The 144,179-nt window shown below is 39.3% G+C and overlaps 2 protein-coding genes across 2 annotated transcripts; one reads left to right on the top strand and one right to left on the bottom strand.

The window, feature by feature from the left end:
• Window positions 1-32,485: 32,485 nt before the first annotated feature.
• CDKL5 (cyclin dependent kinase like 5) lies at window positions 32,486-107,665 on the top strand (the record flags this gene model as incomplete). The annotated part of the gene is given in 19 exon segments (XM_084225337.1): window positions 32,486-32,549; window positions 33,084-33,118; window positions 59,663-59,708; window positions 62,677-62,813; window positions 65,756-65,876; window positions 67,008-67,067; window positions 72,493-72,583; window positions 76,792-76,981; window positions 80,137-80,217; window positions 84,544-84,704; window positions 86,941-87,964; window positions 90,977-91,007; window positions 91,010-91,077; window positions 91,347-91,452; window positions 93,440-93,563; window positions 100,921-101,023; window positions 104,701-104,823; window positions 105,925-106,044; window positions 107,282-107,665. Coding segments are annotated over 19 exon segments (3,069 nt in total).
• A 12,099-nt stretch (window positions 107,666-119,764) lies between these two features.
• On the bottom strand, window positions 119,765-132,575 carry RS1 (retinoschisin 1; the record flags this gene model as incomplete). The annotated part of the gene is made up of 6 exons (XM_084226509.1): window positions 119,765-119,917; window positions 121,024-121,219; window positions 121,357-121,498; window positions 124,180-124,285; window positions 124,604-124,629; window positions 132,524-132,575. 6 exons carry the CDS (start codon window positions 132,573-132,575, stop codon window positions 119,765-119,767), a joined length of 675 nt encoding a protein of 224 aa, XP_084082635.1.
• Between the last annotated feature and the right edge of the window lie 11,604 nt (window positions 132,576-144,179).

Here is a 144,179-nt window from a genome sequence, read left to right as displayed (position 1 = left end):
ATCATTCATCTCTAGAAGACAGATACCTATATGTAAAATGGACATATTTGTATTTGTTAGGCTCTGCTGGTGGGTAGGAGGTGTAGGAAGTTCCACTTTGTTAGTCATCTTCTGCATATGAAAGCTCTACTGTTTTTCTGCTGCACTTCCCAGTGGCTAACATCTTAATATATGGTAGAATTAATGAGATCAGCATCAGCAGGTTTTAAAGCTTATTGGTTTTTGTAAAGGTATATGTCATAAGTGAAACTCATACACACATGAACTTGTGCTTTCTATTACTTGCCTGAGAATGAAAAGTCACTGTTACTGCCTATAGGGTTTGTTTTGCAGCAGAAGATCACATGACAGTGTCTTCAATATTAATCTTTTGTCTATGTTTTCTACAATTGGGTCTGTGTAATACTTGTTTGCACTGTATATTTACGACAGCTATAAGGTGTATTAAAGAAAATTTATTATTTAGGATCAATTCTTTTTACAAGGCATTTTATTTGGTGGTGAGTGTAGGATTCTGTTGTTAATCATGTTTGTGTGCTAATCAATGGAAATAAATTGAAGGAGATCAGGAAATCCTGAGAGTGGTAGTTCCGTTTTGTTCTATGCTTTTGTGTCAGGTAAAGAAACGCTTTCAAAACAGAAATAAATGTCTTTGCCTTCTCAGGAAGACTTCCATATTAAAACAATTTAATTGTAACCCTTAATGAATGTTGAGATGAATGAATGAAGTAATCTGCACTTCTTAAACTACTGAAAACACCCTATTCAATTTCCATTCTAGTTCAATTTAAATTGATAAAATTACACTTAATAACTATTAGATCAGTTTTACAGAAGCTTATTTCAAAAGACTAATGTCAAAAGGTAATAGGGTTTTTTTGATGTTAGAAATCTGAAAAAAAGAAAAAGGCAGAGTAATTATTTGAAGGCGTAAGTACATAGTGGATTTTCTGTTTCTGCTAGTAAACTTAAATGAGAATTTCACAACATTAAAAGCTGTTGATTTTTGAAGCAATTGAAAGGAAGAGAGGGAATTACTAGAATCATAAAATGTCCTGAGTTGGAAGAGACCCACAAGGATCACAGAGTCCAGCTCCTGGCCTTGCACAGGACACCTGGAGAATCCCACTTTGTGACTGAGAGTCTTGTCCGAACACTTCCCAAACTCTGTCAGACTTGGTGCTATGCCCACTGCCCTGGGAAGCCTGTTCCAGTGCCCAACCACCCTCTAGGTGAAGAACCTTTTTTCCAAAATCTAATCTAAATCTCCCCAACACAGGATTGCCCCATCCCAGGTGCAGAACCTGGCACTTGCCCTTGTTAAGCTTCTTAGGGTTGGTGGCTGCCTAGCTCTCTGATTTGCAGAGATCTCTCTGCAGGGCATTTCTCCCTTCAGAAGTCAACATCTCCTCCCAATTTTGTATCATGGGCAAGCTCACTTTGTATACCTTGAATGTAAGTGCACTAAGCTGGCTATTTTCCCTTCTGTACCTGCCCTCTTCTGCTCCCACAGTTCAAATTTGTCATTATAGTTGGTTTGCTACACTTAAACAGCGCTCTGGTAAAATGAGAATAATCACTCCTGACTAGATGAAGTCATAAGAACACAGACAAGTTGCAACTACAGCTATAACTTAATAATTTTTGAAATTTCTGGGTTCCTGTGTTCTAGCAGACAGGTACCACCTAGCAGTGTTTTCCAGTATTCAGTGAAAGCAGTCTGAAGACATGGTAGAATGGAATGCTTTAATTGTTCTGCACTTCATGTGAACTATTGTGGGTGAAAAATCCTTTAGCCCTGTATTAGTTGCTCTGTTGACAAGTACCCACTTTAGGTTTTTCAAATAAGGTACATGCTTTGTGCCCTTTCAGTAATGAATGTGACATTAAAAAAAAAATATTTTTAACATATGGCTGATTTTTTACTCAGTCATTTTCAGTGAACTGCTGTGACTTTTGGTTAGTTAAGGCAGTTTGCTTTTTAGCTTGTTCTGTAGAGTGATACTCTTTTTACTGCTTAGTAAAGCTAATAGGTTTGTAAGACCCTGAGTAACTACTTTAATGAACTACTTTAGTCTGGCACAAATCAGTTTATGATCCATCCAGAAATTTGTGTGTAAGGATGATAACATCAAGTTTGAGGTAAACTAGGTTTTACTTGCAAATCTGTATTTGGTAGCTTATTCTTGTATTAAATTATTATTCTTGTTACAAATGTCTTTTTGTCATCATGGCGTGATATTATGCTCCTTTTAGTTTCTGGGGTAATTTGTTAAATAAACATTGTTTTATCAAAATGTACAAAACAGGGCTGTACTGAAATCTAGATCTGAAAAAGTGATTCTCTCACTTGAAGACAGTGAGAACAATACTGTGTTTGGGGCTGTGTCTGTTTAGGGAGAGTCCTTGGAGAATATTAAGGGTTGTCCTTTCCTGCTTGTAGTGTTCTTGTGCTATCCTTGTTATTACCTCCTGGATGTTGACAGAAACCACATGCTGGATTTGGTAGACCTGTGGTTAATCAAGTGTAACCTTTTTTGCTATTCTTGGAAGATTGGATCTTAGTGAAGCTCTGTTTTTTAGGCTGATGACAATACTTTGTACAGACTTGTAATATCAGTCAACAGAGCCACAAATATTTGAAATACCTATGGTCTGCAGGTCTTACCGGTGTTAATGATTTACTTTTGGTTTAAAGAGATAAAGAGCATCTCAAGATATGTAGCCTCCACCCCTTTTTTTAAAGAAACAGATTCCAAGTTAATGAAAAGTACGTAATAATTTTTTTGAAGACATTGCCTGTATTTTTTCTTAGCAGGGAGGGATTTTTAGAAGAAGGATTTGGTAACCTAGATGTCTTGATACCTACTCTGATTCCATATTTAGCAGGTACATTTTTTAGTGTCACAGATTAGGGTTTTTACTTTCTTCATTTAGAATCTGCATTGGTATCTGCGAGGAAACTTTTTGTCTTGTGTAAAGCACAAGGTGAACCTCAAGGGGACTAGAAGAACCAGTACTAGGAGCAAATAGAGGAGAAGGAGTAATGATATATTTCCCTGCTCATTAACTGGAAAGTGGGTAATAATTAGGCATTTGGTTTTATTTTTTTTTAATTAAAATATTTGGAAGTACTAATGTTAGCCTTTGCTTAGGCTGTGAGTCTCATGCTGTTCACTGTGTGAATTCCTGGGTTGTTGATGGCTTTGTTTTAAATGGGAAGATTTAGGTGTTTGTTCTCATCTCTCCCAAATCTTTGAATGGTTGAGGTGATAGCAAGGTACTTTCCATTTTCTAATGGTGAATAATGTATTTGCCTAAAAAAATCCTTGAGGAATTCTAGATAAGGTGTTCCCTAACCGAGGTTTACTCTTAAATTAATTCTTTGCATAATGCATTTATAGCATGGACTAAAGCAATGTGTTTTGGACACATTCATAAAATATGGGCAGATGATCATGTGAAGAGGTTTCTATTGTTGCCTCTACCTGCTCTTACACAATTTTGTATTGATACTGTGGTGCACGAAAATAATTTTTTGGACACCATCCTGTCTAGCAGATGCCATAAATAGATCACATTTTTTAATACAGTGGGGGAATTTGAGGCTCCTGAAAACCTCAGGAACTCTGAGAACAAAAATTTTTTAAATTCCTCATGATGAATTAAATCATCATCATGGAAGAACTGTAAGCAGGTAAGAGGCAATTGTTTCAATGTCAGTTATATTCAATTATGTACCTGGGGAAAGGACTGCAAATATTATCTGTCTCCCCTGATTTATATTGTTTTATTTGATGTAATATTAAATGTTATAATAGACACATGATACCTACAAGTGGACATGATTGTACTAGGGCTTTTTCCTCCCCAAGTGTCTGTCTGTGAAGAAAAGCTGTTGAGCAGTTCTTTGATATGTGGATGTAATTTGAATTGTACCATGTCAGTCTAATTGTAAAAGGTAAGTAGTGCAGGCATCAGTTCTGAAACAGTTAAAAAACTTAAAAATTAATCTTATTAGGGCTGTGTCTTATAATATGCCAGGGCTGGCTGTCCCTGTATGCTGAAATGGGAGAGGGATATTTGAAGGGACTTTCTAAGCAAAGAGTTTTCCCTGGAGTCTCATCTTATGCACTGTGGTGAGTAGGAAAGAGATCAGAATCCAGTCTTTCTTCCTTGATTATAGGAGATCATCCTTCTTGATTTCAGCAACTATTGCTTTGTATACTTGTATATTCCAGAGAAATCATAAGTATGGTTAGAGTTAAACAAGCAATGAAAAGGCTAAAACCTTTCTGTGCGAATGGAAATACATATTCTGGTCCTTTTCAGTAACTTCTCACTGAAACCTTTTCTTTGATGTTCTAAGTGTTTCCCCATCCATTCTGTATCTCCCCAGCAAATTAAGACTAACATCCTATGGAGAACCTGAGTCTGTGATGCATTTTTATGTTTGGCTCTAGGTGTGATTTTCCTGCTTGTAGGTCTGAGATTTTTTTGCATTATACCACTGTATTCTCCTAGTTACACTCCACACATTGGTCTGTCTTGGCTTTTTGGACTTCACAGGGTTTTTTTTTGTAATACAAAGTAGAGGATAAGCAGCTAATAAATCATTTGCTGCACAAATGAAACCATAAATGAGGAGTAATCCACTGGTGAGGTAAACACAGGTAACCTAGAATGTCTTGAAGAGTAATTTCAGGCTGTATGCAACTTCAAGGAGAGTTAAAATTCATCTTGTATATCTGTTTCATTTCATTGTCCCAAAGCAAGATGACACAGCTCATACTGCTTTTTTCCAATAACAAAAGCTAGCCTGGTAAAATAATTTCATTCCCGGGGCCTCAGATAGGGATTTTAAGTGAATAGCCTATTGCTTTAGTATTATTAGCATTTTGGTTGATGCATCATTGAAACTATTTCAAAAGAAAAGTTGCAATTGCTGATCTATGCCTTAAAATCTGAGACATTTTTGTATTTCGGTTTGCTAAAGTAACTGCTACATGACATAACAAATTGGTTAATTTAATGTAGCAAAATGTGGAGAATAAAGAATAAAGTTATAAAAGTTATATATTTTTTTCTTTATAATTTTTTTTTATTAGAAAGCTATAAAGACATCTGAAAATTCAGGAAACTCATCATGTTGCATTGAAAGAGGGAGCACACAATTCACATTTTGCAAAACAGGCATCTGAGCCAAGATTAGCAATACAAAGTTTAAGAACTGTCTTAATTTAGGCACATCTGAAGGGACTATGTATGGATAACATAATTATTAGAAAACTGCTAGCTGCCTTGAAGTGTGGGCAGGAGTGAAGGAATATCTCAGGGCTGAAGAGGATTGTGGCAAATTAAAATGTAGGCATTAAACACAGACACTATAGAACAAGCAAGGGATAATAAAATCTCGCACTCTTTTCTTGAATTTGGGTGGTTACTTTCTTCTTGTTGTGTTATATCTTCATACACATCTTGTGCTATAGTTTGAGATAACTCCAAAGGTGTCAAAGAATCACAAAGTAGCTGAGGCTGGCAGGCACCTCTGGGAAGCCAAACCCCTTGTCCAGCAGGGCCACACTGAGCAGCCTGCCCCAGGACCAAGTTCTCATCATGTTCTGAGTGTCTGTGACACGAGGCTCCGCAGGCTCTGGGAGCAGCCGGCTCCAGGTCAGACCCTCCTCCCTGCCACAGTGCTGCCTGAGACAGACCTGCTGCCTCTGTGTCCGGCCATGCCCGCTCCGGCTTGTCCTTGCAGGGACACCTTCAGGAAGAACCTGGGCTTATCTTCTTCACACCCTCATGTCAGACACTTAAACACTGAGAATATCCCCGTCAGGTCACCTGTCTGAAGTCCTTGACACCCTAGCATAGGGTATTGGAAAGTGGCAGTACCTGCTGACTCATGAGACCTCCCTGAACATTCCAGCATTCCTGGAGCTGCTGCCTCTCAGGGTTTTGATTCAAAAACTTTGACTATTTTGATTCTTAGAGCAATTAAAAACATAAAACCTCATTTTTATGTTTTGGATCTTTACTAAGTAAAGGTGTTTTTGAAAGTGAAAATTCAAGGTATTCGTATATGTGTACTTCACAAAATCGCGTAACTCTCTTCAAATAACCTTGAAAAGTTATCTGCATCTATAGATCACTGAACTGGTTGCTGTACTTCATTTGCTTTTCAAATGTGAAGGAGAAGAAAATTTCTGTTCTACAACTTGAGATGAACCCTGCTAATTTTGCTTGGATTCTGCAAGTGCTTTGGATAACTGAGGAGAATTTTGAGTATATTTTTTTCCTCCCTCAGCCTTAAGTGAAGTTCACAGATGTTGCTGGTGCAGTTACAAACAACGTTGCTCAGCAGTTCCTAATCTGATCAAACACAGTACCTATCCTTTTCAGGCTCATGAATGCATTGTTCAGCCTGCAGTTGGTTAATTATCTTGTAAGCAGTTCCTCTCTAATTCATTGGTAATTTTCTCCTTATTTTCTATTTCCATGGATTAATCTTCTGAATTAACAAAATGAAAAGAAGAATATCACAATCTCACTGATTTGATGATGATGGTGAAAGTGAATGAGAGTCCAGGACAGCAAACTCTGCTGGTTTTTCATCTCAGACATGTGAGCTGCTAAAGATTCTAGTCATGAACAAGCCATGTTATTTTTTGTGAGATTACCATGGTGATCAGGTGGGTTGTGAAGCACACTGAAGAAATAAATACCTTTTTCCCAATTTATGAGCTGAAAAGAAAAAGGGAATTTGGGAACTCCCTTTAACAGGATTTTTTGTCTTGCCAGGACCATTCTACTGTTGGTAAAAGTTCAGGGGGAGCGAGCACAGTAGCCCCAGTGTTATTCTGACGGGGTGAAATTGGTTGCTCTTGGTTGCTTCTGTTTGAGTTTATGGAGTGTTGTTAGTTTGCAGGTGCCTGGAATTTGTCCAAGTAAGTAACTGGAAAACTTCTGTAGTCTTCTGCTAGTGTCTTGATTTTTATCACAGGACTTTATAGCCATTGCTGGAATTGTGGCGTTTCTCAATGACAATTTTTTTACCAGTTTACCTTCTTGGACATTTTTTCTGTACCTTTGAAGTGCACACAAACCAAGTAGCATGAAGGGAACATGAGAAACTCTTTACACTCAGTCAAACATTTTTTTTATTTTTTCCTTCTGCTATAGCAATTGGTCCAAGAACTCTTGGATTATGCTGTTATAGAAATTTGCTTGTAATTATTGAGACTGACATGCAAGGCATAATGTCAGTTTCTACAAATTACGGTGTATTTAAGGTGATCATTATTAGTGTGGAGTAGTACACTGGTCTGTTTATCAGTTGTTGCTGTTGGTAGTACAGGAAGAAGTAATTAATATTATTCTGACTGCAGCATTGGTTTAATCTGCTTGAAGTCCATTTATTCATGCAATACTCTGCTGTTTAATCCCTAAAGTAGAGCTTAAAGGTATATGGAACTGGATCATATGGAAGGGGAATTAATACAGTAAAAAATACTTACTATGTATAGAATCAAATGAGTTAGACTTGAGAGGCTATGCTAGAGTTGCTGTGGGGAATAATATTATATCTGTCATAAAGTTCATTGTTATTGCTCTGTATAGACAAGCTCAGCACGTGTGGTAGAAACATAAGCCTTTTAACTTTGGTTTTCTTTCTTAAAATGAATGCTATCCAAGTTAACAAGGCCTTAATGTCTTCCCTGTGAGGTTTATAGTTTGACCTGTAAAATTAGTAATTACAGTACTGAAGTCATTGAGGTGATTGATTATTATTATATGCTGGGTTTTAAAGGTATGCATCATGCCAGAAAGGGACAATTTGTAGTTATTTTGACCAAAATAGGTGATTATTTGTATCCCTCAATTTTATATTTTTTTTCAGGATAAAGCTGTGTAGAGAAAAAGATGAGTGGTAACCAATACCTGGATGGAATGTGGCCTTAGTACCAGTTTCCTTGTGTGCTCTGATGCAAACTGATTTGCCTATCAAGTTGTAGTGGCCCAAGGAGATAGGAACTAAAAGAGATAACAGTGCAGTACAGATTGAGATATAAATATAACTCAGGATTTTGCTGAAATCTGGATTAATGAAAAGCAGTATTGCTGGTATTTAACTGGTGTAGATGATCAAATATCTTTTTCTTTTTCCAAGGCTTACATTTCAAGTTTAAATTTAACTAAGCTGCTAAACAGGTTCCATGATCTATATTTAAGCAATATTTAACAGCTGAGGATGCCGGTTCCAAATACCATTCTTTAAATGGTTGTGTAGCATTTCCCTTTTCACAGGAACACAAAGGTAGTTCCAAAATTGAATCTGGCAACTTTAAATTACATAATTGCAAGCAGAATTTCTAAATTTTATTAGGAAAATGTGTAGTCACAAGTATTTCTTTTGCTTTCCTAATTTGCTGTAGAGATACTCTTATGTGATCCCTCCTGATCATGCTAATAGAGAGTGATGCTAAACCTTAAGAGAAGTATTGTAGATGAACACTGAATCACATTTGCTTGGCAGATACACAAATCCAATTATCAATATTAATCTGCAGTGTTAATCCATGAAGCAGAATTGGTTAGTGCTTTTCAGGGTCATGAAAGGCAACAGAGCATCACTCAGAAATGAATTTTGAATGCTCTGGTGGGAGCATGTGCCAAGTCTCTGCTTAGTACAAAAGAATATTAAGTGTTTCTTCTCGAGCTGTAGTTTTATTTTTCTTGTGAAAGAAGAAAACCTCATTAATGTAAAATATTTTAGAAAGCCCAAGAATCTGTGCTTAAAGTGTATATAAGAGGCTAGGGTTTCTGGGGGCTTTTCCCAATACCAATTTTACTTCTGAAACTTCTGCTCCCTTCAGGTAATCCTGAAAATGTCCTACCAAGTAAGTAACTGGCAGTCTTGAAGTTAAATTACATTCACATCTGTTTTAAGTCTGTATCAGTTTGCTGATCTAAGTTTTGTGGTAAAGAAATTACACCATGCAATACCTAATGAATTGCAGTACTTCAGAAGGGAGTGGTTCCCCCACGCCATAAGTAGGACTTGAAACACTTTCCTTGGGTAACTGCTGTTCATTTCGCAGCTCATTATATTTCCCTCTTTTTTGTGTCGGACTTTGGTTACAGTTCTCCTTTATTTCAGTCTTTCCTGTTGCACTAGAAACAACCAATCAGTTCCTGATTGTAGACCTCTCTTCTTTATTAAAACTAGAACAAGTCTAGTATATCCATAATATTGCATGAACTGATCTTTTGATTTAATCTGCTTTCTTTTATTTCACTAGGTGAAACTTCGGAAGAAGTGGTATTTTGCAGGAAAGAAATGGTTGGGTAATTGAAATTATCTTCTTCATATGGCCTTAACCTTGTAGACAGACAACAGTTTAAGGAATTTATCAAAAGAACCCAAACAACCAAACCCCACAAACAAAAATATTCAAACAGAAAGATCCTGATTTGGCATTTGGGCAAGGTGTGGGTTTTTTAGTTTAGTTTTGTTTTTTTTTTTCCTCAAGACCTCTGCCTACAATCCTTAGACTTGTTTTCAGTCTTTTTAAAAATTAATTTAAAGATCAAGGCATATACATTTTAAGCAGTCTTTTGTTTATCTTGCAGTGCCAGGTTTTTTTATTACTGAAAGAAAGATCAACACCAATTCCACACGATAGATTTATCATACTGAATCCATCCCTTTCTGTTTGTCTCAGATCTCGCCTCGAAATGGAATGAAGCCTTCATGAATATCATGGTTGTCAGCTTGAAATTTGTAAATTTGAGGACTGAATACTGTAACAGTACTCATATTCTATGATATACACAGATCTGGAGATAAAAAGTGAGATTTCTTGGTTTAGAATAGACGTTGATATATATGGGAGTTTCTAAGCTTATTTTAAAAAAAGGATGTTTATTTAACAAAGATACAAAAAGAATAAATGGAAACATCTGGTCTTGCTAACTCTTTGGACGTTTTTGGGTTTGTTGGGTTGAGTTTTTTCTAGTACACAGGTCTGGAACTCTCTATAATTAAGGTTTCCAAAGCTTCCCCTTTGGATCCTACTTTTAAATTGCTTATAAGTTTTGCCAAATGCATCTGGGCTATTTTTCTTTTCCTTCCCTCCACCTGCTCTATAGTGGATGACCACCTATTTTATGGATTTTCATGTGGTTTAGTTCAGACTCTTATTTAATTCAAGCCAAAACAGTTAATTGTTGAAAAAGAAGCTACTTCAGAAGTAAAAAAATCAAAGTCTTCTTTTAGAATGCTGTTAGAATATCTAGTAAGGAACGGAAGAGTCACCTTCCCATGGTTGCACTCAAGATTTCACAAATAATGATGAAAACTTGTCCAGGTTTCTTACACATAAAAAAAATATTAAAAATTCCTGTTTGAATGTGCTTATTGCTGTTTGGAATTTAGAAATTAGCGAGATCCAGAGATGAAAAGTGTACAAAGAGTACACTAGGAAATTGATTTAACTTAGTAGAGTGAGTTCAAGATATAGGATAATGGTGTGGGAAGGAGAAGAAGAGATGGTATTTGGGACAAGGTAAAGGACAAGGTAAAGATCAGTTATTGAGAGGGGGATATAAGAGACCCCAAAGCTGAGAGCAAAGGGAGTCTGCTCTAATGCCAGGTTTTTGAAAGGGAATTTTCTTCTTCCTCTGCTGTGAGGCTTGGTGGCAAGCTGTGTCCCTTATCCCTTTCTGGGGATCTGATCACAGAATCACTGAGTGGTTGAGGTTGGAATGGGATTCTTCAGGTGATCCAGTCCAACCTCCATGCTCCAGAGACACCTTGGACTCAGCTGCCCAGATCCACATCCAGGTGATTTTTGGGTCTCCTCACAGGTGGACATTCTGCATCCTCTGTGGAGAAACCTGTGCTTGGGCTCAGTCACCTTCACAGTGGTTTCCTGGTGTTCAGAGGGAACCTTGTGCTTTTCAGCTTGAGGCCATTGCCTCTGGTCCTGCTGCTGAGTGCTACTGAAAAACTTCTTGGGGAAGCTGAGAATTCAGTGGGAGCAGTGTTTGAACGTCAGGGATAGGTCTGGGGCAGTCAGGGGTTCTGCCTGGCTTTTGAACTCTCTATGGGCATTGTGCAGAATGAGTTAATCTGCTCCTCCAGTCTGTACACACCACCTGGAGAACCTACACGAGGTGTATGAATGTGTCCACATAGGCAAAAGGTTTAAAATATTCCTGTGTTGAAATAGAATGAAAGAGAAAAAAATTAAGGTGCCTGAGTCATCTTAATTTGTGGCCTGTATTTGCTCATATGATTTCAAAAATCATATGATTTCATACCCACAATAAACAGGAGTTAAAAAATGAATTATGGAATAACTGATTATTAAATGAGCATTATACATTTTGCAGAGTGAACGAAATCAAAAAGAAAGCAGGATTTGTTTGAGCACTGATAGGAAAGTTGTTTGCTTTCTCAAAGGCTCTGAGTGCCCTGATAACTGTAGGGTATAAATGCTTGGTACAGCTCTGATTTTGTGTTCTGCTTGGAAAGGTGAGCGACTTAAGTGCATACAATGTTTAAAATATATTTTAGTCTTTAGCATCTTGTTTTAAGTAGTTTAGTTTTTAGCATTTCATTTTGTGCTTCAGCTTTTTACTCTTCTTGAAGCTGCTTGTGGCCATAAGCGTTGTACGTGGTTGGAAAATCCTGCTTAAGCTATCAAGATGGGAACCCAGTGTAGAATGACAGAAGAATCTTTCCATGCTGTACAGGCTTTTTTGGTAACACATGTTTTATGGGCTTTCAGTGTATTTCCATTTGGAAATAATTAAATTTATTGACTTGTTTGTCATGTGCTAAAACTTCTTGAACTTAATTCCAGAAACTTCCTGGCCATGCAACTGGCTTATTTGTACTGATTTCCTTTGTTTATTAGAGGGTATAGTTAATTAGTAGGAGAGTAGAGATAATTTAATTTTTCTTAGATGATACTCAGGAAATCGGCTGCACCTTAATATAGTTGGTTTAATTTTTTTTTCCCTCTGAATGAATGGGGGTCCCAATACAGGTTTTTCATATGGTTAAATGAAGAAAAGATAATTGTCTACTTTTTTGAATGCCATAGGGTTTTTAAGAAAACAAAATGTTATATTTATTTTCTCAGGATGATTTTTAATGCTTCAGTGTATTTATGTCATCCTAAAAATCTTAAATATTGAACTTAACATTGGAATATTCTACCTCAAATATTACAATACTGTTATCCTTTACACTAGGAAGGGAGGGGTGGATAATGACATTGTAGACATATATTCTTGTATATTTTTGTGGGGATGCTGATAAATTGTTACGCTTTCTTTGCTTGTTCCAGTTCCCTCATCACTGTAACTTAATGATCTATATTTAATATCTGTAGGCATTGAATCAAGCAATACAGGGTAATGATATACCCAGATTTAAGTCCGTGACATGGCAAACACATTTGCAGCTGTTAAAAAAAACAGGTGCATTTACTGCTTTTTAAGAGAGCTGCTGTCTTTCTCAGTCTTTGTTCAAGCTGAGCACTGTTGCATTGGAACACAAGCAGTGAATTTTTCTTTTTTGTTTACACAACAGGGAAAACTTACAATTGTGATTGCTGTGCTATGAAAAAAAAATTGTCATGCTGTTAATCTGTTAGTGATACAGGACAGACTTAGTCGCCTCTGTTAGATACAGAGTTGGAAGACAATCTTGAATTTGTCATGTGAAATCTTAAAATATATGAGGCTGGAATTGTTATCTAGCAAGAGAAAACAGTGGCAGGATTCTGTAAAAGGTTTGTTGTCTTTGCTTGGAGTCATTGTTTGAAAGAGCATTAATAATTTGGCAACCTGGAATCCAGATGGCAAAGCTACTCCAGAGTGTCCCCTTGAGCCTGCTGTGATGATGGCCTAAAGGGAAAGCAGAATTTTTTTTGGAAAAAAAATTCTCTGCTCTCTATTCTCATTGTGTAAAAACTTCTGTACTGAAAAAAAGAATATAGTAGGTTTATTGCAAAGGTTTCTGGAAGTGATATCTAATTTCAGAGAAGACAGCTAAATAGGTGTGTGGGGATTTCTTCTTTAAAAAAAAGTTGTATGTAAACAAGTAAAATAGATGTGTGTAAAAACTCTTCAACTAGAGCTGGTTTTTGATCCTGGACTAGTAGAGGTGGTAGAAATAGGGATTTGTCATTGACTGTGGATACCTGGATTTTCAGACAACTTTATCTGTATCAGGAGCAGCTAGAATTGAGCATCTGGTTGTATCCTGAAACATTTCAGTGTTGTCTTGCAAATATTTGTGGACACTTATTTTTGTTAGTCTTGATTTTCTATTCAGTGGCATTCTGTGAATGCCAAACCTGTGGTGTATTTCACAGGCTTCTGTAATGGTAAGGATAACAACAAATCCATGCTCAAACGCCATAAAATAATATTAGGGTGTTTTACCATGCCATGAAAGACACCACTTATTAATGGTGAGGCCTCAGCCAGTTTCTGTTGTCTTTTCTCTGAGTGGGCTGACCCTTGCAAGAGCAGGGGGTTGGTTTCACAAATCAAGAAACTGTTTTCTGTGTCTTCAAGGTTCATAAATTTTTATTAGATTTTCTGCCTTGAGTCAGGATAAGGGCTTTTTAGAAGGACATTTATTTTCATTTTTCCTTTAAGGAATAGATAATCTTTTCCCATTGTTATTTTTGATGCTGCATGGAAATTTTCATATAGTAATGCCCTGAAGAACTTTAACTGGAAAATATGTTGGAGAAAGAGGAGGGCAAATAACAAAGGTTAAGACATGAAAAAACTTACAGAAAATTTACATGTATAGTACTGAAACGCCCTCACCCAAAAAATCTGTTGAATTAACTTGAGAGTTAATATTAATTTCAATAAATAAATAAATGTCCTTTAAATTACTGCTAGAATAATGTGTAGATTTCAATCAAAACCTGCATAAACTGAGAAAACAGATATGTTCTATCTCATTTTCTCATATTAAAAATTGTAGGGTCTTGCAATACTTTTCTCTTAGGTGAAGTCAACAAGGATATATTACAGTTCAGATGGAATCTGTTGCTGATATTTCTGAGTGCCTTTTTGCCTACAGTGTACTGACCTTACAGTCATTGCAGCAATCCAGTGCTAGGTATTTGTTGCTATTTCATGTATAATGAAATTTTTGGGAGATTTGATTGAAAAGAGATACTCAAAAATTGGCATGTGTTTGCATTTGGATTTCTTTTTCCTTCTCTGAATTCAGTAGTACTTTTTGTCAAGGCTTGTTCTTTTTTAAAAGGTGCTCTACACACCTGTATGTATACTGAATGCTCCTTTCCATATATAGTATGATCATTATTTGAAAATTGCAGTCAGTAATTTTGTAACTGTAAAAATAAATGGTAAACTGTACAAAATTAATATCAGCAGTACACCTCAACAAAAAATACTGTGCTATTTTAAAGAAAAATCAAGCCTGTAGTATTATTGTATGACTAATGTATAAAAATAAATACCATATGTCTTGCAAAATATCATCTGTTCTCTTGAAATGAAACTTTGTCATTGCCTTTTGCTTAGTGTACCTATGAATTTAGTTGACTGTAGTCCCTCAGTACAGTTGTCATTCTGGCTATTGGTGAAGTTATTTTAGAGCATAATCCTTTTTTTTTCTTTTGATAGTCCAACACGAAAATACTGAAGGCAGATTATTTTTCTTGGGCCTGTAGAAAGCACAGGCTTTAAAAATATGGCATGCAGAATTTCTGGTCATCCATTTCTGTTGTGGGTTATTCAGGTGGGTTGAGCTGCAAGTTCTTTGGAAGTCTTGCTAGCAATGGGGGACACCTGAGAAAGCATCTCACAATCTCTATTCATCTTTTTTGATTATTCAACTTACCTGGACCCTAACTTCTCCTTCTAGAACATATTTTTTGTGTACTGACCTCATTTAAACAGGAGAAACTAAGAAAGCACAGGGCTTTTAGAGTGGTAATTTCTGTATCTCAATTTGCAGATTTCAGGAGGTTCCCAATTGACTACTGAGGTCTTACCTGAGTGCAAAAAAAGAAGCTAATCAGCCAGCATGACACTGAAGAAAATAGATGAGACTCCAATTCACTGCAGAGAAAAAGCCCTTGATTTTCCTTTAGAGATTTTTCAAAACTAATTGTGTGCCATCAGACAAGCAGTTAAGAGGATGAAATGGAATGAAACTTAGAAGTACTTTTGTAGGCTTCAGTTTTGTTAATATAGGCATATTATACTAGGTTGGTTTGATACTGGGAGGCAGTGCCAACAACTAAAAATGTCCAACCATCAAAAAGTAGCAAACTTTGGGCAGTTGAATGTTTGTGTTAAATCATGGTTACAGACGCTACCTTGAGACTCTTGAATTTTTATCTGCTCATCCTTGCACTCTTAAATTTGTTGATTTGATTTGGGTGTTGTGTGAATTGTTTTCTTATTGCCGATTTGTGCTGTAAATGGGATACAGGTTTTGTTGTTGTTGTTTGGTTGTTTCTGGTGTTTGTGGTTTTTTTTTTTCCTCTGGATACTGCAGTCAAAGCACATCTGTCATCATGTTGTTCTAGTTTGTCTTGTTTGAAATGCTTTACAAATGTAATAAGGGTTATAGCCCTAGTCCTGAGCAGTCTGACTGAATGGCTTTGTCCCCTTTTGAACTAGAGCAGAGCAGGCTGTGTGCTCTTCTACTCCCTTCCAGCCACATCTTCTGGAGTTCTAATCCAGTGCATCTCTCTCCTCCTTCATAGCTCTGCTGCTCACTTCTGGAAACCAGGTTTTTTTCACAGTCTGAATGTGGTTGTAGGTCTGCCATGGAGACATCCTCAAAGACAAATGCTTCTTTACATTTTCTCCCATATTATGTTTTCTTCCTACTGTGTATACAATATAGTATGTATATATCTTTATAAATATATATATGTGAGTGTATAAAAATATACACTGTGTATATACAAAGTGGTGTGTGTCTGGCTGCTGACACTCCATTGATGTGTCTGGAGCTTCTTAAAGCTTTGCTTCTACTGCCTGATAGGTTATAGGGTGTCAAGAGTTTGTTGTATGAAAGCTGATGCTTGGAATTTCATATATGAGTGCTTAGAAGCTGGTAAATAAATTGGTTAGTGCTTTCCAGTGAATCAAATTATGTATTATAAAGGTGAGGATTTTTGATTAAGGTAGTATGTTTGGTTGTAACTGGTTTACATGCTGACGCCAAATAGCCCATGAGTGTTGAAAAGCGAGCTGATCTAAGTTACTTGTTGAAAGAGCAGCTCAGTGGACGTTTAGCTTTGCTGGAAGCTGAACCTTTAGCAAATGCTCATTCCTTTCTTCCTTTCAGTTGTAAAATCTCTTATCTGAGTTTTCTTCTCTTTTCAGTTCAGGTGAGCTGTTGAAGCTCAGTATTGTAGTTACAGGCATGAGTGTAGATAACTGTTTTTCTCCTGGTGAAGGTGTCCTTGGCACATTGATATTTCTCTGGTGTGGTCCCACTGCCAGATCTAAAAAGAATTTCCTGGTTTGACATGGGGAAAATGTGCGTTGCTATTTTACTGAAATGATGGATTGTTACCTGTTGTGTAGGGATGACAGGAGATTAGATTGGACAGTATCTCTAAAGGTGCTGGAAGACTACCGCTGTTGTATTCCCACTACCCAAATCTTGTGTTTATATTTCTCTTTTAAGGTAACTTTCTGGAGGGAGTAGTAAGATTATATGGCTCCTCTGAGCCAGGTTTTGGAAGCTGTTTTTTTTTACTGCAGGAAAAAAAAGGAGGTCATATGTAAGGTAGGACATGGGACTGGGAAGGCAATGCAGAGAACTGGAGCCTTGTTCTTATTTCCTGTTTTCTTGAGTTGCTATGTGAAAGTTAATTGGTTGGTGTTAATTGAAGGCTTGTCAAGGTTTTGGCTTCATTCGTGTGTGAATTTAATAAACATGAGAGCCTCTAGTGACACAGCAGTCCTTTGCTCCTCAGTGGTCTTTTGCTGGCAATCCTCAGTGGTCTCTTGATGATTTATGTGCAGAGTACGTGATGCTCATTGTGTCAAGATTTCTTTGAGGGTGAAAAACTTTTATCACCTCAAAAGTTGATTTGGATTCTATCCAGAAGAAAAACTAAAGTAGTCTTGGAGGGTTTTGTTTGGTTGGTTGATTTTTTGTTTGGTTTTTTTTGTGTGTGTGTGGTTTTTTTATTGGTTGTTGTGGATTTTTTCCTTTTGTTTTCCTTCTGTTGTTGAATTGCTGTAAGGACAGCCATGGTAATGTACTTTGGTAAGGGAGTAGGTGCTGGGATCTTTACTGTACGGAGGATAGGGAATTCTGTATAGAATGCCTGGGAATTGAATGGAACATGCCACCAGTGGCTGATGCTTTGAATTGGGGTGACTTTGGTTTGTACACTGCTTCTAAGTAGTTTACATAATCCTCCTATGAAGCATAATATATTTACTATAATTGTTTCAGTATTAGACAGATTTGACTTCTCATGGCAGTGGACTCAAAAAATACTCTTGATTCCTTTAAACATGGTTTAAATGTTACTGATGAAAGTCTTGATTTTTCTTTTAGCGTAAATCTCCCATCACAACACTTATTTTTAATTAATGAGATAGAAATGAAAATAAATCAGGCTCTACATAGTAAAAGCATGTTTTCCTTGCCAAATTCAAGCTGGCACATTCAGTGTCCAAACAGTTTACATAAACTAAGCAGGATAAATATAAATTGGGCAAAGAACTGCTAAAAGGACACTGAGTAAATTATCCCTGGGTTTTAGTATGAATTATATTTGCTTAGTGGGCACTTGACAGTGCCTCTGTTACAAGTAAAAAAAGTGTTTAGTATGCTTAAACCCCTAGTCTCCTGTATTCTGGAACTCTGAAAGTTTTAATGTTTTCCCACTTTAATTGGAAACTTCAGATGGGATTAAATAGTATTTCTTCTTTTTACTAAACATTTATTTCAGTATTTTCCTCAAGTAGACATAACTTTTCAAGCAGCTTTGCTGAGATCTTGCTTGTGTACTGTGTCTTGAGAGGGGATTTCCCTTTTCTCATGTGAAAGAAGAGGATGCAAACTATTTTTGATGGCATGCTGCATTTAAAAACTGTGTGAAGATAAGAAGTCTTATTTCTGCTTTTGGAATCAAGTGTTGGAAGATCTCATTGATTCAGGTTTTTGGTGCAAATGTATTTGTCTTCCTAATAATGGCATTTGACACTATAGCTTTTAATTATTAATAAAACTACACACTGAACATAAATTAACATAATCTTACCTAGAGAAAGTCCAATAACGTTCATCAGGCTTAAAATAGTTGCTTTTGTTTGCAGTGTGAATATACGTTCATATTTCATTAACCTTTATCTTGCTTGAGGTGTAAATGTGTGCTGAGGAGACTTTCAAAATGCATAAAGTTAGCTGCATTCTGTGTTCTATTTCTGGTGTTACTTAGCTGCTGCTGCTGCTGCTTAGAAGCTGAACTAGAAGTTAAGATCATTGCATTTCACTGCCACTGGAGTTAAGGGTACAAAATTATTTAAGTTCTCAGTTGGCCAAGTTCTCAGCTTGCCAAGAAACAAGTTTCTAATAGTTGGAAAATGTGATGATGGATTCCTCCCCCCTTCCCCCCAATTAATTGAACTTCAAGAGCTAGAATATATTTCTGAAATGAATTGAGAGCTTGTTATTGGAGCAGATTCAAGTACTATATGGAGAAGTTCTAAGAGAAGTAAAAAAAAGAAGGCTTGCTTTTACATAAGTAAAAGAAGAGGGCTGATACCTCCTCCTCACACCCTCAAAGAAGATCAGAATGGTATTAGATTTTCCTCTCTCTGTTTTTACTTGCAAATTAATAAAAATGGCAGTATAATTTGTGTTCACATCTCATGGCAATAATGACAGACCTTCTATTTTGAGAAATTGACTCTTTTAGTGCTGGAGACAGTTGACATTTTCCTTACAGTTGTTTCATAAAAGTGAATATTGTTCTCCAATGTGCTGGGCAAAGCGTGATCCACGGATCTGTTTTACCCTCGTGTGGGTGATGGTCCTTTGTTAATTCATCAGCTGCTGTCTCTGCTGGTTTGTAAAACATATAATTTCTGCAGTCCAAAGAGTTGCTTTATTTTACAAGCGTTTTCTGTGTAGAGCTTTCAGAAAGCAGTGGTCTGTATCAGTCTTTCAGTCCACTGGTATATGAGAAATCTGGTTTCCTTAGTACTTTTTTTGCAATGCAAAAATCTCATTTGTTACTGTAATAGCATAGCCTTTTATAGGAAATCTTCCAACCATGGAGGAAGACGTCCATCAGAACATTTCTTCATTTTTGTAGAGTTTTCCTTGTGAACTTAGACTAAAAATAGGAAGTAAATTACCTTTTTCTTGCTTGGGAATCTAGGATCTGTTTAAAAGTGCTAAAAAGAGAGCAAGTTATGATTTCAGTGAAGCTTTTGGCCTAAGTATGATTCATTTCTAGAAAGTAGAAAGAGTAGAAAAGGTAATCCAGTTAATTCCCAATTACTTTCAATAAAGACAATGAAGGTGGTCATTTAGTTGAACTTCTAAGAAATTACATTTTCTGGAAGAGGGACTTTGTCCCCTCTTGTTAGAAGTAGGTGCGTGCATATGTACTTTCCTCTGTGTGTGTGTGTATATATATATATATAATCTGCAGAGATAAGAAAAAAATATTTGACTTTGTATGTCTGTGCAGCAAAGGTATTTGCAAGGAATTTTGGGCATCAGTTTGCATGAGAACTGGTTAAAAATTTGCCAGTCTTATCTCTGGCGAAATTGGCCAAACCCTCATTTTGTTGAGCTGACTGAAGTGTAATCTTGTTTGAAAAACCCAAAAGAACAAAAACTTCCCCAAAATAACCCAACATAAGTATGAGGTACTGTGCTGGGGCAGGGGGTGGGGGGGGGTGGGGGGGTGGGGGGGTGATGAGTTGGGGAACTTCAAATGAGAGGACAAAGCAGATGAAAGAAAAGCATAATAAAACTGGACCATTGGACTAAAAGACCCGTAGTGGAAAGAGATGTTCTACAACTTTTTCTTGTTGAATTTCTTGAAGAAGACAAAGGTATTGCACACCCCCACCCTAATGATAGTCTTTTTGCTCCCTCATTTTTTCCCCCTCCCTTGAATTAGCATTTTAGACTGTTTTATTTTCCTTCTTCTGAAGTTAACTGTGAGTTTTCATGCAGAAAAAGTAGTTTAAGCTTCTGAAATGCTATAAATTAGAAAATATTTACTCTTTTTTTCTGTATTCTGGCTTTCTGGAAAAAAACCCAACTAACAACACCCCTTCCCTCAATAAACACCCCCCCCCCCCCTCCATATTCATACAGTGACAGTAACAAATTTTATGTCCATTTTACATTACAGGCAGCTAACTAGATTTATTCTTTTAAAACAATAAGAAAGCAGGCAGGGAATGTAGCCTTTTTTTACCTTTATTCAGTATTAACAAAGGAGAAGAGAAGGTGGCTTCTAAAGTTGGGTACTTAATGCAAATTCATTCTCTTGCATAAGCTACAGAGCAATAGAACATAACACTGTCATTAAAACTGACTCATAGCATTCAACGAAGGTGTGTTTCAAGCTTTAAAATTGTTAAGAGAATTACTGCAGTCTAGTAAATACCTTACAGTGGGAAAAAGTACTTGAGCTGCATTTTGTTGCAAAATGTGTAAATTATTTTGAAAGTATTTTGCTTTTTAAAAATATCTGACCATACAAGCAGAGAAATAGAGTTATGCTAAACTATGAAGCATTTTGATCAGTTGAAAAATGGATGCAAATAGACTGTGAAATTCATTTAACATCTATCTTTGAATTTTCTGCTCAGGAGGAAGACTCTTTACATTACTTGATTGTCTTTTAGCTCTCTTCATTGCACCTGTGGGGGGATGACTCCTATATATTAGAAGAATATCTATCCAGCAGTAGGCGTTCAACTCTATAAACTGGTGTTTTGTTGGGCTGCATTTAGTTGGGCTTTTTGACATCCTAGTGGAGGGGAACATAAAATGCCTATCTAGCCCCACAAAAAGGCCTAAATGTTAAACTTGCATTTTTTTGTACGTAGCCTCAGCAACAAAGAAATTGGTATAATCCAAAGGAGATTACAAGCGTTATTTCTGACTTTTAGTCTGAGCAAATAGCCTATCACCCCTTCTATCTGGATTCCAAAGGAAGGTGGAGATTATTCTTCTAACGTTAGAAAGGCACAAAGAGAGCATTAGTGGTAAGGAGTGATGTGGTGTGGTTAGAACTGTAATCTTTGCCTTGCCTCCCTGCCTGCTGAGCAGTGCCTGCTGGGGTTGGATGTGCTGGGTTAGCCTGGGCTCAGTGTGCTGCTGCTCTGTGATTGCTGCCTGTGGTGGCTGAGGAGATGTCTTGATATGCATCCATCTAGTTCCTTGATGACCAATATTTAAGCTTGTCATATATGTATATGATTCTGTACAGCTTACTTGCAAGCAAAAGACAGCTGTTTCATCTTTGATTTAGAGTCTTTCACCTCAGCATCTCCCTAGCAGCCTTTGTCAGTAGGTACAACTGAACTTTGGGAAGTTCTGTTTAACCCTCTGAGACATGGTACACCCTATATTGTTGCCAGTCCTTATTTTCTTAGTAGTTTTTGCTTTTCCTTTGCAGGAAATAAATGACAGTATTTTTCTGGGTGTATTTTTCCGCATTCATATCTCCCAAGTTACTTTTATTTCCCTGAATATTAGAAGCCTGTTTGTTCAAGAAGTAACTAGATATATAAGAAACAAGAAAGTCAGTTATGCAAATATTGACTTTTGGATGCTGCAAGTCTGTATTTTTTATAAACTAATATAAATCTCAAATATCATGATGAACTCATTGCTCATGCCTGAAGCATCTTGTCCTTAGAATTTTGTTTTCTTCTTTCAGCACTTCTCCATATGCCAGTCTTTTACTGTCTTCTCTTGTGACTCCCTGCAGTAGTTTCCCTTCTCTTCCTCCCTCACCCACCCTTCTTGTCCTTTGCCAGGAGCATTGCCTTCCCTCTTTTTTTCCCTTCTCCACCTCCCACCCTCCACACTCCATAATTAAACTTGGAAGACTCAAAGGATAGAAAAACAAATGAAGGATGAAAATTACGATTATGAGGTTTTTTATATTACCTTTCTTCTGGTAGGTCCGCCAACATTATTTACTGTTTAGATGCATGTCCTTTTTCTCAGGACCTGTTTTTCAGGTCCTCTTTTGGGTCACTTACATATCCAGACTTGCTTTTGCTGTCATGGGAATCTCAAGCAAGAAGCTGTCAGCATAGCAGGAGACACTCTGCTTGGCTTGCATTTCTCTGTGGGAGAAAGGCCATGTATCTGCCATTTCCTATTTTTGTTTAAATATTTTTCTGTTGATACCTAAGCTTCTAATCTGGATGATTTTTCTCTTTAGATTAGGATGTAAATAATATCCTTTTGCCTTTTTTTCTTTTTGGATGGGGGGCAGCTCATGCCTTCAGTAGTAAACTCCTCAAATTACTTTAGAGACATTTTGTCAGATTAATGTGTGGACAAAAATACGAGTTAAGCAAAATTCATTGAATATGCATGTTTTACCAGTGTATTGATGGTGGTTGATGAAGGTATAGAGCAAGTACAGACTGCATTTGTATTCAGAAAGTTAGTCTGAATGTTTGTACTTTTAATTATGAGGATAGTTTTTGTGTTATGTGAGATTTATAATATTTCCCTTTTCTTTATTTCAACTACAAAATGGAAACCACTAGGCTGAAATCAAAAGAGGAGCTATTACTTCACTTATTTTTTTAAAGTGGTTACAGAAGCTGGCATTGAAATTACATTGTTTATTATTTAAAAAAATTAAAGTATTACCACCTCCTGTTTCCAGAAATGAATCAAATTGCCTCCTAGTTTTTTTGAAGTTTTTTCATGAGTTTTCTGGTAAGACTTTCATTTACCTTAAGACTAATATTTTACCACAGCATGCTTTTCATGCCAAGAACCCTTACCATAGCATGGTTTCAAACATTATATCTTAATTATTTTATAACACCAGCAGAGGCCTTCAACATGGCAAAAAGTTTCCTCATCAAAGAGCTTAACATCTAATTAAAGACCCTCCCTTGACCTGCTGCAGCCCAGTGTGCCCGAGTGCACACTGTTGGCTCATATGAGGCTCTTCATCCATGGGAACCCCCATGTCCTTCTCTGCAGGGCTGCTCTCAATGATTTCTTCTCACAGCCCTGTATTCCTGTATGATTTCTTCTCCCAGCCCTGTATTCCTGTCTGGGTTTGCCCTGACCCAGGTGCAGCACCTTGTCCTTGGACTTGTTGAACTTCATGAGGTTCTCATGGGCCGATACCTCAAGTTTTTCCAGGTCCCTCTGGACGCCTTCTTGTCCTTCTGTTGTGTCAGCTGTACCACTCAGCTGTAAATCTGTGAACTTTCTGAGGTGCACTCAGTCTCACTGTCTGTGTCAGTGACAAAGGTCCTAAAGTGCATGGACTCAGCCCAGAGGATCACCACTCGTCACCAGCTTCCAATTGGAACATGGAGCCATTGACCACAACTCTCTGGCTGCATCCAGCCAGCCCATTCCTTATCTGTGCTCTTGGCTGGACAGGGAAGAGATAGTATAATGAATATTTATTTTTCTACTGCCTTTGGATGAAGTCACCACATTAAATTGGTGCTTTTGTTTCTCTGGTTTTTTTTTTCCTCTACTGGAAAATTGCTTGCACATATTGCAAATTGAGTGGGTCACCTTAATATATCTTCCAAAAATGTTTGCAGTAATTTAGCAAACTGAAGTTCCTCTACCTGAAGGTGTTCTAGGTGGCTCAGCACAAGGGCGTCTGTCCTGACTGCACAAGTCAACATTCTGTTGCTGCACTTTCTCTGCAGTGGATTTGCATTGAACACAAACTTTATTTCAGAGTTTTCAGTTCAATGTTCAGAGTCCTCCCTCAAATTGTCTTTGGTACATGGTACATTGCTGCTGCCCTTTCTGTAGGGAGACATTCCAGAACACTCTAAGCTTTTATCCTCTGCTTCAAGGAAGCTTATGTTAATAAGTTGTGATATTAATAACAGTTAACAATTAAGAAATAATGTTAATTTAGGAGAATTAATAGTTAGGTTTTTTTTTTTTCTTCTTCATCTGGAATGTGATTCTTTTTTATTGAACTTCATCTTATTGTGATGGTCATAACCTCTTAATGCAGTCTGAGCCACTTTGGAGATTAGTCTTCTTGACTCGGGTTTTACTTAATTGATTTATTCACCTCTGTAAGTTTAATGGAGTTTTTTTCCAACTAGAAAGCAACTCACCTTGAATTTAAACATGATTAGTGTTCAGTTACTCTGATAATAGGCATTTTAAAAAAGCCCCAACTATGAAGTGTAAAATAAGCACATTGATACACTTTTACTATTGATCATACTTAGTTCAAAACTGGAGCAAATACCTTGTAATAGAGTTTCACACATTGAAATAGTAGCAATATCTTCAAATTCAGTTGAAACTTCATATGGAGGGATGTTTCTATAGATTTTAATTTCTTTGGGGTTTTTTAACCAATCTGCTTTGAGATTGATGGAATTAGAGAGTCTTTTTCTAATTAAAAAATAAGTCAAACCTAAATAAAATTATTTCAAAATCCTCCAGTACTCCCCCACAAAACCCCACTGTACACCATTTGTCCACCACATATTTTATTCACTTGTAATGACTCCAGTGACAGAAGACCCTGTGATAAATCTTTGAGTTGTTTCTTTCAATGTGCTCCTGCACACTAACATGAATTTATTCTTGAAATGACCTGTCTTAGGGCGAGTAGTAGTTGAGCGGCTTCTTTTTGTCTTTTAAAACTTTTGAAGGCATTCTTTTCAGGGTTAATGTTGTATAAGGTGGGCATTCTTTTCAGGGTTAATGTTGTATTATTTAAATAAAATGTTTCTAATTATTTGCTTGGAAAATGCATGAAGAAGCAATGATAAATCATTTTATAGTGTAGAATGTAGTTCTGTTCATTTGTATGTATTGTATTTTATTATTAATTTAGTACTAAGTTTTGGGGGCTCCCGCCTCATTCTTTTGTTTGTTCTATTTGGCATGCCCTTTTCAAGGAAAAAGGGATTTCTTGGGTTGTTTTGGTTTTTTTTCCCTATTTGGTTCAGATAGTGAACCAGTCATCTGTATTTAATTATATGCTTGAAGATTACAAGAAGAGTAGTCATTGCAGTTGTTTTGATCTGCATTAGAATGCCCACAGAGTTTAGTTTTGGCATTCGTTTGCTATTTATAAATACTTTTTATTCACCTTTACTTTTCTGTACTCTTATGAGAAAGATCTATCTCAGCCAAATACAGTGCAGAGAGGAACATCTGACTTTTAGAATGTGAATGGGAGTTATTTTTAGAACAATGAAGACAAAACTGGGTTGGAAGGAGGGCGAAACTTTGTCAGATTAGCAGGATTTCAGTCTCACTAAATCTCCAACATGCTTTGTGTGTGCACGTATGAAAGATTCAGTGGCTGATCCAGTTAAGAATGCATCAGAGGACCTTTTCTGAAGTGGCCAGGTCTTCTGCATGTGTTGTTTTGTCTGCTGCCAGCAGTGCATTGCAGCAGTGCAGGGCTGGCTCGGGGCTGCTGCCCTTGTGCAGAGGAACCTCGCGGTGCCAGTGGATGCCAGGGACCTGGAGCGTGGTGGGTGACTCGGGAGCCCCATTCTTTCCACAGCTGCCCTGCTGAGCTCAGACTTCAGAACAGACCTCCAGCTGACTGGCTGCTTCTAGCATGTCCCCTTCAAGAGAATATATTGTACTTTTCTTGGACAGGAACACCCTCTGCCCTCGTGCCTTTTTTTTCCCTTCTTATTCAAAAGTATGTATCTTTAAACATTGGAATGAGCTGCAAGGTGAGTCCTGATGTGTAACTGAAAATAGCAGCTTTTGTGGGTACTTCTAAAGATGAAAAAATGTCTGTAATATTATTTTGTAATATTATATTGAGGATTTAAAGTCCATGGCAGATTGTCAAAAATAATAATGGGACTAAATCATAGGCAACACGACAAATTAATATAGGATATTACTGGAGGCTGATGTTCTGAGAAGAGACAAGGAAAGATTAAGAACCAACTTCCAAGGAGACCACTACAAATATTGTGTCAGATAAAAGAAATTAGCTTCTTCCACAGCAAGCTATTCTGTTACAAAATAAAACCTTTTATTATCTAAAAATAAATAATTCCTTTTCTTTGCCTAAGAATACATCACTAAGCCAAAGTGTGCTTTTACTTCAACTACAAATGTTGGGCACTTGTATTGGATGGAAGCAAAAGTGTAAGGCACCTTGTGCCAGAAGAAACTGCAAAGGCTTTGGGTTTCACAGGTTGCTGCTGAGAGTTTTATACTCTGATGATTTTCCTTCAGAGCTGCCACAGGTACGGTGAGGCTCACCCAGCATGCGCAAAGATCGGCATCAACTGCGTAAGAAGCTGTCACACCCACAATAGACTTTCTTGTTAAGGTTCTTGCTGGAGAGCAAGACTAAAATGGAAGCAAAATTGTCTTTCCTGTCCTCCTGTTATGACTCATGGGAGCTGCTTTTGTGCTCAGTGCTTTCATAATCAGTCTGCTTATTTGTCAGTATGGTCTTAGAAGCATCCTGCTAAGCACCCACTCTTTTTGAGTTGGCCACAGCTGTTAGGGAAGATCGTGAATCCTGTGTTTTAACTCAGAGAAGTGAATTTAGTTCATATATCCAGGATGAGCTGAATTTATTTTTGAATCTGTCCTTGGATACAAAAAAAAGAGCACTCATAGAACAAGATAAAACAAACCAAGTCATTATTTTTTCCCTGGCCTTCAAGCTCAGTTTTCCATTAGGAATTTAACCAAACAGGTATCTTGAATAGTTGGTAACTGATTCACCCTTTTTCTAGTTGTTTGCTTGCTGCAGGATGGGAACTTTGTTCATGTTCTTCCCCTATGCGCTCCTGGCCCTATGGCCATGGAGATCTGTTGCCTTTAGGCCAGTTAAGTGATGATGCCTTCCATTAATGTATAATCATTCAGATGCATTTGCAGGTTTTGCTGTATCAACAGCTATTAAAAAACCCAAAAACCCCAAGCAAATTCTCCAAAAACCAGCAATGGTGAAGTCAGGGTCCAATGCTGATATTAGCAGTGTCAAGAAAAGCTTTCTGAAGCTGAATTTTAAAATCTGTGAGCCTGTGCAAGGAGCCTTGGTGTTTTGCTTTTACTTGATTTGTTCAACTTTGACAGCTTTCTAAATTTTGTATTTATTTTCACCAGCTGTTCTTTTCATTCCTAATTTTTTCTTATTAGCAGAGGAGGATAGATTGAAGTTTTGAGTATGAAAAATAGCTTGCTATAATTGTTAAGTTGTTGTTGTTTTTATCTCTTCAGCTTTTTGTTTTTTTCATCTTCCTTGTTGTGGATTTCTTCATATTGTGAAATTTTAATGGCTCTTTCTCCAGAATCTTATCTCATTTAGAAGGTCTACTGTCCCTCCATAAAATGGAAAAATAAAGTGGTAGCTTTTTTTCCAAATTATGGAGTGAGATTGGTACAATGTCACTAGGAGTATGATTGGATTATTTTTCTCTGCATTCCTTAAGTCACAATGTTACCGCTGTCTTCCTCCTTACAGCTTGTCATATAGAGATTTTTTTCTTCCTGGTCAGTAATTCCTCATAATAAACCTGACGCATTCCTCTTGATCAATAAATCCAGAAAAAACAATCTCACCTATTTTCTTTACCCTATCACTTGTATTTACTGCTATAACACTGAATTGGGTGCTTGTAAATCTAACTAGGGTTTTCCTGGAAAACGTCAATGAATAGAGCTACATGTATATTGGGGAGGAAGAGTAAAGGTGCTGAATGGTGCATCATTGCTGACAGAAGTGGTTAATGCTTCTTTCATCCATGTACCTTGTTTGACATAAGACACGCCAGGGTGTGGATTAATGCATAACCATCAAAGAATGCTATGGTATAAGTTCTTTACATTTGTGTAGGGACCCACTGTTTTGTTAATGCACAGAGGAAAATGTCAATCAGCCTCTTGGTGGGTAAACATAATAAATAAAACAGATTAAGTTTACTTCTTGTTTTAGAAGAGCGAGAGGGGTGTATTATCTGCTGGCAAGAAGTTTGTTTAAAAGCTCATGGATGACTTTGAAGTCAGAAGTTTGTAACTAAGTTCAGCAGGGTGCAGATTGCATTCTTTCTGTCATGATAAATGAAATTAACTGAATACTTGATTTTCAAGATGTAGATACTCCTATACAAATTTAACTGTATTTCTAGAATAGTTTTACTTCTCTACATTTTGTGAAGCCAAACATCTACCTCATGTGTTTCATTATTCTCTACTAAAATCTAACTGTAAAAAGTGCTTCTCTCTCCACACAGATGCTGATGATTATGAAATTAAGAATAGCATTTCTACTTATAATTGAGGCTTTGGGTTGAGTGGTTAAGTCTGATGCTTTTGGGTGATGCACTAGAACTCTTAATGGTCCTGAAGGGAAAAGGAGTTATGAAAAAGCTGTGGTTTTTTCCCACTGCTTTAATTTCAATTCAAATGATCAAGTACCATAATGCTGTAGTATTCTGTATGCTCATTTTGAAAATGTTTGTATGTTTTCTGGGATTTACATATAAGCCTTACATGCTATTGCAAAACAGCTGCTTTTGTGTTAGAGTCTCACACTGTTACACTTCTGGATTAAATAAAACTAATTTTTTCGTGTTCATCTCATGATGGTTCATTTGCAGAGTTGGCTCTGTTTTTTGTAGAATATCATGGCAATGTTGAGGGCATCTCAGAGATCTGTTGGTTTAATTCATAAATTGTTGATATGCTGTGGATCTGGCTGCCTTAGAAAGGGATATTAGGAGAATGACTTCTATTTCCATACTGAGAGCCTTTGAGAGGTAAATTAGGGCCTTATTTGCACTTTGCAAGGGTTATTCTAGACATCAAGCAATTTAGGAAAACAGACCAGTGTGGCACTCAGTGCAAAGAATGAAATTGTGGCAGCTATTAGGTTTTCCTTGCTATTAGCTGAGGCTTTCCTTGCTATTTTCAGTGTTCAGCCTGAAAGGATCCAGCCTGTCCTTACTAAGTTACAGAATAAAGTAGTTCTTGCTATGGATAACTTTCTTGAAATTACTTTTTTGTTTAAAGTTCTGTTTTGCTTAAGCTTTTGTTTAAACTTCTAGGTGTTTTTCCTTGTTTTTGTTATTACAGTTACTCACTCTGACATTCATTAAGACTCTGTGTCAGACATGGAGTTTTGAATTCATGTTACCAGATTCCCTGCAAGAATCAGTGATTTTCAAAACAATCTTAACAAGGCCAGTACCTTTTGAAAAACAAAAGAATCCCAAATAGTGGGTACTGCCACTGAACAAATATTTTAGCAGCTTGATTTTAATCTTTCAGCAGCTTTTGAAGACAAAGATCTCAAATAAGCATATAAATTTTGTCTAGAGATTAAATGAGTCTAACTAGTCTGACTTCACTAATGTTTGAATTATAGCCCAGTTTGAGGCAAGAGAGTTGGGGCAGAAAGTGTTTGGATCTGAATCCATCCTACTGCTGTGTGCCACTAGTCATCTTTCACTAGCTTTCCTTTTAATTTCAGGATTAAGTTCTCATAAAATGCCCTCAGCAGAATTGGGCACAGAGCTGCCTGGAGCTAGTGTAAAAGAGGGGCTCACTCGAGTGCAGTTTGCTTTTGGGAGCCCCCCTGTTGTTCCCTGTGCTGTCAGTCAGTCATGATGCACTTTGGGGAGAATTAGGGAAGCTGGTTTGTGTGTTTCTTTGGGCCAGCTGAAGTGTGTGAGTGAAAATCACTGAGTGGGTTGACAGGGTTTTGTCTTTAAGGAATTACAGGCAAATGCTTCTCTAGGTGGCATGAATTCAGGGGTAGCAGGGGATCAGCTTTCTGTGGCTCTTCTGATGAATTGAAAAGGGAAGATGATATGTGATCAGTGGGGAGAAGATAGACAGCATTGAATTTCATAGAATCATAGAATTTTGAGAGTTAGAAGGGACCTTAAAGATCATCTTCTCCCAACCCTCCCTCCCATGTGCAGGAACACCTCCCACTAGGCAGGATGCTCAAGGCCTTATCCAGCCTGACCTTTAACACTGCTGGGGTTGGGGATCCACAACCTCTCTAGTTGTGGGATTTCAGAAAGGAAGATTAGCTGCTTGCAAGTCTAACCTTTGTTCCCAGTAAAAAACTAGAATTCATGCTGAATAAACTTGCAGAACTGAAAATAAAAATAGTGGATCACAAGCTGCAGGCCTGTATAGCTTTAAGTTGTTTATGAGAAATTCAGAAATTATGAATGAGGGACCAGTGAAACTGCATCTTAATTTCTTCTTGAGCTTTTTTTACATTATCTCATAAGTTTCTTTACTGTTTCATCATCTATCTAGGAAGTATTGTGTGCACTGTAAAGCAGAAGGAGAGTGTACAGTGATAACAACAGTAGATAAGTAATCAATTTATCACAAACTAATTTCTGGAAGGACTTGTCTGTGAATAATGTTGGGAACTGAAGTAACAGATTTGGTGATGTTTCTGAATAGTGCTGATAGAAAACAATATATGTTTTCTGACTTTCCCTTTCTTTCTGGCAAGTAACTTTGCTGTTCTGAACTTGGCTGACCAGTTTTGTTGTGTCTCACTTGCGTTATGGTGGCATCAATGGTTGTTTCAAGGTCTCTGTAGCAGTGTTCCTGTCACTCAGCTGCAGCATGGGGACAGTCAGCTGCACCCTGTGCCTGGCACCAGCCTGTTTCAGTAGAAAGATGAAGCAGCTCAGTGTGGGCTCTGTTCTCATGTTGATGGGTGCAACTGAGCAGATGCTCCTGTTTTTCCAGGACCTCATTTTTTTAAGTTCGTTAATGTAACAGAAAGTCTGGACAAACAGCAAAAAGGCTTTTGTGAGGAGATGCCAAATGAAATAGGAGGAGAGCATATGGAAGGGAAAGGAAAAAGTCTTTTGTACAATTCACCAGTGGAGAAAAAAAAATGATTAATTAAAACAGTAAATTAAACCACTGAAATAATTAATAAAGGACTGGACAGCTTTTTCTAAAAAACAAAAGCAAACCAGAAAACCCTAACTATCCCTTTAATTTGGAACTTACTGCTGTATTTTCAAATCACTGTGGTTGATTAACTCTGGAGTTTCTTCTGAAGTTAACAACCCCTCCCCACATGATCTGCCTGTGTCTTGCAGAAGCAAATGTCATTGTGAATGCTCTCCACCCTTGGGTTGTCCTTTTGTTATGTATGACCATGTCAAAACTGGGCTTTTGGCCAGCACTCCTGGCTTACAGTGACATCCCATTTATGTGAGCTGAACCCAGCATTATTGGGTCACACTCAACCATCACACATAACTTAATCAGATGTATTCAGTTCCATCCTGCCATCCTGTTCTTCATGAGTAGTTCTGTCCTTGAGTCACTGAATTGTGAAGATGATATATTTCCAATTCATGGTGAAAGCAGTTGAGGGGTTTTATTTCCCCATTTTTGAATGTGGGATATATGCCTTTAAAATTAAGGGAGCAAATGCCATGTGAATTACTAAAATCAAGCTTCTAATAGGATAGCAGAGAAGTGGTAAGCCTAAAACAGCCAAAAAACCTTTTTTCTTTACCCTATGAATAGTTGCTTAATTTGAAAAATTCCTTCAGTGTTTGGGGAACATGGAAAAAAACGTTTGAAGACAGTATTTTTTCCATTTGTCAGCTTTCTTAAATAAGCTGATAATAGAAATAATTTAAAAATCTCATTCCTAGTCAGTCTAGCAAATTAGTTTCCTTTAATTTTTTTCTTGATAATCACATAAAATAGTAGTAGAAAGCTATTTTCTCCTGTTTGAGTGTTCTTTCTGCCATATCCATTTTGTCATTACAGTGGACAAATGAGAAAATACCTAAACAAAATTTGTTTCTGTACCTAGCAATCAACATACACCAAGTGGACCATAAATAATTATAAGCTTATTTTTGCTTACTGAGGTAATTCCTGACAACATTTTTGTTTGCCTCTGTTCTGTAGAAAATTACTTTTATGCCAGTTAGTTCTTATTGTCTGTTAAAATTGTTAGATTATATTGGTGTAATGTCTGTGTACCACTGCTTTCTCTTACTGAAATAAATCAAAGTACTAATGATGTTATTTTCTTTTCTTTCCACAGGAAGCTATTGATTGCCTAGAAATTAAAAGAGGGTGTGAGAAGTCTGATTGATCAAGGTGGAAGTTTTTTTCCCCAAGAGCTTTTTCACAATTGCCTTTTGCAAAATCTTCAGACAGTCCCATTTGTGCCATGATTTGTGGCTCTCACCGTAAGGGGAATTTGTCTTGATGAAGATTCCTAACATTGGTAATGTGATGAATAAATTTGAGATCCTTGGGGTTGTAGGTGAAGGTAAGTAGTATCTTAATAAAAGATTAATTAGAATTTTGTAGATTTGACTTAGATGATAATAAGTTACCAACTGCAAAATTTTTCTTGTATGTGTTTATTATGTAGAGCTTCTGCTAATTTCCTTGTCAGATGGACAAAGGAGTTTAGAAGCTGAAAGGAAGGGAAGAGAAACAGAACAGTTTTCTGGGGGCTTGGGGTTTTTTTGTGGTTTTGGTTTTTTTTCCCTTTTAAAAGTTTAATGTGTTGATTTCTCATTAGTGGTACTAGGGAGATACAAGTTATCAAACTTACCTGCAAGCATATTTTAAAAAAAAAATAATTTCAGTGTTTTAAAATCCATTTACTTTTGAGCAATTTTTATGGAATCATTTCAGTGTACAGAGATTTCGTACCTATATATGTAAATTCTGAATAATAATACTGGGAACATTGTTCTACTTCTGTAGTTAGGAGGTTGCTGAACACTGTTTTTTCTTGCCACTAATAATTTTTTTCTGCTTTGGGATGGCTTATCTCTCACCTTCTCTGTTTCAGGAGCCTATGGCGTTGTACTTAAATGCAGACACAAGGTAAGTGAATTACTTTGAAGTCAGAGGGAAATGTTGGTGTTTGAGTGAAGCAGTGACTTTTGATGAGAACTAGCATGTTGATGTGTATGAGACATGGCATCTGGGGTGGACTTTTTCTTGCAGTAAATTACTCAAAGCAGTTTTAATTGCAAGTTTCAGGGGAAATGGCTATATCTAGTACCGGATCTCAATTTTTTGTGTTTAATATTTCTCTGAATTAATACTTTATTAATTTCAACTTAAAGAGTTTTTTAGAAAAGAGACCCAAAAAACTATTTTGGAACATGGTTTTTCTCAAGCAGCCTAAACTACAATGCCAAAATATTTGCCAGATACTGCTGTAGAAGCACTTGGCTGTCTTGGAAGGGGCAGGGGAGAGAAAGGGGAGTCCATGAAGGATTTTGACATCTGTAGGATGATCAAATGGCTGTAAGAAAGCAGTGACTTTTTTGGTTGTTGATTTTAATTTGGAAAAGGAAGTTAAAAAGGAAAGAAAAACCACTGTTTGATACAAAAATGAAGTCTGGCAACCTGTGTACACTGTTTTAACTAGTGGGTAAATTGGATGTATCTGAACTTGCTGCTCATCAACACAGAGCTGACACAAGCAAACTACTTTGCTGTCTTTGGAGCTGCAGTGTAGTCATTTAAGAAAATAACTTCTCTGAAGCAAAACATTTCAGAATCACAGTGATCCAAGAATATATACAAGTAGTGATCCAAGAATATATACAAGTCTTTTTATGTAGTTCAGACCTTTTTTCTAGAACAAGATAGGACTGTGCAGAGGGTTTATGTTCCTATGGTGACTTTTAGCGTGTACCCACAAGGGCTTTTGCATACAGTGTATGGTTCTATCTGGTGTGTCTTACACTGTTGTACTGACTTAAAAGAAAAATAAATTGGAACTTAAGATCCTCTTCAGCTGAAGCCTTGTTGGGCTTGGGGATGTACAACAGTCAGTAGAGTGACTTAGGTAAATTGGGTCTTTGTAGATATTTATGTATGAAAATTCAGGGTGAGTAGTTTGAGAACACCTGGGTAGTGATGATACAGTTTGTACTAGGCATCTCTATTCTTTGTGGAAAGTAACCTCACCCAGACTCAAGAAGTTTCTCAGATTTCCTGCATTGCTGAGTGAAATTTAAGCTGTGCATGTCTATTCACGCTCATGCAGAAGAGTTCAGCACTCTAAAAGTATGGTATATTGGCAGGGTAATCTGTTGCCCAGGTTGCTATGAGAATACCTTGCAGCACACCAGATATCTAGAAAGAAAAGGCATTTCTTTAGCAGAGGAGGGTGTTCCAACAGCCTGTGTACGACTGCTGCCTTCCTTGTGAGCATCTAAATTTTTTTAGTAGTTGCACCATTTTTTTCTACGGCTTTGTCTTAATGGAAACAGCTGTGCTAAAGGTTTAAAACAAAGTGGTATTGCTTTAAGCTTCTAGCAGGTGGGTTTACTAAGACCTAGGGTTTCCAGTTTTTGGAGACCTAAAGAAAAAGTGAGGCGAGTTGCTGTTTTCATCTAACTGATTTATGATTCTCACAGCAAGCTGCACTGAGCTCCTGAGAGCAGATGAGTCTAGGAGCTGTCTCTTTTACAAAAAAAAGAGTAACTGTCTAAAAGTTAAATGTTGGCCTTTCCTACTTGTATAGGAATACAAAGATTAAATACACTTTTATACAGTCTGAACAGATTTACCTGGAAATGCAAGGATGTGTGGTTTGGGGTTTTTTGTTGTGTTTTTTGTGTTTTTGGGGGTTTTGGTGGTTTTTGGGGCTTTTTGTTTGTTTTCTTGTGTGTGGTTTTTGGGGTTTTTCTGGTGGTTTTTTTTTTTGTTGTTGTTGTTGTTGTTGCTTTTTGGGGTTTTTTTTTTGGTTTTTTAAGTTTTTTGCTGTTTGGCTGCTGGTGGGCATACTTTTGAATGTAGAAGTATTTATATTAATGTTTATAAATGGTGATAATATGCCAGGATCAAATTCCCAGCTATTTTAAGTCGCTATATCTCCACTGTATTGTTGAGAGGGTAAATTTTGTGTGAAATGAGGAGCCAGCCCTTAATTGCAGCAATTTTCCAACATATAATCCACTAGTGCTTCAGTAAATATGTAGCTTTTTACCTCAGTGCATTTCACTGGCATATGTATATAGATTTAAGTAGGAGAGAATGGCATAAGGAACAAATACCTTGTCATTATTATATGTGTTTTTCCTTTGGTAAAGGAACATTACCAGAAAAGCTAAACTAGCTCCTCTAGAATGACTGTGTTTACATTATTATACAGCCTGTTTTTATCCCAAATCCTTCATTGCTACTTGTGGTTTGTGCATAAAGATTATTTGTTTATCTGAGGGTTTTCTTCTGATGCTAAGCTAATACAAGTAATGTTGAAAAAAAGCAGAGATGATGCTCTGAAAAGCTTTTTCCTATTTTTTCATTTAGTCAGAGGATGTTTCCTAAGGAAATACACTGAAGTGCATTGTGTTTGAAAATACTGGAAATACATTTGATAGTTACAAACTATTTAAAAAGGCTGTCTTGGCTTGTTTGTATTTTGGCTGTTTTCTGAAAAGAGAAGCCACTTGAACAGTTCAGTAGTGTCAGAGATCATGGCTGAGGAAGAGAATCTTTGCTAATGTTTAAGACTTATCAAATGTCTGCCCTTTAAATAAAACCAGTATCCATTTTACTTTACAAAGTGGTCTTCCTGCTTCATGCAGAGTTGTTGGGCAATGATATGATAGGAAGATGCTGTGGTAAAGCCATAGGTCTCCAAAGATGGGCACATGGAGAAAGAAGCCTAAAGAAAAAAACTAAGCCAAAAGCCAGTGTGAAAAGGAAATGTTGCACTGTGAGATAATAAATTGTGTTTGTGGGAGGAACACTGGCAATTGCAGCTCCAAGTAGAGTTTATAGAGATGAGGTAAATACATCCTTAGATGCCTGAGGTGAGTGGAGAAGATGATGACGCTGGAACAGGGAGGAGGCAGGGCTCACCCCAAGCCAGGCTGGAGAGGAAGATGGGTTCATCCAAGCAGGCAGTCAAACCGTGAGAGGCATTTGGGCAGTGGCTCTCAGGCAAATGCTCTGACTCTTGGGGTGTCATGTGCAGGGCCGGGAGTTGAACTTCGGCGATTCTTGTGAGTCCCTCCCAGGACATTCTGTGACTCTATGCCTATATACATATATTTGTATGTAAAAATTGATGGTGGTTTTTAGGTTAGCCAGGTGTGCAGGAACCTGTGTGGTGATGCAGTTTCTCTAAAAGCATAGCTGAAATGAATGAAATCTCCTTGACTTCTCCATCTCTTGCAGTGTGCTGTATGCTACCAAAGGTCTTGAGCCTGGGGTATACAGTTTAATGATTTGGAAGTTTGGTGCCAGTTGTTCTTATAAGTCCAGCATCTCCTGCCTAATGAGATGGGGGTTTTTTGTCTTTTATTTTAGGAATGTGTCTGGTTGTTTTGATGGTTCTTAATAGTATGAGGCATTTTTAGGCCTTTTTCTTTGAGATAAACACCACTCAATACCCCTATTAAAAAGAAACAAAAATAAATGTTAGTTAGAATTATTTGGCACTTCAGTGCATTGAAGAATAACAAAGAATAATCTCTGGCATAGGTTTAATACTTCCAGGCAATGTCTTCTTAGCCTAATATTTAATTTTGTCTTGTTTGAGCCTTCTGTAATACTCTTGCATTACGTTCTGCTAAGTTGTTTGTCTGCCTCAGAATACATGAAAGAAATATTTGCTGACCCCTTAAAAAGAAAGGTACATTTTACTCATTAGAAAATAAAGTGAATATGCATATGTAGCAGAATCATTAACTTTTTTTTGAGTACCTCAGCCTTTCTCATGCCTTTTATTCCTGGAATCCCTATGGACCAGCAGGATCATGGTTTTCTTAGTTTTCCTTTTGAAACATCTTTTTTTGTTGTTGTTTGTTTGTTTGTTTCTACAGGTAACCCACTTCTTCACACTTCACACTATTTGCTTGTGTTTGAGCAGAGTCAGGAATTCCCTTTTTACCAATGCTGGCTAACTTAAAAAAATTTTCCCATGGACATCACTGTGTTTAGAGGAGGTGATTCTTGTAGAACAACCAGCTCTCATGGACTCCTTTGCTCTTCAGGGCTGTCTCCAAGCAGATTCTAGAACAAGGTGAAATGTGTTCTGTTGAAAGTCCAGGGCTGTATTTCTATTGTCCCTCTTTCTTAATTATTTCAGAATCTTAAATTCCACTGTCACAGTGGAGATGCTGGTCTGTTGTAATACCCATAAGAAAGGAACACAGGCTCTGTAAACTGTAATTTAAAGGGCTGCTTCTTCAGTGAGTATAACTTCACTATAATAAAGTAAAAATGGAACAGGTGATCTTACATGCCTTTAGATGCTGGGAATCTTCAGTTGTGCAGCATCAAAATGGCCTCTGATCAGAGTGCAGCATACTGTGAAGACCAGTCTGTAAGAAGGGTTTCTTCACTATTTTCATTATTCAAACTATTGCAGAATTCTTTTAAAAGAAAACTCCCGAGCAGTTCTCTTGTCAAACAGAAAGATGTCCTCAAGAGAACTTCTTGCTGCATCCCTGGAAAAAGGCAAGGCCACGCAGGTTATGTAGCTTCAGATGCTGAGTGGGAGCTGCTTGCAGGCTCCTCTGGTACAATGACCTGGCTGAGTTTGTCCTGCAGTCCAGGCAGCTGAGCCTGGGCCACCTCAGGTGAGCTCTGATGTGCATCACTAATTCCTCCTTGTACAGTGGTCTTCTGTCAGGGTGCACACACATTGCCTCTGAGGTTATCACCAGCCTTCATGTTCCTCTTGGTTCATTGATCAGTGTCAAGCAATTGCCTTCTCCATTTTCCAAAAATCTGATTGTCTCCATCATGCTGTATTACCCTAGCAGCAAATGTTGGAGTGCTCTAAGTCCTCTGTGAAAACTGGACTTTATTGTAAGGCTTCCCTTAAAAAGGCTTTATCTATTTTGCTCTCTTCATAAGGTGCTTTGAAGGAGGTGTTCCCCCTGTTGTAACCTGTGATGTTCTGTCTTCCAACCCCTTTTGACTTTTTTCTTAGCTATTTGAAAGCAAGAGTACATGCATTCAAGCCCCCTTCTCCTCTGCAAGGATGTCTTTGCCTTTGTAGGATATTTAACAGAAGATGAGCTGCATCTGTGGCAGAGCTCTGGTCACACAAGCTATTCCATTACATTTTCTGTACCCCTAAAGAGTGGTGCCATCATCTAGGATGACAGGTAGTTCAGATAATGCATATTTCTAAAACTGTGCACTCATTTCTATTTCCTCCTGGTCTTTTCTCAGAAGTTCTATGTACAGGCACCAGGAATCTCGTAACTCTGCTTTCATAGAGCAAATGAGAACTTCATACTCATAGAACATTTGGGTTTTCTCTAATATTGTCATAAAAGCAGAGTTCTGAATTTCCCAGGTGGATGTTAGAATCCCTTTTCCAACTCTTGTGACTGGTCATGTTATTAATACCTTGACACTTTAAATCTGCTAACCATTTTTATATTGTTGAGTTCCCCTTTAGTGTCAAAAAGTAAATGTACTTGTTTGTAAAAGTTGCAGGTTTTTTCAGCGTGTTGTATTTTTTCATGTATTTTCTTTAGATTTGGCTCTCAAGGTTCCTCAGCTCCCCAGCATGTGTTAAGTTAAGTACTTGGACTGAAGAATACAGTCATTGCAGTTTAACTTTCATGGTATAATCTTTTGTACTGAAATGAGTACAGCTCTTTTTTTGTCTTACTTTGGATGTGACTGATTTGACAGTAGTTCCTGTTTGGTTGATTGAGAAATTAAATGATGAGTAAATGAAAAATCTGAGTTCTCAAAATGAGACCAGATTGCTGCCTGTGTTTTTTCCCCTCATCCTCAATTTTTTTGCCTTTTTTTTTTTTTGTATGTAATTAAAAGAAATATGCTAATTTTCTCAATTAATCAAATTTGGTTTGGCTTTGTGGCAAGATTTTTGGTTTTAATCGTTGCCAGGGTAAAATCTTTGTGCAGCATACTGTTTTCTTTCAGTAATGGCAGCTTACCTATGGGAGATTATTCCATTAATGCTGTTGTTCCTTGGGCTGAAGCACCATATCACTGGTGGTTTTTTGTGCCAAAACTTGAGTGAAACACATACAACAAATGTGAGACTTTTTGGACCTTCTGGATAAATAGAATTTGCCAATATTAAATGTTTGCAGTAGTCAGAGTTGAGATCTGTCCTAAGTTTTATGTGAGGAAAATAGAGCTATTAGGCAAGTGGTAGTGCTGAGAGTCATAGTAACTCTTTAATTACCACTTGCTTCAACTTCACTATGCAACAGTGAATTACCTTTTGAATTCCTTACAGAATTCTGGTGTGAAAATTCTATTAGATAATAGAGTATTTTTTGGTGGACTTCCAAATTCTACTTCCATGGCATTTCCTTGAGTGCATCAGTGAGATGCAAGCTTGATTAGTGCTGATTCACTTCAGGCATTGCTTTCTATACATGTACGAGACATACAGTGAACATCTGTAACTGCTTCCTATGCAGGGTAGGTGTGAATCTGCTATTGGCAGTTTATATAGCTTTCATTTTTCATTGCTGCATTGTGACATTTGTCTTCACCTGAACCTCTTCCTAAGTCCTCTCAGTCCCCTGTGGCAGGGAGAAACAGATAATCAGATAGCATTATATCAATGTGGTTTTAAGAATGATTGATGTGGTTTTAAATATGATGTCAATAAAGTGCTGATTTACATTCAAGGAAGTGGAAGATTCATATGTATACTGTTAGTGCTGCAAAGTTCAGATAGTTGTGCAGAATGGAGCATAGAAACTGAACTTTCTGAGTTCCCACAGCTTGAGCAGACCACTACTAATTCAGTCTCCCCTCTCACTCCCAAGGTGGGCTATAATATTCTCTGTATAATATTGCTGCCTTTTATTTCTTTTCCTCGAAATCTTATTCCCAAATCTCTCTTGTTCTTCAATTATTTTTAAAGAGTTTTTTCATAATACATTTCTTAATAAAAACCATTAAAGCACTAATTTTGAGGAAGCCATCAGATTCTAAAATTACTTCCCCACAGTACTGAAAAAAAAATAGATCTTTGGTGTTGTCCTAATTTTCCCAAAGTCTGCGTCCTGGGATTTACTGAAGTAAACATTTGGGTTCACACTTGTAAGGCTATGTAGGATGGGGGGATGTAGTAAGGTAGTTCCAGATATTTTTTTCATTTATTTTATTGTTTTCTGTCTGTTGCTTCTGCTATATGTTGCAAAGATATGCTCTGTTCCAGACTTTTATTTAATTTGATTTTATATAAACCCTTGGTATCTCTATCAGTCACATACAATGATTTCTTTAAGAGGGCCTGGCCAGGGTTCGACAAAGTGGGCCTGAATGCATTTTTAAGTGCATTAAGTTACCAGAGGGAATGGTAAGGGAGGTTTAAGTTGGATATCAGAAGGTTCTTCACCCAGAGGCTGGCTGGGCACTGGAACAGGCTCCCCAGGGAGGTGGTCACAGCACTGAGCCTGACAGAGTTCCACAGGTATTTGAACAATGCTCTCAGGAACATGGTGTGATTCCTGGGGTGTCCTGTGCATGGCCAGGAGTTGGACTTGAGGATCCTTGTGGGTCATTTCCAGCTAAGGATATTCGATGATTTTATGAATGTTTTTGATAATAACATCAGTCACTTTGTAGCCATATCAATGGAATGATGCTGCTTTGATGTCTGCAGTTGCGCTGTGTTGTTTCCCTTTGAGTCTTTTCTGACAATCCAGACTGGTGTTTGGAAGTTCCCTTGTAGGATACTCTATTCCCTTACCCCCTCCTTTGTGCTTGTCATGTTACGAACCCTGCTCAGGTATGGATGGTATTCAGTACTAAAAATTCTCATTCCGTCCCTCCTTTGCTCCCCACGGCTACTATTTAGAAATGGAAGGTGCAGGGCAAAGAAAAGAGACAGAGCTTTCAAAGGGGAGAAATTAACTTGCTGTGGAAGGGGATACTAAACATTTTTTTCTTTTCAGATGTGTTCAGTTGGAAGCAGTACAGTGTGAGGGCGTTTGCTCTCAGTACCACAAATTAGGATGGCTTAGGTTGGCTTGTCCATTATAACATTTCACACAGTACAAAGCTGGGGTGCAGAGACACTTGATGCTGCAGAAGATCTTCAGAACAAGAAGGGTGAGGGAGACAAACAGGGAATCACCCTTGTACTTTAGTAATGGAGGTAGGTGAAAGAAGCATAGAAGCCCGAGTTAAAAATAACAAGAGTGATTCATCTTGCTTTGGAAGGATATGTAAAATGTATTACTGATGGTTTTCGATTTAAATTAAGTCAAAGACAAGCAATTTGTTGCAGTCACAGTATCTCAGATCAGTATTTCTTTTAATCAGACAGTTTCTTCCAGTTGGTCACACTAAGGGCTCTGGATAAACCAGACATGTTTTGCCCTTTTTATTTTGTTCCTTAAACAAACGGTATGTATTTTTGATACTATTTTACATAATATTTTATATGACTTACTGCTGTGGCTACTGGTGTTGCTGAGTGAAAGCTTACTGCTTATGCCACAACTAAGAACTTCGCTTGGAAGATTGCCAGTAAATAAACAAGCCCCCTAGTAGTTGCTGCAAAATCCATCTGCAAAGGGATTATATATCATTACACTTGTAATAATGCAGGAATCATATTCAGACCTGCAGCAGTGTGTTCTGTGGCTGCCCTTAATGGCTCCTAATTGCAAACAGCTTGTAGAGCTGTATCTCATTTTAAGGTCCTTGTAAGTGAAATCTTATTTTTAAGTGTGGATGTGATGAGCACCCAAAGGAAGGCTATCTGTACAAATAATTTTTTCTTGCAAAAAGTTGAAAATTTTATGCTGATAATTAAAGTTTAGGAACATGACTACAGTATTTCTGAGAAGCAATAGCAGAAGAAATTTATATAGATGAGTTTTAGAGACCTGACGTAGGGTCTTGGATCATTAGGAAAGTAGTGGTGCAAGCGAGGGAATTCATAGTTAATGCACATTATTATATGGGAGAGGGAACAGCATATGGCTAATTATAGGACTACATCTGTAGTAGTATGAACTTGGTTGAATATTGGATTACAATCTGGTCTTGTCATCAAATTGCAAATTACTGTGTAGCATAATTGATGCAAACAAAATGGTATTTCTAAATTTTAGGCTAATTGTTTTCCTGTGAGGGATTCTTGTATTTGAGTTTAAAAACTCTTGTGGAGTTTTTAAACTTTTGTAGGACACATGAGCAACTCTAAGAGCATTAGGTTGATCACTGATTTCTGGACACTCTGTGTTTAAACAAAGGCCACTAAGAGCATAACTCAAGTGTTTCAGAAGATCATTCATGCAGATTATTAAATGTACCATGGTGAAAATTAGTCTGGATCATCTGTCTGGCTTTCAGAATTATTTGTATCAAGCAAGTTGATCTAAAATTTAAATACACTAAAGTTTCTTGAACATGCCATTCACATGACTTTATTTTCTTTTTTTTTTTTTTGTGAATATAGAGTCCTTTTTTTTAAAACTCAGGAGTTCTGCAAAATGAGCTTTGATAGTGTAGGTAAAGCATTCACAATAACAGTGAAAACTTTCCTATAATTTCATTTTTTTCTGAAAACTGTAGGCTCTTCTTGGCACTGTGATTTTTCATCAGTAAAGATTACAGTGTCTTTTTAAATAGTAAGTTGACCCTCTGAATGCCCTGGTTAAAGCAATTTATATTTCCTTGATTACTCACTCCTGCGTAATTCCTAACTCACGGAATACCCTCCTAAAATATAAAACAACCTTTCTATTTTTTTTTTAATAAAAATTCTTGGAATTTGTAACTTCTTTTGAAGTATGGTGGTATTTACTTCCCATTCAAAGCCTGGATAATAATAAATGGGGAAAAAGGAAAGTAGTTCCCTTTTATACCATTACAGCCGTTCAAATTTGTACAATTTTTTTAATTTTTGTGCAGAGGACCTAATAATTGTACTTATAATGTGAGGCTTGATCATAGCTAAAAGCCTAAGTAAGGGACTAGACAAACCTAGCATCAGAGTTTGGTAATCAAGAAATTTTGGATACAGTGGGAAGGCAGGCTGAGGCTTGAATAAAGGCCACTTTTGCTAGGACTGCTTTGTGCTCTTTTTTGAACCAACAGCAGTTGTTAAACATTTGCAGAGAACTAGAGTCATTCTTTATGAGATCTATGCCTTATACACATACTACAATTCTGAAACTCTTCAAAACACATACTTCTTTTTGCTGTGTGTAGCTGCACCTGCACAATAAAGCTTGATGACTTTGCTGCTTGCTTTTTTTCAAGAATTGTCCAATTGCATGCTAGCTTCTCATTTTCTAAAGTATATCTATTTATGCTTTTCTTATTTAAGATAAAAAATAAAACATTAACTGGATTTATAAAGTATTTGCATTTTTACTATCCCTGATTCATTTTTGTTTAAATTGCTAAATTAGATCAATCTTTATGCAAATCCCTTTTAAGCCCTGACACTGTAGAACATAATGGCTTTACTTTGCCCATTATGAGAAATCACACACTTGATGAATTTTATTTTCACTTTTTCAGATGTGTAGCAAAGTGAGGATTTGTTTCTGAACAGAACAGGTAACTTTTTTGGAAACAGATACCAACATTGCTCTTGAATTTTATAGTTGCTTGCACCTTAAAAGCTTTGATAAGGCATCTTCTGTATCTTCCTCCATGTGAAGACTAATTTCTGTACAGTACTGGGTGTAGAAAGATCAGTATAATGAATTTCAGTGTCAGTCTTGCATAAAGGGAGTATTTGCAGGTCTTGAAGGGAAATGATTGTACTCATGGATGCCCATTTCTTCATGGTTTCATTCACTTTTACCCTTGTACCCACATGCTTAGAAGTATAAATGGACGTGTGTGTGCTCGAGAGAGGTGTCTGATTTGGGAAGTATCTCCAGCATGCAGGATGGAGGACAAGGGTAAGGAGCTTTCATGTCCCCACTACATCTCTAAAGTTCCTCTGGGTGGTGATGACAAGCTAGTTCTTACATCTCTTGTGTATATAAAATGTTTAGATGTTGTCTGTTGTTATGGGATAGCCCTTAGCTTCAGTCTTGCTTTCTTCAACTTCTGTGGGTCTGTTTTCTGCTTTAGCTTGTTTGGAGTTTGTCTTTGACAAGTATGTCATAATGCTTGATGGGCTAACAGAAGATGAGCTCATATATATTATAAGCTGCAACCTTGTGGCCATCCTCCTGTTGGGGGATGCATGGTCTGCTTGTGAATCAGCTGTGCTGCAACCTTCTGGGCTTGGCATAATGTTTTGCTCATTTTTATTTTTGAAGCACCATCCCATGAACAATATTCTTGATTATCAACAGTGTTTTTTCTTGAAACCTTGTGCAGTTTTTTCTCAGTGCTTCCCTCAATATCCTATTCATACCAGATCTATGACACGCTCCTGCAGCAGAAACAAGATGCCTATATTCTCTGGAAGGGTGGTTGTTCTTTTTTCAGGTTTTGGCATAGAATTGTGCTGCCTTATTAAACAGCTCTCTGAATCTTTCAGTCCAGAAAGAATCCTTACAGCACTGAGAACTCCTTCCCAAATGCATATTATGAAGCATATTTTTCATACAGTTCTAAGAACAAAGATTACCAGAGATTCCAGTGTGCTGAAAATTGTTTGCAAAACAGTTTTCTTAGACTTAACTTTGGCTGAACTGGGTTATCATCATTATCGATTTTCCTTTAGGTTATAGATGGACTTTTAAAGAAATGTAGTTTTGAGGTATGACAGAGATAGGTGATATTTTTAAGTGTGATAATGCACTGAGATGTGGAAAGATGAAATTCTGTAGGACTTAAAAAACTTGACTGGTTCCACCTACCTCTTCTTTTGACAGTATGCATCTTGACCAGGAGGCAAGCTATCTTCTTGAAATCAATTAACATTTCCAACAGAGATAGAGTAATGCCATGTTTATGCACAGAAATATGTTGCAGGCAATGCCATCTGCAGAGCAGAGCTGACTAGCTGCTGCTTCTGCAGGATCAAGTTTTCTGTGACTGTTTGTGTGAAAAACTCATCCAAGTGGTGCCTACCATTTTTTCTCCCTCAAAGCATCAGCTAGTGAGGAATGGTGTTAAGAAACATACAAGATAGTGTCCGATGGGCTTGCACCCTGGGCTCTGAACCTGTTCTAAACCTTCTTCCACTGTTGTGTTCCACTGCTTACTGTTCCTACTTCCTGCTAGAAATGTTGTTGCAGTGCTGAGGAATTATTTGGGGAGCAAAAGCGAATTAGTAGGAGCTTCCCCATTGTCTTTTAGAAAGGCTAAACATCAGCTAAACAACATCCATCCATGGGCTCTAGCAGGTTTAAAAAAATAAAAAGTGAGGGAGTGGCATTTCTCCTCAGAAATTCTGGGGTGTAGTTCCCCCTTCATCCATATTCCTCAGATAACATAAAAGAGAAGGCAGAGTAGATGTCTAGATGATGGCAGGATCAGAGAAGCAAATCAAGGATGATCAGCCTGTCTATAGTATTCTTGATTTCTATTTAGTAGGGTTCTCAATGAAATGGATAATGTTTTAAATATATTGTTGTAGGTGAGCTTCTGTTCCTTTACCAGGATCCTTCCCATTACACGTGCACACGTACAGAGCTGTGCACAGCTGTGCATACACACACACACACACACACACATTTGTTTAATTAATGAGTTACAGCATAGTGGTCTCTTCTGGTCAGTTTTAGAAAATGCTACTAACCTGTTCCTTCTGTAGCTTCTGCAAAGGTTTTTTGTATGTCCTGGTTAGCACACTGTTGCACTTTTCATTTTTTTGGATGTAAGGAAAACTAAACACTTGTGTCTCAGTATAAAATATGAATGGCAATAAATCTCTTCTTTTATCAAAATAAATAGCAGGCATGTACAAGGCTTTAACGAAAATATGAATAAAAATTTCAGAGCCCAAGTCTTGTGATTATATTTTCTCAGCTTTCCCTTGTCTCTTCATCTCAAGATTGTGTTTCAGGAACTTTCTGAAAATTTATCGTTATTGCTAAAGTGTCTTGTGTTTTTTCCTAAATATGTTTGTGTGAACGACAATCTTTTAGCACTTCTGAGCTATTAAAAGAAAAATGGAAATGAAAGCTCTGTTTAGTTTTATAGCTCTGTATCTACAGTAAACAATAAGACCTAGAATTTTGCAGTGGAAGAACATGCCCTTCCTGAACAGATCTGGCTAGGAATCAAATTATGAGGGCATATTTTATTCTTGCAAAGAACAAATATGTGGAAAGATAAAAGTAAAGGAATAATTAGATATAGGGATCTCTTATCTATGGATTTGTTTGAGGTTTTTCTCTTGATTTTTGGACTGGGATAGCTTAACAATTAACGTTCTTCAAGGCCACCTTTTTATTTTTTGAAGAGGTGGTGATAATTGACTATTCAAACAGTACTACCTGAATGAAAGCTGTGTGATGAAACAAATTCTTTTTTTTTTCTTTTCTGTGAAGATTTCAACTGCATTTACAGTAACCAGTTTACTCATTTGCTAACTTTTAATTTATTGCTACGCGTCCAGAGCTCTTGCTATATAATCTTATACTGCAAAAACAAAATCACACCCAGAATCATGTTATGATGAAACTAAGTCAGATTTAGCACATTGAAGCACAAATGTTAGTCAACAAAACTGCTGTTAGAACTATTGTTTACTCGTTATACCACCAGAAGGCTTGCTACTATATCAGTTTACAAAGGACAGAAGGCACCCTTCCTCTGAGGACGCTTTGTTTTCCAAATCTGCATCTAGTTTAGACCTAGTGCTGCAGTGAAGCTCCAAGCTTACTTGTACAGGTTTAGCTTTTGGATTTTTGTAGTAATCTTAAATCAAATCTGAAGTAGGAACCTGTTACAGAACATTCATGAGAAGTTTTGCTAAGTAAAAGGTTCAAAACCTTTACTCCACAAAGAATCTTAAAGCTTTTCCAATTGTTACTTTTTCTTTCACCTCTGTTTAAGTGAATTTGTATAGTGCCTTGGAACTGAGAGAAATGTGGCTCTAGGAGGTCAATATACGACATACATTCTAAATTCAAAATTTTCTTATGAAAACCTCTTATGTTAAATATTTGAGCTCTTGCTCAAGGATCTGATCTAAAGCATTCCTCTGGAAGCTTAATGTAAAGAGAAAAGCTACTTCTAATGGGGCCTTATTTGCAAGTTGTTTAAAGCTTTATTGATCTCAGGTAGTACCTTTAATTATACCAGAGAAAGGAAATGCAAGGCTCATAGCAGGGATATTTATAGCTTCATGAAGATCCTCACCAGTGAACATATACTTTATCCTCTAATATGCAGGTGAAAGAAGAAGGATGAGCTTCAGAAATTCTGGTCTTGCTGCTAGTTATGCCAGATTGCTTTGTGGGATGTGAGAATTGACGCTGCAGTTACGTTGGCAATGGAGATGTTCTTACTTCAGTAACACAGTTTGGAATACTTTGTGTTTCCAGCATGTTAATTACAAGTACAATCCAATGAACTGTGATGATCTGAATGTAGCAATGCAACTCCAAGAATAATGATCCAGAAAGTAATATCCCTGAGGTTACTAGTCTTGATAAGATTTGGAAATGTACCTTAAAAACATGTGAATGCATGTAAGTTTGTGCATGCAAAAATAAAACATACAGACAGAAGGGCTGCAAAGTTAAGTAACTTGGGTGGAATTAATCTCACCCACTGTTTCAGTGCTTAGGTCTTGCATAACCAATCTTCCTCATTTATATAAGTTGAGAGAGTCCAAAATCCGAAAAGCAGCTCTTACCATCTGGAAATTATTAAAACCAGTAACCTTCTGGCCAGATCTCTCCCTCCCCTGCTTTTACTAACTGTGGGGAAAGCCGTGACAATTCACATAGAATCTAATGCTTAGCTGGCTAAAGCTAAATGGGATAGGCTCTACCTTAGGAAATATTTGGCATTTTATGTAGATTCATTGAGTCTTTTAAAACACAGAATATAATTGTTCCCAGTTTAATTTAGCCTTGGAGGTTGCTGTTTCTATTTTAGGCCTGGAGAAGGGCTTGAGTTTCTTTTGCATACACCAGTATTTCTAATGAAAGAATGCTACCTTTTCCCCTCAAATACTGCCTTGCTTATAGATACTGTGATGAACTTACTTTTTTTTTCCCCCCACAATTTTCTAGACTTCTCAAATACAAAATTCATCATGGAACACCATATGGATACCCACGCAGTTGTCACACAGCTGTCAGCTTCTAGTATTTGAGATGGCATAGCTAGTAACCTGTTGCCTTCATCCCCCGTGCATACCAGAACACTGTGGAATGAGATTCATCTGTGGTTTTAGTGGGTTTGCAGCTATTTCTGAATTCTCACCGTTCCTCTGCTTTCAGTTAAATTGGGTTCCACTAAAATTTTAATGTTCACAGATTCATTTATTTGTTATGCTGGTTTTAGCACTAACTTCTCAGTCGAGGTGCCTTACCCCAGTTCTCTTTTCCAATCTGTTCTCAGACTGCATTTGTCTGACTTCTTTTCCCAGTTTCTTTAGCCCATATATTCCCTGGCCCTTAGCTCTTCACTCTGCACTTTTTTATCCTCTCTCCCCACATAGTGTTTCCAGTATTTGTGATAATAAACTTGGTGAGATCACAACACTTTTCCTTCCCCTTTTTCCAAGAAGTATTTGTTTGTCATGCTTGGCCAGACTTTCACAGTGAACTTTAATTCTGTGTGGTTATCCTTTTTTTTTTCTCCCAGCTCAAAAGTACATGTGTTGTGTGTAAGATGTAACAGGGCAACATATTAGTCTCAGTGGTAGAGGCAGTTTTTGCTAGAAGAGCTTTTTTTAGTCTTCCCAGAATTTCTGTGGTGTTCAGGCTTTTTCCCCCTTATTGAAATATAAGGGAAGATATACTGATCTGGCCACAACTTTTCAGATGCTGAAAAAACTGTCTGAAATAAGTCCACAAACTCTCTTTCTTCATTTAGCTCCTAAGTTGAAATTTCATCTGCAGAAAATGCTATTTTTATGAAAGCTTAGCTGCCATTTCTTCTTCATCTGTTAGTAGTAGCAGCAGAAATCTTCCTTGGATGCAGATTCCTTTATTTCCACATGTATGGTTGGCTTCTCAAGTTAACTAAATTACCATGCAACTTGTGTAGATGCATTCCTCCTGTTCCTCTGACCTCTGCAGCAGTGATCAGGAGGTGTTTGGGGTATGAATTTTGCCTGCTGTCTTTCTTTTAAGCAGTTTAGAATAAATTTTAATCTTAATGCTATTCTATGAAGAAGAGAACATCTCTAAAAGGAATGCCCTTTTAGATCCTTCGCTGAGAAAAACTGCAGTTTTCTTAGACGGCAAGAATTTCTCTCTTATTTTCCAGAGAGTGCACTGTCTGTATAATCCCAGACAAGAAAAGCCTTTTTTTTCTCTGCAAACCTAAATGTAAAAACTTTGAGAAGAAATTAGGGTCTCCACTTAATTGCCCATCAATATACAGACTGGAAAAAACTTCTAAAATCTAATTTGCTTTGGTATGAGCGTAATGTCAACAAAAATATTTCTTTATGAAAAAGACCTAGAGAGCAAAAAGATGTCTTGTAAATGCCAAAAAATCATTACAGCAGAGGAGGGTATTGTTTTCTTTCTGTAATACTGTTGTCTAATGTGAACTGAAGCTTAAAATACAAGTGTCACTTCCTGTTCAAATTTATCATTCCCTGGAGAACAACACAAAAAATATTCTCATTAAAGATCTGGAATAAGTGAAAGGGAATGACAGATTGCTAGGGTTAATGCAGACATCTGTGAAATGTTCCATAGCCAAACCTAACAATGAGCTGACACCAAAATACCAACAGTGATGGTTACATTAGGTAATACCTTTCACATACCAAATTGCATGAAGAAGACAGGGTTACATAGTTGCACTAATTTGTGCACCCAAAATGTGAGGAGGAAAAGTTTTCAGTTTAAAACTTTATTTTTAATTGGGGGCGCTAAACCTAAGAGTTGAGTTCTAGACAGGAAGACCATTGTGGCTTAGGCTTTCCCCCAGATGTGGAGTGCTTACCATTACTAACTAATTAATATTTTAAAACTAAAAATAACCTCTACCTTGCCTCTTGCATTTGCTCCAGAACAGATCTGGAATGGCTGCTTGGTATCTGAATAGGAAATTGCCACCTCTGGTTCTTTAAGGCCCATTGCAGAATACAGAGGAGTTGTTGCTCCCATTTGCACTTGAGGGTTGTAAAAGTTAGGGCAAACCTTGTCTCTCCTTGTGCAGCGTGGAAATGACAGCAGCTGCTGCTGTGTTTAGGTGTTTTTCCTTCAGCACTGAGAGCCAGTTTTATTCTGAGATAGTGTTAAGCCAAGTTAACTAAGTTTGAGAAATCCTGTTGTAGCTTGCACACTAAAACAAAAATTTAGTTGGTATATAAAAATTGTTAACATAGAATTAATAGTGGTACTTTATGGTGGATGGATGGATGAATGCAGACATTTCAGAAAAGATGGGCTCGAGAGAAAGGGGAATGAAGTTTCCCTTTGTGGGAAAGAGTGTCTCAGATGTATGGTGGTATTTTCTGGGATAGTGTGATGGCCCACTCTTAAGGGAAAAGTGGGTCATAGCAGATGGATGATAGTGTGGTTGAGACCCTGTGGTTCAGAGTTAGAGATGAGACCAGAAACTGTGGCATTATTTTGGGTCTTCGCTGTAGACCACCTGACCAAGGTGAAAATATGGGCAAAGCCTTCTTTATGCAGCTGATGATGTTTCTGAAGCACTTGTTTTTCAGGGGGGGAACTCTGACCCTTGTTTTCAGGGGGGGGCTTGAACTTCCCTGGTGTTTCCTCAACAGGCAGTGTGATGGGATGTAAGCAGTCCCTGAGATTTCTGAAGGGTATCAGGGAAATTTCTTGATGCAGGTGTTGGAAAGACCAGCCAGATTATTAGAATAATTGGCTGCAGTATTTGCATAATAGCAGAGCTCAAGACCATGAGTACATTGAGGAGAAAATGTTAAAAAGTACAGACCTTGAACAGAGAGTATTCAAAAAACTGATAGGTGGAGATTTCAAGGGAGGCAGCTCTGAAAGGCCTCTCTGACATTCCCATGTGAGTGTTGTAGATACCTCAGCAATCTTAAATGCTTCTAGATGCCCATGTTTTGGCTACTGAATCATGACTGGAGTGAGTGATCAATGTTCAGCTCTTAGAAGTTTGAACACACAATTCACATACAGGGATCTGAATATGGATGTCTTAATCTGAAACTGAATTTCATCTGAAGAGTTTCAGCCTCAGGAACCTGCTTGACAAGTTTGCCTTTGGTTCACAGTAGGTCTTGTTTTACAGTTTAAAGAAAATGCCTGCCAGATTGTTGATGAGAAAAAAGACAAGCTCCAAAAATTTAAAATGTGGAAGTACCAGATAAAAACTAAATTGTATCCACTGCAGAAATAAAGATTTCAAAACTAAAGCTTGAGATGTGATAAGCTTCAGAATTTCAGCCAGTCATGCTGAAACTATTTTGAGTCTGAGACTTAGGATAATAACACTGAGGACTTTGGCAATGATATATTTTTTTAATGACCAACCAACCAAAGTAACTATTTTCTAATAAGTTCTACCAACTCTTGATTTACAAGGTGCCCAGGAAAAGAGCATTGCATTAAAATGACAAAAAAAATTAGGAAATATAATGTAATTATAAATGTCTTGTTGACCTCTGAATCTATGGAGTCAGTGATATCTTAAAGGAAGCCATGAAGGTAGTACAGTTTGCCTTACTGCATTTTCTACTTTGTTATCACTTGTATTACAAGTGTCCAGATTATGCTATAAAAAGTAATTAAATAATGCTGGTATCTCCCAATGCAGTATTATGCTATTTATAAATAGCTTTCATTTTCACAATTTCCAGTGTTAACAGACCAAAAAAAAAAAAAAAAAAAACAAAACAAAACATCCCAAACAAATAGAACTGGAAGAAGACTGAGGTTTGAAACTGAAATTACTATTACTGACATTTCTGCATTGGAAGAATTTTATAGACATGTACTGAATTTGGTTTCTGTTTTACATCCATGGTTATTAAAAAATACTCTCAAATTGTAAAATTATATGGATTAGTGCTACAAAAGAACGAAATGAAACACAGATTATTTTTAAAATTGCTAAAATAGTACTATTTTATCATGAAAAGCTAGAATAGCTACATTTATAGTGTTTAAAGCTGGTTTTTATTCCAGATCCTTTTCATTACATTATTGTACATGTTCTTTGGAGATGCATATTTACTTTCTTGCTTGGAGAAAATTGTGAATGAATATGAAAAATCCACTTGGAAAAATGGAAGTTCTGATGCTAACCACTATCATCAGCCCAACAGCTGGTAGAAAATACTGAGTGGGTTCACTTTCTTTGAAGTGTTCTTTTCAGGGTAGCATGTACACCCTAAATTAGTAGACTGCAAGTTCTTGAAGAATGTAAAATGAATGCTTTTTAGTGCACTCCCTAGGATTCAGGTGTGCCTCTTCACAACTGCTCAAAGCAGAATCAGCTACAGCACGTTGCTCCAAATCTCATCCTGGTGGATTTTGGATGCCTTGAAGGCTATGCTGAATGTCCCTAGAAATGGGGACATTCAAAATCAGCGGAAGTGCCATCCAGCCCCAGCTGTCCTCTGAGCCTGTAAACTTCCTGCAGTCTGGAGAGCCCCTGGCATCAGCACCATTGTCACTCGAGCCTGCCACTGGGGCTGGAGCCCCAGTCTGGGAGTCCATGGACACAGATGGGACACTCATTTCGCTTGTGGATTCATCTGATAATTGGATGAGAAAAGCCTGCTGTTTATGACTCCCTTATACTACACTTGATTTAAAACAAGTAAGGCTGGTAATGGAAGCATTTGCTCATGACATCTGAGCAAACAGTAAAGTTGTTGCAAGTTTTTCTGAAGGACATACATAAAGAAATCAGAAAATGTTTCAATCTTTGTAATTTTTTTTTTTCTTAAATCTCTTTCCATCATTACCTGCACTTGCTGGTAATTTCCTGTCAAACTTGTATCTCAGGGTTCTGGCCTTCTCTTGTGCTTCTTTCCCCAGTGGAATAGCTGAAGTTATATGGCTATTCCCCTTGAAATCTTTTAGAGTGGTTTAAGCTTTCCTTGGTCCTCTTGTTCTTCCACAGGAGACAGTGTGACCATCTTCCCTAAAGTAGCACATCAAATATAGAGCTCTTTGTTCCATTAGGAGTCTTCCCCTGCACTTAGATGGTTAGTAAATAACATTCTGCTTTCAAGAGATAAAAAATTGATTTGTGGTGATTCACTCTAGGTGCTTCTTCTCAAGTAAGCTCTAACATATATGTGTTGGAAAAATTCTAAGCAATTTTCCAGTAAATAAAGGCATTGTGATAACTCAGACGTACTCTTCTGTCATTATTTATGAAAGACTCTGTCTCTTCCTAAAAATAAATCGGACTTTTAGATTAGAAAGTAATTTCCTGGAACTTCTCCCATGCTAAGAATTATATTTGCTTAGATAAACCAGGTGTGAGGGGTTTCGCTGATAAACAGAAGAATTGCACTTTTCTCAAGGGAGAAACAGAAGGTTGAAACAGTGAAGCATCTCTTGAGGGAAGTTCTCTAAAGTTTTTTAGGTGTAGAAGAACTGTGACTTCTTATTGTCAAACTGTTTGAAAAAAGAAATTGCATCATCTTGCACATCTTTCCCTCTAGAGAATATTTTAAGGTACTCCACTAGATTTTGAAAGTTATTGCCAGCAAAATTGCCATCATGTAAGATCAGAAGTGTTGAGACAGCAGGAAGTTGTGTTCCAGTCTAAAGGTGGTGGTGGTTTAAGGCAGAATAGAGATGGAGTCAGGACAGTGTCTGGGCAGTGATTTAAGGACCTGGCATAATTGCAGGTAATGGTGCCTGTGACCTCTCAGAATATTCATTTCTTGGCTTAGTTTAAAAACTTTTGTAATTTCAAATGTCACATTTGAGGTACATTGATCTGACTAAAATGCTAATATTTTCTTGTTTTGAGAGTAAATTTGAAAAAAATATTTGTTTGTTTGTTTTTTATTTTAAGCTTCATTTTAACCAACTGATGAAAAAAACCATCTTGTAATGGTTTTCTGGGCTTTTGTTGCCTTGTGGCTAACTGCTTAATATTCTGTGATTTTGCAAAATCAAGATTATTGAAAAATCTGTCTACATACTTTAATGTTGTAGAACATATTATGCAATGTTTCTGCAAGTCAGAGTAAAATTGTACTACTTTGTTCTGAAAAGACATTAGCCATTGGATATGTTTAGCTGAATTTTGTTCTTTTTTTTTTTAATGTGTGTTTTTGTTGTGGCAAACTAAATTGTACAAATGTGATAATGGATCGGTGAGGATCAAACCGGTTATTGCTCACTTCTAAATAATTTTTCTGAAATGTGAATGCTCTCTTGTGATTAGAGAATACAATTGATTTAACTTTTTCTGACAGAAGTTGATTTTGGGCCTAAACACCCTCACACTTGTACAGATGGAAATGATGAGCCAACCACAGAACTTGCCATATCATACTCTGTTGTTTCACTTAATGCACCAGTGTAAAATCCTGACGTGATGTACTAACCAGGGCTTGAGCAGCACCACCTGAGAAAGGGCAGCAATGTGCTGCTTGTGCATGGGATGCTCTCAGCATTGACTGCTGCCATCTCTGCTCACATTTGTTGATATTTATAAACATTTGTTCTTTCAGTTGCTTAAAAAATCCATGCTTGAGAAATTCTTCCACTCATACCGGGTGAGGCAGTCAAATTGGGGTGAACCAATGTAACTTTCAGAAGGTCAGAGTCTTACCTGTTTTTCGACAGCCTTGTTGTGTACCTGTGCTGTGTGTCATATTTTCCATGATTTGCAAAAGTAAAAGGAAGAAAAGTCCTTACAGAAACTTTGAAATAAAATAGGGACAAGCATTTAAAGAGATTTCTTTTTTTTTTTGTAACATGACATTTTCAAGAACAGAATATGCTTTCTCTTTCCAGACAATAATGGTTGTAGTTCTAAGATCTTGATTTATGTGAAGCAGCATCTTTTTCCTTGAATACTCCCATCTAGGATCTTTCAAGAAAACAACAGAGATACATTACTCTGCTGTTCTGACACTTGTGTCTTGTGCTATATATAATTACATATAATTAGAGCGACTTCTGTCATACAAATTTTGTAGAGACAGTGGAAAAATAGGGGACCTCTGTCCTTTAAATGAGATAAAATTAAATGGTTTTGAATTAGTTTGATAGTGATGACAGGAAACACCAGCTATGACAATCTTCCGAGGAAACCTTGGAGAGAAACTTGTGGGTGGCAAGGAGCACAACAGTGAAAATGCTCAGCTCTCCTAGCCATATTCTGTGATTAAAGGGGCAGATAGTGAGGCTTGTTTTTTCTCCAGAGGCAATTCCCACTCATATTTCGAGGTATAGGAAAGGACTGAGCCCTAATATGAAGTGATTCCTCTCTCCAGGGCTGGAGGTTCCCTTTTCCCATGAGCAGGTACCTTCTTCCTCCTCTCTATCACTATATTTATATGTGAAGAAAACTGAACAGAAATTTTTGTCTTAGCCTTATTAAAAGACATTTGCAGGTTTGTACTTGAAGAGACATATTTTGCCCCATTTTAGACACATGTAATCATGTAGTCTGAATAACCAGTTCCTGTACGTCCTTAACTTTTACACAAAGTCTTTTCAGTAATATTAATCTCTTGTTGTATGTTTAATTTTAACACTGTTCTTCCTATAGTTTTATAACACAGAATGTTTATAATATGCATGCTCAATAATCAGAGGTAACTGCCAGTGTTTAGAGAGATTTGACTTCTCTGTTTGCAAATTTGCTGTTGTTGTAAACTCAAATATTGAGGCCATATTATTTTTATTAGAACATGGTAATGAGGTGCTTAGTAATAGATGTAGCTGAGTGAAGCAAAATTACTAAGCTAAGCAAACTCAAATTTTCCTTCGTGATATAAGCCGGTAGTAGTAAGTAATAGAGATCAGAAAGGATTATATTAGTTTTTTCTTTCTTTGGCATTCATTGAAATGAAACATGGAATCAACTAGTACCAGCTTATCTACCTAGGTGATACATTGAATTGTCAATGACAGTTTTCATGCTAGGAGTTGGATACTGAGCTGTTGTACAAGTAGGTTTCCACAATCAGTCTGAACATTGTTTTCAGTACTGTTCTGTTTCATAGTACAATCTTGAACACCCCTTGAAATTAAAAAAACCCCAGATTTTAGTGAATGGCAATTCTATTTTGGAGAATTCCAATTTAGCCTGTTTTTGAAGGGCAGAAAACCAGATCCACAAAAGAACTCAGATCTCCAAAATGTCTTTTAAGTAGACATTTCAGTAAAAAAGTCTAAATTCAATCTCTCAAGAACCTTTCAGATTTGCCCAGAAGTCTGAATTATCACTATTGAATTTCTTGCTTCCTCTTCATTCCTCTGCTTTTCTTTGTGTCCCCTGTTCTGTCCATCTTCTCAGGGCTCAGCAGTGTGGTGTCTGTTTGCTTTGCACCAAGTGCCTGTCAGTATTGAAACTTCAGGTTTGGCCTGTGTCTGACCAGCATGTCTCTCCTAATCCAGGAAGGGTATTTTTGCCACCTCTATTATATGCCTGCTATATTCATCCATATACAAAATTTATTCCATGTTTTCAATTCTGTGTTAGCTTATGTTAAGGAAAATTATGTGCAATGGCTGATTCTGTTGCGCAGTTTACATATGCTGCTGACCTGCAATATTGTACAGGGTACAGGAGACTGAGTTCTTGCTGGTACCTTTCCCCAAGGAAGGATATTCTGTTTATAGATGATGAATTTGAGACAATTTTTTTGAAATTTCCTCTTTTAATATCTTGCATTTCTTTTTTAAAATTTGGTGGAAACTGGACATCTAGTTCAAAATTAGTAGGAGTCATGGAAATAGAGGAACAGGGCATTTCAGATGGGTTCTTTCATTTGAAACTAGTTTAAAATTATGAGGGGTGCTATTTTTTATGTCACTTCATATAAACCATTTAGTTTTTTTAAAGCACGTGAGTAAGAACTGAGAAATGTGCACTTGGCTGCAATTTTCTCTTCTGTCACGTGGAGCACCCCAGCTCTTGTAGAGGTGTTCTGCATCATAGGGAAGTTACAGACTTTCTGTCAAGCAGGTGCAATGTATTTTGGAATCTATGGATAGTAATCTTCAGTGTCCTTGTATCCATTTTAGCCTTGGCTTGACTGTTTCACCAGTAGCACATTCCTAGAGAATATAATTTACATAGGATGATATTCTCCAAGAAACCTAGACAAGAATGTTCCTTGCTAAGATGGAACATAATGTTACTAGGGCAGCTCCTTAAAGCACCTATTGTCTAGTCTCATTCTGCTGCTGTTTCACCTCAGATTATTTAAATATTATTGGGTTTTTTTCATTGATAGGGAAAGTGTCATGTATAACTTCTTAATTGCTTATGACACCCTTAATGATCATTTCACTGGTTTAATGAAATAATAGAAGTCCCAAAGCTTTGTAAATGAAAATTTCTCTAATGTTAGATTCTTTTGAACTGTTTGGGTAACTTCTTCATTCCTGTTACTGAGGTCTTTCTGTTCTTTTTATTCCTATAACCTCTCATTCTTTAAGTACTGTAAATAGTTAGAATCCTCCAGAATGTTCGGTAGTATGTCTTACCCAAGCCTTTGAAAGACCTTGACCCCAAGAGCTTTTAAAACTTAATTTCCAAATCAGGATATGGCAGAGAAGTTACATGGACTAGTTTTCTTGAATCAATCAGAATTGCTGTCTGTATCAGGATGTTTCAACTCCTATATTTCTTTCAGTGTACTTAACTATTACTTTGAAAATAAAAATTTCTGGTAGCTGAAACATCTAGAAATTATTTTTTTACCTCATGTGAAGTAGGCATGTAATACTAATGGATAAATTTAGTTCATCTGCAAAGTGGTATATGCAGGCTAAGCATAGGCATGATACAGTCAGCAGAGGCTTTTTTAGGGCAATTACAGTGTTCCTTGTCTGAAAAATCTTTCAGTGGCTTAATTAGCCAGACCACCTAGCAGTAGATACCAGAAGTCAAATAAACTAAATTTACTCGCTCTCTTAATGTTCCTTCATACTCCTAGAAGCTCTTACTATTATTGCTAGAATTAGAATTAATAAATACAACAGTACTATAACTCAGTAGTAGACATATAATTAGTAAAATAAGTTTTTCAGTTTATTCCAGACCATTCTTTCCATGTGCTTTTACTTTAATTGGGATCAGGTATTTTACAGGTTCACGTGTTACAATGATTTCAAATGAAAAATTGAGTAAATGTTTGTGTTACTCAATAATGGTTATGCACATGTCTTCAGGTATTCTAGAATGTCTTCATTTTTATTGCTGTCCTCCAATCTGGCATTTGTATGCTATAAATATTGGGATATTGCTGTTTGGTTTTGTTATTTTTAACAGTAAAGGTGTGTAAGGTCGATCTAGCTCATCAAGTACTCAGGTAGCCTCCTGCCTGTCTGCTCACAAGCCCTTACCCTGTGACTTCAATGTTTCCTCTACATCCTGCTGCTAAAGTTAGGTGTCTCCACCATTGCATGAGCAGACCTGAACTAGGCTACATTTTGTCCATGTGCTAAATGCATTCCTGCTCACACAAGAGAGAAATTAAAGAGAAAAATGTGACCTATGATTTGGTGAGTAGAGAATGCTAGAGGAATGCAAAGGCAAGTGGACACTAGGAAGTTATCCCTTGTGACTGTACAGTAAGCATGGTTGAACACTGCCACATTCAATTACTGATGCCCATTTTGGATAGGTTTCCCTTAAGATGACAAATTTTTAAAAGGAGCCACAGAGAAGGTACTTTCCTAATACTGTATTTTTTGTGGATGTTTGAACTTTGAATCCCAAAAAATTTGGGCAGCCAAAATGGCAGATCTAACTATAAGCCTTACACTGGAGCAGTATTTTCATGTCACCTCATAATGATAAGCACCCATATTCATACTGTGGTTAGATAAAAGATTGCTAGAGCTTCAGAATCACTAAGAAACAAGAATCATAGGAAAAACACTTCTGAATATTTTAATGTTATACATTACAAGGTGTTTAAATATGTACTTTGGACATTTAACTCTTGCTTTTGTACTGGGGATCCTAATTGTGACATTTCTGCTGCACATGGGTTTGTATTGCACTTGGCCTGATCGCTGAGGTATTTTCCAGATTTTCAATTAATTTCTTTGCATTGTGAAATTCCTTTTGGGTGTTTCTTTAATTTCTTCCTTCGATGCTCGGGGGAAAAATGGCAAGAGAAAATGCACAGAAAATCTTGCTCATTTCCATTTATTTGCTTTTATTTTACAGGAGACACATGAAATTGTGGCTATCAAGAAATTCAAAGACAGTGAAGGTAATCTTTTCTGTTGCATGATCTTTAATGTCAGTAACTACATTGTTAATATTTATTTAGTTAAAATGAGAAGTCTCCTATAACAAGATATGATTTTAAAAGATAATGATTTATTAGCTCTCTAAATATTCAAGGCACTTGATCTTTCCTACCTACTGCATTAAACATTCTAATTAGATAACTACATTTGATGCATCTGTCTTAATATGGATGAGATTGTGGTGCTGTATATGGTAGTAAGATGTGCCATTTGGAGATTGGACGTGACCAGAAAATGTAAAAAGTCTTCTTGTAATAGTGACTTGCAGAGTCCTTAGGCTTTATCACCCCTCATCTGTGAGAGGGGATCTTGAAGTTGTAAATGGAGGAGCCTGAAAGAAGTTGTTGAGAAGTTCAGTCACAGGAAAATAAATCTGGGAGCTCTCAAGGATCCATGGAGGGAGCTGGGTGGTGAGGCAGCAGCTTTGTCCTCACTTCAGGGGGCTTCAGTCAGCAGGCCCTGAGTACTCTGCAGCATTTCTGAGTTTGCTGAGAGGGAGGAAGAGCCAATTTCTGCAAGGATTAGTGTTGCTGGCAAAGAGGGTGGCGGAAGGCAGGACACACAGAAATTACTCTGATTGCTCCACGCGCACATTCCTCACCTGACAGTAAGAAACCCAAAGGACTGTACAAGACAAGGCTGGTTCTCTGACCCACACTTGGGGTCAGGGAATCACCATATCCTTTCACAGGCAGCGCAGGCAATCAGCCATGAGAGCAGCTGTGTACCTTGTGTGCATCAAAAGTCAGCCCTGAGCTCCAGAGACCTGCACAAACAGAAGTGTGAGGTGTGAGAGGAGTGATCCTGGTGTGATGTGATGTGATGCTGCTGTGGTTTGCTGTGTACCAAGGCTTTAGCCAAAAGTTAGCAATAGTGTTAAAAGAAACAGCAGTCACTTTATTTTAGCAAACTTTCTGGTTTTGCTATCCTACAGGACTGCTGGTGGCCATGGAGGTGGTGTTGGTTACAAGGGCTATATTTTTCAGTCAGTCTGACACAGCAAAGTCTGATTTGCATCTTGTTTTGCACAGTGCAATCTCTGCTTGGCATGTCATTTTCCCAGACACTTGAAGAGTATATTCGATAAATGTTTTAGCTCTGCTGTTCAGAAACCTGTTTTAAATCCCTGTAAAGGATGTAGAAGATAGTTTGATTGTGGTGACCATCTTTACCAGGTCACAAGAGTATCTCAGAATTGCTTTTTGGAACTTGCTGTGGCTATTCAGTACAGATCCTAGGAAGTAAATCTCAGTATTAAGCCCTAAAAAGGATTATTGTATTAGCTTGTCTACCAAAAAATGAGAACAAAAAATACAGCATTGCCATTAGGTCTGGCTTTCCAAGGGTATTACATAATATCAGTTTACATGACTGATGACTGCTTTTTGGATTTGTAGCTAGTTGTTTACGAGTTTCTGGAAATATGACAGAAGTTCTTTTGATGGATTTGATTCAGCCCATTTCACATCTGTCTGTTAATATGGTAGTTCATTAGAAGTTTGAATATACTGTAATTGTTTCTATTGACATTTTTGTTTCACTGAATTTTTGCCGTTGTTTGACATATGAATACTAAATGTGCTGGAAAGTGACTGTCTTTTTTATAGATGAGATTATGCAATCAGGCTGATGCAAGCCAACATCAAGCACTCAAGTTTTAAAATGAAAAGATTTAGATTGCTCTAAATTATATATTTTTTAATCAAAACATTTGTGATTATAGTATTTTGTTTTCCTTTTCCCTCCTGCTGCACTTCAATTTTTTATTTTCCCCCTCTCCCTTCTGATGATGATTAGTGCATTTGCATGACCAGTGCTATTTGCTCTCCCCTGCAAAGATCTTCTGGCCTTTTGCCTTGGGAAAACAATTTCTTTCTTGTTTCTTCTTCCTCTGTCTCTAATTGTTCTTGTGGTACACAACCTGCAAATGTGATTTAGTTTTGAATTTATGCAAGCATTTCCCATTTGGTAACTCTCTGTTGTGTATAACAGTTCTAAATGATTAAGTATGCTGTTTCTATGTGCATGAGCTAATTTACTGAATTAATGGATTTCATTTTACTAAATGAAAAATAAAACCTAATAGTCAGGTTTGCTTCACTTATCATTGCTGGTATCCTTTAGAACCTATTTAGTTCAGAGCCCCTTAATGATAAGCAGTGTATGAAGCATTAGTGAAGCACTCCTCCTTTCTTGGACACCTTTCAGACAATTAAATTGTCAAATCAGTTAAATTTAATTTTAATTTAAATTTAATTAAGGAAACAGGTAGATTTCTTGACTCCTTTGAATTAGATTAAAGACTTTGTTGCATCAATGCTTACTCTGCTGCCTCCTGTGGCTGGTACACTGGTCTGGCATTGCTGAATTTCCTTTGAAAGCCACGTGGGGAGTGTACAGAACTTAAAGATCTTCAGTCTTAAAATTTGTGATGGCTTTTGGAAAATGAAATTATTTCAGAATCAAATACATTTATTTGGTATTGGTCAAAGATGAGCTTTGCATTGCAGTGTTTCTGCTGAGGACAACCTTCCCAGTGGTTAATGTGTGTGTTGTGTATTTGTGGGGTATAGCATGTACACACACATGAATGTTTTTTTGAAACATATTAGTTCTCTTCATAATAAAAAAAGATAGAAATGCAAACAATGCATTATGACTTTCTCAGCCACAGAAAACCTTTATGGTAGTGATAGGAAATCTGTGAGTGTTGTATAATAAGCACAGTCATCTTTTACCTCTCTTCCAAGGCAGAAGTATGCAAACAGAGAGTCCACACTGGAAAAGAAGCTTTTTTTTTTCCTCAGTAGTGTCTAAAACCAGAGAATTTAATCAGTGGTTCAAACGAATCTTTATAACGCTTTTTACTTGGAAGGTTTGTTTTGTTTTTTAATCAGCTTACTCTGTCACTTTTACTTCACACTCTAGAAAATGAAGAAGTCAAAGAAACCACTTTACGAGAGCTTAAAATGCTTCGCACTTTGAAACAGGAGAACATTGTGGAGCTGAAGGAAGCCTTCAGAAGAAGAGGAAAATTATACTTAGTTTTTGAATATGTGGAAAAAGTGAGTTGAGTTTGTAGTATCCTTGCCACAGTTAAATTATCAGCTTACTAAAAATGTCTTAAAAATTACTTTTTTTAAAAAAAAAGTACGTTATCCTAATGTCTAAAGAGAAGCAGCAGAAACTTTAATACAATATGTTGGGAGATGGCAACACTGGTTACTGGTGTTTTACGTCATGTCTTGGTATTTATTTTAAAAAAGTCTTCCATTTGTGAATGCCAACATGTTAAAAACTGTGCAGACTGGAATACATACGATTTGAAGAAAAATTTCCATCTGAACTCTTTAATCCAGTTTAATTGTAAAGCTGGATAACTGTCCTGTTATGTTGTGTAATGAGTCTTGACGTAGTCTTTTAAAGCAAGATCATAGACTTTTGACCTTGGAATCTTTCAACTTTCTCCACCCTTCCCTGTTAAAAATAGGATTTGTTTGTGTATTTCTGTAACAAGGCCACTGTCAATAGTTGCTTAGAGGGATTTGGCAAAGACCACTGTCATTAACTCCAGTCCTGACCTCATTTTGAAACTATTCCAAAATTTCCTTAGATTGGCCTACTACTGCCAAGCATCCTGATCTGTTTCCAGGAAGAAACAACCTAGAACAGATTGGTCTTTTGTCATTTTTGCAACCTTCCTGATGAAGGTAGACCTTCCCTCTGAATTCTAACCATTTAGCATTTCTTCATGGAAACAGTTAGATGATATTCAGATACACAGAGTAAAAGAAAATGCAGGTTTAAATATGTCTATAGCCTTCATGAAATACTGTTCCTTTGACTGAAATATTCATTTAATTTCCTGCCAGTGTGGTGTTGCAGTGTAGCTGTGAGCTAGTCTTCTGCAGTCAATTTTCTCTCATCTAAAAATTTCTCTCCCTAAAATGGTGTCTCCTTTACATCAAGTTGACAACTTATTTTGTGGTATAACTTGACTACATAATGGGAGGTGACCTATATTAGCCCACAATTTGGCAAAAATCAGTTTTGGTTTTCACCAGCAGATCAGAAACTTCTAATGTGGTGGATCTTACTTGGATCTAACATTCAAACTTAGCTTTTTTCACCCATGTTCATTGTGATTGTTCCAGACACATGAAATATCTTTGATCACGCACCAACTTAAAGCATATCTTTAATTTTCTGTTCTGGTTGACTTGACTAAGCTGTCTGGAGAAGTGGGTTGAAAGAGCAGCATAAGTAAAAGATATTTAATTGATCCGATAAGGGTTATATATTAAAAAACTGGTTAATATCAGTACAAACACCAGGCTGTAATATCTATCATTATTTACATCAGAATAAAAGAATTTTGTAATAAAGATAGACACCATGTCTAGTTTGTATGTAATGTCATTTCTGTATTAATGTTCACCTTTCTTTTCAGTTAAACTTTGAAGTAAATGAACATTTCTTATTTTCAGATATCTTAGGTAGTGTCACCCATAGTTTCTTTGAAGACCAGGATGTTTCTGAATTCTTTGGATGAGGGAAAAGTAGAAAGAACTGAATAAAATGTGGTGGAGTAGACTAATTTTTTGTTTAACTGGTAATGAGCACTATGTGTCCTTCAGGGCATGTTAACTCTGCAATACTGAAATCCAGATTACTTAAATTCACATTTAGTCTAATCTCCTTTATTCATCATCCCCTTAGTTAATTTCTTCATGTAGGATTATGTCTTCCTGTGTTGATGCTATTATTTTGTTTTGTATTTGTAACACTAACTTCTTGACTTACTTATCCAGATCCACAGCCTTCTGTGTGGACAAGAATCTAACTAAAACCAATAGGATTTCTTAGCAGAAAATTCCTTCCCTCAGGTCTGAAGTGTGTTTGTAAGAAAACTCAGGCTCAAGCACATAAGTTCCAGTATTTACTCCCACACTGCAAAACTTAGAAATGTTTTCAAATATCATCAAAATCTCTACTGTTCATTAAAACATCTTTCAAGAGAAACCTCAAAAAATTTACTTTACAGCTAAAGAAAATGTGTGTCAAATACAAGATAAATTTACTTTTAATGAAAAATCTACAAATGCTCAGATCCATCATTAAATGAGTTGTGTAAGGCAATATAGCCAAAATATTCCTATTTCGGTGTTCAGTAAATAAGACTTTTTTTTTCCTCTCTTCAAGTGGGCTGCTGCCCATTATTACTTCAGAAATCAGCATACAAACTTCATTGTACTTCTAATTGTGCATAATTAGAGGCAACTGTTAACATAATGGGAATCTAAGTGTTCTTTTTCAAAGAGGAGATGTACTAGTATAAACAGTAAGTTTATTTTCTTTCTTATTTACGTCCACAAAATAGTTGATATGGCCGTAGTTGCTGTAGTGCCAAGATGTCCAAGACCACTGTAACTGATCTGTAGCTATGGGGTACTCCCTGGGTTTCTCTTTATGACCCTGTGGGGCATTTTTATATCTGTTACTTCATTTGCACCAGGAGGCTTGTGTTGTTTTACACCCGTCCATATACACATGCAGTTGGTGATGCATGGTGGCCCTGCAGTGTCAGAGTGGCAGAACTAACCTAATGAAGAGAACAGCGTGTTAAACCATTGTTGAATATTTACAAAAGGCTTTTCTTTGCTAAAGTTTTTGTACAGCCTCACCCCTGACCTGGTGTTTCTGTTTAAGCAACATTTTGTAATTAAATGACTCTTAAGTTGTTTCAGGGAAAGTGGTTTGATGGCAGTCTTTTATGGACTCACTGTATATTTGTGGTTCACCTTTTAGGATTGTTGTCTTCACAAGTGTGTTCTCCAGAATGAACACAGCTAGGAGAATGCTTATGATTAAAATTCCCTCCCTGAATGTTAAACAACTGATTTTCCATAGCTGAGCTCTTTAGCCCAAATATGTTGCTTCAAAAGGCTGAAAGCATGTTGTCTTCCAGCAGCTAGAGTTTTAAATGATGTGTCTTTTAAATGTTTAGAATATGCTTGAATTGCTAGAAGAAATGCCAAATGGAGTTCCACCAGAAAAAGTGAAAAGCTACATCTACCAGCTAATTAAAGCAATTCATTGGTGCCATAAGAATGATATTGTTCATAGAGGTAAGTGTGTACTTCTCCACATGGAATAAGGCCCTTTCTCAAGGGAAACATGTTACAGCTTGAAGTAATTTGCATTTAATATAAATATAAAAAATTGCTTTCTATCAACAGAAAAAAAAAAAAAAGTAAATTTGGCTGGGTCCAAAGTCTGCTGCTCCAGATAATTTTAAAATGAAATTCATCTACACAAAAAGTTTGCTGTCCACTGTCTTTGGGACGTGATGAGCACAGCAAACTGTAACTGCAAGAACAGACATTGTCTAAGAAAAAGGATTTTTTGAAAACATTTCATGGGGCTCAGTCATTTCACTTTTGAATTGATAATAGAATATTAGAAGAAAAATAACCTAAAACGAAAAACTTAGTCCCCCATGTTTTACTTCTTAAGGCAGTTCCTCCCAGCTCCCTTGAGTTTCTGCTCTGTTTATTTACTTTCTCCCTAAGCTTCATGCACTTAGAGTACACATCTTGATGAATTACTTCATCTAGTTTTATGTACTTTATCCTGATTCAGTAAAATTGCATTTTGCTTTGTGACTTTGCAAGAATAACATTTTTAATTAGTGTTTCCAATAAGATAAAATCCTCACAAAGTGTGCTTTTTATATTTTAAGACCAACATGATTCTGAAAATATTTTCAAAGTGTAATTTGAAAAATGTACCACATGTATAATAGAGAAATGAAAAAAGGGTTTAAAACTGGGCAAGACAGTTTTTCTAAAGAAATTACAAGAGGTGATCAAATGGTCATTATAACTGAAAATGTTGAGCACAACATACTTAATATTTTATTGGTTAACTGGGTACTTGAATATCAGTCCTTTCTTTTATTTTGCAATATGAAATATAGATATTGGTTTTCTGCCCAGGAATATCTGTAAGCACATTTTATCTTTCCATGTTTTGTTGGGAAACACTTTAGAAGACTTCAAAAGGCAGAAAATTAATTCTGCCTGTTCACAAACTGAATTGCTGGAAGCTGTTTCAGCAGTTGCTCTTGTAATGCTTCATTTATGATTGCATGAATATCTCTAAATAAGTTATAATGAAATAATATTTGTTGACAAAGTCCAAAATTGAGAGAAGTTAATAGCTTCTTTTTTTTCTTTCCACCCACTCTGATACTTCAGATATCAAGCCAGAGAACCTCTTAATAAGCCACAATGATGTTCTGAAGTTATGTGACTTTGGTAAGTTTGGAAGATACCTGTTACTTACCTTATTAAAGAAAATCTCTTGCAGTGCAGTTTTGCCTTATTTTGTAAGAGTTCTACAGTATGTACTGTTTAAAAGTCTTCTAGCAGTCAAAATTGATTACTGCTTCAGGTTTGGGGCTAGTACTTTAATTGGAAAGAATTCTGGTCTTAATTTGCATACCCTGTGAAATACCTGTGTTAACATGTCTATAGAAACACTGCATTTCTCTCTTCCTGTATTAGACAAGGTTTCTGCTTTTGACATTGCTGAGGCTCAGCTGAGAGGAGCACAGATGATGAGCTATGAGGAGGCTGGCAAAACTATAGGTTTATCTGGCCTGTGTATTAAAAGAAAAGTTAATTATTACTTGTTTAGTAAAGACAAAGTAAGCTTGTACTTTCTATATAATTTTTGAACCATTGGCTTTTGTGGAATGTTATGTGTAGTTACAGATGTTTTGTTACCTTAACTGAGGAATCATGTCCAGCTGTGATTAATGGCAGAATGACTGGAGGTCAGAGTCAGAGCTGTAGCTGTTAGGTTAACTCTGATGTTTCCTGACCTACCAGTGCCTGTTAAATGTCAGCTTTAAGGCTTTGAAGAATCATCACCCAGGTATAAGGGGAACTCTGCCCACCTGAGTGATCCAAGAATACAACAGGGCAGAATGTTCCAACAATCGGTATTTTTGTTCTAAATGCTACATAAACACATAATAAAATATTGTTCCCTCTGAAAAGCTTACAGTTTGGCTTGGTAAATAAAAGCCAATTCCATAGTGTTACCCAAGGGCACTTTTGTAAGAACAGTTCAAAAGCTGTCATTTCAAACCTCTGCAATTTTGAATGAAAAGAAGTACACTAACAAAATAGTTTTTAAGGAAGACAAGAAAGGTGTTTGTCATTTGCAGTTCTGCTTATTTCTTTTAATCCTTAAGGCATTTTTGCTTAAACATTCAGAAGCAATAACCATTCTAAGAAAAACCTTAGAATTTGTCCATGGATGTTCTTTGAATTCAGTGTAAGGTACTGCACAGCTCTGACAGAACATCAGGATACTCTTGTGTGGTACTCTTGGTGCCTTTGCTTTTCTGGCACCCACAGAAAGGTGTCTGGTGCACAGAAAGATTCTGTCTGTGCTTCTGTGGTTGTCCTCCCTCACCTTTCACTGATTACCAGGGTCTTGCCCCTGCCAAGCAAACCTCACTGAGGGGCCAACCCACTGCCCTATGCAGAGCTGAACAACCAGCACAGGCTGTGCCCTGTGCAGTGCACACCCCAGTCTGGGCTAGCATCACAGTCAGGAACAGCCAGTGGGAGTAAGGAGCCTGAGTGGGTCTTTGTGGGAGCTGTGCACCCCACACATCCTTCCCTGGCCCTCCCTCCCTTCCTCCCTCCTTTTCTTTGGGCGAGGGATGTCCCTGCTTGAAAGTAATGCCATTAGAGTTGTCAATGACATCAGCTGACAGATCTCTGCATGAGAACTCGTGTCAACATTCACTGAGCAGAGCTGCAGGAAGATGAAAAGCCAGACAAATGGTATGGTCGTGTTTTGGACATCAGTTTTTGCACCAGATAGAGATGGTGTGAGTTCTGCCAGCAGTGGTGCTCTGTGTGGTCTGTTGGCTTGCTCATGCTGTGTGCTCCAGCCACGTTCTCTTTCCCCTCTTGAAAAGATGTGCAGTCACAGTGTACTCAGAGTGATCAGCATATCACAGCAGAATATCAAGGAAGGCAAACTGTTCCAGGTATTTCTGTGGTTCTTAATGTTCATGTGGGTTAGTTTTAATTTTAACTGGCCTTTCAGTTTTAGTTGAATTTAAAATTCTGAGGAACTCTTGTAAGATTAAATCAGTTTTAATTTTTTAGTGTTATTACTAATTGACATAATTGCTAGTAGGTTAAGCTGTTACTGTAAAGTACATGTCAGAATGGTGTTAACCACAAGTGTTTCCTGAACATGCAGAGATTAGGATATAAGAATTTTCCTTGTAGCATGACTTGATATGCTGTCTGACTACCTTGCTTGATTCATGTTTTGGAACACATATACTGTCACATTTGTGCCACACACAATGTCACATTCCTCATGTGATTACAAATACAAAGAAAAGGATAATGCATCCCTTTGCAATAGCCCACTGGACAAAACCAGTTCAAACAGGAAAAGATCACAAATTTTTAATGAGATAATTCTTCATAATCCTTGTGCCATGTGTTGTGTACATACCGTGCTAAATAAAATTGAGATTGGTTGTTGTGTTTGCCTGGACACATGTTGTGTGGGTGTCATTTCTGCCAATAGAAGTGGAAAAAGAGAACAGTACCAAGCGCTGATTACAGGAGATGCATCTGACTGTTGGAAATAATTCAGTTTTCTGACTAGTGTGTTTTGCTTTTTCAACACCAGGGCTGCAAAATTGCTTGTTTTAGCAACCTCTTAATTTCTGTATGGTGTGTAAGCATAGAAATCGTGAAACATGGGACTGGAAAAGACCTCAAGAAATCCTCTAGTTTTTCCACCTACTCAAAGAAAGGATTAAGAATGTCTGTGTCATTCTTGACAGGTGTTTGCTTAGTATATTCTTAAAATTCTGAATAATAGAGGTTCCCTAGTGTTCCTCGGCATCTATTAAAGTACTTACGTGTCATTAAGATTAGAATGGTTTACCTTATGTCTAACTTAAATGTACCTTGTTTCTCTGTAAGAAAGTGACAATCTCCTCCTTTTTTTTTTCTTACATCTTTTTCCTTGACATCTCTCCTACCAAGCTCTGAGTTGTTTAAAGTCCTTTCCTGAAATTTCTGATTTTGCTTTTTCCTTTCTGCAGCATGATGCCTTTGCAAATGCTATTGTTTTTGTACTTGCTCTCACCCAAATCTCCTCCTGTCTTTATTTTCTAATCTGTTCCTGCTTGCTGTTTAGAGTTGATCTAATCTCCCTAGCTTCCTTCTCTTATTTCTATATTCCTGATACCTCAGCACAATTTGGAAGAAGGAAAAATAAGCAAACTCCATCATAACCAGAAATAATTGTTCCCTCAGAAAGATGTGTTTTTCTGAACTGTAGTTCTGTCCATCATGTTTCTGCATGGTGTCATAGGGTCAGAGCAATACTGGATCTATAAAATGCATCACCCGAGTAAAGAGGTGACACTGGAGCTCATGATGATAACTTTGCTTTCTGTCTTGCCACATCAAATCCATGCTGCACCTGGCCTGTAAAGATAGGGGTTGATTTTTCAAGCTACATTAACTGGTTTCTGGACATAATAGCTCCTGTCTGTGACCAAGTTCTGATAGACTGGCCTGGAAGGAGGAGGATGAAACTTTGACCTGTTCAGTCTTCTGATGCACAGGAGCTCCTGTGCTACCAGATTCATGTGTTACATCAGCACATGTATTTATTTCTATTATGTGACAACTTTTTTCCTTTCTTCCCCTCCCCCTTTCAGTCTGGGGTTTCCCACATTTTGACTGTCCCATTTCTTTGGTGTAGCTCCTGATTATCTTCCCTCTGTTCTTTAAACACATGAATGAAAGATTTTCCACTGCCAAGATTAATCAGATAGCTTGTAATTTGAAACAAAAATGGGGCTGCCTAAGCAGTTCTAAATATAGTAATATTTCAAAATTCAATCAATCCCCATGTTAGAAGTTAAAAAAAAATCCTTTCCAGCTTTTCTGCAGCAGCACCAGTTATGTTCATTGGACTTTATGGGAACACAGATATGAATTCTTATGTTTGAACAGCTTTGAAATATCCATTCCTCATCATACTCATCCCATCTTTTAGTATAATAACACTTGGAGTTAGCGGTATCTTGCAAAAAGTAACAGCTGTACCCTATGTCATTAACAAATTTATAATTCTTTTCTATGATCACTAGTCTAATAATAATAGTGATAATTATCTGCATCCAAATTTTTACTTCATCTTGTAGTAAATTAGTATTCCACAGGGGGGAGTGGAATTGGGCTTCTTCATGGTAAGCTTTACACTTTCAGAATACTAAAAACAATTTTTAAACTTTTTAAATTACAACCTTACAAAACATAGTTGAATGGAAAAGGCAATTTTGGCAGCTTCTGCAGAGGAACACAGATATAAAGAAAAACATCTATTGCATTTAAGTACCACTTACTGAATCAGTAAATAGAGTTATGTCTTATTCTTCTGCAACACTCTGGAATTTTTACTGTTTCTTCATTGTTCATGCAATAATGGAAAGATTTACACTGATTTCACTGAAGGGAATTTTGAACTCTGTTTTAATGCCACATCCCAATAAGAAAGCATTTTGGAAATGCTCCTTCTGCATTTCAGTCCCAAAAGTTTGTCTCACTTTGAGCTTTAGTGGGGAGCTGACACATGTGGAGTCTTGCTGCTGAGATCTGTCTGTCCTGTCTCACCTAATTGTTAATTATTTATTTGAAAACAGTAAGACTTGTTACTTTTTGAAAATAGTACCAACATCTGTCCTGGAGTACTTCTACATGAAAAATTCAGTAAGATTATTGTGGTGCTTGGCTGACTTTTAATGAACAGAGGAGAATGAAAATAAAAGTTCAAATTATTCCTACAAATGGATTTTCCAGACACTTGTCTGTCATCCAGTGATCATAATTGTACACCTTAGGACGGTAGGGAATTTTTGGTACAATTTCAAATAAGTATACATTTTAATTTTTTTTTAACTCTTAACAAAATTATGTGGATAAAGAAGTTAATTTGGACAAGCTTTTTGATCCTAATTCATGAAGAACCTTGTTGTGAATGTGATGCTAAAGCAGTTGGGAAGCTGAAACATGTGGAGTGAGCCAAGTGCATATATAAACAGTTTTGCTGGTTTTCCTAGACTTCTGCTTTTTATTGTTTTGAGGAGATGACCATTTTCCTTGCCAAGCCTGGAGGGAATGTCCTTAGATGAGAATAATTTGTCATTTTTTGACCAGTTTAAAAAAATCAAAGACAGTAGTAGTTAGGATCAATGAAGAGTCTAGTACATACACATGTGTAATGTTTCTAAGGTTATGTAAAGAATCTTCTTCTGCAAAGAGCACCTCAGTGAAATTTAGTGTAATATTTCAATAGCTGACATGGCATACTGACAGTTAACTTTTTTCAGTCTGTTTTGATTACATGACAGCATACAGAGTAATAGCAGAACCCCACTGACTTGTGAGATAGTACACAAGTAAGGGAGTCAATAAAGCAGACATGCTGACTTTCACTGTTGTATCAATAAAAGCTGGCATTTCAGGAGACAAGCAGTTGTTGGAGACATCATTCTGCAGCAGGGGTTGTAAACAATTTGCTTCTGTATAAATAGACATGACCTCTTCCTGCCCAAATCAGTGGTGATGCAGGTATTGTTTTTAAAATGGGATACAATCTTTCTCACGGTTTCTCTGACAGGCTTTGCTCGGAATCTCTCTGAAGGAAGCAATGCTAACTATACAGAATATGTGGCTACCCGATGGTACCGCTCACCTGAACTCTTGCTTGGGTAAGTACACTTTGAGAACTGCCATAATAAACCTCTACTGATTCTAAATGGGTTCTCAGCACCTTTTGTAAGCCTTTGCCTGTGGAGAGCTGAGTTTGATTTAAAGGTTTCAAGAGGTTCCAGATTTTCAATAATTTTTGTTCATTTCCAGTAAGTCAGTATGAATCATTGACATATTGACCTGTCTAGAGCTGAGTAGTGTTTAGCTGATCAAAATATTAGGCTGAATTATAAAAGACATACTTCCAGGTCCTGCACCAGTTCTTTCAGAAGAGGATTCCATGGTAGTCCTCTAGCCTGGAATGTTCCACCAGCCTTGTGTGGACATCACATAGCAATGGCATTACAGCTTTCACAATGCAACATCCCTTAATATCTTCATCCTTTGTGTCAGAACTGTCTTAGGAAGTAGTGTTTTTGCTCAGAGGTGGTGAGGCTCTGAACAGGTTGCCTAGAGAAGCTGTGGGTGCCCCATCCCTGCCAGTGTCACGATCAGGTTGAATGGGGCTCTGAGCATCCTGATCTAGTGGAAGGTGTCCCTGCCCAGGTGAGGGGGATTGGAATGAAATGATCTTCAAAGGTCCCTTCCAACCAAAAACTTCTTATGATTCTGTGCTTTGATTTTCATTTGTAGTTACCTTTTGCCAGCACTGCTGAAGTCACTCAGAAGGGAGGTGCTAGATTTTTACTAGTTAGGAACAATTTATTGAAGGAGGCTGTATAAATCATTTTAATAAAGCACTGAGACGTTAGCGTTGCATTGACTGCAAAAGTATTAGTTATAGGAGTAGCCTCAGCCAGAAAATTTACTATTGCTCCTTTATTCATCCATAAAATGAGCATTTTACTACCTCACAAGGTAAAACAGATTTTGAGATAATCAATGAACAAATTCATGAGATACTAAATAAACAAATTCATGATATACTAAATGAACAAATTCAAGGGCAAAGGAAGAAGAAAAAAAAAGGAGATCTGTGATATGTGATCTTCCCATTACAGTCAAGTTAAACAGAGCATTAATCTAAACTATGTGAAAGCTCTCCTAGAATACAATTCCAACATACAGTGCATGTGTATTTATATATACATATTCTTTAAATAAGGAACTGTTAGTCACAGGATGAATCCAAACATTTCTGTCACTCCTAAGAGTCTTCAAGCACCATGTTAAAGTACTCCTGGGAAACAAGGCTTTGTTAGAACTTTTGATTAACACTGAACTAGATATTTTTTGAAAAGGTAAATAATTAAGTAGTAATTATTCTGTCAATAAAGTCATCCCAGTATTCCCAGTCCTGTGCTAATCTTAATCAAATTTGTTGGCAGTTGTTTTCTTCTGTGCATAATAGTATCTTAAAGTTGCTATTAAAAAACTCTAAGCTCAATTTTTCACGTTTTGGAGAAAACAGTAAAGCTTCCAGTGAAGTATGTATGTACATTTATAAGTATAAATAAAAGGCTTGGAAAAATAGTATAAATTTTGACCTTTTAAGATACAAACTATTTTTTTCTGTCCCTAGTAGTAATGAGGATTTAAGAGGAAAGACATGAAAAGCTTGACAGACATAGTATTAGTCTGACCTGCATTTTCTGAAACTGTTTTCTAAGCAGAGGAAATTTAGCAGGAATTATGTCTGTTTGTAGTTGACTAAATCTGTTTGATTAGCTTGTAGAGAAAGGGAGGGGATTTGTGTATTTAATGTTTCAATTGTGCTGGTGTATGCTTTTAAAGCCAAGTTTTTCTGGCAAAGTGTTGCCTGTTTCTTGGCAATCCTGTTCTATTTCCCAGGCATTCATCTTTCCTATTCCCCCTTTCCTTACATTTACCAAATGTTTATAAGCATCTGATATTCAAAAGTCTTCATAGGTTTATTAGCTACATTCAATTTAACAAATACAGTTTTACTTTTTCAATTTTGAAAATGTGTCCCAGAGAGGTTTTTGTTTAGTGATAACATTCAAGACTTAAATTTCAGGAGATGAAAGAAATTGCTCCATAATTATTCACAGAACATCTAAAATCTACTCATTTTAGAGAGCCTCAGGTAACTACTGTTAGTGGAGTACTCTGTACCCTTTGATGACAAAATATTGCTAAAAGCCAGTAGATTTTAAAGCATGCTAAATTACTAGATGAAAACATATTTTGGAGAATCTAATATGTGCAGGCATAGACTGTAGTGCTTCTGAGGTCTGCTCTGTCTGTGCTATAGGAGTTATTTTCATTTGTCCAGCCTTGTCGCTCTTGCATTTTTTGTCTGCTGTGATCTGACCAGACTGATCCTGACAATCAGCGGAAAAAAAGTCCTGAGTTCACCTTTTCAAACAACATCATTGCAGTTTGTACTGCCTTCAGAAATGGCCATTTTCTGATTCGTTTCTCTTTAACTGCAGAGTAAATAGTGAAAAGTTCTTAACTGTAGTTCAGCTTCCTTTATTCTTGAGAGCAAGGAGGGGTAATGGTCCATGCCTCAAAGGAGTTTTAACTCATCCCTCAGTTGTAACCCTGGCTTGTTCTACAGTACCCCAGTCTACAGCAAACTTTTCCCCATTCCACATTTTAGTGGAGAAAACTCTGTATTAAAGGAGTTGCAAACAGATGTATTTGGGTTTTTGTCGTAATAAAAGGGGAAGATTTTTACCTGTACTCTCACTGTTTTGCCTGCAGAGCCTTGGCTTTGGGGTACATTCTTGCCTGTGTTGCCTTGTGCACTGGGAAGAAAAACCAGGCCTTACTTTCAGTCATTCTGATGGAATGGCTGGGTTGGACTAGCAGCACCCTGGAAGGGTCAAATGCTGAGTCTCAGCAAATCCACAGGGAGCCACTGTGTAGGATTATGACCCCCAAGCAAATGATGAACCCCACTGAGTAGTAGTGGTACTTGAGGAATTGTACATGGCCTGCTTTGCCTCTGGTGGTTCTTTGTCAGCAGTCTCTTCCAGTGGGGCAAACTTTTGATTTTGGGATGATTGTTGTGAGAGGACTACAGTGTCTCATGGCACATTCTCTAAGGCAAGTGGTTCTTGGAGTTTTGGTGCCTTACTTCAGCTTTCCAGCTGTAGCAGTTTCACTTGGGCTACTGTCCAGCTAGAAGTGCTTTCTCACATTCACCTAGCCAAATCACCAGAAGGGTTTCCTGTTCCTCTGACCAAGTGTCCTCCCCACAAGTGAAGTAAATAATCATGAGTAATCAATGGGGAAGAGTCAAACTTCTTTTTTTTTTTTCTTTTTAGTTTGAGGATGTTGTTTCTCTAAACGTCATTAATCAGCAATATAAGGAAGGAGTGAATGACACAGATTTAGGATAGGATTTGTCACCTGCAACTCTTGGTGCTGTCTTATTCCAGAAAAAGGCAAGCCAGCTGTAACTTAAATCTCATGAAACGGAGTTTGAGTTACTGGATTACAAGTTTCAAAAAGAAGAGACTCAATGAAATATGTTTTCAGTTCAATATTTGTTCCAGTCTTTTTTGTTTTATATGCTTTTTTTTTGACATGAAAAGCATTCTCCAGTAATTTTGTTCAAAATCTAAACATTTGAAAGACATTATTAGAATAATATGGGTGTTTACAAATTTTTTTTACATTTGGCTGTATAAAAAAGAGCTCTCCCCAAACCCCAGCCCGTGGCTTTGCTCCTAAACAGGAATTACTTTATGATGCTTTCATTGCTTCCTCACTTGTTTTTTCTATCAGATAGCTTTCAGGAGAACTCTTTTTTCTCGCTAATTAAATTTTTTGTGTATAAGTGCTGAAATAAAGATTTCTTATCATTTCTGTTCTCCTAGTGGCCAGACCCTGTATGCCCATCCACCTATTAAGCACAATCAAACAAGAGATGTAATATAGGAACAGAGTGCAGGCATGAGCTCTAGAGAGAAGGGAAGTTTGTGGTAGTTTAACTGTGAGTGGAGAATGCTTTGTAGTCAAAAAGATAATTCTTGTATGTAAGATTTTTCAAAAAGAACAAGGTCCCTGGGGGAGCTTGAGAATCCATCTCCTGCCTTATCAAGCAGTGATAGATACATAAGGAAATCTAGGGCAGAAACAGAGGGCTTGGTTTTTGAGGTAGTTCACTTAATAACAAAGTTTGTTTTTCTGTGTTGTGAGGAAGCATGCCATGGGAAATATGGCCAATAAATTGAAGCAGCTCAGTAAGAAGGCGGTGGCAATGGGTGACAGACATTTTCTTTTGGCTTGGCAGAGCCCCTTATGGCAAGGCTGTGGATATGTGGTCTGTGGGCTGCATCCTGGGGGAGCTGAGCGATGGGCAGCCCCTGTTCCCTGGCGAGAGTGAGATTGACCAGCTCTTCACCATTCAGAAGGTGCTGGGCCCGCTGCCAGCCGAGCAGATGAAGCTCTTCTACAGCAACCCACGCTTCCATGGCTTGCGGGTAAGGGAAAGCTTTGTTCTTTTTTCTCATTTTTCTTATTTACTTGTGTGAAGTGCTGCAAAGGGTCCTTACATTTACATTGTGCGTTCTCTGCTGCCTACATTTCTGGGTAAGCATAGGATATAGAGATTATAAGGCATTCATAAGTCAAAGTAAAATTCTGATTACACCAGAAGTGAGTATTGTAAGTACATTTGTTTTCTTGTTAAAAGTTGTTTAAAGATTTTCTTTCATTTTGATATTTTTGGCATGCAATTTGCCTCTTATACCAAATCTAACATTGGGTCTAACCTACTGGGTTTGCACTGGAAATTTTAGTGGCTAGGTTCTGTAAAGTCAGGTTGTGGAAAATTCAGGACTGCTGTCTACAAGCTAGTTGGGAAGATCTGAGTTGTAGATCTGCTAATACCATGGCAGAAGAGTTTTTTCTGCCTTTTGACTTATATTCCTGGGGAATTTATTAAAGTCTCTTGAGTAAAAAAGCTCTTCCTACTGACAGCATTGTACTCTTCAAGGGTTTGCCAATATAATATAATGACAGAGACTCACTTGTGTGAAGATCTACCCAAGCTGGGATATGCAACATGTCAAAATACCAGAATCAATAAATAAGTATTAGCTCTGTTACTTAAAACAGTACCTGGTCAGTGATTGTACTCATGTTTCCTTGTAATTCAGTTTTGGTTGTCCTTTCTTTATTGATGAATGTTGCTTGGAAAGGTGAGTTTATGATCTTGATAATATTTTAAAATCGGTAGTGTAAATCATATAAAGAGACATATGAAGGTTTTAGGAGACCTGATCTGTGCTAAAGACTCAAGATTTGAGTTTTACTCTAAGAAAGAGAAAACGTGAGAATGTGAAAGGGAAGGAATGGGGACCTAGTTCTGTTAAAGCATGTTCAAAGTTGCCACAAATTTGTTTTAGCTAACAGTGATTAGAAAAGAGTGGGCTTAAGGTGTTAGGGTATTTATTTTAGGTATAAGAATAACTAATTCTGAAGAGATTTTGTTGAAGTTTGTAGACTCTTCAAGAGTGGAGGGTCTAAAAAAATTATTAGACAAGCATTTCTTGCAAGGTCTTGTTTGTATTTCATCATGTTTAAACAATGGGTTGGATGGTGTTTTTGTACGAGTAATTTATAACCCCTTATCAGGAAAACAATGCTTTAAAAATTGTAAGCAAAATAAATTACTGCCTCTTCAACATCATTTTACAGCTTTTCTTATTGTGCAGTGTAATCTTGTTTGGATAAATGCTCTGTGATGTCTTAAGATGAAGCATCTTTGTTTTGTAGCTTTAAAATACAATAATTCGAGAAGACAGCACAGCCCTAATGTGATTAGCACCAGGTTCAGAGTTATGAGTCTCTGTTCTCATCCCGGATCAGTGGTTTAGTGCTTGGCCTCAGACATGTTCCTGCCTTCTTAGTCCCATCTGTAAAGTCAGGATACTGCTGATGTGGATAGGCCATATGGCTCCTCATAGAGAGTATTTTTTAGAATTGAAGTAAAGTCTGAATAATGGCTTAAACATCAAAAAAACTACAAAAATTTTTTGTTTAAAATATTATATTCATTAGTCAATTCGTGGGAAAAAATTATCCTGTGCTCTAAGACAGCCTTAAAAGTACATTTTTTCTGAATGTAGTTTAATTTTCTGAATGTATTGCTTAATAGTGAAAGATTTTCTGTTGCAGAGCAGATAGTAGGTATGCTGTGATCAAGCCAATTATTACTTGCAAGCTGGATTTGGTACTGGATATTCTCAAGATAGAAACTAGCCCATGATGTGAAACTTTTTGTCCATAGGCTTAGACTTTGTGAATTTCTACATTACCCTAAGTAAATACTGCCATATTGTAAAACAGGATTTAAAGAAAATTTCTTCAAACACTCCAGCATGGATCCAAATGCACATTTGCAAACTTGTCTTTTCTTTCTACTCAAATCCTCCATATACATGTCTATAACACAGTTTTCCTCACTCCTGAGGTTTAGGGAATATCTAGTGATCTCTCTTCAGTTCTTCTGAGGAGGAAACCATTCAGGGTATGTTGAAGACATAAGGAAGTAAAATAAAATGGGATCAGAAACACCAATAGGCTCATAACGTTACAGAAAAGTGTGAGTGGCAATGTAGGGCTATAAATATTTGTTCTACCAATAAGTTACATGAAGAATGTGAACAATTACAGTGACAAGCCACTGGTGCTTTGCATAGCTTTGGCACATTTTCCTGTTTCCCTGATCATTCTTGATATAAAAGCTTCTTTATGATTGTCACTCCACAGGAAGACATGAACATTGTACAATTTGGTTTATGTTAAAATTGGAGGAAGCGTGGAAGCCTTGTTTTACCTAAGCTACTGTTTAAGGTCAATATAGCCGACTTGGACTTTAAAACATTCTCAATTATTAGTAAACCACTTCAAAATAAAGCAAAGTCAAAAGAAAAATACAGAGACTATTTAGGAATAGAAGCATTCAAACTAATGTTCTTCCATTTTTCTTCAAAGTTCACATAATGTAATTTATGGAAAGTAATACTAGTACAACTAATGGGTGCCCCCAGCAGTGTGCACTGCTTCTCATGGTGTTGCCAGCAGCATGACCACAGCAGTAAGCCTGAAACTCAAATCTTTGAGCTTTTGCCTTTTTTCACTAAAAATACTTGGGAATTGTTTGTTAATGTTTAGTATTATGTTAATGTTTTGTATTATTTAATAATGTTTAGTTTAATGTTTTGTATTATTAATGAGTACTGTATTTGCACTCTCAAATTCTCTCTGAGCTATTTTTAACCTTTTTTTTAATAAATATGTTACTTATGATAGTTCTGAATCTATTTTAAACCTCCTCTCAATCATAGTGCAACAAAAAAAAATTAAGTTGATTGTTTCTCACTTGAGAATGATTTCTTGGCTGCCCTAATGATCAAGAATACTTTCTTTGGTTGACTAGAGGCTTACCACACATCTAGAGTTACTTGTTTCACTGTAAAATTTTGTAGTTTTCATTAACCACTAAATTTTTCAGTGCTTAGGATTCCCATTAATTACATGTCTTGATTCACTAGTTTCTATTTTTTGGAACATTGTATTCATGTGTTACCTTGTTTTCATGATCAGTATATTTACAGTGTATTTTTTACAGTTTCCAGCAGTCAATCATCCACAGTCTTTAGAGAGAAGATATTTGGGAATTTTAAGCGGTGTACTGCTTGATCTTATGAAGGTAGGAAAATGTCTTTTAGGTCTTTTATTCTCTGTTTGTGGTATGTAGGAAAATATATAAGTCACTTTTTACCTTTTTTCTTACATAATGCATCTTAGAAGGACTTTGGGAATTCCCTTTTGAGATATTTTGACTCCACCATTGTTTGTAGTAAGGCTTGGTATTTCCTAGGAATCAGGAAAATATCCCTTGCAAATGCCAGGAGAGTCTGTTCAATTTTAACTGATTTGATAAAGAATGTGTAGCCCAGACAAAGCATCATCACCATCCTTTGCATTCACACTGTCATCCACGCACTGACTGCTAGAGTGTGATCATATTTAGATACATCCACAGAGTATTGGGCTAACCTGAGGTGTTTTTCGTTTGTTGTTGGGTAAGTGTGAGGATGTGGACAGTTGTCAAAAACAAATTTGTCACACAGGAGTTCTGGGTTATCCAAACTCTTAATCTGTTTGCTATCACCTGTACACGGTGTGTATGTTAGTTTACCCTTCAGTACTCTTTTGGAACAAGTCAGCTAGTTACACATGGCCAAACTAGGTTATAGTCCTGAGACTTCTTATGGGGGATCAGGACAAGCTCATTCCCCACAAAAACATTGTGCTTTGCATTTGTGCTCCTGGGTATGGAACATGTGTTGTTGTCCTTACTACAGTACTATAAAAATACTCCTGTGGTAACCTGCAGTACAACCCTCACATCATTTCATCCCTGGTGAGCTGAAGAAAGAAGTCATAGTAACCAAAATTAGGTTTATAATCATAGAACCACCTAAGAATTAAAGGCAATATGGGAAACACATGAAGCGTGGATATGGCTAATCAACTCTGAATGAATTGTATGATCCCAATCCCCTCTGCACCAGTTGTCTTGGAAAACAAAGATGCTTTGGGGAATACTTGGGTCTTTTCTTCCTTTTAGTAGTATTGCTGTAGCCAGCAGAAATCCACCAAATTTGCTCTACTCTTCTTCAATACAGCCAGTTCAAATCCCTTTGATCTCCTGCCTTATGAAGAGAGTCAGCATGGCTTTTATCTTGGTTTCGAGGAGTCTGCAATATGATACACTCCAGTGCATATAATTACTTGTTTTGGTATTTTCTCCTCTATTTTCTAATTCACATAAACTTTATTTCAGTTAGCTGTAGCTCAGGATCAGCATATATTGCGGAACGGAAATTACAAGATCAGTCTTAAGACCATTGTTACATGTACTGGGGAAGGGTTTATTTTCATTTTATCCTAAATTTTATGTAATATCTCAGTGTCTTTTAGGTTCTTTTAATATGATGTAAAACTTGAAAAGTTGTGAAATGAAGCACTTGAGTTTTAGGGAAGTACAGGTTTCCAAATAATTTCATTCTTTTCATCTTTTCTGTTGGTGTTTCTGCCTACAAGGTGAGAAAGGTCAGGAATTCTGTAGAGGGGATATTTTGTGTTTGATCTGCATTTCTTAATTCAAGAATTGGAACCTTGTTAAGCAACGTGCAGACACCTACAAGGAGAGAACAGAAGGGACTTGTGGTCAAGTTGCATGTTGCAAATGCTGCACATATTTTGTTGTGTGCCTGTCTCTTCTGCAGACAAGGGACAGTCTGACACATGTCCACACTTGTTGTGCTCCTCATTATCTGCATTCCCAGGGACCTCAGGTCGGATTACTAGATTACTGAGTAACCCACACTTCAATTTATGCCAATTGAAGAAGGGAGTTATTACCATATATCTATCTAGAGAGCATTCCTGCACTACATTAATGATGAGGCACCAATTTGACCTCATTGCTTTGTTGTTGCTCCAGTCCTCTGCTCTCCTGCACAAGTCATGCTGGTTTGCAAGCATTAGGGAGTTAGGAACTGGTTTTGCATGTTATGACTTGGGAAAAAAAGACATTGAGACTCTCTTCGTTATATTATCTGCCATTCAATTGTCTCTGCCATTCAGCACCAGACATGCATTTCCTCTGAGCTATTTGCTAAAGAGAATACTTGTAGAACCCTTTCTTTTTACCCTTGGTTTTCTTCACTTACCTTCGCTGGACTTCAGCCTTCTGAAGAGTGGCCTAACCTTTGTGCTAATACTCTGCTTTTGTAGTCCCTCTTTGTATCCTGGTTCTCACCCACTTCTGTTTTGCAGTTTTGTTTATTAGGAAATTCCCTGTTTAGCCTAGCTGAACCTATGAAAAATATTTTGGTCTTCTACACAGTAAGATGCTTTGTTCCTGAATCAAAATAAATTTTCCATAAAAACCAATGGCTGTCCTGGACATCTTTCTTCTTATGGTAGTTGTTCAGGAGACTATACCTGGTAATTCCTTCTAAAAATGGAATTTGCTTTCCTGTAGTCCTGGGTCTTATCTCTGTTTATCTTCCCACCTCTTCCTTCAGTCCTGTCTGTAATCATCCTATGGTTGCTACAGCTCAGAGTGTCTTCTCTGATCAGATTTCTCACCAGTACTTTGCTATTGTTGAGCAGCAGCTTGAGTAAACTGAGGTCCCCTCCTTGGCTAATTTGCCTCTCCAGCATCTGCACTAGGTAATTTCCACCAACTGATTCTAGAAGTCTCCTGGAACATGTGCACAGGCTGGGTGTCAAGATAGCTGAAGTATGCTGTGAGGATGAGGATCTGTGGCCAGGAGGCATTTTTTTTGTTGTTACAGAGAGTTTTCCTCTTCATCACTTTCATGCTCTTCAATGTATTGTTGGCAAAGACTCCCATCATAAAATACCAAATGTGGCTTTCCCTTCTAATCCTGACCTAGAGATTGTCCATGGATAAACCTTTTGTTCCATGCTGACATTGGATATGATCCAGGAAGTCAATTTTACGGAGTGTTAATCTTCTCCCTCTCCATCCCCTTCCTTCTGAGACCAGTTGTACCCATCAGTGACCATGCCTCAGCCATGAGCCCTGTCCCACTGCTTCTCTGTGACTCCAGGCAGATTCCCAGCCTTGTGATAACCCATGGACTTGAAGTTCTCCTCGCTTGTCCTCCAGCCTGTGTAATGTAGTGTACAGGCACTTATGAGAAGCCTCTGGACATCCTCTCTTCTGAGGGGGAATGTAGGAGTCACATGTGGCCTCCTCCTTCTCATGTTTGTTCGGCCTTTTGTGCCACTGTAGTGATGAGCACCAGAAAAAAAGGGAGAAAGAAGTTGTTAATCATTCAGTACAGTGTGTCACTTGAGAAAGAAAGGTGCTGCATGCTGCATGACCAAACTGCATAGGAGTTTGGTTTGCCACTTGCTTTGTTTCCTGAGCATTTTCCATTTTGAAGTGCAGGGATCCTGTGAAGGGAAGACCAGTTTGTGGTCGAGTGGCTGAATATGGTGTTAATGTAGTGTGTGTGTTTATGCATGTGTATGCATAGACACACATTGATTTATTCTCTCTTAAATATATGCAATCCTTAAGAAATAGCTGGTTTGTTTACTTAATAGCCAGACTTCTAACCTTGCTAACAGTCATGCATGTTTGAATATTCCAGTGTAAACTCTGTATTGCTCTTTCCCTGCAAGAAACCTTTCAAACTTCCCAAAATACCCAAGCTCCTGTTTTCAAGTTTTGTGATTAAGTATTTTCTTCGTGTCAGGAAGTGTCTTTGTTTAAAATCACAACTGATCTAACAGAATCATGAGGCAAGTGTTATTCTGAATGCATTCTACAGAATTTAGAGAATTCTTTGAAAATATGGGTGGACTTGAACCCTATAAGCTAAAAACAGAACTCTTATATTTATGTCTTTTTAAAAATTCTAAACATTAAAATAATGTTTGGTTTTGCATAAGAATGTTCCCATATAGTTGTTTTGTTTGTTTGTAAAGCCTCTTTCATTGCAGCATTTTATTACTAGTAAATGTAATATTTTTGATTCAAAACAATGTTGTAAGGTTTATCCTGAAAAATATGTTTAAAATACAAATATTTAAAACATATACAGATTAAATAAAACATATTTTTAAAGTTTTAGATCTCTTTGTATTTTAAACATACTATCACATATGTGTGCATAAAATTATATACATATAACACATATGGTGTTATATAAATAAACACATATGTGTTTATTTTGTATCATATGTAGTTTTAATGCATCATGAAATTATTCTAGCGATGACATCTAATCACAGAAACTCTGGAGATTAAAAAACTACCCAGTAATGTTCTTTATTGTGTTGTGGGTTTTTTTTTTTTGTTTCTGTTTGGTTTGGTTTTGGTTTTTTGTTTTGTTTCCTGGGGAAGGTGGGGGGGGGGGGGTGGGGGTGGTTTTGCTACTATAAATACAGATACTAACATTTAAACTTTGGGATTTGTTTTTCAAAGAATTTACTGAAGTTAGATCCAGCAGATAGATATTTGACAGAACAATGTTTGAACCACCCTTCATTTCAAACCCAAAGACTGCTGGATCGCTGTGGAAGTTCACCTTCACGGTCAGCTAAGAGAAAACCTTACCATGCAGACAGCAACACTTTATCCAACAGGTAAATGTAGTCTTGTCACTGTTACCACTGACATTTGCTCTGCCAGTGAGTGAGTTGTTGCCCTGCTCACATGAGCATCATCTACAAGAAAAGTGGTTGTTTGACAGCTTAGGCACCCTGAGACATGTATGCTGTTCTCTGTTGCCTCACTGAATAAAGGAAGCAGACAGTATTTACAGCTACACAAGCTGAAATTTTTGCTTACTTTCTGCATCAGGCTGCATGTGTCTTTAAAAAAAAAAAAAAAGACAATGTTGAAACCATTTCTGCATATGACAAAGAAAAATAATTGGCTGATCCACCTTAAAAAATGTTAGCCTTTTTCTGGAACAATAGGAATTTTGTGGCTTGGAAGATGCCCAAGATTCCAAAGGAATGCTCTTTTCTTTGGAGTGCTACCACTGCTGTATATGTTCAAATCTGTCCAAGATTTTGATATTTAAAAGCTTAAAGTTCACACAGATTTGTAGCAGCTAAATGTCCTGAAAATTGTGTGCATTGATCACATTCCACACGGGAGATGAACAGAATTGTGTCTGCAGTTGCGGATTGTGTCTCGTCTGTTTGACCTCAGACTCATAGCAGGATAAGTTTGCTCAGTGATTCCCTTGCTGGACCCACATAGCTTGAGAGAAGCCACTTAATTTTCATACCTCAATGAACCAGGTTTACTGCTGGGTGAAATACTTCAGTACAAAAGGTTCCTGTTATTGCTCTGATAAATGCGTTCATAAAGGTCACCCTCTGAAGTATGCAGAATATTTTAATATTCTATATGCAGGCTTTTAATCTTGGCCATGTTTTTCTTTAGCTTATCCTGTGAGATTAAAAAAATTGCTCCTCTATTATAAGACTTGGGATGACATTCACAATCTATACTTTTTCAAAGATAGACACCAAAAAGGTTTAGCTGCCTTTACAGCTTAGAGTAGAAGTTTTACTGTTAGACATATGGCATCAGAAAGAAAGACCTACATCCACTGGAAACTTGTCCAAAAGGCTTGCCTAGTGAAAATACTAGGTTCCTCTATCTCTAAAGTTTTGAAAAATATACTAGCTGTTAGCAGAAAAATATTTTAAACTGGCATTAAAATTGCTTACGTTTTAGGAACTGTAATGAAATAGATTATGAGATCACTGGAAGTGGTTAATACAAAAATCCTAGGTATAAAAACAGCCAGCATTATCCAATATAATTAACAAAAAATCAACAAGGTACAGTGAGCTCTCACTTCAACCCTCGGTAATATATCTGAGTTACATCATAGATTTGTTACAGAAATAAGTTAATTGCTTATAGCATGCCTAGGTCCATCAAAGCAAACGAGCACAGCTCCACCACTGTTCAGTCTTGGCTATTGCAGTGCCAGCCTAAATCCAGAAGTTGAAGTGGTTTAATGCCAGAAAACCTGAGATAATAAATCCTGCTCAAAAAAAATCAGTCTCGGGGTTTGCAGAACCAACTCATATCTCAGTCCGGTAGTCCCAACACCAGAAGAGCTAGGAGGCAGAGTAGAGGATAAGGACACAACCAAGTAGCTCTGCACCAAGTCAGTCTGGTTGCAGATCCTTTCTGGTGCAGCTTTAGAATGAGTTCATGTACCAAAAACTAGGGTAGTGCCAAGTTCCACAAAAGCTGTCTTCCTGTGGTAGACCTGGTTTTGGGTTTGGTGTTACAGGGCTAGCTCAGGCTCACTCCATGTGAACAATAACCTCTTTTCCCCTTCTTTCCTCTCCCCTCCTCCTCCCAACCAGGAATACACAAGATAGCCTGGAGCATTGATTGTATCAGGGCTTTTGACAGTGCTGACATACTTGATTGTTCTACCTTCCTTTGATATGCCAGGTGTATTTAAGATTTCTTCAATTGATATACAGCTAATTTTTATAATGTAATGCTTCACTTGGCAATGTACTCACATTGTACACACATGCATAAATGTGCAAATATATGTTGGAATTTCTATTATTAGATTTGGTATCTTCAGGGGTATTGTCAGCAAAATCATTAACCAAAGCAGAGTTTGCCATCAGATTATAACCAGAAACAACAATGTACGAACACTTGCAAATCTGTTATTTTAGTGAAGCTTCTGGTGCCTTGGCAATATTTGATCTTACTGCAGTTAAATTTTTGGTTTTAAATGGCAACTGAAATGGGTGTACTTTTTTGAAGTTATTAATACATGAATAAGTAATCTGATATATTAATGCTTCTTTATGCATTTTAATATAGAAATCAAGCCAGCAAAAGTTCTGCTTTGCAGTCACACCACAGATCAAACAGCAAGGATTTACAGCTAGGGGCTGGCGGGCCAAGAGAAGAGGGGCTTCCAGCAAATGAAAGCTTTTTAAATGGAAACCTTCCTGGACCTGCCCCTAGTCCAATGCACGCAAAAAAACCAAGCAACACACCCGGATCTGGCAACAAGGATATAGCCAATAATAACATGCCACATCTTCTCAGCCCAAAGGAACCAAAGGGAAAAACAGAGTTTGATTTTAATGTGGACACCAAAAGTTCTGATGGTTCAGGCACAAAGTACCTGAAGTCTAACACCAGATCTCAGCAGAACCGGCACTCCTTTATGGAAACTTCTCAAAGCAAAACTGGGACGCTGCAGCCTGGCGACAAGCACAGTCGCCACAGCTACATCGACACCATCCCGCAGTCTTCTAAGAGTCCCTCCTATCGGACAAAGTCCAAGAGCCATGGAGTTCTGACAGACTCAAAATCCGTGGGCAACCTTTCTGAGGCCAGGGCCCAAGCTGCAGAACCGAACAGCAGCAGGTATTTTCCATCCAGCTGTATGGACTTGAACTCTCCCACCAGTCCGAGTGCTCCCCGGCACGGCGATAACAGAACTATGCTCAGTCCGTCCGCCAGGAATAACCGCAGCGAGGGTACCCTGGACGCCCGAAGACCCCCAACCAGACACTCCAAAACAATGGAGGAGTTGAAACTGCCAGATCACATGGATGGAAGCCATTCCCACTCTCTGTCTGCTCCACATGAATCTTTTTCCTATGGTCTAGGTTATACCAGTCCTTTTTCTTCACAGCAGCGCCCTCATAGACACTCTATGTATGTGAGCCGGGACAGAGTGAGGTCAAAGGGCTCAGAGGGTGGCTTAAGCGTAGGGCAAGGGATGGCAGCCAGAGCAAACAGCCTGCAACTGTTATCTCCACAGGTGCAGCATAAGTCACTCACAAGGTCTGTTGGCTCATCACGAGAAGACTGTACAGAAGATTCTAATAGGGTTAGTCCAAAATATTGCCTCTTATTTGAAGGTTTACCTTTCTCCTTTTAACTCGTGTGGGGGCAGTGGCCTGCTTTCTGTCTTCTGTTTGTTTCTTTGCAGTTATTAAGTTATTTGTCTTGTATGGTACGGGGATGTTGTTGGGGGCTTTTTTTCAGAAGGGCTGAATATTTCAAGGTACTTTTAAAAAATGGGCTATGAATACCATTATCTTAAAGTACTGAAATGTGAGAATGGAAAAATCGTCTCTAAAGTTAAAATTTCATTAGTTGTTTTTAGTCCTTGGTTACATGGTCTGATGTCATTTTTACTGTATGATTTTGCTTAATTATCTTTCTCATTTGTGTTTTTATTTAGCTTTTCCTATATGTATTTCTGTTACGAATGCTAATGTTAATTTTTGAAGCCAGTGTTTCATTCAGGTATAGCAGGACATAATTGCTGAAATACCCTAATATACTAGAAAAATATCAAAGCTTGCAATATTCCTTTAGATTGGTATGATAAGTAACTGGTGTAATCTAGAGATTTCATGTTGTGGTGGCCACTGGTAAATTGATTCCTCACAGTGGTTCCTGTCAGTGGATACCTGTTTGTGTTTTTCTGTGAGCATTAATTAAAGAGTAGAGGACAGGCTGGTTCTAGTGTTGATTTACATTTGTTACACAACACTTCTGAATTATCTCATGTTTTACACATCAGATATGTAAAGATGACTGTATTTTTCCTCAGAGCTTTAAATTTCTCTATTAACAAAATGGTGCAGAGACAAATACAAAAATGAGTGTTTGTCTGTGCCTACACCTGTGTTAAACTGACTTCTAAGGAGAGAACATCTAGTTCAGATTTGCTGACAAACTGAAGAAAGTCAAAAGACTTGCAAATAATATTTAAGGTCCAAAGATTATGGTTTACTATGAGAAACTAAAATACTCTGCCCACTTAGTAGTTTATCTAAGAAATATGTGTAGCTGACCTAATAGGGGTTCACAAGTACCATAAAAAGAAGAGTTTCAGGTAGTGGTTGTCTCCTCAGTCCAGTAGAGAAAAAAAGACATATTATGTTTTTTCATCCATTGCACATCTCCTCCATTCAAGATTATGTGTATTCAAACATGAGAAAATATCAAAATAGAAGTGCAATGGAATAATAATTTTTTAAAAGCCACCTAGAAGGGATTACAACAGCTGCATTTCAAAAACATTTTTTTCCCGTGTACTTATTTTTCTGTCTCTCTCATTTCAGTCAAATTAAATGTTACTTCTTCAGGACATTATTTGGAAGGGCAGTAATATCAGTGTTTCAGTTTTTGATAATAAAAGGTCACACTGCCTTGTATTCTTCAGTTCATTTTCTGCATTGTGCAGCAGATAGTAATTTGAAGTAATTTTAATTTTATTTTGTACTATTTAGAGGCCAGTTGTTTTTATTGGATCATTCTTTGTCATTGAAAATGGGTTGACAGATTTTAATTTTAATTAGGAAAATCTATGTGTATTGTAATGCTTATGTTTTTGTTCATTTTCCTTTGCTTTGGAAAGTCTGTTCATTCAAGATAAAGAGCTTTATCTTTTATGGTCAGTATTTTTAAAACTTTAGCCTTCACTCAGGGCTTTAAATCTGTATTTCAACCATTAGAAGTGTGAAAGGGAAATGACTTTTCTGAAATGGATGCTAAGTCAGTGAATTCTCAAAGCTGTTTTTTATTTGTTTATACTGCTTTCAGTAACAAATCAAATTGTCAATCTTCTTATGCCTCATGAAGGCATTTTCACAAAGAAGTCATTCTTCTTCCTATCCTCATTTTTCCCCCCTTTTCTACTTTATGCATTAGGAGTCAGAAAATTTCACTCCCTTCAGGATTAGTGAACTAAAAAGCTCATTAAAAATATGGATTCTCATAGGTTCTTTACTATTTTCATACTTATTTCTTCTGATTAGTTCACCTAGGTTTTTTTTCTCTGCTCATCTTTGGTGAAGTTTCCTCACTTCCATGTTTCTAGTTTCTCATTGATTTTCTTTTTAGCTGTACCAAGGCTTTTGAAAGAAAAACATTCTTTTTTTTACAAGCTTTAAATCTTATTTAAGAAAAAAATCAAGAAAAAACTCTCATCCAGTCTTACTTTTAGGACTTTTCAAGTTTCAACACCATAGTTTTGTTTTAAGGGTTTTTTTTTTTTTATATTTAAATTAAATGTACACAAAAAGGGTTAAGCAGAAGAAAATCAAATACAAGTTGCTATTACTGGCTGATGTTTGAAATTTAACTGCTGATAAAAAAGAGGTATCTAATACAAGTAGTAATTTAATCAAATGCTTCAGCCTCTGATAAATTTTAGAAGAATCCAGCTGGGATTTGAAGCATTGTTTTAGCTGCAGTTCTGGCCTCAGTTTCAAGGTTTGTTTTCTCTGTGACAGTGAGACCAGAACTTCATCCACAAAAACCAAAGTAGGTTTTGCAAATCACTTGTGCAGTGAATTGAAATCCCAGTTTTTAGTTTTGGTTAGGTTTTTTTGTGGCTTTGTTTTTTAACCTTTGTCCTTCTTGGACATTGTAGATTTCAGTTCGTACAGGGGTTTCACAAGTATCCTAAGGGGTCTTTGAGAGAGCATTAAATTTCATGTGGTCAGTTCATGCTGAGGGAAAAATTGTAGTTTCTGATTCATTTAAGAGTGGGGTTAAGTCATATTTGGTGGCTAATTATGTGCATAAGGATGTTTCTACTGGCTCACCTAAACTTTTACTTGAAGTACTTCCAGTACTGTTTTCAGGAAAATAGAATAAATTAGAGGTAATGACATGCTTTTAGCTATCCTGACTGAAGAACTTTGTCTGTAGATTTCTTAGTTCAGAGACTTTCTGTTATTTTGCATACAGTAGATTTTGTGATTGTTGGTACCTCTAGGTAATGATATTAAGAGATAAGAGATGGTAAGCAATGATAGTGCTTTGGTGTTGCAATTATCTCAATTAGATGCATTCCTATCTGCTTTTTAATGTTTGCCAGTAGCAGAGTGACCAGATTGCATCAGAAATTAATTTAGCGAGCCTCCAGTAAAAGATTCCTCCAGAGATTTTACAGTTGTGTTTCGTTCAGGTTTAAATTCTGAGGGCCTAAATCAGATTCATGTCTTCAAAATTTCAACTTAGAGGTGAAATTTTGTTAATGCCATTTTTGTCATTTTGGAAAGAGGCAAGCAAGCAGCAAAACCAAGTAATTATTGATTACATTGTCTGTGATTTGATATTTGCAGTTATTAATAAGATGAAAGGAAAATTGTAAGGTGAATTTGGAGTTTTCTTGCTTAGGTATATTGGTTAAAAACTGAAAATCAGCTTTCAGGCTTTCATATTAAATAGATTATTGTTCTTTTGCATAGGGTGGAGCATATCATGATCCACACACAGAAGATGGAGCATCTACTAAGGAGAATAGAATTCTGTATAATGACCCTGTTCCGAGAAGAGTTGGCAGCTTTTACAGAGGTAATTTCATGGTGGATCTTTCAAATTTAGAATTTCCAGAATTTTAGCATGGAATATAAATTAAGTACTAGAAATTGATACAGAGAATTAACATGAACAACTACAAAGGTTTATTGGAACAATAATTGTTACTCAGCTTTCCGAGGGTGTTTGCAGGAACTGCATTGGTCCCTATTGTTTATTTGTAAATGATAGCTCACTTTAACTGGAAAGCACATCCACTGCAGTACCTTGTAAAGCAGAATATAATTTATCAGGGTGAAATGAACAAAATTAATACTACCAAAGTAGGCAGTTAATTAATATTTTAAATTTTTATTTTCAATTCTTATAAAGACTCTATTTATACCTGTGCACTTGTAGTGCATAGACATACTTACTGCTCTGTTTCAGATACTGTGTTACATGGAAGTGTAACTCTAGCTTTAATGGCTTGAAACCTGTGGCATTTCTTTTGTTAAGACTTAGTAATGACAGGGGTCTCCTACAATCAAGAGCCCACTTAGATAATTCTAGTTCAGAGTAAATAATAAAACAGGTCTGTGTATGGACACACACAAATAGATACTGTTCTGTTATGGCACACAAAAGATGGTGGTTTCTGAGCAGCTGCCTCATGGCTAAACCTTGGTAATTGTTTTGCAAAAGATGGTAAGAGGCTAATTACTGTCCTGCAAGTGTTAGGAGGCTTGTGAGGCTCCCCTGAACCTTAAGAAGTCCCAATCAGCTGAAATTCGCTTATGAGTCACCTAATAACCTTAAGTAGAGTCACAAATCTCCCTCTGATCCTCTTCAGGTTGATCGCTTGGCTGATGGCCTGGTTTAGACACGTTAAAATCTGACAATCCTTGCAAGTGTCCCACTGCAATATTAAAACCTGTGAGCAGAATTAAAGCTTGTACTGTTTTGAGCAATGCTTTTGAGTGTTTGTGTTGCAAAAGCAACAGAGGATGCTTAAGAATTCTCAATCCTGAATTGCTTTCATTGATCCCTAAAAAGCTCCTAAAATTGTGCATGAATTATCCTTTTTTTTTATATATAGTGAAACAAAAGTTCCAAAGAAGAATGACTTTCATAAGTCATGAGCTAAAGAAATTGTAGGTCTGGGATTTATTCAATTCCTTATTATAAAATCGAGGACTTTTCCTCTTCCAACTTTATCTGTCTAACAAATATATTTTAGATGGACTTAATGATTGCTTTGGAAAGATTATATTATATTTAAAATAATACTTTGATAATAATGTATGCAAAACTGGTGATAATAGTATATGCAAGTTACTGTGAAAAAGGTAAATCCTTATTTATATAAATATAACCTTTGTATTTGAACAGTATTTATTAGCATATACTTTTGTGCTACAATTTGAACAAAACCTTACAGATGCTATTTTGATAGATTGTGTAATGCGATGCTGCGTTAATGTTCCAACTAGTGTCAGGTCAATTTTTATTCCGGTGCAGGTATTTCTAGTGATATTCATAATTCTGATAAATTTATGTTCTAGATCTGTATATAGTTGTGTATTTTCAAAAGCACAGTATGTCTGTTTGAAAAATACATACTATCTAATTTCGATGTTTTAATTTTTAGTGCATTATCTCTTAGTTACATCAAAAATCATATTTTTTTTCCAAGATGAGTGCTACTTTGTCTAAAGTGAAGACAGAGTGTAAACTGTAGTATTCATGTCTTTAGTAACACTGTTCCAACCTCTTATTCTCTTTCCTGTTTTTAAATATCAGTCACACTTAGAGCTCCCCACCAATAGAAGTGTTCTCAAATATAATAACAATTTACCTAAGTTCTGATTATGATCTCATTTTACAACCAATATTACCCTTCAAGGATCACAAAAGTCAGCTTTCTTTTCCATCATACACAAAACACAACCGTGTCTTTGCTCTCCTGTTACTGTAAGAGGGAGCAGGGAAGTGGGAGCTGGGATTTTTGGCAGAGCTCATTGTTTGCTGTTCCTCTGTTCAGTTCCATCTCCGCGTCCAGAGAGTACCTACATAGAAAACAATGTGTCCAACAGAGCCTCGGTGTTACCAGCAGACAGCACCACGGTGACAAACCACCCCAAGAGACAAACCACCTTTGACACCTGGTGAGTTGTAATGTGCACACACGTGTAGAGAATGGCAGGAAAAAAATGTGGTTTTAACAGGAGGGACAAAAACCTCACGCTTTTCTCAAGATTTGCAATTGTCCATGTGCTTAGTTGCTTCCTCCAGCTATACCAGCATAGCATGGCATGTTTTCTGTCCCCTGTTGAGCAGCAAGGAGTCCTGCATTGCACCCTTAACATGAATGCATTAAAGTTTATATACTTTTGTCCAATCCTTCACAATTTTTTTTCCCCGCTATTAGTCTTTACCTAAAGATAGTACAAAGTGCTTGTGTGTGTAATATATATAGAAATTTGTGGATTCCAGAAGCATGAGTTGTTAGACAGGTGGAAAAAACATCAAAATGCATGTTTCCATATATTACTGAAGAATATTTTCACCCTACAATGGGTACCGCTGCTCTCTTTGTTTATACACAGAAGGAAATGAATACATTCTATGGGATAATGGATTAAACAACATCTTAATGGTGTATATTGATTTTAAAAGATTAAAAGCATCACATGGCTCCATTATATAACATAGAGCACCTTAGTTATGCTAATAAAATGGCAGTATATACATAGCTTTGCAGGACTCATAGGGAAGTAGTTTTGTTTCTCTTAGAGCAGTTTGGCTCTAAAATACTCTTAATCTTATACTTTTTAAAATCACAGTAAAGAATATTGAGTAAAAATAAGCAGATGGATCTCACAGGATTGGTGAGAGGAATGGGCTGCATACATTTGCATGGTTCAGCTATGCTTCATACCACTCTCTGAAACACTTGTCTCTGAAAGGGCCATAAAGTCATGCTATCTAAACTGTTTCAGTGGTTTGTTGACTTACTGTGTTTTCACACAAATATCCAGAGAATGATGTGCTTAAAGAGAAAGGGGGGTGGTGGGTGGTTGACACTTGGTATTTCAGCTTGTGTTCAGGTGTTGTACCTATGTCAGTAATAGAAGATGTTTACTCCAGAACCCTTCTCACCTGCTCTGATTCACTAGAGTCTGCTTCCTGTCCTTCAGTAGCTCCACCTACATCCATTTTCTGGAATTAGCTGAGGAAAGCGGTCATTTATGTAAAACGGTGGTACTTATGTTGTGGCTTATGTGGCTAAAGAAGGTATTTATTCCTGCTCTTGAACCCTTTTACCATTTTACATTGTCCTTCATACCTGGACCTTTCTATCTTGCATATAACATAAGACAACTGGAATCTTGTTTTGCTTTATATATCATTCAGCAATATAATGTCTTGACTGCGAAGAAACATATAATGTTACTTTAACTCTGAACTGAAAAAAAATAGCATGTGTTATTAGAGCTGGTTGGGAATATTTTTTATGAAGTACTTTTTTTGTTTATAATGCCAAATTACCAAAACCAAAACTTTTTGAAGGAAGTGGCTGATAACCACTAACCTTTTATTGTGAAGATTCTTCACCTCCAGGATGGAATTGCCAGTCAAAACCAGAGATACTCTCAAAATAACAAATATTTTGGAGGCAGCTTTATTTTTTAGAATGAGAGGAACTTGAGTGCAGGGTCTTTGTTATTTAAACCAGAGGCTTGAACCAAGATCTTAGATCTAACAAATGAATGCCCTAAACCAGAAGTTTGAGGTTATTCTGGAGGACATTGTCTGGTTCCCTCAATGTATTCTCTTGAAGCTGTTTCATCTTGTTAAAACAGTGAAAGGACCACAGAGGTGCTGAATATGGCCTTGTGAAAAAGGCCCTTCATTAACTTTGAGACATTTAGATTTAAGTCCTTGCTCCAAAGTACTCAAATATTTTCACAAAGTGGAACAGCTCCTTTGAGAGAAGAACCCAGAAAAGAATAAGCATTTCTTCTTATGAAGTGGAAGAAATAGCAGTAGCTGCAACACCAGGTTACTGCTATTTTGGCATATGCTTACCTTTATCTTTTCTTTTCCTACTCCCTATTTTCCTGAAATGTTTCCTGCCCAGCTCTACCTGCTAACTCTGTTCAAGTTGTCCTGGCAATGGTCTAATGTTGCAAAATTGTTCTGTGCCGTAAATGCAGCTTAACCCAATTCCTGAGTAGTGAAGAGTCTGTGTTCCTCTACGTAATTTTCTGTATAGGAGTTGAGTAAATGCTTTTGAAAATGTTAAAAGCTCTAATGGAATGTGATTCTGCTTACATCAATTTTATGATGAAGTAAATATTTGATGTTTGAATAACATACCTAACTGGTACATGACAATTCATCTCGAATTATGAGTGACATGTATTCCACCTGGACTTGCCACTACTGTAAAATATTGCTTCTCATACTATTGCTCTGTGTTGCCTTTCTTCTGTCAAAGATTCTGTGAATGTTTGCTAGACTGAATTGTCACAGATGTTTCCCTGTCTTTGTGTGCATTTTTTTGCTCTGTCCCCACTGTCCTGCCTTTTAAAATAAAGATATTATAAACTTGACTTTTGTCATCAGATTTTACTCTTAAATTACTAGATCATTTCTGAACTTCAGACAACTTGATTTGAAAAAAGGCAAATTTTTTATCCTTCTAGAAATTCTTTTCTTTGCTAGAGTCCAATTTCCTGTAAATGACCTTGAACTTGCTCCATTTTTTTTATTGATACAGGAATAAATTTTTTCTTCTCTTCTACTCATACAAGCTTTGTCCTGAGCTGGGCAAATTCAGTAGTTATAGGCAAGATATTTAATTGTATTCTGCCAGCGTGCCAGAACATTGGCCTGAATTATCTTTACCACTGTCATAGTTCTAAATATTTCTTTAGAATCAATTCCAACATGCAGGAGTGTATCTCACATCATATTGGAAGGTTTGCATTGACTGCTCACAAGATATTTGGGGGCTTCTGGAAAGCATTTTTGTTTAGACCTTTTATGTGCATACAAATGTAGTCATGCTATGACAAGTAGCTTTTCATGTCCTCTCTAGCATAAGTCATACATTTCTGCAAAAATAATAAAAACAAGGAACTATACATATAATACTATTTTTATATGTATATAATATATATAAACACACACAAAATCTCTGTCATACAAGAAAAGAAAAAAAACAAAACTCATTCTTACAAGAGTAAAAGGCTTAAAACTTTATCCACTGTCAAGTTTTCAAGGTTCCAGAATACCTTTTTTGTAAACAGGACGTGACTGACTTTTATGTTGCTGTGTCAGTGTCAGTGTAACATCATAGTCACACTTCCTATTCCTGAAACTAAAGGTTACCAGCATCTGAGCAAATTAGTTTAGAGCATGTTCAGCTGTGTGTGCAGCATGACTGTTGCTGCATTATAAATACTTTCCAGTTTTTTAATGGAATTTGTAAAAAAAATCAGGAAATCGCAAATTCTGAATGGTATTCTGCATTTGAGATAATAGATCTGGGGTTTATTCCAATTAATAAATCCTCCTTTTCCACATGACAAAATAAAAAAATTGCATCTCCAGAGTTCAGATTTGATCTTTTGATTTTGAGCTTTCAATGCCAGCCTTTTAGACCATGACTTTTTACTGTGGGCTTCAGCTTGTGGGGTTGAGATTCTTATCTTGAACTATCTATTTGAATTGCTTCATTAGTTTCTGACATTTTCTTGCCTTTGCAGAATGGTAACTGTGTGACTGCCCCTTAAGGGTCTTACTTTGACTAAAACTGAAAGGTAACTTGGAGAGTTAGTGTTTGTCACTTATCTTGAAATAAAAGTTCTATTTCAGTAACTCCTTCACTAGACAATAACCTTACTCATTAATTGTGTTTGGATCCATAAAGGGAGTAGTACATGAGGGTTTCCAAGGCAGGCTGCCTGCTGAGATTAGGGTTGCTGAAGAATAACTGAAACAAGCATGAGGAATTGCCTCCCAAAAAGAGCTGTCTGCAATATGAATCTCTCTATGGCAGCATGAATGCAACATGCTTCCTATTTTTTCTTTTTAGTTAATGTGAAAGCACATCAGCTTGCTTGCCACATGCATGTTTGCTGCTACACCTCATTGCACCTGCATGAAGCTGGATACCTTTTCTACTAGGGACAATAAGTTAGAGTGATAGTCACAGAATTTCTGTTTGGATTTATGCCTTTTCCAAGTGTTTCAGACCAGAATAACCAATGTGTTCTACATTATATGTCCTAAGCATGCAAAAGGTACACAAAGATAAAATAACAAAGCACAGCACATTTTGCCTTTGGTTTCTGCTTGAGAGTGAGCTCTCTGAGTAGGGGCTTTTCTCTAGGGCTACTCCTACTTGTTACTAAAACAGACAGCACCTAGAAGACTCTGGTGGAAGTGTTTGCTTTCAAGAGCTGAAGCTTTACGCAAAATACCAAGATACTTGCAGTATGTTGTAAGAGTTTAGTATTGTGTGACTCTACAGATTTTTTTGATAATCCTAATTTTTTCCTGTACTGTCCATTATCTGCAAATCATCTTTTGGGATGCCTAAATTATCCCAGTGTTTCATCATCGATCAAAATGTTCTGCTCTATTTTTACTCAGTACAAAATCCTGGTGTTGAAGCTTCCTGCTATAATGCTATATATGTTCACTCTCTTCACATAATGAGCATGTGTTTTGAAGCAGTTGCTTTTCAAGGTCAATGCTTTTTCAGACAACTGTACTGCAATATGAGTCATAGGAGTTAATGACATAAACCATTCAGTATGAAACCACTGGCTTTTGGGTAAGCAGCAGTTGAAAATGAGCAGTTCTCAGCCCCTTATTTTCCAATTCTCTGTGGTCACTGTAGCCGTAAAGAGGAAATGATGGTGCAGAATTTCATTTCTCTCCTTTCTGCTCAGCTGCTGTGGAGAGCAGTTTTCTCATCCAGGTTCACTGGGCCAAAGAAAAGAATCATGCTTGAGTGAATCTCTGTCTAAAAGTATAGCAAAAATCATTCCAAGCTTCACTCTGAAGATTAACTTCACCTGTTAAAATATAGCGTCTCCATTTTGGAATAGACTTTGTAATAGAAAAGCTATTGCAAGACACTGAGAAATTTTAAAGCATAAAGTAACCTCCTGGGGTCTTGCTTATGATCTGACACTGGTTCCTAGGTGGACAGCAATTATTTGGTTGATAATTTGCATTGAGACTATGGTTTGGGATATGCTTGCAGCTGTGGATGCACAGGAGCTCCTTTGGGGAAAGGCTCAGAAGATTCTTAGCCCCATTAACATGACTTTCTGAGTGCAAGCAGGATACTTGTAGTGTATGCTTTCCTCCAGCTTTTCTAACAAATCAAGTAAAAATCATTTAGTAAATAATTCAGCAGGTGTTCTGTCTGTGTTATGTCAGACCCCTGAGTTCACTGAATGTAAAGCTATCAGTAGTCTTTACTCTTTGGCTTTCTCCTTGGTGCTTTAAGTGACTTGTATAATAATGCCTTACACCTGTCACACTACTTACAGTAGTACCAAATACAAGGATGTGACAGCAACAGGAATCCCTAGCAATCCAGTATATTTAGAATACCTGTTATAAGTGTAATAATTACATTAAACTAGAGTTTTTTCCCTGTAGTAGTGTTGTAATGTCCCCATTAAATATATATTGTCATGCACCTGAATGTAATTTCTGCATCTAGATATAAGTTCTCAAAAATTTAAATTAGGAAAATTTCTGCCATACTTTCTGCCTATGAATCATTTTGCTAAGACCATTCTCTTAATGAACAGTTGCTCTTTATGACAGGATTTAAACACTGCATGCATTTATATTTAGAACCAGGTAATATTTCAAGCTTGAGGTGGTTTTGTGTAGAAACCAAGAACTGATGCCACCTATCAGAAGATGGTTTTATCAATAAGGAGGATGACTCCAGTGATTCCTACTCCAATTATATTTTTCACATTTATTTGGGAAAAAAAAAAGCCTGGCATGTAGTAGCAGCTGAATCACCAGATGATAGCATAGCATTTAAAGCCAGAATTAGAAGCCAGTGACAACTATATTAGACAGTTCAATGTTGCTACATTACAGTTGCTCCAAGAAAAGCTGCTCCTGTTCATCATACAGAGCCCTTAAAACAGTGGCTTTGCTTTAGGTTTTCCATCAAGACAGTGGAATAATTTCTTTGTTGTTTTCATGCAATTTAAGTGTGAAAAGGGACTATTAAATGACCCAGTATGACTTTCTGTATGTTAGTTGCTGTTAAATGTTGTCCATCCTCTGGGATCCAGGCCCAGAGGCAGACCTGTTGGCTGTGTTTCTCCCAGATGAGTATTAGGTCCTGATTTGAAATATCAAAGATGGGAAATGCACTTCACCAAGGAGTTTGTTCTGGCAGTTAATGATGTTATTGTGAAAATCAGCACCTTATTTCTGATATGACTTCTTAGGCTACATCATCCACCTACTTTTGCTGTAATATCTGTGCCTGTTAGTGCCAAGATTTTCTAGAATTCTGTAATTTCCTTCTGGATACGTAGCTGTGCGTCATGATCAAGGACACTAAATATTTGAGCTGGTTTGGGTGTGTTTTTTAACGCACCAAAGAGATTGAATTCTCTGAAAATATTTCTGTGATGCTTTCCTGCACCATTTTCAATTTTCAAGCTATTTTAAAGGGCACTAGAACTGCAATCAGTTATGTCTCACCACTGTCCTTGTAAACCATCTCTTACCCTGTATAAGTACTTTACATACATGGTATACTGTGTATATTGAAAGTAATGTGTTATTTATCAGCTGTAGTTGCTTCAGATGTGTAAGTTAAGGATTAAAAGGCAGAAATTCAGTCTTCAGGCAAGTCACCTGTTCCATTTTTGGGTCACCTCCTTTTGCCAGCACCGTCTCGTGCATAGCTAACTAACAGAAGGTTTTAAGTTGAAGTGGACAACAGTAGATCCCCAGCTTTCCTGATGATAGATTTGGAACCGTGTCAGCAAGGGTCAGGAAGTGCAGTTGAAAGTGGTTCTCTCTGGCCAGCTTTGCAACTCCTGCTTCTCCAGCAAGCAATGGATAAACTGGACCTGTGCTTTGATAGCTCGTCGCCATTTGTATGTTCTCTCAGATATGCTTTTCATTTTCCTAAAAGACCTCGTGTGTGATATTTTGATTTGAGTATTAAATTCTGGCTTAAAAGAACACAATGCATGCTTTCCTTTTCCCCAAATAAAACTATTCATTGGTTTAACCTAATCATTTTACCCTAACACTGTGTACCTCCTATCCCTTGTAATAACTCTATCTGGTATTTGTGTAGTAACCCTGGAACCAATGAATGCTAAAACTTTAAGTATCTTTTTACTTTAATCAATAATTTACATTCTTTGGCATCAGATCTCAGTATTGCACAGAATTTACAAAGTAATACCATAATAAAATTTCTCTTACAATACCTTATTTCATATTTAGGAAAAGTCCTGAAAACCTTAACAGTCACTCAGAACAGCTCAAGGAGAAAGAAAAGCAAGGTTTTTTCAGGGCAATAAAAAAGAAAAAGAAGAAATCTCAAAATGTAAGTATGCAGCATTTCTAGTAGAAGAATTCTTTTATTCATTTTGAATGATACCATTTTAATATGCTAGATTAGTACAGTACCTTTGTATTATTTACTTTCATATGTGTGTACACTTGTTTTATTTTCTCTCTTCACTATATGAAAATCAAATTCTTCTTCTGTTCAGGGTTGATTTTTCTGCCTTTTCAAATCTTTCTTCACTTACTAGGACTAGAAAGTGAAGAAATCCAAGCCTTCACCTTTGTTTTCATTCAGATCCTTTGAGAGCCAGTTTTGATGCAAGTTCTAAGATGATGTTGCAACAAATTTTTTTTCAGGATATGGTGATACCATTCCAAGAATAGTAACTTCATTGTTGTGTGTCCCCAGAGCTTGAATAGTTTCAGGCACCCATACAGAGAAAATGAGACTGTATCAAATGAGAATTCTTTCCAGTCTTTTTCATGGAAGTGTCTTGGTAACAGCTTCTGTCTTCTTGATGCATTCCATGACTGGAATAAGGATGATGTGTCTTAACCATTCTCAAGTGTTTTATGTTTTGTTGATGGAATGGATTGTGGCTTTTGTTATTCAGTATAGGTCTTTGGTGTCTCATACATTTTTACATTTTCATAAAGTTTTTGGTAGGGAGAAAGGACTTTGTTTTATCAGAAAGTAGTGGTATACTAACATTTCACAAATTTTTATAATAAAGATATCCCTAATAACTGAAGTAACCTAAACATAATCTCATTCTTAAATGACAGCTCTGGAAACATTAAAACATTTTAAATTGTAATGTTCCTGTAAGTGTAAATGCAGTTATAGTTTTGAAGATTCTCAGAATTGAGTAAATCATGCTTACTCCTGGCAAAGGGGAATGACTTAATGAAAATAGTTATTGTCAAGGTGTGAGGTGATAGGATTGAGTGTTGGTGGAGGGCTGATCTGTGGAGAAGTGGGAGAGAGGAGTGATTATCAGGCTTTTTGTTGTTTTGGGGTTTTTTAAATTTCTTTGACCTGTGTGGAACATGTGCCTATGTGTAACTAGCACTCAGAAATGCACCTCACCTTCCTGCTGGGTGGGATTTACAGCAATGGCATCTACCTCTCCTTCTGAACTTGTTCACCCTCATACCTGTGTGCAGCTCAAATATGATCATCTGTATTAACTGAATTAAATGTCTACATTACAGCTCTGGGACTGCTTGATAGCAAAATGTCCATGTGAGGATAACACCTAAGGCCACTGATTCCAGTGATGCATTTTCAAGGGTGGGGGGGAAAAGGTGTTAAATTTGCATTGCTGTACTCTGCTGATTCCAGCCATGCAGACATGGTGGCAGACAACACTCCAATAGCTCAGCTGAAAGATGGTGTATTGATTACCTCCACATTAAACTGTGTGAAAGAAATACATGCTGGATTGTGTTGCCTCTCAAAATCTGGCATTTTGCAAATCACCTAAATCAAAAGCTTCTTGATCTATAGCTACCAAAACTATCGCTGATTACAAGCTAAGGCAGATTTATATAAAATCCTTACTCCTGTTTCTTCTGACTTATAAAAAGAGGGGTAGAGAGAAATAGAAGAAAGAGAAGGGGAAAAAACTCTGTTTGCTACTTCAAGGTGGAATCTCACAGAAAGGTTAATAAATTAGTGAAATAACATAGTGATACAGCTCTTTCATCCTCAGCTAGAAACTTGCTGAGATCAGCTTGAGTTTTGGATCAAACCAGAGCCAGGGAAACCTCCTTTCATTTCTGTTTACAGCTGATTACCAGGGCAGTATCTAGGCACAGACTGTACTACTGATGTGTGTACAAGTGTCTGGCTCAGACACTGGTCTTTGTTCTTCTTCATCTCTTAGTTGAAGACATCTACCTGACAAACACTGGGGCAGTCTAGGATTTTCCAGCACAAAATAAAATTACTGCCATCAATTCAGCATCAGATGTGGTGTTAGTAGTAAAAATTGTTCACAGCACTGTAATATTAGCTCTTCAGCTACACATACAATGTTTTCTATGAGCTCCTATTAAAAGTCTTAATAGACAGCTTGTTGCTACCCAAGTTTTTTTTCTACAATTCATGTAGTCCTACAAGTATGAAATTCCAGTTATTTACTCAAACAGAGACTTTCAGAAAGAAATAACAAATTAGACCTGGGGGCTGTCACAGAGCTAGGAAGTACATTGTAGCTAGCTATTATTTGCTTCTGATATCCTTTGGCAAGTCTCATTTTGCTGGTGATCATCATCACAGGAGTTGTAAAAGGTACCTGAAATTGGATTGAAGACATCTTAGTAATATCATTCTCAAAATATCTAACAGCCTATAATTGATCCCAGTTCCTGACGCTTCTTCCTACAGGTTGTTTCCATGAATTATTCTCCCTAGAGTTCTCCAGGTGCAGTACCTCGTGGGTTAGCAATTGTTACTGCCTGTTGTGGGAATTCTTTGCAGTATTGTTTTTGCAGAGCTGTTCTTATCCATTCTCCTTTTCATCCTTTGAAGTGTTTTAGTAATGTAGCAAAAGGTTTTGAGGATTGTTAGAATCACGGTTTTATGTCATTTGCCACCAAACAATTTGATATCCATGAGGGTTGTGCACAGTGTCAGTAGGCACTATCTTCAGAGGAGCCTGAGTTTTGCAGATTTTGGCACTTATTTCAAGCTTTGGGTCTGAAGAAATTACCTGCTTTGGAAAAGGCAGTTTCAGGTGAGCATTTCTCTTAGCAGTGCTTTCATTCCTTTTTAATTTACTGAATTTGAAACAGGAAATTCTTCTGACCATAAAGTTCCTGAACATAAGCTATGCTAATTATTGATTTTCATTAACTTGGAATCTAGAAGCTGAGAAAGCTGTTTGAAAGCCCATGCTTTTGGTAGTGCACTTGTCATTGTATTTATTCATACATAAATTCTATTGCATAATAAAGATTTCTTCTGATAGACAGGAAAATACAAGGCACTATACATGTGTCCTATGCTTGTTTGCACCTGAGCAGGGGAAAAATAGACACATTTGTAGTTCTAGTACCTTATAGTTCTGTTTGTTATTCATTCATCTACTGGTAAGCTCTTTGGTTGTGCCCCATAAATTAAAATAAACCAGCCAGTGTACTTGCAGCTATATGTGAAGCTGCCAATGGCATATTTATGTTAGAACTGAAATAATTCATCTTGGAGCCTTAGCTCTTATTGCAAGTTAAAAATAGAAGGCTTTTTTTTCCCAAGTGTAACTATCAACTGCTCATTCTGAAACCGACTTCTGTTATTGTTAGTGGATCTTTAATATTTTCTTTATATAAAAATAAATGCCATACTGCTTTAGGTCATTATCAGAAATACACATGATTGCCAGTGTTACAGGATTTAATTCAAAGCTCAGTAAAGTCAACAAGAACTACCAGGTATTTCCAAAAGCCTTTGAAATAAACATATTCTGTATTCCTAATGAGCATAAGATATAAGAATAGGCGTGCTGATCTTTTTTCTACATGCTTTCTATGCATTGAGTTCCTTGAATTTGTTCCATAGGCTTTTTTCAATCATTATTGTATTCTCCAAAAGCAAATTATAGGCTTGATAACATGTATTGTTGAATTACAAAAAAAAAAAGTTAACTTAGTAAGGGGCAGATCTCTTGAATTGAAATATTATGCATTTAGTTTTTGTGTCTTATATTGCAGACAGACTCAACCAACGGCGAGAATCCAAGCATCAAGAAATCCCTCTTTCCTCTTTTTAATTCAAAGAATAATTTAAAGCATAGTTCTTCTTTGAAAAAACTTCCTGTAGTCACTCTACCAATGGTATTAATTTTTAAGTACAGTAACACTGTAAAATGCTCCAGTAAATTTGTTTTACTGACTACAGCAGCATGTGGTTTATTTTCATGGTATCACTTTCTCTTCATGCCAGTTAAGTATCTTGGGCCAGTTCAATAAATTTAAGTAAAATTGGCAGTTTTGTTGAAACAGATTGTGCCTAAAAAAATTTTTGATAGTATTTGATATAGGGAAAACGTAACATACAGAGTTCCAGACAGAATGAGCCTTGGGAATAAGACTAAGGAAGGGACAAAGTTGTGAAATTGTGTATGTTTAAAATTAAACTGTCACATTATGTTTCATTCAGGAAAAGAATTAACCTGGTTTGGTTTGTAACTATATTGTAAATACATAATTTTATACAAATGACTCCTTTATATATAAATTTAAATAAATCAAATACTAACAATGGATTATCTGGAAAGAACTTTAGCTCATGTGTCTGGTGTATTTTTGTTTGTCCTAATTGTTCATGATAAAAGACAGCTTGCATTAAAAATAGATTACATTTTGACTGTCCTCTTTTTACTTAGAATTCTTGAAATGAGATAAAAAGCTACATGTAAGTTTTAAATTATCTTTCTGCCATAAAGTTTCGGCTGTTTCTTAATTTTTGCTTTAGTTTGGGATATTTGTGGAGGAGGAGAAAGATGGGAATACAGAAAGCTCTTGGTTTTGTGATGTCAGTCAAGAGATCAGTTTAGAGGGATTTTGGTCTGCTTCACTCTGGAGCAAATTTATAGAACTGATCCATGGTCTTAACTGCAGTATGGAATGCTTTTTAAATGAAGATGAGGCTCAACAATATTTTGATTTTAATTTTATTTTTGATGCCTTGTTTAACTGCTCTTTCTTACAGCAAATAACACTAACAGCATGTGAATGCTTTAAGGGCTAAGGGTAAAGCAAATCTGCATGATGTCCACAGCCACTTGCTCTTACTATGGGGAGAATAATTGAGAGGTCATTGCAATTCTGCTGCAGTAATGGGCTTCACTTGTGTTCTGTAATTAACTGTTGGAAATTATTTATAGCTATTCTTAAGAAAATACTAGGAGACCAGTATTTAATATTTTGTTGCAGATGCCTAATACTGAAGGTCAGGATCTCTTGGCATTACAGAAAGCCATTCATTCTTCCAATCACCAGAGCAGCAGACAGAAGGATTGGCATCCTGAGAAGATGACAGAAATCCAGCCTCATGTAAGTGGCATTATCAATTCCCTGCATATTAATATCAGTGATACATCTTGACAGTTTTTTCTCTGGTGGACAGAAGAACTGCATTTGACATTGTTTCCCAACTTTCTAATTCCTTGCTCACTAGATGCGCCTGAAGTCCTGCATCATTTTTATAAAATGCGGACATGAATGACAAAGAAAAGAGAGATTAAATGTCCTGTGTCAGTCTTTGAGCCCTTTGAAATATTGGTTATGTTTTTGTATTATAGGCAAGCCGTGGTTCAGTGCACATCCATGGTAGCGATGCAGTGCTGTACAAAAGCCCTTAAGTCAGCTCTGTAAGGAATGGTGAATCTTGAGGGTTGGCTGCTGCTCAGCAGAGTTTGATACTTGATGTGGTCACCAAAGCATCCAGACCACGTTACAATGTGGCTGGCACAGACTGCACTTTCAGCAGGCTACATTTTTGGAGCATAGCACTGCATTAGTGCAACTTTATTTTCTCCAGTTCTAAAACCAGCTCAGTGTTTGGGAGGGAGTGTCGGTGCCATGCTCCATTGTTGTCACACTGGAAACTGAAAAAGAGGGTTGTTGCAGCTGCAGTGTCTGAAGAAACAAGTTGCTCTGTGAGCTGTGGAATTTAACAAGACTGCTTTCATACCACTTTGTGAACTTAGGCTTCCCCAGGTTCTTGCTACCCATTTTCAGTAACCCTGTATCACCATTCACCTTCAACCTGCTCACCAGTGAAAGGAGCTGTGCGAGACTGGAGCTGCCAATCACCCAGCTGCCAGCAAACAAAATATGAAACTGCTGAGTTCTGCCAGAGCTCGTTTCAGTGCAGATGGTTACTCAAGACTCACTCCAACCCCTAATTTATGTTCACAATGTTTTTAAGAACTTGTATTTCTGAAATCTGTTCCTCATAAAATGTGGCTGAGGTTCTTAAGTTAATAGCGGGCAGATGGACAGCTAATGCAATTGTCTATGCATTTTCAAAGGAAACAAGGATAAAATAATTGAAGGGAGCAATTTTTTTCTGAGGGAGAAAAGGTTCCATCTTTTGAGGTGGCTAATAGATTGGACTGTGATGAGAAGACAATTCTCAGGTGTGTAGTCATAGCTTGGAATTAAATATATCAAACAAATACGAACTAAAAGTGAAGAAGTCCCGTAAAGTTTAAGATGTTCAGTTTAGGATAGGACAGCTTTTTTATGGGAGGCCTGGTGTGATGGAGCTTTTCTGCGTGTCTTTCAGAGCCAGCCGTTAAAATCTCTTCGGAAGCTCTTACACCTCTCTTCAAACCATCCCGTCGCTGCTGAGCCCCGCTTCCAGCCCTTACCCAGCCAGCCAGCCAAAGCCTCTTTTCCCGAAGTGCGAATCCATCCCATGAGTCAAAGCTCCAGCAGCGGCAGCAGCAACGTGCGGCCAGAGCCGCAGGCGAAGAGCCGGCCGACGCTGCAGATCCCGAGCCAGCTGGAGCCCACCTGGCACGTGTCCCCCGTCAACAGGAGCGTGAGCGACGGGCCCCCCTACTCGGACCAGCTGCCTGCCAAGGGCGGCCAGAACGGGCACACCTACGGCCGCACGAACCGGCCGCGCATGCCGAACCTGAACGATCTCAAAGAGACTGCCTTGTAACGGCGCCCGGCAGACACACCGCTGGGCTGGAGATCGGCCTGGGGCAGCGGTGGGGCCGCTGGGGATGGTAAGACTGCATTTTCAGCTTTATACAGGTGTGCAATATGTGCGTGTGGAGCTATGCTGTTCAGCACCACGAGAGAGTCAGGGATTTACAGGAGCACGAGTGGAACCGTGAATTACCAGTCACCAGAAATGGCACTGGACACCAGGCAGAGTGTGCCGGTCAGGGAGAAAAATGCATCGTCATTTTCTCTCATTTACATTCCAGCTTAGTGCACGTCTCTGTCTGAAAGTTGGGAGACTTCTGGTATGTATTGGCACTTATAAGGGTGAAAACATTGTCTAGGCCTATGCCCTTACTACATTTTTTGCTGCCTAGTTAAAACAGTGGGGTTTATGTGATAAAAGTGTATCCCTGCTAAGGGTTTAAAGTTAAATTGTATGTCTTAAATTTGTTTTTTAAACTTCCATATTTGATAGGATTTGTAATATTTATTTATGATGACCTAATATCGTACTGTTATAATCATATCTTTTATGTTATAATGTAAAGTTATTTTGAGCTGTTTGAAACATTGTGAAGCAGTGCAACAGCTACAGTAGTTTCTATAAAAAACTAACGGTAACATTTATATATTGCATCAGGAGTATTTTATTCTATATATAAATATATATATATAAATGGAAAATAACTGTCTGTTTTTTAAATATACTCATTTAAAAGAAAAGTATTGTTATGACACTATCTGCCATATTTTTTATACATTTGTGATATAAAGTGCAGTATTATACTTCTAATAAAAGGAAGCTGAATGTGGATATAAACGTGACTGTAACAGTATGGATCTTGCTTGGCTATGAGAGCCCAGTATTATAGGCATTATTGGTAACAAACAAAAGACAAAATTTGATTCCAAGCTTTATTATGGGCTATTTTGTGGGAAGTATTGGCTAAATGTAAGAGACTGCAGAACTGTACAGTAATCTAAATGTGGTATGTTCTCCCCTGTCCTTAGCTTTCCTATTAATGGGATTTCTGCATCTGCATCAAGAGCACAGAGCCCCAGTACCAAATTTTTGTTTCTTCTAAAGAGATAAAGTGCCCCATTACTACAAGCAAAAGCAGGTGCTCTTCCACTTAATAGCAGGGGTGAAAACCAAAGAAACACAGCATGAATTGCAAGTGAAATGCAAAACTTTGACACTTAAGCATAGCATGGCACTGCAGATCATGGTATAAGCTTTTATGCATATGTGTATTTTACATCTCTAGCAATCTATTAACTAATAAGATAAACACTGTATTAGAATTTAAACTACTCTTGCACTTTTTATTATATTTCAGGATATATTTAAAGCTACAAATCTGATATTTGGATATTGAGGGAGAAGGTTGCCATGCAACTTGACTTCTCCTTAGGTCTTACTATCCAAATATTCCCGTACCCAGTTCAGCTACCAGTCTCAGCAAAATACTAGATCTTGGGCTCCAGTCTCCTGTACAACGTAGTTAAAACTGCCTTTACTTTGGTGATTGTCAAGTGTAGCAAATACACACCCTGATTCCTCTGTTGCTACCAGTAAAGTAAATCAAGGTGAGCCAGTAGGAGTCAAAAGACTTGTCCCAGTCTAAACTTTGTGCAATAAGAGGAGAGCCAGGCCTGTAGTGTCAGAACAATACAATCTTTCCTTTTTAAACACATTACTTCCACTCCCTCATTACTCTGCAGCATACTTTGTTTTCTAGATGCTGTCTTCGTAAGACACCTGTACTTGCAAATACATTCTGTTTTCCAAAAAGAGATTAACCTGAATGTAAATTGAATGATTTAGCCATAGATGAAATTAACAGAAGCTGCCAGGCAGTAAAAGCTGAACTTCCAACTTGGATAACAATGCAAACTGGACATGCTGTTCAGTACCTCTTGAGTCATACCAAAGTTCTAACAACAGCAAATTCGGCACCACTACTGTAAAAATTGTTGTCAGAAGGAAGGATGTTATATCAGTTTTGTCCAGGACTAAAAATAAGTCTACTAAATTTGAAAAATTAAAAAATAGGAATTCTTCCTTTGTCAATTGCCTGCAAGAAATATGCATGTGATTTTTCTATAGCTAGATATGATATATAATATCTCTCTATATATGATATATGCACTGTATTGATATATCATATATATAGCATATATAAATACAATAGACAGGAAAGGCTATTCAGTTTTTTCTAAGTTCAATGGGCATCCAGGAAAGATATTGTGATATTTACCTGTCGTCATTATCAGAGTTTAGCAGCTTATTTTAGCAGTCTCTGTTAGATTCATTGCTTGGTCACAGCTACATGAGCCCTTTTAGCCCTGCTTTGAAATGGGCTGATGCCGCTGAAATCCCTCACCAAAGCACTGCCTGAGGGACTGGGGCTCCAAGCAGTGCAGTTTGAATGTCTCTTTTGTGGCAACAGAGCTGGGGAAGGGCCTGGAGCACAAGTCTTATGAGAGTGGCTGAGGGAGCTGGGGGCGTTTAGTCTGGAAAAGGGAATCTCAGAGGGACCTCACTGCTCTCTACAACCACCTGAAAGGAAGGTGTAGCCTGGTGGGGATCAGCCTCTTCTCACATGTCTCAAGTGAAAGGATGAGAGGAAATTACCTTCTGTTGTTCCAGGAGAGGTTCAAATTGGATATTAGGGAAAAAAAGATCACTGGCATTGGAATAAGTTGTCCAGGGATGCGGTGCAGTCACTCACTCTGGAAGTGTTTGAGAGGCATCTGGATGTGACACTTGGGGATATGGTTTAGGGGTGACTGGGCTGGTTGATGGTTGGACTGGATGATCCTAAAGGTTTCTTCCAACCTTGATGATTCTGCATTCAGTCTCACAGGGAATGTTCAGTCTAGACTCTTCTGTGCTTCGTGGATATGTATCCTTTTGCCTGTGCAAGGTTTTTAGCTTGCTGGTAAGATCTTCATGCTGGGGGTGATGGTACTGGGCTGTATGTGGTTGTTACAATTTCTAGCAAGGAAAAATGTTCTTCAAGGATTTTTTTCCTCCGTACCCATTAAGTTAAATCAGGGTGATCCCTGACTGTACATATAGCTGTTTAAAGTAGTTAGCAAATCTTCAGAAGTGACCCAAGGAATGTTTGAGTATTTGGTGGCCCATATTTACAGAAACTTGTTTCTACTTCATACTGCATTTTCCTCTTGAATTCAACAAACTGTAGTAGCTTTCAGTTGAATACTAAATTGTGTTGAATGTATGTAGTATTTTCTTTCTTCTGTTGGAAAGAAGTTCCAGTAGCTGGGCCAGCTGGTGCTGGGATGAATTCTGTATTTTTAACTTGGTCTAGCTTCCCAATATTTAGAATATGGCTAATGTAATTTTGTCGAGATTTTCAAAGGAGTCTTATTATAGTGACTGAGATTTTCTGACTTAATAAAGAGGAAGAGAATTACAGAACAAACTCTTTTGTAAGTGTGAGCTTTCCTTTGCACTGGTCTGTGAGTCCTGTACTACATGCCCTCTAGATTTATTTAGTATAAATAAATAAAGGATCCTAGTTAAACTGTATTTTATTCTTTCGCAATCTTTTGCCTTATGGCATCACTGATGATGTGAATAAAAAGAAACTACGTTTCAGAAATTAACTGTAGTCATTTTGCAGAACTCAAGCTGCCTAAACTTGTCTATATGTTTTAGTTATAGCTCTTGAGCTCTTTTTAACTGAAAAAAAAAGCACCTTAAGGTCATCCTAACTGAAATTGTGTAAGTGTCTAAGCTGTTGTTTTAAACTGTAATATAAATGTGTTAACCTAGAACAACATCTGTTTTCAACAGACCTGGCCACAGAGAGCAGTCCCTTTTCTCTGCTTTTTACTCAGTTTATGGCAGTCCAAGCTTTGTTGCCCCTCTGAGAGGCTGCAGGAGAGCCCTGGGCAGAGTTCTTGGCAGGAAGTCACTGATCCCAGATTTGTCTCCTAAAACATTCCCCAAACACCACTTATTCTTTTAGATCAATATTAAAGCAGGCTTCAAACTTCCAAGTGCATGAGGCATCCTCAGGTCGTCATTTGGCTTGTCACCTTTCCCTCTACCACACCAACTCATTTCTGGGACCAAGGCTGGAGAGACTCTTCAGGAAGCAGTGGCCTGTGGTAGGCTCTTCCCCTTCCTTGTCATTGCAGTTAGATCTCTTAGGAGATCAATCTCACTTGTTTAAAAAGCTATATACCAGCCTTTTCTTATTTTTCTTCAAAAAAGATGAAGTGTTAGCTGAGTAGATTCCTAGGTTCACCCAGAAAAAGCTGTGAATTCTCAACAGTTCTGTAGACCTCCCTATAAGAACACAAGGAACCTATGGGAGTACAGACTATACAGCTCTGAAAGCACTGTTGTGACCTAGGTAGCTAAGGCAAAACCTAGCCACTTTAAAGAGGAGCTGTGCTCTAGAAGTACTGAAGTTTTTATTCATGTTTCTTTTTTTTGTTGTCTTGTAATGATTTGTTAGTGAGACATGCTTCAAAATACTTGCATGTAATTAATTCTGTATGTGTTGATAACTGTCAGAGTAGAGCTGGGAGAATATTTGCATCCCAGTCACACAAAGAGTGTTGAAAGGATAGCCTTATATGATATACTGTAAATTGTGGGGGGGCAATGAATGCTTACTTTTTCCATTCCAGCTAGCATGCATACTACATCTGTTAATGGGGTAATATCACAAACAAAGCATCTAGGCTGTTGTTCATGTTAGTAGGCCCACCATTTGAAACAGGAGTGCCACAGGAGATGGTTGGAAAGGTGATGTGCCCTATGAAACCATTTTTGAATAACCTTCAAATCAAGACGCTATTTAAGAACAGGTGCCTTTCCCTACACAGCTCTTTCTAATGGTATCATGATATTAAACCATTCCTTAACTGGGTTTGTAATGAATGAGGAAAAAAGCCATTTAACTTCTGGCCTTTTTTTTAAAAGGGGGTGATTTGAGTCAACCCTTTTAATATAACAAAACTTGGAAGTTCTAGATGTTGGCACCTTTTTCAAATGGTCAAGCAGCAGCAGTACATCAATGCTCAGGCTCATCAGGCAAGTGAAGGCTTGTGCTGTACTGAGTGTTGTACTGAAACAGAAGATTCCTCATTTTGCAATCACAAAGCAAAGTCCATTAAAATTAGCAAAGCAGATTTTATAGGAGATCCTCTTTCAATTGTAAGAAAAAAAGCTGTGTTAGGTCATCTGTTCTCTCAGTGGAGTGTCTTAACAACTACCACATGAGACAGCATAGGTAAATCTGCTGGATTAGGTCTGAATTTTACTTGCTCTGAGTTCTGCTTGGATACAGATTTGTGACCTTGTGTGTGCCAGTTGCTTGGGGCAAAAGCTGAGGTTTGTGGAAGACGCATTTGAACTGTGAGAGGACTGGCCCCACTATGTTTGGATGCTTTCATTCCACCAAATCAGATTGCTTCTCAGGCTCTTTGAGAACATAACAAAATATGCAGCTGGGCAAGAGTCACTCTTGAAATATGGCCCAAGAGCCTGAACATGGAATTTGTGTCTTAGCCTAAGAATGACTACACATCTCTTGTCTTCTCTGCAAGTCAATCTACCTCCTCTCTCTTGCAGAATGTGGTTGAGGTTGAGTTTGTTTATTCTAAGCTTATTATTGATTCCAAATTTTGAAGAGACATCTAAAAAGATTCTTCCTCTAGGTACTGTTAGCAACCATGTAATAAAATATTGTTGGGCCTTCATCTGAAATACTTCTGAAACCTCCAAGCCATCTGAGCTCTCTCTAGAATCCCAGTGCCATCCTTTGCACTGCTTTGCAGTCTTCCCTTGGCCTTCCCCTTGTGGTTCTCAAATATTGCAGTTGCCTTGTTCTTTGTTGTTTCTCTTGTGCTGATTTTCAGGGAGTTAGAGGCCTTATCTACTACTCCACCCTATTTGCTGTTTTACTCAAACAGCTATCCTTAGACTTGCTCAGGATTTCCTTCTTTTTAATTTTCCATTTCATCTGGGTGAGATACTTTACCTCATTGTGCCCCCACCAAAACACACTGCCTACCAGGCTTTTCCTTCCACCAGGTCACTGTTTTCACAGGGCATTGTTTCTCTGGATCAGTTCTGAGAAATGCAAGGTGGCATCTTAATTGTACAGGCGTGGAAATGTGTTGTGAAGTAGCTGCTGTCAGAGCTTTCCATTAGCATAAAGATAAAGCATGTCCATAGCACAAGGTGGAAGCTGCTGTTCAATTTTCCTATAGGACATGAACCTCTTGGTGTAAACTCCTGACATGTAAATCCAGTGGCAGAGTTTTTAACTCTTTAGTTACAAGGCAAAATTTTAAGCATAGGAGCATAGGGAACTGTCTCGACCTTCCTTTTCTTTCTTTTTTTTTTTTTTTTGCTAGTGCACATCTTAGACTCAAACTACTGTAGGATCTGACTAATTGAAAGGAGTAAGTTTATATTTGGGTTATATGGACCAATAAACTGAAATCTTCCCAGAAACCATAATTTTTTCTTAAATTCTATGCAGGCATTTAAAAATCTGGTTAATCTGATAAGGAATTCCAGGACTGCTTAGGTCTCCACTGTGGAATGTTTAATTTTAAATTTATGACATTTGGAAGAAAGAAAATAAATAAATTTAGGAATTTTTTTTCACTATCTGCCAGTACAGATTAACAGGCTGAGGAGGCAGCTTTCAAAACTTATAAATTTATGGATAAGATTCCCTGATGTTTTTTAACAGCTATTAGAAATCTAAAGCGCACAAACTTTTAAATCTACCGTGCTTTCTGTTGTGGAAGGGATATGTTGTGGTGTTAGCCTTTTTAATCCTGGAATACAAATTGATTTTAAAATGTGTTGAGTATTTAAGGATGACTTCATTCAAGTTAATAAACCATTTGTAAAGTGTTTGTATACAACCCTTTGTATCCTGTTGTTGGTACACCTTACCAAATTTTTTTTGAGCATGTATTCCATTCTTTACTTCTGTACAATTTCTATTGTTGCTGTAAATATTCTAAAAGAGAAAAAAAAATCCTGTGGTAACCTTAATTATCAGCATGGAAATGGTTAATTTTTACTGAGCACAATGTATTTTTGAATGGGCCTTCCAAAATATGTCTTTAATAAAAATGCAGATTTTGCACTAGAACCCTGGCACTGTTCAACAGCTGATGTTATTCCTGACACATCTCTTCCAGAGCACCTCTCCATATGTTAGTTTGGTTCATGTGAGTGGAATGGACCAGAACCAGGACTCCTGTGCCCAGTGGGTCACTGCCAGGTCCTGGCTGACTCCCCCATTGAGAGGCTGCTTGTGTCTGTCCACAAGCCTCATGTTTCCATGGGATGTTTCCACAGGGCAACGTCTCTGAAGCACCTTGTTGCCCACCATTCCTCTAGTCTCATTGCAGGATGGATTCTTCCTTTCAGGGCAAGAATGTCTGCTGTTCTCTTTTTTGAAAAGTACAGACCCACCAAGCCCCTTAGCAGGCACCACCAGAAATTAAAAGGCCCTGAAAGCTTCCAGCCCACAGTCTTTGCCACAGGAGAAGTGTCATGATGACATTTTGTAATTGTCTCATGTAAACTGAGACACTTCTAGGCAAATGTTAAGGTGTTGATGTGTCAGCAGTAAGAGTTTTTGATGGCTTCCTCTTTAATGTATCCTGCCCATGAGGTTTTTTTGTGTCTGTGTGCAGCTTTAAAAAAATCTTTAAATATTTCCCTGCTTGTCTCTCATTTTTTGGGGTAATTTTAAACAAACTGAGTAGGGACCACTTTTCCTGGGCCTCCCTTCTTTCCCTCTGAGGTGCAGAAAGAGTTGAAAGCCAGGACTTGCAGTCTGTGAGATCCCTCTGAAACAGCTGCCTGATGTGTTGTGCAGCAACCACAGCCTTGGTGAGACCAGGCTGCTGCCAGTGGCTGCACTGAGCTGTGCCCATCACCTCCTCAAGAGGTGATTTTCCAGCCTGAGCTTCAACTTCCACCAGGACAAGCAGTCCAGCATTTTGTTATTTCCATCCAGAAATGGGGTTGAAATGCATTTCCTTGGGGTGCCCAGTGCTCTGGGGACTTAGCTTAACTCTTAAAACCTTACTTGGCTCTTACTCTTCCAACAATCTAGTTTAGTAACCCCTTTTCTGTACTCCCTGAAGAGCCCCAGAAACTGGAGTGGCCATCTCCTTGAAGAGGTTGAGCACCTCGATGTGGTATTCCCAGTGTAGTCGGTATTAAACCCCCGTGGGATGGAGGCAAAGTGGACATTTTTCTCTGGATGGAAGTGAAGGGATAAATCCTGCATGTTCCTGCATTCCATTAAGAGAAAGGGGCTATTGACTTACAAATGAAGTGGCTGGTCTGGAGGCCTGAGGCAGTCTCTGATCAGGTAACTTAGACTGGGTACAAACTTCTCAGCACAGTTTGTTCCCTCGCTTCTCTCTACACATCCCATCCTAAAAGTACAGGTCATAAAGCTGAAAGCCATTCTTGGTCCTACTTCCTATTTCAAACCCCTTGTGTTTATGCAGTTGCAAAGCCATACATTGGTTTCCCTGTCTCTGCAGGACTGTTTAACATCTTTGTCAGTGGGACCGAGTGTGCTCTCACCAGCCCTGTTGTGCAGCTGGCACGATGGAGGGGAGGAAGCCCGTCCAGAGGGAGCTGAGCTGGGCCTCTGCAAACCTCATGAAGTTCAACAAAGCCCAGTGCAAGATCCTGCATGTGGGTTGAAAGCCACAAAAAGGAATACAGATTGGAGGAGGAAGAGATCAAGAGCACTCCTGAGGAGATGGACTTGGCGTGCTGGTGGATAAAAAGTTCAGCATGAGACAACAAGTGCACCTCCAGCTCAGAAGGCTGATCGTATCCTGGGCTGTATCAAAAGCAGTGTGGGCAGCAGGGTGAGGGAGGGGATTCTCTGCTCTGCTCTGCTCTGTTCTGCTCTGCTCTGCTCTGCTCTGCTCTGCTCTGCTCTGCTCTGCTCTGCTCTAGTGTGACTCCACTTGGAGTGCTGTGCCCAGGTCTGGGGCCCCCAACGCAAGAAAGATGGGAACCTATTGGAGCATGTCCAGAGGAGGGTCACTGATATGTTCACAGGGCTGGCACACCTCTCCTGTGACAACAGGCTGAGAGATTTGGGCCTGGATGAGAAGGCCCTGGTGAGATCCTATAGCACCTTCCAGTACCTACAGGAGGCTGCAATAGAGCTGGAGAGGGACTTTCACAAGCACACAGTTATAGACAAGGGGGATTGGCTCTAAGCTAAAGGAGGGCAGGTTTAGATTAGATATTAAGAAGAAATTCTTTACTCTGTGGGTGGTGAGGCCCTGGGAGAGTGTGGACTCCCCATCCCTGGAGGTGTTCAAGACCAGGTTGGATAGGGCTCTGAGCAACCTGGTCTAGTGGAAGAGGCCCCTGCCCATGCCAGGGAGAGAGGAGCAAATTTATATTTAAGGTTCTTCCCAATCCAAACCACTCTCTGATTCTATGATTATGAAGAAAAGCTTTTATGTTTATGTAATTATACTTCAGCTGGTGCTGTCTCACTTTCTTGATGATGTCAGTCACACTGTTACTCCAACATGCTGAATTTATGCAGAAGTCAAATGCAATTCTAAAAGCATTTCAGGACCACTTAATTAATTAAGCCTCTCAGCACTCTTTATATAAGAGGCAGAGGTTAAATGAATTTCTAGAGGTCAATTAGCAAGAGAGCTGCATAGCAAGGATCAGAACAGAAACTCCTGCTTTAGCAGGAGCCATTTAGCTGCAAGTTGGAGGTAAGCCCCTTCCCCTGCAAGCTGAAGAGGTGAACTGCAGACAAAGGACAGGGCAAGACAAGAGGCAAATGAACTGTGGAATGCACTGTGTTCCATCTCATGTATTGCCATACATTTCAATCTAGAAAAAGGTCTAGTGATTTCTTTGAAGATGGGAAACTGGAAGAGTGATAGCACAGGTCCTTTCTACCTAGAAAATATTTTTTTGCTCCAAGGTTTTATGATATCCTCTTTGTGGGATCACTCATGTGAAGGTATATAATTTAGAGTGGTGCCTTGGTGTATAATGGTATGTGGTCCATCCATTCAGGCTGTGCATTAAGCCTGCCAGCTCTTCCAAATCTCACAGGAGCTTCAGGCCTTTGCCATTGGGTGCATTTCCAAAACCAGTCAAGTTGAAAACTCTGGACTGTGCATAGCAGCTTGTCAGAGGCCAGTCACAGATGAGACTTTACCTAGCTACAGTCAAGCTTTGGGGTGATACAAATACTCACCAGCTTGTGCCCAGTTCATCCTTCTGCCCCTCGCAGCCCCTCCTCCACTCCTCAGCCATGCAGGAAAACACCAGCACCAAGGCCCCTTCCCCCATTACCATCCATCAGGACATGGAGCTGCCTGTGCTGCTTTTAAGGCAGGGAGAGCTCTGTGTTAACGTGTTGGCAGCTGCATCCAGGGCTGGAAATGCTTCAGTGTTGGTGTTAGCGAGACGAGAGCTGTGGTGGCTGCTGGGGAGCCCTTGTCTCCCTGGTGCTGGATGTGCAGGGCCTCCAGGGAGGCTGCTATGCCATGCTGGTCCCACAGCTTGGCTGCTGAGGAAGTGCCTCAGGCTCAGAGGATCCCTCAGCAGAGCTTGCCTTGATGTTCAGCATTAAGGGACCCACACAGTGATTTCTTACTGAGAAAATGTGTCCCTAGACCAATTTGTGGACAGGCAAAAATCCCATCCATGGATGAGGAGGAGGGAGGAAAGCAAGGGAGTACTGCTGTATAGCAATCATCTCAGCAGATGGGAATTGGTCTTTTTTACATCTCTATAGACTTCATACTGTTGGTTAGTGGAGCAGCTTTCAGACTTGCCAGAAGAGCTTATTTTCCTGAGAGCTATTATTTGTCTCTACATACAGGAATAAAACAAGGCAGAAATATCTGCTCTCATAAATGAATGTGATGAATTGCACAGCCATCCAAAAGCTTTTCTCATGTTTTTGGTCACATCTCATTTGTTTTTAGTTATATCTGTACTCCTGCCCTGCACACTGAGCATTCACCTCTCTGTCCATAGGGATAAGGAGAGGACAGGAGAAGCAGACAGGCTGCCTCAGAGACACTGAATTTCATGCCTCTTCTCTCTTCCCTGAGACAGTTCAGGTTCTGCTGCTGTGGGTCTTTGGGATGGATGCACAGATTGTTGGAAAATAGGGAAAATGCCTCTGGTGCCTGCCAGGTTTGAGCTGCAGGTGTGTGGGAAGGTAAACCAAAGCTGTCACTCCAGAGCTCCCCACAAGCCTCCCTCGTGTGAGCTGTGGGGCTGCAGGTCCCACCTAGGCTGTGTTGAGCTGAGGCAGGGACATGAACCTCAGTAACTGGGCTGTCACCTCGGGAAGATGGGCTCATCATCCACATGCCCCAAGGTCCTTGGGTGCTGAACACCCACTGGAGATTGGGCCATGCAGATCAAACAGTTAAGAAGAATGAATCCTTGTATCTATGCCCAAACATCCGCATGGAGCAAAGTGCTGGGGTCCCCAAGATGTGCCAGTGCAAAACCAGAGAGAATACAGAGAGGGTTTGTCCAGCTGGTCCTCAAGGCACCGATGTCTGTCCCAGAACTGGGCACAGGAGCTCAGGCCAGAGGGTTCCTGATACAGGCAAACATGAGGTGATTTGAGAGTGTGATATTCAGATGGGGGCCCTTATACCAGGGATTGGCCAGATGAGGCCCCAGCGCCATCTCAGGGATGAGGGTGAGATGTCTGTCCTGGCATACAACAGTACATCCCAAAGAGAATCCAGGGACCTCACTGCATGTATTCCAGTGTTCACAGCCACCGTGACACTCATTTCCCCAGCCCAACACCCAGGGCCAGAAGGGTGCATCTCACAGGACGCACACCAGGGCCCAAACCCGCCTCTTCCCCGGTGTGTCCCACAGCCCCATCAGCTGTATCACCAGGCATAGGGTGAAGTAACATTTTATTCAAGACAGCCCTTCCCCGTGCAGGCCGGGTGTTTGCAGCTCAGCAGTGGGCCGGGCCGGGCCGGGCCGGGCAGGCAGACAGCCCCAGAGCCCCCGGCCGGGCGCTCAGCCGCACTTGCCCAGGCACTCGAGGAGCTCCATGCGGATGGCGATGCGCACGTGCCAGCCCAGCGGGATCAGGCGGATGTAGCGCGCCACGATGGGCGGCCGCAGCAGGTTCTGCACCGAGGACGAGCGGTCTGAGTTGCCATAGAAAACCTGTCAAGGGAGGGATGGTTAGGGGGCTGGAAATCCTCTCCCATGACTTTGGGGTGCCTGTGCAGAGCAGAGGAGGACGGGGCTCCTTCCCTTCCACCCTCAAAACAAAAGACTTTAAAAATAGCCAGATGTAGACAATTTTTGTCACACTGATTCAGTTTTCTTAGTAGACCATTTTCTCCCATCAATCCTGCACTTTTTACAGTCAGGCCAGAAAATCTCACCCCATTCTCATCCCATTCTTTCTCATTTGTCTTCCTGTACCGTAGCACTGCTTGTTTGGAGTGAGCATGATTGACTTTGGCTTTTTCAAGTTCATGAGCCGGGCTCCCACACAAGCCATTATAGATGAAAAAATATATGTGAGGGCCCTTTCTCCATTCCTTGGCCTGGATGTCACATCTGCTGCCATGACCTGTTTTTTGGGAAAGCTCAGCATCTCCCCAGGTCTGCAGGAGCTTCAGCAAAACCAGCAGAGCCTGCTATGCTAGGACAGGGCCATTCCCATAGATGGGCACTGAGGATACCTGGGAGGCAGCAGCTGTGGCATCCAACCCCCTCAGCACAGCTGGACTGCCCAGGCATCAGGGGAAACTCTGTAATATCTCCCCAATGCAATTTTTTGTTTCAAGTCAACCAGTAAGAAGTGCAGCATGAGAATGGTTTGGTGGGTTATGACTTAACTGGTCGCAGATTTTGTCTGAGAGGTTTTTCCGCACCACGATCATGCACCGTCCCTGGACATGGCAATAACAGAAATCCCTGTGCAGTGCTGAAGCATGGCTGGGGCTGTGTGGCCACAACTGAGAAAGGGGTTTTATCATGGACTTGCTGCCTCCTCTGCAATGCTAGTTAATGCCTCTGAGCTTAATCTGGGCTCCAGTAGGATCATTAGAAAACACAAATAATGTATTTTGTCCTTCTGCACTGATCGGCATGACACACTGTCACCTCAGGAGGAATGGCCCCTCTCTGTGCTGCTGCCTCAGGCAGACTGAGCACCAAAACGCACCCTGCTGCTCCCACAGGATCCCCCTTTTGATACACCCTCCTCTGACACCTGTGGTCACCCTTCCACCAGTGGCCAAAGAGCAAGGGTCACTGACCCGGTTGTTCCCGGTCTGGTCCTTGTAGTACACCCAGTTGAGGTTCTCGTCGGTGCGGTACTGCACGCTGTACTTGGTCATCCACTCGTCAGCATCACAGCGCCCTTGGGTGAGGATCCCCGAAATCACTTTCACCTCCTTCAGGTCGATCTGCAGCCACTGTGCAGTGTCCTGGTACTTGGAGAGCCACGCACACCTGGGGGGACACCACCAGCCCCGCTCTGTCCTCCACCGTGCCCTCCCAGCCAGAGCCTCCTGCCCCCACACGGCCAGGGCTCCCCAGCCCCCACAGCCACAGCCCCAGGACCCCTCCGGGGGCATTTCTGAGCTCACCCGAAGCCTTGGCCGTTGAGGCGGGCCTTGTTGGCTGTCCAGGAGGAGTACCAGCCCGTGTACTGCTCAGGGTTGGAGCAGCTGATCTGGTCTGGGGTGACGGCACCAGACTCAAAGCCCAGGGGCTTGTGGTAGGGACACTCTGCAGAACAAGGGAAAAACACTTAAGGGACAGAAGTGGCTCTGTTTTCTTGGTGTGTTTGCACATGTTGTGAACACCTCCTGGGGCTTCATTGCTCTCTCTTCTCCCTCATTAGAATGCGGGGAATGCTCTTATCCTAGACCACAACCTGCCCTGGGGCCACAGGGTCTTCATTTCTAACCTTCACTCATGTTAATTTCTAGCTCTTCTTTCTCTCTCAAACTTATTAGACTTGTTCTGACTGCAACATTTTGGAGGAAAGGTTTTATCCAGATGTTGCAGTCTGAATCTCCCTCTTGTAAGCATGTGGAAGAAGAGCCTGACTGGTTGCATTAACCTGGATCCAGCCTCCAGGCTGTCAGCTTTTTGCCTTGAGCAATGCTGGGCACTTCTTTTCTTGCTGGGCTTTACCTCCTTCTGCCCCTCCAATGACTGTCTGATTTATGGCTCTATTTGCATGGCAAAATTGCTGAGGCAGCTCTGGTCATCCCTCCACACACACCCTCAGATCTGCATTTCTTTGCTTCTGGAGGTGGCCTTGCCTTGTGGAAAACTTGCAGGTGCTCTGGTGCCAGTGAGGTGTCATGCTCAGCCCTGCTGAGGGATCGTCTCTGGCTCAGGGATTTCCATCTCAGTGTCTGACTGCAGATCTTCAGGGTAACAATCCTGCCCCCACAACTGTCTTCTGCAATAATGATAAATTCCACTTGACTACCACTGGCTGCAAAACTATTGGAGAAGTAAATACTCACTCCTCATCAAAACTTTCTGTGGTGGGTCATCACACAGTGCTCTGGAAGGCAAGACTAGTGAGGCTGAGCGCCTGCATGCTACCTCAACCTAGCTGTGGGGTTTTCTGTTAAGATTGGGGTTTTTTATGTGATCAGGTTATCATTGTGTATCAAGATACACAAAATGAAGGCACTCAAGTGTCACGTAGGGACTGCCTAGGCAAACATCTATATCACGGGCAGCAGTTTCTGATTTTGCAGCCTGTGGAGCCTCTGGAGTCCCCTGAAGTAATTCTGTCCCTTTCTCCAGTTTAGCATAGTCTGTTGCACAGGTCTCAGCAAAAGGAGCAAGCAAAGCTCTGTGCAGTTCACTTGTGGGTTAGAGGTTTCCTTGCCTTACCAGTGTCTGAACAACCACCATGGTGCCTCGTGCCAAAACAAATCAACATGTGGGGAGCACCAGTGGGTGCCCAGAGCCCAGCATGACTGTGGCCTCCCCAGTGCGACTCCCCAGCACTGCAGCCATGCGGTCAATGATTCATTAGCAAGCTCTACTAGGTCAATATTGCATGCATCAATAGCTCATTAACATATCTTGCTCAGTTGGAACCTCATTAACATGTTTTTCCCCATGAAAACATATAGCCACTGAACCACCTCCCTCCAGGCATGGAAACATCACGCTTTTCCCACCATGTTAAAAGCCTTGCTCCCCTTGTGCAAGAGGGCAGCCCGTGTGTTTACTATTCCTCAGGCTTATCTCGAACACCACCCAACTTTACTTTTAGCAACACTAATCCACGACCACACAACTGTAATGCAATTAGCAGGTCACCTTCTGGTGAGTCTGTTTGTGCCATGCACGGGGACCTGCCAAAACACATGCCTGGTGCCTGCCCAGCCAAAGCAGCTGAACCATTGAACTCTGTTACTGCCAAGCCAGAGAAAAGTCCTGCAGCATTTGCAGGCTGGCTGCTCCCTTCGGCCGTGCCAGAGGCAGCTCTGCATGGCTCCTCTGCAAACTGTCCCTGGGCAGCAGGGAGTGCCAGGCCACACCATGCTGGCAGGGCTGGGCTGGGCAAGGGGAATGCAAAGCCCCTCTCTGGGGAGAGCGACAGCTGGAAGTTACAATGGAAATGTTCCTCATTCAGGAAAACAAGGGAAATGCCTTCATTACTCAGCTACATAATGCTAATGTGAGAAACACCCCCTCACACCTGGCCTGGCCAGGAAACCTAGCTCAGCTCTGTGCCCATATGTTCCTTGGCCATGAACAGATCAACCAAACCTGCCACTTTCCCTTCCCTTCCCTTCCCTTCCCTTCCCTTCCCTTCCCTTCCCTTCCCTTCCCTTCCCTTCCCTTCCCTTCCCTTCCCTTCCCTTCCCTTCCCTTCCCTTCCCTTCCCTTCCCTTCCCTTCCCTTCCCTTCCCTTCCCTTCCCTTCCCTTCCCTTCCCTTCCCTTCCCTTCCCTTCCCTTCCCTTCCCTTCCCTTCCCTTCCCTTCCCCATTTAAAAACATGCTGCAAAGAAGGAATAAACTGTTTTTTCTTGATCCCTGGAGAGTCTAAAAGATTTCACAGACTAAACTGCAGCAAGGGAGAGTGAGCCTACATGGCACAAAAGGTTTCCTACAGCAAATCCTACACATGGCAGGGGCTGCCCCAGCCAGCTTCTGGAAGCACCAGCACCGAGGGCTCCAGAGGGACAAAGACAAATGCCCACTGTCACTGGTCAGCACGGGCCAGCCTCGGCGCCCTCCCAAGGCCCAGGCATGGGGGCTGCCCTGCCTGATGGTGCAGGGCTATCCCCTCACCTCACAGTGGTCCAGCTCCACCAGCCCCATCGGCAGCTGGATTTGCAAGGTGCCAGCTCTGCAATGCCAGGTGCAAAGGGGAAGCTGCTGAAGGCAGCAGACAAACACAGCTGCAGGGGACAGGGTCCCTCTGTTACCTGGCATGCACTCCAAGCCGTTAGTCCCGCTGGACCACACCGAGTTGGGACCTCCTTGGCAATCGCATTTGCAAGCCTTGCTGTGCCACAGCTCCAGTCTCTCATCCTAAAGGAAAGGTGAAAAATGAGTAATAAATCTACATAGTCATCAACAATAGTGTCACAAGGCCAGATCTGAATTCTGAACCTTAGACAAATGCTTGTGCCTGTCTGGACTGCTGCACCTTTTCTGAGACCCTTTCCTGTTGCCAGCTGAATGTGAAGCACAGAACAACTTGGATCCCCTTGGCTTCAGAGGTCAGAGCTTCAGTGCCTGAGCTTGAAGGCCCAGGTGCCAACCCTCCTTCTGCCCCAAGGCACCAGGGCTGGGCAGTGTCAGACCCCCAGCATTTACCTGGCAGCTGAACTATCCAGAGAGACTTACCTCTCCTGGGGAGAGGGCCATCACTGCTGGGGAGTGGGCATGGAGGGAAGAGAGAGAGATCAGAAACAGAGGTGCTGTAAGGAAACATCAGGAAATACAATCAACATTTACTCCTGAGATAGAGACAAATAAATAGAGGAAGCACTGATGAATCTACCACATTTCCCCATCTGATTGCCAGGAGAAGGCAGGAGATCATGGGCAGGAGCAGGGCACTGCATGTGCTCATGTCTGTGCTACTCTTCCATAGGGTTTTCCTTCTCTTCCTGATCAGTTACACCTGAATTACCCTGAGGCAAACACATGCTGGACCCCTCAGTCTCTGCTTTACAGCTAATTTTGCTCATATTCACTTTTCTGTCTTTCTGCTCCATACTTTTCCAGTCACATTTTCCCCTTTAAATGTTTAAGCTGATGGGCTTCAAGGGTCAAATCCTAGCCTGGTGCCACTGCAGATCCCACACGACTGTGGAGGAGATGGGGTATCTCACAAAATGCTGGTCTGAGATCACTCCTTCTGTATGTGATGGAGAAAAAAGAAATGTAAATAGACCTTTCTAATCTGTCTTACAGACAAGACGACCTTTTTTCCTTTCTTAGGGAAAACCAGTAATTGTGGCTGTGGAGGAAGAGACTGCTATTTTTGCAACATCTGACCTGTTTTATCTCCTGCCTCTTACTGAGCAATGGCTTTTTTATGAGGCTTTTTCCTTACTGAAAAGGCTCTTCTTGCTTCACAGTGAAGTCCAAAGCAGAGTACTTTAATAGCTTTTAGACTGGTAGAACATTTCCCAAACAGCTATGAAAATAATTTTAAAAAATAATCCCATGACTGCTGATAACTCATCAACACAAATCAAATGTCAAACATCAGGTTTTCAGAGATGTAGACAATCCACAAGCCAGTAAGGAAAAGGTGATTGAGCAGGTAAAAGCTTGCATACAGGAGCCATGAGAAACCTGCCATCTCCAGAAGTACTGTGAATATGAAAAGACGATTTTTTTCACCAAATGAATTAGACTCTGAATTATTCACCGAAATCTAGTTATGATTTATTCATTCATACACTGTCACTTTGCTGAGCCTAGGAAGTTGCAGCTAATGCTGGGAATTTACATCCTACATTACTTTGGCAAGCTTCATCTCAAAAGACTCACAAACACAGAGCAATTATAATCAGCTGAAATATAAACTATATACAAAGCTTGGTTTATTACTGAAATGCAACTGCTCCTTGGGTGTGAAAATGAGTCTAAATGTATCAAGAGTCTAAAAGAAAGACCTTCAAAAGCAAAATGATAAATTTTTAAAAATTCCTTTCTCTAACAGGGGTGGTCTCCTGTGCTTCAGTGTCCCAGAGAAGCATTTCTGGCATCAGGAACGTACCACATTAACCCATGGCACTGGCCCTGGCAGAAGAAGTCTACAATAAAGAAAGTTGTGGCTTCTAGTCAGGCCCCGAGGGAGGCAGGGATCACCCAGAGCCCAGCATGCTCAGGAGGAAAACATGCTTGTACATCTCCAGAGATCTTGGAAAGAGTAGGCTGGGGGGCCCACACAGCACTGCACTAACCTGTCCCAGCACAAAGGTTACCAAGCCAAGCCCTAGGACTCCACTGAGCAATCAGAAAACCAGGGGAGAGGGGCAAACCCGGAGCCACCCCTGTGCTGTGCCACATGGGGAAAAGAGGTTTGACTTAAACCTGTGTGAAAGTGATTTAAGTTAATGCTGTCTGTCAATACGAGAGAAACCAGGATTTTATCACTTACCAAAACTGGACCATATTGCCAATAAAGTAACACAGTGCCTGCCTCTCCTGCCTGCCCTGCACTGTTTGATGCCAGTGCAGGAGAGCCATTGGTGCTGGGGCATGAGGTCCAGGCTGGCAGGTGTGTCTCCTGTCCCCCTGGCCCACAGAGTGGTGTTCTTTCCAAGCAGGACAGGCGCCCTGCTCCAGGAGCACCAGCTGCAAGGGCTTACTTTCCCTGGCAGCTGGGAAGGCTGCCCAGCCATCACAGCCTGCTGTGTGTTCCCACTGCCCAGCAACCCCTACCTCACAGGGCTACAGGCTTGGCTCCTTCCATCTGCTTAACCACTGATTATGGATCTCTAGAATACTGATTTTTGAGGAGAAAACTTTTGTGTTTTTTTTTTTTCTTTTCTTATGGTGGCTTAATGTACTTTAGCCTGGAAAAGGCGTTGGAAAAGTCTTTTTCTGGATCATGGAGTCCAGCCATTAACCTAAGGGAGTTCCATGATTGGTGTGGTGAGGCCTGCTCTTAAGCACTGCATGCCTGGGGTGGGGAAAGGGGATGTGAGTTACCGGGATGGTGTAGGATATTGCTTTGTGACCATGCTGAGCCCTTCAGTAGGCCTCCTGTGTCCCTCCCTTTGAGAGCCAAGATCAAAATTGAATGTGCCATTGACACATGCAGCTGGAAACTCAACAGCTGTGAGTGAAACAACAGGCAAAAGAGGAAAAGATTTCAGGTGAGTGGGCGTATGGTGGCATCAATTCAAGCACCCAGAATAAATCCTCCTCCCCAGCTGACCCAGCATTTTGTCGGTGGCTGCACTCAGCCAGCGGTGCCTGCTCCTGGGCTACAGAGTGGCTTTGAGGGCTTTTAGCCTCATCTGCTAGGGGACACCACTGCAAATCAAGCAGGGGTGTGAATTTCAAGCACAAACCCCCTTTTTTCCAATGCAATGAAAAACTTTTTCCAATGTTTTATTGGGTTGATCCCACAACACACAGCAGTGCAAAGGCAGTGCCAAGGCACAGGTGCTAGCATGCTGCCTCTCTGGCTGCCCCAGCCTCCTCCACTCCTCACTGCATAACTTGCTGATTTAAAGCCCTCAAACAGGAGTTCAGCTTCCCCTTTTTCAGCTAGGAGAGGTGAACTGCTCAGGGCTCACTCCCAAAGGGGCTCAGCCATCCAACCACGGTACAGGGGAGCAGCAGGTTTGGCGTGGGGTAAGCATAGCAGTGGATGGCCAAATGCCCTGCCTGGGCAGTGCAGCCTGATAACCCCTGGCCTTGGGAGAGGAGGGCAAATGAAAGATGCCCTTGCCTGCAGTTGGCCACAAAACATAGTAATTGATATATTGGTGTGTTTACAGCTGTGACAGGCCCTGTCCTACAAAGGAAATGAAGAGGAAAGCTGGCTGCCAATAGTCTAAAAATGTGATGGGCAGTGTGCTTTTATAGCAAGCATGTTTGCCTTCAAGGAAGGTTACAAAGATAATTGGTAATTGTAGGTCAGACAGAACCAATTGCTGCAATTCAAGGGAGAGTCATAAGGCCTGCACAGCCGCCAGGGGCTGTTGTTTTAAAAGCACAGGACTGACAAAAACCCCAAAACATTAAAAAGGAAAGAGCTCTATTTACTGCCCCCCAGGACCTTCAGCAAAGCATCAGTTCAGTGAAACAAATGATCTATGTTTGTGGGAGGCAGAGAGATAAGTCATGTGACTTTCCTGTCCCTTCATCCCACCCTGCAGTGCGGTGTCCAGAGCACTGCCTTGCACAAATGCTGTCCCCTAGCACAGGATTTAAGGACCAGGGCCTGGGACAAGATCCAGGGCATGATTTTGTGCCAGGGAACCGGTGCCGGGGAGGCTGGGCTGGAGCCCGGGTCCTGAGATGTCTCCACTTGGTACCTGCTGCTGAGCAGGATGAAGGGGAATGACACTCCAGGAACTGGTCCAGGTTTGGGGCAGAGAGAAAAGAGCTGGCAGAGGTAGCCCTGGGGTGCCAGGATGGGGTTTCCTGAGGTGGAAGTTGGATAAAGCAGCAACCACAGCTTAGGGCTACTTGGGGAAAGGGGCAATAGATAGCAAGGAAACCCAGCTGCTGGCATTTTAATGACAGGAACACGTAACTGTGTTTCTCCGAGAAATTGTAATCATTAGGAATATGGTTAAACAAGAGAAAGAAGATAAGTGTGGGCAGAAGTAATGCTGCCAAAGGCTGTGTTCAGTACAGTAACTCTGAGGAATCATATTCACTATCCTGACCATAAAGTCACAGCAGCAAGTCATCTTTTAGTGTAGGAATTAATGACAGGTATACAAGCATGAGAAAGCACACTATAAATATGAAAAGAAAGAAATAAAATGTAACACAGAATAAATGTCAGTCACTCAGTTTACTGGAATAAGTTCACATAAACTTGATCATTGCAGGAAAAGGATGGGGAAAGTGTTAAATATCTTTATTTATTTACTTTACTATATAGGTGTCCTAGAAGCTTCAGCTGGAAAATAGTTGATTTTTTTGTCTCCTTTCTGTAAGCAACATCTCAGTTTAACGGTGCTCAGAGAGGTAAAATTACTTTCCCTCCTCCCAAGAGAGAGCAATGCCTCCATGATGCAGCAGTGCTTTCAGGGCACAATGGCTCCTTTTGTACCTGCTTCCCTTCTGCACCTCTGGGTTATGGGGTAGACGAAAGGAAAATACCTTAAACCCCCCAGAAAAATAAGGCTGGAGGACGAGAATAGCCCCAAAAAGTCACAAAAATGAAAGGCATGGCTGGAATGGGTGCACCGGTTTTTGCCATGCTTTCTGAAAGGCCCTCTTTTCCCTGAGCACCGCATTAGACAGCAGCAGCAAGCAGAGTTAGGTAACAGCCTGTAAGCAATACAGAGAGTCGAAACACTGGAAAAAGCATTGCAGCGCCTCTGTGCCCATTGGGTGCTCGTTTGTACCTTGCTATATTATTAACTGAGGCTATTTTTACATCCCAGCCCTGAAAATCGTGCCAGGCGGCTGAGGTGACTCACATCAGGTTGCACCAGCCTCCGTAAGAAGGAGCATTTCGGGAAGCTGCCACATTCGTGGCGTTCTCCCCATCACTCCTTGCCCCTGTGCCAGAGGCAGTGGTGGCCCTGCTGCAGCTGTGGCCGGTCCCCAGGTCCCCTCGGCAAGCAGAGCCCCCCTGCCCACACGCTTTGTGATTGCTTCTGTTGATTTTCCCCGGGGCTTTTTCCACGGCCACGCGAGGCAGGCTCCGCAGTGTTGTGCAAACAGCGCCTTTATCTCCAACAGGCTTCAAATGGCCCGCGGGAGCTGTGGCAGCAGGCAGGGACCGCCGGGACCCCTGCGCGTCTGTGTCCGCCCGGAGACACCGCAGCCAGGCCGGCCGGGTCAGCGCGGGGCCCGCGCAGGGCCTCCAACACCTCGGGCCGCGCTGGGCCCAGTGCTCAGCCCGTTCCTCCTGCAGGTGACATTGGGGCCCCAGCAGGGCCAGCAGGGCTCCAACACCCGGCACACACCGAGCCCTGATCCCTGCCGGGCTCCAGCACCCGGCACACACCGAGCCCTGATCCCTGCCGGGCTCCGACACCCCGCACACACCGGCCTGCGAGCCCTGATCCCTGCTAATCGCCGGCAGGTTCGGCCAGAGCCACAAACCCAGGGCAAGAGGACATCAGCCTGCAAAGGGGAGGTCTCATTATCTCTCTGGCTTTAAATCGGCTATTCTTTTCCTCCTTCGTTTTGTGGGGATTCTTCACTCCTGTATAATTTTAATTTCCGTTTCATTTTCTTTATTTGAATTATTTTCATTAGGTTTTCCTTTTCATTCATTTTTATTGTGGTTCATTTAATATTTACTGGTATTTGTTTGAAGGCAATAAAAAACCTATTTAAGTAATCACACTTACACCTATTTAATTCATATTAATTTACCTTTTCCCATAATGTTTCCACTAATTTTTTTTATGTTGTGACAATATTTGAAAAAAGCTAAATTAGTTTATAAAAAAAAAAATCTACTTTCTTCCCTTTTTTCGTAAGAGATGTATAATGAATTATGTTTTTTCCCCAAAGTGTTCCTTAGAAATGTTCAGCATTTTCTGACCTTATTGACATGTTTGCTCCTTCCTGCTTAGAACTACGCAGAACATTGCCTGCATAATAATTTCATTAGATGCATTGATTACGCCAAAGGGCAGCTCTACTAAAAATGTTATTTACTGTGATCCAAAAAGCATGTTTGAGCCTTAATGGGTTTTTTTTTTGGGGGGGGGTGGTTCTTGGTTTTTGTTGGCTTTTTTTTTTTTTTTTTCCAAAGCTACAAAAACCAGAGGTGACAAAAGAGAAATCGCCTCCCTTGCATGGCCGAGGCGCGCTCGTTCTGCAGGAGCAGCGCGGTGCGGGCGCGTCGCTCGGAGCTGCCGGCGCTCCTGCCCCCGGGGCCGCGGCGGGCTCGGGCTGCGCTCGCCGCACCGAGGGGCCCGCAGGAGCCTCCTGCTGCACCACCATATGCTGCTGCTGCTGCTGCTGCTCTGCTGTGTCCCCAGCGAACACGAGCCCTGCCGAGGCGCGGGCGCTCCTCTAAGCCACTTGCCCTGCCAGGGAAAATCAGCTAAGCAGCTTATCATGGCATCAGTGCACGTAGCTCCGAGCGCTGACCTAGCGGCACCTCCGTGCTGGGAGAGGCAGAGTGTGAGGGGCACCTGGGCTGCTCTTTTCACCACGAGAGGACACTTAGACCGCTAAGCAGGGAAAACCAGTAAATTAAGAAATACAATAAATTAAGAAAACAAACACCAAAGGAGTGATGCCTGGAAAGTGATCTTGCAACTTATTTTTCACTGCAGGCACTCCAAAAATATCCTGATGTGTGGGTGTCTATTAAAAGCAAGCTGTGTCTGGAATTCAGAGCAAGGTATATGAACTTATTCCAAAGACTAAATGCAGTTATGCCACCCATAGGGAAAAAAATGCTGGGGTCTGTATAAAAACACTCTTCCTAGAAGTTCAGGCACCAGTAACCTTCCCAAGTGAAACAAAGGAGAGTGATGAGATAAGGTACGAAGAGAACGTACAAATATTTGCTGGGAGATTAAAAGAAAGACCTATTAATCAGGCAGAGCTGGGTACAGCCAAACATAACAAGATGAAATGAAGGCATGGCTAGCTGAGGAGCACTTATTTTCCTACCCATGAAATCTGGTAGAGCAAAATATTCAACAGAAACACAGAAAGAGAGAAAAAGCCAGACATACCAAAACACATTCAACACCCTCATGAGAAAAGTTGGGCTGTCTGATTAATCTATTCCTCACCCTGACAAACCATACTTGATTCACACATTCATGTCGGTAGACACTGCCCACCACTTCCCAAGAGCAGCCCTCAGCCTCATTTAAGAAAAAAGTAGCTTTGCCATTGGCTTTGATGAAGCCAGAAATTTAAATATGAACCAGGAAATCATCTCCTTGTTCTCCACAGCTGGGTGAATTAAAATGGAAGGAGTTGTCACCCCAAATTTTCTGTCTCCTTCTAGCTCCCCCTTACCTACTTTTGTTGCTACTTTTCTGAAAAACTCATATGAGAATGCCTCAAAATTGATAAATACCTTTCCCATTTTCTAGGTTTATGAATTGCTTTTTGTTCTAAAAGTATCATTGGACGTCTCTTCCAGGCCAAAATACCTTGAAAGGCCTTTAAAAATGGGCAATCTTCATCAGCAATGTCTTGCTGCTAGAGAAAATGATCAGTTTTTGATTAATCAAGAGTTTTGATTAATGAAGGACCAGTCTTTCATGTTATACTGTACCTCATTTTTCAAATCAGCGTTATTATTTACACACTGGCTCAGCTGCACTACAATTTTCTTTGCAAATTCATATTTTGACAAATTATATGGCAAATTTTTTACACTGCAATTATTTTTTTGAAACAGAGTTTTACTACTGAATATTCATAAAGCTGTAAGAATGCTGTTCACTCATGTACATAAATTACACATCTCCTCCACATTTTGCCTTTCCCCGAATTATTATGTTTCCATGAGAATGCAGAGAAGGGCTTGCTCTGTACCCCACAGCCCCTGGAAGAAGAAAGCGTGGATGAAACAGGAAACACAAAGAGGGATATTTGAAAGCGCCTCTCAGGAGGCAAAGTGCGTACCTTTGTACCAGAAAAGAAGAGACAGCAGGACGCTCCCCATCTTGAACTGCATCTTTTCCTTCCTCTGTTGGGAATAGCTCCTTAGTGCACTGCTTGGCTTGATGGGAAGGCATGAGATTAACTTAAGCGTTGCCTAAGCACCTTACTCTCCTCCATTCCCATGATTTTATCAAGCACCATCAAGCCAACCACACAATTGTTACTGTCAAACTCCATCCTAGAGGCTGTGCCATCTGTAATGGTTTTTAAAAGGCAACAAGTACTGAGGTACTGACACTCTGAGTGTGAAGCTGATTGTACATGCAGACATATGTCCAAATAAACCAGGATATACCTACATATAAATCACCTATACACCCTACAGAAATGCAGATGCCTAATGCTCATAGAAGATGTATAGTGTATATTTTCTATTGTATATAGCATGTATTAATTATCTTCCACCCCATTTATTCACCTCTACATTAGCAATGTCTTTCCTAGCAATAGCTGTGGGTAGAAATCTGCCCCGGCCTTACTGCTCCTCCAGTCACCTAATTGCACAGGGCTGAAAACTGCAATTAGTAGATCAAACAAAAATAGTGGTTTTCGGTTGTTTACTTGCTAGGCTGCAAAACTCTCTAACCAAAAATGTAAACCTCTCTTTGCTAACATTTCTACTTACGGTATTCTCTCAACTAGCCTACACCAAAGATTTGATTTTAGAATGACTGATTCAAGATAAAACCAGACTGCTAGTGATTCCAGTGGATCTTGCACCTGTTCCTCCCATCTCTGTTGATTATATGAAATTAGCAGTGAATTTTTAATGGAGGGTTTTGAAAGCAATTGCTTCAGAAGCAGCTTGCTTTGTTGCAGGAGATCTGAGATTATATGCACTGGGAATAGATTAAGGCACTGCTTAGATCACATAGGCTGCAATTGAGTGAAGCCAATTGTGTCTCTACTATTCTAGTTTATATTCATTTAAAAATGCTGTGCAAACAAGGATGCTGGCTTTTCAATAACAGTCTCCTGGGCAGGATTCACTTCACTTGCCTTTGGATACCTGGAATTTGAAACTGGAATTTGGAATGCCCTGTAAATTTGTTGTCAGGTATAGCATCCCACTGCAGTCTCACCTCCAGCATCAGCACACCCAGACTCACCAGGGTATGTGACATGGATGGGAGGAGTCTCCCGCCAAGGATCTCACTGCTTCACTCAGCCTCAGGGAGTTCAACTTCCTCAGCCCAACACTCTTCCCACTTTACCCTTCCTCCATGGAGAGGAGGGTTGCCACAGGCAGGCCCCTGTGGCACAGACATGCACCACGTGCAAAGACATGGCCACTCTGCTTCATGGACCTGGGCCAGCTCACCCCAAACACTGGGGGACAGTCAAAGCATGGCAAGGCAAGCAGGAGGGGCAGCTCATCCCAGGCACCAGGAAGGAGATAATTTTTCTAAGGGCACGGGGCTGCTCCTGATTTTTTGTGAGAGGCCTCATGCACATATGCTCTTCCTGTTCTGGGGCAGTGAGACCCACCAGAAGGTCCAGCCCGGAATGAAAGAAGTATGAGACCTACTGAGGGTACAAGGGCAGGCTCTGGGCATCTGATGCTGACACAACAATGTTGTGTAGCATCTTCAGGCTCTACATAGTATCTTCTTTCTATTGTTCAGTCTAAAATGGGCTGCCACAGAGACAGAGATTTTTCAGAGCTGCTGGAGACACTCAGATACCTATTCCCTCTCTGCATTGATGAGCAGTTGGTGTCTAAATCTCGTGGGTTTGAAAATCCCAGCTTAAAAATCCCTAAATACCTTCATCCACATATCTCTTGGAAAACCAGATCTGAGCTTCAGCCTCTCACCTTATGGTCTCATAAGGACAGGTCACACAGAAGGAAAGCTACTCACACAAAGAGAAATCACCTACCATGTTTTAAAGAAAAGCCAAGCCAAATTCTCTCCCATTATCACATGCAGTTTTAAATCAGCTTGGTTTATGGTCAACCCCACCCTTCAAATACATTTTATTTTGTGTAAGAAATACACAGTAGCTCAGGGACCGTGTTCAGAAACAGCACAGCTCTTATCAAAGAACATTCTGTCCAAAGGGGTACTCTGAAGACTTGTGGCTGCCCAGTTGTAAATCTCCTTCCACACAGAAGGAAAGGCAGCCTTTGTTTTAAAAAATGGTCCATAGCATTCAAAAAACCAAACTGTTTCACATGAAGATTAGAAGAGCATTTAAATTAAAGTCTCTATATAAATAGTATGCAGTTCAGAGAGTTGGTGTCTAATGTGTTGATAGTCCTTCATTTTAATAACTATAAACAGCAAAACCATGCTGCCACTGCAGACAGCATTGCTTAATGAATCATGTAGTTAATTCCTAGCAAGCACAGAAATATTTTCAGGTACAGAAGGCAGAAAAAGTTTAATGGCCAGTACATAACACAGCACCAGAAATGGCTACATTTGCCCTGTATAAAAAAGAAAAATACAATTTCAAAAAAGATAAAGATTAGTCTGGCATTGGTTACAGAACAAAACCGAGACTAGTACAAATGGTCCAAATTAAGACAGTTTGGTAACATTCCCACTGCTATGTAAAATAGGAATTGCCTGGGCAGATTCACTCTTTTGTCCATACATCTTGTCCAGCTCTAGCTCATGTCCCATTAGCCCTGAGACATTTTGCTATGTTTGCATAGACCTCAGAAATCTTGGTGTGTTTTCCTCTGCCAGATTTTGGGAAAAAACACAGAGATCACCCTGCACCATGGAGATGCTTTTAGTCTGACTGCAGCATGTGTGTGTGACCTCGGAGGCAAAAGTACTCATGTGTGAGAGAGAAGTGGAACTCCACGTAGCAGTGTCACGTTTCTCCCCAAGGCAGAGTGCCAGACAGCTCAGTCGGAGCAGCACGCACAGATCCATGCGTCTGGAAGCCGAACGCACACGACGAGCAGTGTCTCGGCAAAAAATGTGTGACTGGCACACTTTTGTTTTAGCACAGTAAGGGAATATACAAAGCACACATCTACACATGTGCATGTGAGCCATGGGCATCTCTCGGAAGCAGGACACTCATGTGCGGAAGGGCAGGACCGTCGAGCTTTTAGAGCCTGAGTCAGGAGCTGGATCCCCTTCACATGGATGGAGCTGCAGTGGTCTACACACACTTAAGACATGCCTCTCAGAATAAAACATTCCTTTTACAAGTCTGAAGCGCAAGCTTAAGTCATCTTCTGAAAAGGAGACTTTTTCCTAAATGTAAGAAAACACAAGGCAGATAATTACCCAGTGCTGACCACCAGGCCAGGCCCATTCCCTGTACCTCATGCACTTGGGGGTGCTGTGGCTGTTGGCAGCAGGGTAGGCACCATGGAATCATCACCCCTATTAGATGGGATGTACCTACACCAAAGGCTTGACTATCCTACATCAGGAGAAGTCTAGCTGTGTCTGCCTCAGCTTTGAGCCTGTATCCTGGAAGCAGCCACTCTCTGGAAGACAGTTTACCCCAGATGGGGGACCACATTGCTTTGGCTTCACCTCCTGTGGGCTGTGCACACACTGCTAAGCAAACAGGCAGAGGAAAGCCAGACCTGAATACTTCTGCACTTTCAGGTTGCGGGATGCACAGGCCCTGAGCATCAGTATGGCATTAATGTTACAACTTTAGCCTGTCAGGTCTCACTATGAGATGTACAGCTGCTTTCCACCCAAAAAAGCTTTTGCAACCTGGCCCAGTTATCCTTGCATTGGTCTGCAATCTCTAACTGCAGCTTGCCCATACCCCAGAGTGTTTTTTTAGTGAGAACAAGCACTGACAAAGGTTAATAGTTTTCTTCATACGATGATGATTAAGGTAAGTTTCTTAATAAGTCTCTGATAAAAGTAAGTTAAGCCAATTTTTTTCTCTTTAATCTTTAAGATAGGTAAATCACACCCTCCCACTCTGATCCTTCAAAGATACTCAAGAGCTGATTTCAGGTCAGTGGAGCTCAGGGACTCTTCTCCTCCTCCTGCAGAGATGTCTTAGGCCCAGCACTTGATAGGGCTCCCACGCACAGACAGATGCTCTGCCAGCACCCAAGACCAGAGGTTACCCTTTTCTAAAGCCTTGCACGTGCAAAATGAGACAACGTGTTATAAATTTAAAAACTAAACTGCTCCGAGGCAAGCTGAGATGGCTCTTTCTTTCCCAGTTAATAAAAATTATATGCACAGTAGAGGGGAAAACAATGATGGAGTTAACCGTGCTTGCTAGATGTGTGCTGTGAAAACCGCCGGCCTTTCCCCAGCGCTCGAACACGTCTCCAAACACAGAGACGAAAGGACCCAGGTTCCAGTGCGTCCCGGAGAGACGCCTTGGGGACGCATGGGGCTGCAGACTTCGCCACTGCCTTTGTCCCTCGCCGCCTGGGAGCAGGCTGCTGTTCCCCCCACTGCCTCAGCTCGCTGTGCTCTCCTCGGGTGCCCCTCCGAGGGACCGTGGTCCGGTGTGGGGATTCCCCTCCCGCCCTGGCAGGGAAAGGCTCCTCGGCAGGCGGGCGTTCCCTGCCAAGGCTGCAGCCTGCGGAAGGGATTCCGTGTGACAGGGTTTCCCTTGAGGCGCCTTTCTGCTCCCCTGAAACTGCTCCGCCTCTGCCGCACGCGGGGCCCGCGCCTTCTTTAGCTGCTTATGAGGTTCCCCATCTTGTGGAGGAAACAGCTAAACCGAAACTCGCTGCGTTAAAAGAAATAAGGAAAACTCAGTGTGAGGCACGACGAAAAAAACAATTCCTGCTTTGGCGCTGGTTCCACTGGGGCTCGAACCCAGGACCTTCTGCGTGTAAAGCAGACGTGATAACCACTACACTATGGAACCGCCACGTACATTGGGTATCACAGTACTACCCCTATCGACGACATTCTGGGCACACCTTCCCTGGCGGATGACTAAAGTCTGGCATTTTCTATTTAATTGCTGGTTGATTAAAAACTGATCTCTTACTTCAAAATTACCCTAATGCGTTTTTAGCTACAGAGGGGCAGTGACACGGGTAAATCAGCTCCCGGTAAGGCTCCTGAGCCGTTGCGTGTTGGGGGCAGCGGCGGGCCCCGCTCTACCCGGCCGCACACGGCGCTCAGGAGCAGGTAACAGCCCTGGACCGTGCGGGCCACGTTGCAGGGAGCGCTCCCTTCCCCGGCAGGTATTCGGCACACGCATACCGAACGTGTTCGCTAAATCTTTGCCTTCAGCCGGTGTGCTCCCAACGCCATTACTAGCCCCGCTTCGGTAAGGGCTGGCAGCCTTCCTGCGAATCCCGCTGCTCCTGGCATTTGCTCAGCTGTTCTGTTCGCCCCGAGTTGGGCTGGATTGTCACGTCAGGGTGGCCCAAGGGTGGGAAGGGCTGCCGGAGCAACAACCGCGGCAGCTCCGGGGAACCCGGCTGCGGGGGATCTCCTCTAAACCGGCCACGGGAAGCGCCTCGCTGCTTACTGCGGGGCGCTCCAGCTCTCTTCTCAGCGGGGGAGGGACGTGTAGCTGATTTCCTCGGCACATGAGGCTGTTTAAAACACAAAAGGCAGTGAGAGGCAGAAGCACCCGGCTCTTTCCAATCCCCCAGAGAGGACGGAGAGTTTTCCCCGGCTGTGGCCGCCCGGGGGCGGCTCCCGCCGCCGCCTGCGCCGCCGGCAGGGGGCGCCCCGCGCTCGCCCACCGCCCCAGGCCCCGCTCGGGCCCGGGGCCTGTGCGGGAAATGCTTCCGTGAGTGGGTGTTTGGGTATCCATCCGTCCGTCCGTCCGTCCATCCATCCATCCATCCATCCATCCATCCATCCATCCATCCATCCATCCATGGACCTTCTTGTCACCCCTTACACCCCACAATAATTGCCGTCTTCCCTCTGTTATGTTTTACCCGCTGTTTTGCACTACTTGCACTACCTCAGTCCTCACCACACTGCGCCTCGCCTCACATCTCAAAGGGAGTGGCCTGTAGGAGCACAAATTAAGGCACCTGTACTGTGTTTACAGGTCAAAAGTTCCCGATAGAAATTATTATTTGGAATATAAAAGGTAAGTTCGGGAGTTTTCGGAAATGTGGTGCTTTTAAGCAAAACAGGTATTGTTTGTGGCTAAATAGCATAGTTGACATGACTTTTGAAATTAATAATACTTTGCTGAAGCAGCAGGTTTATTTACTCTAACAAAGTAGAAAATGTTTCATTAAGAGCAGTTTAATAATCATTAGATGAAAATAGAGATGAAGACAATTATTTCCATAGACTTGATGACCCCTTACCCTGTATGCGGTTGCATTTATTAGTTGGTAGATTCCATTCTTTAAAAAACAAATAAAAATATTTTTTAAATTCTTTTACATGCTGATCATTAGTGTGGGAGTCAAATCTGTGTGCTCTCCTGACCTGGAGAACCTGATTTGACCTGGAAAGCCTGATTTAAAGGCTTTGCCCCTTTGGCAAAGAGACAGCCTGATAGGCCTGAGGGCATCAGGATGTAGGGTTTGCACTGTGTGTGGAGCTTCTGCTTCACCAGACCAACAAAATGCACATCAAGCTTTTGTTAGGCAATTCTTATGCCCATTTCTTTTTCCTCACGCTGCTTTACTAAGATCTGTCAAACCCTGAGTGCTGTAGATAGACAGCTATCATTTCTATAAGCTGTAAGTGGAGGTTGAAGCTAACGTCAGGGAGGTAGAGTTGTGCAAATTAGGGCATTAGTCATTGCTTCTCAGAATAATCTGCATTCATCTGATAATTTGGGAAACTTTCTTTAAAAAAAAAAATTGTTCCCATTTTTTGCAGAGGGTAACCTGATGGTTTCATAGTGTTCTGGTCTAGTTTCTCAGTCTTCAGGAGCTTTGAGGCCCTACTACTGCCTTTCTTTCCCATTTCTGATTTGGTGTGCTTTTTGCCAAGGATGCTAGTTTTGATGTCTTTTATTCACCTTTTCACCCAGAACTGTCAGTGGGGGAACATTTCTTTTTGTGTTCACACAAATTAACCTACTTTTTCTAATGTGTGAGCACAGATTTCTGTCATCTCACTGACTGAGTCAGAGTTTAAATTTGTTCTGGACATTAATTTCTCCATTTTTTTTTTATTAGGTTTTTTTCCTTTCTGTCTCCAAGCATCCAAGCTTCTCAGTCAGGGACTTTTCCCCTGGCTAGTACTTTAAAATACTTTGCTGGGTCACATAAAAATACTTCTTTAGGCTTGGTAGGGCAAGAGGAGGGAAACCATGGTCAGAGCTTAAAAGGAGCACGTTCCCTTCAACTGTGATTATCTTCATCCTTTTTGAGAAATATCGGTTACATCACTTTGTAGTGGGTGCTTCTGAGAAATAAGCCTGAAGCAGAATTTGAATTATGTATGTGGAATGCCTGCATGAAGACTTGCTCAGGAGGTTAATGTTTCTAAAGTATCTTGAAAACAGAATAGGTGCAATTACATCAAGAAGGGCTGCTTTTAGAGGGATGCCCTGATTTCTACACCAGCACCATGACTGGGTTTTTTCTTGTCATGCTAGACTGCTCAATCATACATTGTCAGAGTTTTTGGCCTACTTTCTGTTGCAGCTGTTGATGCTAAAAGTCTATCCAGCATATTAAGTGTGTGTGTGATACACGACTGCTGAGCAAAAAAGCAGTAGTATGTGTGACCTTGTTGATGGGACTGGTATGTTCTCTTTGCCCTTTGTAGAAAGGAAAATGGTGTTGTCTCCTTGGGCTTGAACTGGAAAGGTTAATTTGGAAAGGACATTTGTGTTTCCTCAAGTTGCATGTTATTGTGATCCCCACAAGTAACTGGAGAGGTGGCTCTGTCCAGCAACACTGACTCTTTATCAGGTTGCTTGGTCATGTCAGATCACCGAGACAGAGGACAAAGAAGAGAAACAAAAGAAAACATGTCCTAAAGAACCTAACTGCTAAGGTTATCCCTCTCCCACTGATCTTGGATGAAATGTTTCTGATGGATTTATTGGCAATTGGAGCAAACCTCTCATTATACAGAGAACTTGGTAAATGCCAATAGAGATGAACTTATCAGGTACAGTAAATGTTTATAAATAATGTGTATCCCAAGAGTACAGTGGAAAGAGGTTGTGATGTATTTTTGCTTGCATGCATTTTGGCAGAGCAGTGTGATCATACATAAAAGATTAGCTGCTGTAACTCAGATAAGGGAAAGTGCATCCTGCCAGAAAAAACAAACATCAAAACTGTTCTGGGTCATGCAGAATTATTGCACTTGGTATGCTTTCCATTTACTGTCTTGTCTCACAGGAGAGGAACAGCTTTGAAAGTGGAAGCTTGTGTCTGGGACTCCAGAACCTCAGAGGACTAGCTCAGTCAATCAAATGCCTTCTGCTTTGCTGGTTTGGCATTTTAAATAACTTTTGCACCTTAATAAAAGTCTGTTTCAAAAGGGGATTTGATCACTCTGTCCTTCAGAGTGGTGGTTGATGCCTTTAGAATTGTCACCCCACTGATGACAAAAAAATTCTGAAAATAGCATGTTATGGTATTAGTAGACTTTTGGGGAGGGGCAGAAGGATGAAGATATTGCTTTGCCTCTATTCTTAGAAATCTTTTGTTTCTATCCAGTCCTGGTGGGGCTCCATCACCTGACGAGGCTTCAGAGCAAGGGCACAGTGGTCTTCATCTTGTGCCCATGCACATGGAGCTTTCTCCCACCACAGCATGCTTTATAACCTGTGGTCCTCTTTGGACCCACAGACCCCACAGAAATGGCTGCTGGGCTCTGTTCCATCACTGCACAGCAACAAGCAACCCCTCCCTGGCTTCTGGAGTGGGGCAGTGGTGTCCTGATGAACATAAATGCTGATGAAGACTGAGCCCAAGACTAGGGGTGATATTACACTCTCGTGCTTCTACAGACATCTCCTAGTTTCGAGTGGTTTTGCAGGGTATGTGTTCAAAATCACAGTGTCCCCATGCTATCCATGCACTGCCAGTGGAGCAGATTCCTCAGGGGCTGTTGTGTGAGCAGTGGGCAGTAACAAATCACCATGATGGCTCTGCCCTTCCCTAGGGATCCTGTGCAGTTACTGGGAGTCAGGGGTCGGCGTGGCCAGGAGCTGGGTCAGAGATGTGGAACGTGCTGCCAGGGGTCAGGGTTGGATTTCAAATCGGGGCTTTCTGCCCAGAGCAAGGCTGCGGTGTTCTCGGCTTCTCCGATCCCTTCCCAGCCATCACACAAGATGAGCCAAAACATGAACTGAGTCCACAGAATTCCAGTCACACGTTTATGGTGAGAACATGTACATGTATGAAGAAATGAACTGAAGGCATTAGCACAGGTTCCCTGTGGTATTCACATAATCTTTGAACAGTGAGAGACACAGTGCCCAGCATGAGATCTGAGTGCTTCATACTTGTGCATTATCTGGGTATGACTGAGTGGTTTGGAGAACACTTATATATATCACTTGCATGCAGGTGCAATGCCTTGTGGTAGATTCAGTATTGCTTTCCTTAAGGGCTTTCATAACCATGCCAGTCACATCAGATAAGCAAATAACCTGGATAGCCTTATGTTTTTTTCCAGTGTGCTAGATCTGCTAAAATGCAAATCATTGCCTCAACACAGCAGAAAGGCCGAAAGAGATCATGTGACTTCAGATGCGAGGCAGATAACTTCAGCCCATCCCTTTCTCTGCCTGAGATTCAGGAGGCATGGTGACAAAACAGCTTTTCAACACGGAAGCAGCACAGCTGGAGGGCTGCAGCCATGAGCTTTCACATCAGGTTGGACGATGAAAACAACTTTTTCCCCTGACTGTTTCCGAAGAGCAGCATTCAAGAAATTTCCTCTCGGGAAGCTGTGTAAATAGGTGGAGAGCAAGTGCATTGCAGCTCCTGAGCTCCAGAGCCCCAGAGAGAATTGGAGCACCTGTTCTGCAGAGCTGTACCCCTCAGGGGTTTCTTTCTTTTAGAAAAAGAATCTTCTAAAGGTATTCTTGTACAAAAAAATCTCGGTATTGCTGAAGCAGAAAGAAAAAAGGTAATATCTTTTGGTGGGGTATATATAGATATATATTTAGCTCACTTTTAAGGAGCAAATTAACAAAACAGGAGATGTATGTGGCATTATTTATGATTTTACCATAAGAAAAATCACTGTGCTTCAAACTATAGTTTGACCTGGACTGAATCAGTTATCCAGAACGTCTGAGTACAGATGAAATCAAATAGCTTTGAGACTACTGTATTTCATGTAATTTTTGGTTTAGGAAAAATAATTTTTATTCTATTTTGAACCTTGTTCAGATGCTTAACTTAAATTTTATGAAAACCATGCTGAAGCATGAATTTAATTTTTAAACTGGCTCAAATTTCAACATGTTTATTCTAAGGTTTGCTTTTTCAGGATGTCATTAAGACCCTGCTCATCAAGTGCAGGACAGTATGTGATCCAACTCATTAACTGCAGAACAGTATGTGATCCAGCTTTTTGCTTAAAGGGTGTTAACTTTTATGCTCCAGTTGGGTTCAGTTTACTAGAACCAAATTTGCTTTGGAATTTTCATTTTCCCCTTGTTGCCTAAAGGAATCTTCCCCTAGAGGTGTTTAACATTTCTGGAAAGTGATATGATGGGTTTGCTTATTCTTCAAAGTGAAGAAGAATGTGTACCCCATTTGTCCACTTGTATTTGCTGTTCCTCCTCTTTTTAAAACAAAATCTGTCTAAAGTCTTGCTGTACAAAAAAATGAGGCTGCTTGCTTTGTTTATTTTCTGCCCCCCCCAAAAAAACCAAAACAAAAACCAAAAGTAAACGTACCCTTTATTGATTTTAACTAACATGAACTGGTATTCTCCTACCATTTTTTTTTACAGATTCTTTTTGGGTTTGCATGCAGTTCCTGAGCTCAGGGATTACTTGAATTATGTACATGTCCACACCTTTGCTACTCTTGCTTTTATTTCTTTTTGCAGTGCATTTTTTGGCTCAGGAATATGAGTCCACCTTAAAACTTCATCCTATTCTTCATCCTATTCTCTTTCAGGCTTTGCTGGCTTTCTGGTATCTTACTAACATTTGGCCAATGCTCAAGCCACCGCATGCATCCCATTCCCTATTGATTCCTGGCCCCAATGCTGAGGTCTGTCAACATGACCACTTACAGCAATCATTCCATCAGCTCTATATTGAGTTTAGCCTTGCTTCTCTGAGCAGACAGAGGAAATTATTTGTTAACAAAAAGCCTTTCTCAGTTTTGTCTATCACATCTTTATAATCACTGAAAATCACTTATTAGAAATGTTAGATTGTTCCATGGATGTAAAACAATGGAGACCTAATCACGTATTGATTTTTTTATGTTTGATGTTCTCATATCAACCCCTTGGCAGATCAAATTAGGTGTTGGTGTCAAAATTACGGCTCCTGTGCCATAGCCAGGTTCCATTTCACTCTGCTAGTTGACTGTGACTGCTTCATGCTACTTTCTGCAGGGTGGGTCTTTTAGCTAATGAGATCTTCAGCTCATCTCCAGATTCTCATCCTTGACAATCCCAACAAGACAGTTTTGGAGACCTGTTCTTCTGCAGGTTCTGACCTGAGTGTTGAGTTTTAATGTCTTTGTTCTCTTCTCTAGGGTATTTTAGTCTTTGCAGCTTCATTCCCTCAG

This window comes from Fringilla coelebs, assembly GCF_963513975.1.
Source record: "Fringilla coelebs genome assembly, chromosome: 2".
Classification (NCBI taxonomy): domain Eukaryota; kingdom Metazoa; phylum Chordata; class Aves; order Passeriformes; family Fringillidae; genus Fringilla; species Fringilla coelebs.
This window is presented reverse-complemented; position numbering and strand designations above follow the sequence as displayed.